This window comes from Pan troglodytes, chromosome 18 (assembly GCF_028858775.2).
Source record: "Pan troglodytes isolate AG18354 chromosome 18, NHGRI_mPanTro3-v2.0_pri, whole genome shotgun sequence".
NCBI classification, from domain to species: Eukaryota; Metazoa; Chordata; class Mammalia; order Primates; family Hominidae; genus Pan; species Pan troglodytes.
Window position 1 is genome coordinate 34,374,358 of NC_072416.2, and position 117,822 is coordinate 34,492,179.

Genomic DNA, 117,822 nt, shown 5'->3' on the forward strand with positions numbered 1-117,822 from the left:
CTACTTAGGAGGCTGAGGTGGGAGGATCACTTGAACCCAGGAGTTCAAGGCTGCATTGAGCTATGATCACACCACTGTACTCCAGTGTAGAGAGATGTTGTCACCCCTACTGGGTGACAGTAACACCCTGTCTCTAAAAACAAAACAAACAAAAAGCCAAGGAGTGCTGTTTCAGATGTGCTATAAAGGCCACCCTAGCAAGAGGCAGCCACATTTATAAGTGCTGACAGGGACCTGAAATAGCAATGTGGTCACAGGAAGGGAGAACTTAGTGAGATCGGGTGGTTCATGAGGTGTCCCCTGGATGCATGAGTAGTTGTTTCCTATTGGGGCTGTTAACAAATTACCACAAACTGAGAGGTTGAAAACCACACCAATTTATTATCTTACAGTTCTAGAGGTCAGGAGTCCAAAATGGTTTTCACCAGGCTGAAGTCTTGTCAGTGCGGCTTTGTTTCTCCACGGAGGCTCTGGGGCAGAATCCAATGCCTTTTCCAGCTCCTCCAGGGGCCACCTCATCGCCTGGCCCCAGGCCTTCTTGCCATCTTCACAGCCAGAAGCTTCCTTGCTTCATGCGCAGACCCTCGTGACTCCCCTTCCCTTATAAGGGCCCCCATGATTACTCGGGGCCCACCTCAACCATCCACGGTCATCTCCCCACCACGAAATCCTGAACTGAAGCACAGGCGCCGGGCCCCTTTTGCCACGCAAGGTAACACTTTCCCACGTCCTGGGGTTCCAAACCTGGACATCTCTGGGGGCTGTTATTCCACCCACCGTCATCAGTGAGGCACCTTCAGGAGGGGCTGTGAGGTCACGTGAGGTCGGCTTCAGAAGGGCTAGGTTTGAGTGCCTGGAGGACACTGGCAGGAGGCGCCCCTGGGCTCCATCCATTTACCACGCACGCACTCAGCACCCCTAAGAGACCATCCCTGGGGCCTACAGGAGAACACTGTACCTCAGCAGCCCTGAAACCTGCTTTCCACTTCTGGACCTTTCTGAAATCAAGACGCATCTTTAGATCAATGGCATCTTACTGTGTCACCGGCAGGCCTCTTCTTTCTTAGTGACGTTTAAAGGAAGGTATCTTACCCCTGATGGCTTCTTGGAGTGAATGAAATTCCGGTGTGAGCAGGCACTAGAAGGGGCCTCACAAGAGTGTCAGGTAACCCCACTCCACCCTGGCCACCAAGTCTTTCCTAGTTGCTCGTCTGGCCCTTTCTGCCCTGGGATCCCAAGTGTCCTGCAGCTCCAGTGCCCAGACCCCCATAACTAACAGACCCCACTAAAGCCACACACATGCTCAGCTCTACAACCACGGTGGGGTCCAGGAGCCACCCCTCCCGCTAGGTGTGCCTAAACCATGGGGATCTGACTCAGGGGCTCTCTCTCGGCCTGGCTGCAAGCTGAAAACACCTGGGGGCTTCCAAAATGCCCAATGCCTGGGCCACAACCTAGACCAGCTCAATCCGAATCTCCAAAGAGCTATTACAGCTCCCCAGGAGACTCCAAGGGGCAGCCAGAGTGCAAAACCGGAAGAAACCATCTAACGTGGGGCAAGGGAGGCGTAAGGCAATGCTGGTGGGGCGTGGAGGTGGAGGGTGCCAGGCCCAGGCTATAGAATTACATCTGTCTATCTCCCATGCCCCTGCCACCAGACTCTGAATTCCTGGAAGGGGACCAACCCAGCTACCTCAGTTTCCTCAAGGCACTAGCCCTGTGCCAGGCACATAGTGGGGTCCAGAGAATGTAGGCCGCAGGGCCTCCAAGGCCAGGCAGCAAAGGCTTTGTGCCAAGAAAGGTCTGGGAAAGGAGCCCACTGGGTCTGGGCCAGCCCTTTGATTCCTGTGACCTCCAGTGAGTCACTGCCCCTCTCTGTGCCAGTACAATGCACACTTGACCCACACTTGGCCACTGAGTTTGCACTTCACTGAAGGGCTGTGGGAACGACGGCAAGGATAGAGGAAAGCCAGATTAGGGAAGACACTGGCTCTCAGAACCTTAGGGATCTCGGTCTTGGGCCACTCATCCCACTTCTGCCCAGCATCTAAGGAGCTTGAGAGGGTGAAGCGAGAGTGAGAGGGTGAAGCGAGAGTAAGAGGGTTCCATGTTCACCCCCAACAGGGTCCCAATGTCTTCTCGATGCCCTGGTCCTTCTGGGCCTAAAAGATCCACTTCTGGGGCTCTGTCCTCTGGTGGCTACAAGGATAAAGAATCTGAGGTCCTGAAAGCCAAAGACCTAAGAGAAATCGAACAAGAAACCTGGGAGAGGAGCACAGAGCAGCGCAGTTGGGGATGTTTACACGGCAAGCAGAGTCCAGGCAGGGAGGCCACAGGATACCTGACAGGCACCTCCAAGGAGGATCTTCATGGGAGCACTCAGGGACCAAGACAAGTCCAAAGGGACTGTGGAGAAGGCCCCTGGCTTCTGGCCATCAGCACAGCCAAGGCCCCAGTACACAACTAAAGGCTTTTATTGGGAAAGGGAAATTGACTGAAAAATGGCCTCCAATTTCCTCGCTGCCTGAGACACTTGGTGCCTCCTCCACAAAGTCCAGGAAACAAGGGCCCACCAAACTGGGCCCCCAGCAGGCTCAGGTGTAGAGGTCAAAGTCAATGCGTTTGGAGTTGTAGAACTGACCACCAGGGGGGTCCAGCTTCCGGCAATAAACACCGTCCGGGAAGTAGCCTTCACTCACCCAGGTCTGCAAGGAGAGGGCAGAGCTGGGGAACAACTGACAGGAGTGGGGGAAGCAGGGACAAGGCAGAAGGAGGGAGAAAGCAGCTCACCTGCATCTGGGTGCTGGTGAAGGGCCCATACAGCTCGGCATCCCCCGTGTTCTCCCACTTATATTCCCACATCACATCCACCAGACCATCTCCCCGCGACTCTGCTTCTAAAATAACAGGGAAAGCCATTTGGCCTCCAGTGTCTCACTTCCTACCCACTGCCCCCTCCTCTGTCCTCCAAGCTCACCTCCTCTCTGGGTAGGGGTTGGGGTCTCCAGTTCCTCCTCCGCCACCTCCTCAGCGAACATGTCCAGGGAGGGTAGGGGTGTGGGATTGTGGGGTCCTACGGTCTGACACCCCAAACCCTTCAGACGCATAGCCAACCGTTCCCTTGTTTCCTGGTACACACCAAGGTTGCCCCGGGCCACCATCTGGTCGGCCAACCCGGAGAGCCGGTCCAGGCGCTGAGGCGAACTGGGTTGCCCAGGCCCCTTGCTCCCTTTGCCTCCTCCTCGGGCCCCCAGACGCCTCAGTGCCCCAGCCACTGTCTCTCTAGGCAATAGGAGCTCCAAAAGTCCCTCCAAGAGGGCTTGGGCACTCATTGAGGTCTGGCCCAAGCTGTCCTCCTCCTCCGAGTCTGAGGCCTGGCGCTGGCCAGGTGGCCGCTCCCGGATCTTCACCTGTAATGGGAAGATGGAGTGATTTCCCACCAACTGCCACGGGAGCAGGCCCAGCATCTGCCACTCCCAGGCCCCAGCCACGCCAGCCCTGGGCCGCACCCAGTCAATGTTGTCCAGCCAGCTGTCTCGGATCTGAGCATCCCGGTTCAGGAAGTAGTTGCCATCGGCATCAAAGTGGCCTTCCTCCATCTCCTCCTGCAGGTTAAAGGGTGTGATCCGAACACCCCCCTCGCTGGGGAGTGTGGCTGCCTCCTGACCTGCACCAAAGACACAGGTGCCCTTTTCCAGGCATGGAAAAAAGAGACCGGAGCCTCCCTCGCTCCACACCACCAGAGGCCCCTACTTGTTTTTCCAGCAGAGTGTATTCTTGGATACAGCTTACCTTCTACATCCTCTGAGGCCAAGATGTCATATTTGCTGGACCCCCCATCATCATCATCATCCTCCTCATCGCTATCCAAAGAGTGTTTGCCTTTAAAGCGGCTCCCAGGACCCCCTGACCCAGCCACAGGGTCCACCAGCTGTGAGCAGGAGCCAGAAAGTCGAGAAATGCAGGTTACTGGCTACCTCCCCAAATACTTCCGGATCTGAACCCAAATATTCTCCAAATATTTCAGGATCTCGACTACTTCCCCAAATATTTCAGGACCCACACTGAAGACGCTCCCAACCCATTCCTCAGAGAACCTGAAAAAACTAGGCTTTTCTCTGCCTGCCCGCCCCGCCCCTCTCCCACCAGCTTTCTTCCTCTTCAGGCTTCTAGCTCCTCTTTCCCCCACACAAAGCAGTCTGGCCCCCTCACCTTCTTCTTGGGGACAATGATTTCATCCTCATCCTCCTCATCTCCCACGCCTTGGAAGGTCACTTTCCTCTTTGGCATGACGGGGCAAAGAGGTGTTTCTCAAGCTGAGGAAAGGATGCAGAGGAAGGGAACCGGGTGAGGAGGGGACTCGCCAACAGACGCAGCACAGCAAACATTTTTCCTGGTCTGTGACAGGTACAGTTTGGGAGCGGAGGGAGCACAAAAGCAGGGGCCGAAAGGAAGCTGGCAGCCAGGAGGCCTCCAGGACTTGGGTCTAGCATCCGCGAGTTAAATGGGGCGGGGACGGAGGAGCGGACCCTCTAGATCCCCCGACCCTGGCTGAAAGGAGACAGGCTTCACCACATGACCGCCCCCAACTCCAGCCCCCGCAGTCTGCGCGCCACCGGCTCCACGGGCTGACCCCCGCTCTCTACCCTGGCTCTCTCGGAGCTCGCCGGGCCCGGGCCGACTCAGGACCTGGCGCTCTCGCCACCCCGTTCCTCCCTGCTCCGAACTCCCAATTCCGTGTGGTGAGCCCCAACTGTCCCGGGCTGTGTACAACTTAGAGGGCCACGGGGATTCGGGCGGTCCCACCCTCGCGCACTCACCTGGCAATCCGCGGAAGGCGAGGTGGCGAAAAGAAGAGATGCTTGCGCCAGGGCTACATCCGGGGCACCCGGCCGCCATCACCCGGAAGAGGACTGCGGAAGGCGCCCGGGAAGCCCGGAAGTGGCTTCACTCGGGTTAGGGAACTAACTGGAAGAGCGGGCGGAAGTATGCGATAAGCGAGGGAAGACGCCTCCACCCTCTCTCCCGCCAGAAGTGACGTCAGTCGCGTGGGAGGACAATGTTGAGAAGAGGGAACCTAAGAATGCCTGGACTCTGACCGGGCGTGAGAAATGGCCGGAAGTAGCTTCGAGTCCGTCATTCAAGCAGTAGAGGCTCTGGAGAAAAACTGGAGCGCATCTGCTTAAAGGGCCGCCCAGGGTCAGGATGGAGGGGCAAAGTCCGAGCAGGGTCAGTGGGTTGCTGCTCCGTTTTCCTGTCCTGGGTTCAAGTCACCCTTCCCCCAGGGCTAAGGGCTCAGCGCCCCTACCGTCTCGTTAGAAATCCTGCCTTCCCATTCCTATGGTCCAGCGGTCAGCCCTCCTAGCCTGAGAGGTGCAGCCTTGCCTCTCCGAGGGGAAGCCTGGCTCTCCCGATGGCCAGCCTGGGGCCCCTGGACGGCTCTCGGGGCACTTTCTGAACACACCTCCCTTTAGGACCCAGGGGAAGTAATTTGTCCCACGCCCATACCCTGGGCGAGTTCCTGGTTTCTGAGGTGGGAGAGCCATCACTGGAGAGGTGGCATTGGCGCCGGTACTCAGGCCAGAAGCCCCTTGTGCCCTGCTCTCAGGTAGGCCTGGAAAAGGGCAACAGTGCCTCTCTGCAGCATGAAGCCCCCCTGAGCAAATAGGGCCTAGCAACTCCTGCCCAGGTAACGGAATGTGGCCCAAGCAGAAGGGGGAATTGGGGAGGTAGCAGGGATCAGCCCCTGTGCTGGGACCCCTAGCTCTTGACACTCGGAGCTTGCATCCCCCTAAGCCAAGACTGTGCGCAGGCAGCACGTGCTGAAGCCAGACGAGGACAGCATGAGAGTTCCCCTACTCTTCCCCCAGGCAACTAGATGGGCCACTTCTTTCTCCCTAGGGGTTTCCTCCCATATTGGATCACGATGAAACTGCACAGAAAGTCCGTGCTCAGTTTCTTCCATGGTTACAGAACACAGGCCCCAGACCAGGAAGGCATCTTGCTAAAGAAGGGGACCCGAAACCTCAGCTACCAGCGCCGATGGTTCATCCTCCGAGGAAACCTCCTCTTCTACCTAGAACACTAGACCGACCATGCACCCCGGGCCTCATCCTGTTAGAGAACTGCCAGGTGGAACCACACCTTAAGGCCGCAGAACCCTATGCCTTTACCATCCTGACCCCTGGGGTGGAGGGCACAGGTGGGCGGGCCTACAAGCTGGCTGCAGAAACCCAGGAAGAGCTGGAGACTTGGCTGTGGGCACTGGCTGGCGCGAGCTGGAGGCGGCTGGCTGGGCTGCTGTCCCCCCTCCCCCCCCCCACCAAAACCCAATACTGGGAGCTGTGCCAGGCAGCTGGCCAAGAACCCATCTCATCCCCAGAGGACAGTGGCTTTCTAGCCACTGTGAGTACCCCCTCCAGCTTCCAGGAGTTGCATGAGCACTTTGGGAAGGAGATCCGGGTGCTGCACGTGGTGCATAGAGAGCTCCAGGCAGCCAGTGACAATGGAGACAGCAGATCCCAGGCAAAGATGGAGCAGGAGCTCAACCAGTGTCTGATGAGTGACTGAGAGATGGACCCAAAGCTAAGAGGTACCTACTTGCCAAGACAGCAGACTGCTTCAACAGAGACCCAGGTCCTGGCTCTGTCCCTCCCTCCCTCGTCCTTACCCCATCCCCCCCTCATCAAATAACAAGGCAGGAGACAGGCCCAGGTACAACAGCAGGTTCTTTTCCGATTCCTCAAAGCGCTGCATGGGGTGGGGGCAGAGACAGAAGAGAATGTAAACATTGGGTTCCACCCCCTGGAGCTCAAGGGAAGACCCTTACCCAGATAGGGACTAACTGGAGGGGTGGAAGGGAACAAGGTGAAAGGTATGGGTCCTGGTGAGACAAAAGCAGGGGGGCCTGAGAACACAGAGCAAGGTGGGTTTGGAGGGAGCACAGCAGGGTGCAGGAAGGGAGATGGGGGACATTTCCTATTCCAGTGCATGTCCCCTTAAATAAACTGGGTACAGGAGCATTATGGAAGGAGAACCAAAGGACAGAAGACAAAGCGAGCACCCCCACCCCAGGCCAACGCCATCCTCTGTACACAATTACAACACAGGTCCAGAAGGAGAGCCCTGGCCAGGAAGTGGGGGACACAGGGAGGACTGAAGACAGGGAAAAGGAAGCCAGCTCCACCTCATGGTAAGGGGAGCCATGGAGTGTAAGAATCTGAAACTGCTGACTCCCATCACCAGGAGTCACCCCTGGGATGACAACAGGCCATTCAGGACAGCACCTAGGAGGGGACCCAGAGGGAACTGGGGCAGGAGCGACAGAGACCCCCAGCTGAGCCTCATGGGAGATGAGAGGCTCCAGACTCATTTGCAGCTGCCCATCTGTCCTGCCCGTGTAGGGATCAGCAGCTGGCGAGGAGATGGGGAACCAAGCCACTTTCCCCAGCAAGGGACAGCCTGACAAGGTGCTAGGGGGTGGTACCTCGGGCCAGGCCTGTTCTTGGCTGAGGGAAAGAGGGGGGCCATGCAGTCCAGCCCCAGGGCAGAGGTCAGAAGTAAGCGTCCTGCCGGGCCTCGGCTGAGGGCCTGTCCCCACCATCATGGGGGCCTGGGGGCCCATCTGCCTTTCGACGCAGCGAAAGCTTCCGGCCTTGAGCCTTCTTCTCCTGCTTCTGCCGCTCCTTCTCCTGCTTCTCTCGCTCCTTTTCCTGCTTCTCTCGCTCTTTCTCCTGCTTCTGCCGCTCCTTCTCCCGCTCCTTCTCCTGTTTCTGCCGCTCCTTCTCCTGTTTCTGCCGCTCCTTCTCCTGCTTCCGGGTCTCCTTGCTGGAACCCAAGGGGGTGCTATTGCCAGTGGGTGAGGGAAGGGATGGATGCAGTCCCTCAGCAGTGACCACAGGCCCTGGGGCAGGCCCAGCACTGGCTCTGCGGATGGGGGGCGGCGGGGACGGGGCCCCTCCAGCTGCCCGGGAGCCTCGGCTCTTGAGGCCAGGGAGGCTGAGGAGGCTGGAGGAGGGGCCCAGGGGTGGCTGTTGCCGCCGGCGCTCCTCGTGGATGGCCCGGGACCCATGCAGTCGCCGTGAGGGCCGATACTGCAGCTCCCCCCGCGTTTCCCGCCACTTCTTGAGCTGGGCTGCATTCTCCCGCTCAATCAGTGCTTCTGTCACCGGCAGATTGGTCACCTGCACAGAGAGGAAACGCGTACCAGAATGGAGCTGAGGGTGGGAGCGGGCTGAGGCAGGCAGGGGCTGCGTTGAGGGCACAGGCCTACCTCATGCACCAGGAAGTCTTCCTGCATGCATTGCTGGGGCAGGTTACGCAGCTGCTCCATGGTCTCATACATGCCTTGGCAGGAGCGCAGCTTCTCCACCGAGCCCAGCGTGTGGCGCAGCAGGACCAGGGCCACCCGGAAGATGATCTTAACGCCTGCAGGGGTGGAGAGTAGAGAGCATGGGGTGGTCAGACCCAAGATCTCAGCCTGTCCTGATCAGGATAGACTCACAGCCCCCATCCCCATCTACTGCCAATCTCAGATGAGGAAACTGAGGCCCTGTGAAAGGACATGAGCTGCTATCAGTCTCAGGATCTTGGCAGGGAGAGCAGGCTCTGGGTTGGTGGCAGAACTAAAATCAGGCCTGTTTCTCCAGCCCCCAGCTGCTTATGGTGAAACCTCCACCCAACAAGTACCTTTTGTCCATGGACCACCAGAAATATGACAGAACCCCTGGTAGCCACCACAGAAACCCCAGCCCCTCATGCCTGGAGGGCCACAGAAGTACCTTCACAGAAAAACATGTCCCAGACACGCAGCACCGACGCCCAGGGCAGGGTGCGGGCGAAGATGCACATGAACCACTCCGTCATGTAGAGCACAGGGTCAATGCGCTGCCGCCGCAGGTGGCGATGCGCCAGCGGGGAGGCCCGGCGCAGGAGTGCAAAAAAGATCTCCCCGTCCAGCTGAATGGCCTCCTGCAGGTGGGACAAGCCATGAAAAGAGGGCCAAGTCAGCTGTGCCCCCATCAGGGGAGAACTGGCCGGCCCTGTGGGCAGAGGCCGGGAAGGCCAGGGTGGGGCAAGGCAAGGACCTGCCTGCAGCCTGGAGGAAACGCCACAGCCCCGGATGCACCCAGCCTCCAGACACTCACCAGCCCTGCACTGTAGTAACCTGGGAGGTACTTGTCGCAGATCTGCACCAGGCACCAAAAGGCTTGCTGAGAAGAGCAAGAACAAGGAGGAGGGGTGGGGCCTGAGAAGCAGGGAGCAGGGAGCAGGGAGCTCCCCCATCACCACTGTAGGCTGAGATCCCCCCTGCCCCTCCCGGCCCAGGACCAGGGCGCTGACCTCCGCAGGCATGTGCATGAGCAGGACCGCAGCCACGGGGGCCTGGGCCTGGCAGTAACCCTCGTCAGGCCGGTAGATGGTGTAGGCCTTCAGGATTCGGTACAGGTCCTGTTGCCTGTGGGGGTTGGGGAAGACTGTGAGGGCAGTCACGGGCTGAGAGCTCTGTCCCCAAACCCAGTTCCAGATTCGTCCCAGAGTTTATCACCAGGCTCCTCCATCCACCTGCCCAGTCCTGCTGAGCGAGCTTCAGCTAAAGGCTCAGCCCACAGCAGAGCACTCCAGGCCCCGGGGCTCCGCCTTTGGCTACATACTCCACATGGTCCTGGCCATCCCAGCACAGGCTACACCCTCGTCCTCCTTCCTCAGCCACATCCCAGAAACCTTCCAGGTCATTTTCTCCAGGAAGCTTTCCACAGCCGCAGCATCAGCCCTCCTCTAGCACTAAATGTCTTTGTCACCCCAAAGCAGGAGCTCCCCAGGGCAGGGCCTGCCTTATCGGTCTCACTGGATTTCATGGTTCTTGGGGAAGGCTTGGAAGCCAGCTGTGCCTCAGCCCTTTCTCTTGTCTCTGCATCCAAAAGAATAAAATCTGTACCCTAGACCTGCTCCTCTTGAGGGTGCCCCACTGCCGTGTCCAGGACTTCTATTCACTCAGCCCCACATCAGAAAAGAACCCCTTACTCCAAGCCTAAGCAGCGCTGCACCCTGAATTCCATTCCCGCCTGCTCCTCTCCACCTCCACAGCCATTCACAGCTCAGACCTCCATTTCTTGCCCATAAAAAATGACCTCCCAGATCCTCTCCCTGCCTCCAGTCTCACACATCCTCCTCCTGACCACTTCCCAGAATAGCTTTTCCCAAAACTCCAGGCATTCAAGTGTGATCTTCATTTGTATTTTATCTGTGTACCACCCTACTATTATTTAGTTGGCATTTTTTCTCCACTTTGCAAAAGCATCCACGAAATGACAGGTTTGATATGGTTATTTTACCTAATGCATATTAAAATAAATGTGTAACTTCCACAAGCACCCACACCCATCACCCACCTGCCTGCTTCCGTGTCCCTGCCTTCTCCCTGTTGCTATGGGTGAAGAGTCTGTGATCCTGGCAAGCACTTCCTTTCCACTTGGGCCCAGGATCCCATCCCCTCTCGTGTGTACAGGCCACCACTCCAACAACCCTCCCCTTGCTCCTGCACTATCAATTTCTCTCTCCACCGTTCCCACAAGCATACCCACATGCTGTTATTTGAGTTTTAAAAAAAAAAAAGTCTCTTCACCAGGCGCAGTAGCTCGCGCCTGTAATCCTAGCACTTTGGGAGGCTAAGGTGGGTGGATCACCTGAGGTCAGGAGTTCGAGACCAGCCTGGCCAACATGGCAAAACCCCGTCTCTACCAAAAATACAAAAATTAGCCAGGTGTGGTGGCGGGCACCTGTGATCCCAGGTACTTGGGAGGCTGAGGTGGGAGAATCACTTGAATCTGGGAATCTGGGAGGCAGAGGTTGCAGTGAGCCAAGATCACACCACTGCACTCCAGCCTGGGCGACAGTCAAGCTCTGTCTCAAAACAAACAAAAAAAAGTCTCTTTACCCCTCTCTTCCCTCCAAATACCACACTGTTTCTTTCCTTACCTATAGACTCACTGTCTTCAATTTCTTTTCTCCCATTCTCCAGTTAGGGTTTCACCCACTGCTCCACACAAAACTGTTTTTGTTTGTTTCGAGACAGAGTTTCACTCTCGTTGCCCAGGCTGCAGTGCAATGGTGCGATCCCAGCTCACGGCAAACTCTGTCTCCCAGGTTCACGCAATTCTCCTGCCTCAGCCTCCCTATAAAATGCCCGGCTAATTTTGTATTTTTAGTAGAGACGGGGTTTCTCCATGTTGGTCAGGCTGGTCTCAAACTCCTGACCTCAGGTGATCCGCCTGCCTCAGCCTCCCAAAGTGCTGGGATTACAGGCGTGAGCCACCGCGCCCAGCCACAAAACTGTTTTTTTTTTCCTTTGAGACAGAGTTTCGCTCTTGTTGCCCAGGCTGGAGTGCAATGGCGTGATCTCGGCTCACTGAAACCTCTGCCTCAGCCTCCCGAGTAACTGGGATTACAGGCACCTGCCACCACAGCAAGCTAATTTTTTTTTTTTTTTTTTGAGACAGAATCTCCTCTGTCACCCAGGCTGGAGTGCAGTGGCGCCATCTCGGCTCACTGCAAGCTCTGCCTCCCAGGTTCACACCATTCTCCTGCCTCAGCCTCCCGAATAGCTGCAACTACAGGCGCCCGCCACCATGCCTAGCTAATTTTTTGTATTTTTTTAGTAGAGACGGGAGTTTCACCGTGTTAGCCAGGATGGTCTCGAACTCCTGACCTCATGATCTGCCCGCCTCGGCCTCCCAAAGTGCTGGGATTACAGGCGTGGGCCACCACGCCTGGCCTTTTAAAAATATTTTTAGTAGAGACGGGGTTTCACCATGTTGGCCAGGCTGGTCTTGAACTCCTGACCTCAGATGATCTGCCCGCCTTGGCTTCCCAAAGTGCTGGGATTACAGGTGTGAGCCACCGCACCCAGCCACAAAACTGTTTTTAACATGGTCACTAATGACTTCTCCAGTGTTCAATCCAGAGGTCAATTTTCAGGCTGGACTTTATTGGACCCTTCAGCAGCATTTCACACAGCTGATGCTTGAAACCCCACTACACTTTGCTCCCAATCACATGCTCCTGGTCCTCCTCCTACCTCTAGCTTCTCATTCCAGTCTCCTTTACCGGCTCTTTCTCATCTTCCCATTCTCAAACTATGGGAGCTGCAGGGCTCAATCGTTGGACATTTCGCATCAATTCCTTTTGTATCTACACTTGTTGCCTTTGTGACTTCATCCAGTCTCATGGGTAAGATTTAGTCCCTCTATAAGTTGACGACTCTTAATTTCCAATTTATCTCCAGTTTAAACATCTGCCCTGAAATCCAGGTTTGTGTATACTGTACACTGAACTTACATCTCTATCTAGAGGTCCAATAAGCATTTTAAACTTAATGTTCCCTGCCGGGCATGGAGACTCACACCTGTAATCCCAGCACTTTGGAGGCCGAGGTGAGCAGATCACTTGAGGTCAGGAGTTCGAGACCAGCCTGGCCAACATGGCAAAACCCCGTCTCTAATAAAAATACAAAACTTAGCTCGGCATGGTGGCGGGTGCCTGTAATTCCAGCTACTCAGGAGGCTGAGGCAGGAGAATTGCTTGAACCTGGGAGGTGGAGGTTGCAGTGACCCGAGGTGGCGCCACTGCATTCCAGCCTGGGCGACAGAGCGAGACTCCGTCTCAAAAAACAAAAATAAAAAATAAACGTTCCAAAACTGAGCTCCTGATATGCCCCCCACAGCTACCTTTACCCCATCTGTATTAGTAAACAGCAACTCCATTCTTCTCATTTCTCAGGCCAAAAACCCTACTCCCCTCTCTCCTCTCACACTGCATGTCTAATCCATTGGCAAATCCCTTTGACTCGACCTTCAAAATATATCCAGAATCCAACCACTTCTCCCCATACTCCCGCTGCTACCATGCTGGTCTAGCTCTCACCCTCTCCTGGATTACAGGAAGTCTCCTAACTGGTCCGTTTCTGTCCTTGTCTCCCTATAGTCTATTCTCAGCATGGTAGCCAGAATGACCCTTTTAAAACATAAGCAGGATCAAGTCATTTGTAACCCCATCCCCACTCACATTCTCTATTTCCCTCTTGCTTTAAACTCCTCTTTAGGCCCAGGCACAGTGGCTCACGCCTGTAATCCCAGCACTTAAGGAGGCTAAGGCAGGCGGATCGCTTGAGCCCAGGAGTTCAAGACCAGCCGGGGCAACATGATGAAAACCCATCTCTATCAAAAAACAAATAAAAGTAAAAATAAAAATAACCTCCTCTTTAATGCTTACCATCATTTCACATACAATATACTTTCCTTTCCCTGATTTATTGTTTGTCCCCACTAAAATATAAACACCATGAGATGAGTTTTTGGTTTTTTGTTCACTGCAATCATTTGTGACTAGACAGTGCCTGGTAGATAGCAGATGCTCAATAAATATTTGCTAAAGGATGAATTATTGATTTAAAAAATTGTCCGGCTGACCGTGTTGGCTCACGCCTATAATGCTAGCACTTTGGGAGGCCAAGGCAGGTGAATCACCTGAGGTCAGGAGTTCGAGACCAGCCTGGCCAACATGGTGAAACCCCGTTTCTACTAAAAATACAAAAATTAGCCGGGTGTGGTGGCACGCACCTGTAATCCCAGCTACTTGGGAGACTGAGGCAGGAGAATCACCTGAATCCAGGAGGCAGAGGTTGCAGTGAGCCAAGATCGTGCCACTGTACTCCTGCCTCGGCAACAAGAGCAAAACTCCATCTCAAAAAAAAAAAAAAGAAAAGAAAGAACAAAAAGTCCATCTGGCCAGGCGCAGTGGCTCACACCTGTAATCCCAGCATTTTGGGAGGTCAAGGCGGGCAGATCACTTGAGGTCGGGAGTTCAAGACCAGTCTGGCCAACACAGTGAAACCCCGTCTCTGCTAAAAACACAAAAATGAGCCGGGCACGATGGTGTGCACCTATAATCCCAGCTACTCAGGAGGCTGAGGCATGAGAATTGCTTGAACCTGGGAGGCAGAGGTTGCAGTGGGCTGAGATCGCACCACTGCACTCCAGCCTGGGCAACAAAGGGAGACTCCATCTCAAAAAACAAAACAAAAAAAAGTCCATCAGAGAACTCCCTAAGATGATCATCTTGCATACTACTAGAGAAGAGTATATACTGACATCTGGAGGAAGCTTGGTCTATAGAACAAAATTCCAAATGCTTTGGCATAGCATTTAAGGGTCCCTGGTGATCTTTTCCATAACCCCCAGGCAGGAAAACCCTGCCCCACTGCTGTAGCTCCCACCCCTCCAAAACCCAGCCCAAATGCAAGCTCTTCAAGGAGCCCATGACGTGCCCCCACACACAACCCGAGTCAAGTCTCCTTCCCAGGACAGTTCCTTTGACATGGCTTGACACTTATTCCATTACAGATAGCTCTTCTACAAGTCCTGAAGGGCAAAAACCACTTTCAACTCAGTCTTGTATCCACCTAGATAAAAGGTGGATCCTCCAGCCAATGTTTGCTGACTGACCCCCATGGTCCGGCCACCTTACCCATGCCCCCCTCGAGCAGCAAACATCTCGTGGAAAGGGAACTGGCGGTGCAGGTCCTTCTCAATCACATCCAGCCACTTGGGGTCCCCAGGAGCCCGTTCCAGCTCCTGCAGTGGGACAGTGGGGATTACCTCAGCATCTGGGGGAACTGATACCCCTTGCACAGACAGGGCCACATGTCCCCACACCTTGGAGCTGCACGCACCTCAAACTTTCCTGGGTTCTGCTCCAGAAGTTCCTTGCTATTAGACAGGTACTGCCAGGCCTTGGCTCTGAGAGAGGAGGGGATCCCCTTCCGGCAGCGCAGCTTCACCTAAGGCAAAGTGGCAGGAGGGGGACAGCTTCAAGGGCTGACACAGCCTCCAAGCTTTCCCCAGCAGTCCACAAACTCCCTGGATACTCCTCCGACATCCCATAGGCTTGATTCCACTGGACCTGGCCTGGACTTCTATTTTTAAAGCCATTCCCCCGCCAGGGCCCGTCTATCCCCAGTGTGGTCCAGAGGGCAGATATTATCGGCTTCCTGGGCTTCCCTGGAGCACATGCTACCCCTCCCAACTTGTGCATTGCCCTGCCCACCATTCAGCCCTCAAACCTTCTGGAATCGCCGTGACAGCCACTTATCCCAGTTACTGAACATGTCCAGCCATTTGAGCTCCCGCTGCCGAGCCACGTCCACGGGAATGGAGCTCTCTCTGTAGGGTCGGGGGAGCACGGAAGGGGTCAGTAGCAATAGTGTAAAACCTGCATTGCAGGGGGAACTGAGGCAAGCCACCTCCCCAAGCTCAAACGAGAAACTGGATAGTCTGTGAGCTGCCAAACATCAGGATGTCTGGCCACTTGGGCATCCCAAGGCACACTGAAAGGGCTTCCTTCCCTGATGGATCTCTATTCAGAGGTCATATTTAAATCTCACTTCTGACACATCCAAATCTGGGGAGAGAGTATGGAGTATTTTAAAGCCACATTTTGCATTAGATCTGGATCCAAGTCCTAGCTTTACCATTTATTCATTGTGTGACCTTGGGCAAATCACTTAATTTTGCTAAGCCCAATTTCCTCATCTGTAAGGTGGAGAAAGTAACAATATCTACCCGAAGGGGTTTGTTGAGAGTTTATACGAAATAACACACAGCGAAGTGCCCATTAAGTAATACCTTACTATCCATAAAATAAAACACCCTAGAGGGCCAGGCATGGTAGCTCATGCCTGTAATCCCAGCACTTTGGGAAGCAGAGGAAAGAGGATCACTTGAGGCCAGGAGTTCAAGGCCAGCCTGGGCAACATAACGAGATTCTGTCTCTACAAAAAATAAAAATAAAATAATAAAAGAGGCCGGGCATGGTGGCTCCCACCTGTAATCCCAGCACTTTGGGAGGCCGAGACAGGTGGATGACTTGAGGTCAGGAGTTTGAGACCAGCCTGGACAACATGGTAAAACCCTGTCTCTACTATAAATACAAAAATTAGCCAGGCATGGTGGCACGTGCTTGAAATCCCAGCTATTCGCGAAGCTGAGGCATGAGAATCGCTTGAACCCGGGAGGTGGAGGGTGCAGTGAGTCAAGATTGTGCCACCGCACTCCAGCCCGGATGACAGAGCGAGACTCCATCGAAAAAAAATAATAATAATAAAATAAAACACAGAACAAATGTACTTCTGTCTCTTTAGACGCAACCATCTGAGTTTTGTCCTATCAAATGTTTGAGATCCCTTGGGTCACCTGCAATTTACTCTACCTCCTCCTCCCTGAAATCACCCCAGGCAAATAAAGGACTCCCTGCCCTATTTACTCACTGTTCTGTCAGAGGTTCATACTCATGGTGCCCCATCATTCTTCAAACACTTACTTGTAGGAGCCTGTACTAGGAGGTGAGTGGAACGGAAGAAAGCTTGGGTCTTAAGAATCAAACCTACCTAAGTTCAAATTTCAGTTCTGTCTCTGAGACAATGGGGAGCTTTGTCAAGGGATGACCTGAGTCCCTTCCTCAATTATAAAAAGACACCACCGGGCCGGGCATGGTGGCTCATGCCTGTAATCCCAGCACTTTGGGAGGCGGAGGTGTCAGAAGTGAGAAGCGGATCACCTGAGGTCGAGAGTTCAAGACCAGCCTGGCCAACATGGTGAAACCCTGTCTCTACTAAAAATACAAACTCAGCCGGGTGTGGTGGCACATGTCTTCAATCCGATACTCGGGAGGCTGAGGCAGGAGAATTGCTTGAACCTGGGAGGCAGAGGTTGCAGTGAGCCAAGATCGCACCATTGCACTCCAGCCTGGGCAACAAGAGCAAAACTCCGTCTCAAAAACAAAACAAAACAAAACAAAAAAAACCACCACCACCACCTACATCACAAAGTTATGAGAAGACTATTGAGAAACTGCATATAAACATCTGTTAAATAGAAGGGGCTCGTTAAATGTTAGTTTCCTTTGTTCTAGAAGCTCCTTAAACAGAGAGACCATCTCTCATTAATTTCTATCATAAGTCGGTTACAAACTCTACCAAGGGCTGGGAAGAGTAAGATACCTTCTGGCCCTCAAGAAGGTTACAGCCTAAGAGGAGCGATAACTGTAATACAGCATGGGAAATGCAATGACAAAGATGCACCAAAGACACATCTAATTGCAGTGGGGGCAGTGGGTATCAGGGAAGCTTCCTGGAGGAGGGGACATCTGAGGTAAGCCATGAAGAAATGAGTAGAACTTAGCAGGCAAAGAAAGGGGAGAAGAGCACTCCTGGCAGGTGCACAGCCTGAATATGAAGGGGAAAGGACTACAACTAGTTCAGCAGGACCACAGCGCAAAGCACCCGGTGAGGAATGGTGGCAAAGGTGACCAGAGAGGCTATGCGCAGGCCAAAGAACCTGAACTTCATCCTGTGGACAGCAGCGAGCCACTGAACGCTGCGAAAGTAACATGGATTACAGTCAGTCTTGCCCAAGAGGTACAGTTCTCTGGCATGGAAGCTGATCTTAGAGGGACAAAGCTACAAAACAGAGAAACAGCACCCGGCATAGTGCCTGGCACACAAGAGGGACTCCCCCAAACTAAATTCAGCCCGAGTTCCTCAGGACAGCCTGCTATTGAGGAGAGAGCCACTGGTCACACAGATCCAGATTATTTGAGGGGGACAATTCACTCAACTGCACTAATTGTTTCTTCATCTATAAACCGAGTCCTTGTGCCTAGAAAGCACCAGGGTCAAACCTCAGTTGCTTTCCCACGTAAGACCCTGAATGTTGGTACCCAGTCAAAGGCTTTCTGATTTTGGTTGGTTCGTGAACCCTGCCTGGAAAACTCTCCCACAGGGCTTCCCCCGATTCTTGCACACATAGCCAAGACTAAATCAATCCTACTTACTCTCCACGATTCAGAGCAGGTTCAGCTGACTCCCTGCTCTAGGTGCCTCAGGAAACCCTCTGGAGATCTCTAGGCTAAACCCGAGGTCTTCTATTGAAACCAACTGTTTAAGTACTTTTCTTTCTCTCCAGATGATTGGCTCCTTGAAAGGACTATTTTATCCTTAGCACCTGGGGCCTGACACCTGGGGGCCCAGGCGATGCTGTAGGCTGACTGGCCCAGCAGGTCAAAGGGGCACAGGAACAACGGGCAGGATCCAGAGAGGGGGAAGGAAGAAGTCAGAGGCAATCACCCCCTACCTCGGGAGTGACTCAGGCCCCGGAGAGAACTAGGAAAGAGTCAGCCCGGCTGGGGAGATGAGGAAATGGGGAAGAGGCCTCTCCCACCCTTTACTTCAGTGCAGATACAAGACGGCCCTGTTTCACAGCGGGATCCTGACTGCACGGTCTCCCTTCCATCAGCCAGACTTCCCCACCTCTCTACTCCATCCCTGGGACCTAGGGCTATGGGGGAAGGGAGATGCCTGCACCCCTCCCAGGCTATCCACCCTAAGGGACCAAGGGTCTCTACCAGAACCCTCGCCCAACCAACCCTCCAGAATATCCGGCCTGTAGCTGGAGTTCCCCATCAAAGAGCAGGGATGACCTCAGGTATCATCTCATTCAATCCACTTTATAGAGGAAGAAACTGAGGCACGGAAATGGGGAAGCCACTAGCTCAAGGGCACACAACCCATCAAAGGCAAGGCTTAAACCCAGACCTCTTGACCCCTGGTCTGAAACTCCACTAACATGCCAATGTCACAGGCACCTCAGGATGCTCAAGACACGGCAGCTCGCGCTGATCACCCCGTGGATCCTCAGAGGAGGCTGGGCTGCCAGAGTCTGGGCAAAGTGTATCGTTTCGCCCTCCCCCAACCTTTGCTTCCCCGAGGCGGTCCCGCTGGGTGCCCACTGGTACTCACAGGCTGCCCGAGTACTGGCTGCCCCCAAGGAAGCCATACTTGTCCGTCTTGCGCAGGGCCAGCCCGTTTATCTCTGAATCTGAGCCCATGGAGCTCACATCATCCGCCAAGGACTCCAAGGTCCCAGACATGAGGCTCACGGAGTCCAAGTAACTCAGCGTGTCCGGGGCCTGCCCTCGAGGCCCAGAGATGCCAGGTCCCAGGCTGGACGTGGAGCCCAGGTCTTGAGAGTTTTCAGCAGGCTCCGGAGCTGGGGTCACGGTCACGACAGCTACCGGAGCCTCACAAGTCCCAGAGGGGCCTGTGCCAGGGCCTGAGGGGTCCTCAGGAGCCTGTCCTGCTGATGCTGATGTTGCTGCGGCAGCTCCATGCCCACCTGTCACTTGTCCTGATGCACTCCGTGCAGTCACTCCTGAGGCCACTGTGGTTCCCGGCTTGGGGGCAAGCGGGGGTTTGGCGGTCAGGGCACCAGGAGCCGTTCTGGAAGGGGTCCTGGTAGGGGTCCCGGTGGGGGTCCCTGGTCCTGGGGCGGGTGAGGGTCGAGCCTCCTCTGTCTTCGGAGAGTCTGCCCCTGCGGCCAGAGCTCTCGATGTCTCAACTCCAGCCACCGCCGCGGGCTCTGGGGATTCCGGGCCGGAGGGGAGCTGCGGCTTTGGGGCTTCGGGCGAGGCCTCCAGGGTCAGCACCACCACCGTGCTGCCCGTGACAGCCGGGGCTGGGGCCGGGGCTGGGTCCGGAGCCGGAGCCGGAGCAGAGGTCTGGGCCGACCCCGGGACCCAGGCGGGCCGCGCCTCTCCGGGGGCCACCAGGGTGACGGGGGCCGAAGTGGCCGTAGTCACTGGAGGTCCCGGAGCCACCACCACGACGGGCCCGGCCCGGGAACCCCGGGGCGGCGGCGAGGGGGCCGCGGGGGCGCCATGACGGCGCGGCGGGGCCACCAGGGGCGCCGTGCCCGTCTCCATGGCCGCGGGCCGCCCCTCACATCCCCCCGCCGGGGAGGCCGCAGAAGGCGCCGCCCCTCGGGCCTCCCGGCGAGGCCAGCCGAGAAAGGGTAGAGGGCGAAGGGCGCGGCTCGGCGCGCGCCGGGGGCGGAGCGGCCGCTGGGCGCGCAGAGGCGGGGCAGGGGTCGGGGGGCGCCGCGCGCCGGGGTCTCTCTCCAGCCCTCTCACCCCCTCGCGCGCTCTCGCCACCGCCCCCTCCCTCCCGCTTGGGGGCGAGCCGTCGACCTCGCGCCTGCGCACACGCTGCAGAGCCGGCTCCGCAGCCAGCGTCTCGGCGTTCCACGCCTGCGCGCGGACTGGCTCATCGCGCTCCTTTTTTCTCCCGCCTAGTCAGAGGATTTGGACGAATAGTGGGAGAGAGAGAACTGGGCTTCTGCCAATCGTTGGAATCGTGGGCGGGGCTGGAGGCGAAAAGGGGGTGGGTCATCTGGAAAGAGGAAACGGAGAAAGCCTAGGGCTGTAAGACCAATCAGAGGACGAGGAAAGGCAGGGGGCGATGGGATGAAAGAAATAACCAATAGAAACGCAGGGGTCTGAACCTCCTGGCCAATGAATATGACTGAAGGGTGAACGACCGCGGAAGGGGCTGCGCGAGTAAGAGGTGGGGCCTGGAGGCTTCTTAACCAATAGGAATGGTAAAAAGGGAGCCAATGAAAAGGGGAGTAGGTGGTGGTCAAATTGACAGGCAGTGATGTCTATTTAGGCGGTGACAGACAGCATCCGCAGTCAATAGGAAGAGCTGAAGAATTCTTTAGGTCTCCCAAAATGGTCAGTAAGGAATGACAGCTGGGAGGAGGCGGGGCAAGCTAGAGATTAATTCGCCCCGTCAGCCAATGATCGTGTTCTCCCACCTTGGCCACAGGACAGGAAAATAGATAGCTGTCTCAGCCAATGGGAGCATCCAAAGGGCAAAGATGCTGCCAGCAGGCGGTGCCAGCCCAGGGATAGTCGGTGACAACCGGAGACAAGCCTTATGGGAGGGTGACAGCTGGGGACAGCACGGAGAAGGGGCGGGGGCATTAGTGCAGCCCTCAACCAATGAGTGCCGCGCTGCCCCCTCTCGAGTCCTTTCCGGGCCCCTATTCTTCGTTCAGCTCCTGAGTCCCCCACTCTGGTGGTCTGTGGGACCCTGAGCCCCACCACAGATCCAGTGCCCTGACCCAGTACTCTCATCCTTTACTCTATAATTCTCCGATCCCGGCCCCCTACTAACCCCAACACTCCAGGCCCAGGTGGCAATAGCCAGAGCCCCCAGATCCTATAAGCAACCCATATCTGTGCTTCACCCATTTCCTGCGGGAATCCCAACCTCCAAGTCCCTCTCCTCAGTTCCCATCTATCTGAGCTCCTCCCCAGAACCCAGGCTCCAGTTCCTCAGACCTTATCCCTCTGAGTACCCCCTCCATTTCTTCTAGTGGGGATCTCAAACCCCAAATCCATGAATCCCTAATACCATGAACTCCCCATATGTGTGTTACTATTCTTTTGGGGATCCAAGGCCCCAGTCCCGTCAACCCCTCTCCCCTCACTGCCACATCCCTTTGTGCTCCTCATGTTCCACTGAGAATCCCGACCTCAATCTCATGGGCGCTCCAGGTTGTCCTTAGATCACAAGCATAAAGACCTGACGTTATGAGCTCCAACCTTCCAACTTCTAAACGCCCTCTTCTTTCTCTGACCCCCATATTCTGATTTCCATATAGCATCCACCATCCTGGAATTCCAGTGAGACCTAGCTCCCGACTTCTCAGCTCCTCCTTGGTTTCTGAGTTCTCTAAGGTCCCTCACTCCCAACTCAGCCCCATGTCCTGTCAATTCCCACTCAGTGTCTGATCTCCTTCTCCTCACCTTCCCCATCTCCCATTTGACCCAAGCTTCCTGAGCACTCCTCCCATTCCCCTTTTTGGAGTCCTCCTCCTCTCCCAGAACCCAGTAATAAGTGGGCTCCTCCCTGGCCTGGACCCCCATGGTAACCCTATAAGGCGAGGCAGCTGCCGTCTGAGGCAGGGAGGGGCTGGTGTGGGAGGCTAAGGGCAGCTGCTAAGTTTAGGGTGGCTCCTTCTCTCTTCTTACCGAGACAACAGGTGGCTGGGCCTCAGTGCCCAGAAAAGAAAATGTCTTAGAGGTATCGGCATGGGCCTGGAGGAGGGGGGACAGGGCAGGGGGAGGCATCTTCCTCAGGACATCGGGTCCTAGAGGGAGTGGGAGGAGAAGGAGATGATTGTCCTTGCCAACTTGGGGCTTCCTCAGCCACTATTTTTCCAGACTTCTGCTGCATGGAGGGGACTGGGTCACTGAGGCCCAGAGGGAGAAGAGAGGGTACATCAAAGTCACACAATCAGCCAAGCTGGCTCTTGGCCAGAATGAAGTGAGCTGCCACTGGCCATCAAGGCACCTCACAGAAAGTGACCAGCTGGCTGTCCTTTTAGGGTCTTTTCCTCCCCTCCTGAGTTCCAGCCTCCACACCAGTACCCAGAGAAAATATTCTAGACTCATACTAGATCACATCCTTCTTCTGCATGAAACCTTTCCAAGGTTCCCCAGGGTCTCCGTCCTGTGCCTGGCAAAGGCCCCTCAGGGGCTGGTCACCAGCCCCATCACAATTCTGGCCACCTGAACACTTCTGATCTTCCGCTCTCCAGGCCTTTGCTCAGGCCATGCCCTCCGCCCAGCACATCTGCTCCTCCACCTGCACCTGACTCCCTGGCCCTCGTGAAGCCACTCCCATACTCCTAGACAGGGCTGCTGCGCCCTCCACTTCTGGGCTCCTGACCAGCTCTGGTATGTCAGTTTCTGCATTCATTCCTGTCTCTATTAGTTATAAGGCAAGTTCTGTGGGATGGGAACTACATCTCCCTTTTACAGAGGGGAAACCAAGGCCCAGCACAAAACCTGAGACCACAAAGCATCTTGCCTCAAAAAATCCCTCTTGGCTCGGCGCGGTGGCTCATGCCTGTAATCCCAGCACTTTGAGCACTTTGGGAGGTCGAGACGGGTGGATCATCTGAAGTCGGAATTCGAGACCAGCCTGGCCAACATGGTGAAACGCCATCTCTACTAAAAATACAAAAAATTAGATGCCGGGCACGGTGGCTCATGCCTGTAATCCCAGCACTTTGGGAGGCCGAGGCAGGCAGATCACAAGGTCAGGAGATCGAGATCATCCTGGCTAACGCGGGGAAACCCCGTCTCTACTAAAAATACAAAAAAATTAGGCGGGCGTGGTGACACGCGCCTGTAGTCCCAGCTACTCGGGAGGCTGAAGCAGGAGAATCACTTGAACCCGGGAGGCGGAGGTTACAGTGAGCCAAGATCACGCCACTGCACTCCAGCCTGGATAACAAAACGAGACTTCATCTCAAAAAAAAAAAAAAAAAAAAGTAGCTGGGCATGGTGGCGGGTGCCTGGAATCCCAGCTACTCAGGAGGCTGAGGCAGAAGTATCACTTGAACCCAGAAGGCGGAGGTTGCAGTAAGCCGAGATCGCACCATTGCACTCCCACCTGGGCGACAAGAGCAAGACTCCATCTCAAAAAAAAAAAAAAAAAAAAGAAAAGAAAAAAAAATTCCCCTCTCCTTGAAGGGAGGTAGGAGACCCACCTGATCCCTCAGCTTCCACAGATGGCTCTTTCTCACCACCCTCACACTTACACACACTTGACTATGAACTCCACCATGTGGGGGTGGAGGGATTGTGTCTGCCAAAGTGCATCCACAAAGCCCAGCCTAGCACGTGGCACACTGTGTGTGTTCAATACATGTTTACTGGGTTTATTTTATTAATTTAAAATAGAGACGGGGGCCAGGCGCAGTGGCTCACACCTGTAATCCCAGCACTTTGGGAGGCCTAGGTGGATGGATCACCAGGTCAGAAGATTGAGACCACTCTGGCCGACATGGTGAAACCCTGTCTCTACTAAAAATACAGAAAAAAAAAATTAGCCTGGCTTCATGGCACACCTATAATCCCAGCTACTCGGGAGGCCAAGATAGGAGAATCACTTGAACAGGGGAGGTGGAGGTTGCAGTGAACCGAGATCACACTACTGCACTCCAGCCTGGGAGACAGAGCGAGACTGTCTAAAAAAATAAAAAGGGAGACAGGGGTCTCACTATGTTGCCCAGGCTGGTCCTGAACTCCTGGCCTCAAGCAATCCTCCCGCCTCAGCTTCCCAAAGTGCTGGGATTACTGGTGTGAACCACTGCACCCAGACATTTACTGGGTTTAAATCTGAGCCCACCCCACTCAGGGGTACAGGATCTGGTTCATTTATCTCCCAGAATGATGCCTTGGGTTGCGTCCCCTCTAAACTCTGGCACATTCCAGCCCCTCTTTGGGAGAAAGAACATCCCTTCTTGCCCAGGCCCTAGTGAGACATGCATCGCAAGACATGCTCCCCCCTTCCTCCCCCCTGGGCTCCAGCTGCTGCCAGCCCTCCAAGAAAGGAGAGGCCCTGAGTTGGGCTATTTTGGTATCTGGGGTGGGCACCCGCAGGGCTAAGGTTACCTTGGTATGTTAAGGGCTCCCTGGGGCAGGACTATATAACCCCAGAGGGACTGCCCCATGCTGACTCCTTGCTTCTTTCCAGCCGGAGCCGCTGCCTTGCCCCCCGGAGACTGAAGACATGGTGAGTGAGAATCCTCCAACCCCTGCCCAGATCCCTTAGACCTCAGGGCAGCCTCACCCTTTGAAAGAAAGTAGCTGGTTCCCAGTCCAACAAAAAGTTAAAAGGATGCTCATCTCTTTCTCGGCATCACTGATAGAAAACAGACTGTGTGATGGCCTAAAGGATCCAATCAATGATAATCCGCCCAGACATTCAACTCACAGGGACCCAGTCCCTCTCAAAGCCTGATCCATTCGTTCTTGTACTCCATCTTCCTAGGGCCCTCTGGCACCAGCCAGGCAATAACTCCCATCCCATTTTACAAATGAGAAAGTAGAGGCTCAGGCCAGGTGCTGTGGTTCACGCCTGTAATCCCAGCACTTTGGGAGGCCAAGGTGGTTGGATCACTTGAAGCCAGGAGTTCGAGACCAGCCTGGCCAACAGGCGAAACCCCGTCTCCACTAAAAATACAAAAATTAACTGGGCATGGTGGTGCATGCCTGTAATCCCAGCTACTACGGAGGCTGGGGCATAAGAATCACTTGAACCCGGGAGGCAGAGGTTGCGGTAAGCCAAGATCGCAGCACCGCACTCCAGCCTGGGTGACAGAGCAAGACTCTGTCTCAAAAAAAAAAAAAGAAAAGAAAAGTAGAGGCTCAAACAGGGCAAATGAGTGGCTGGGGTCACACAGCAAGTCTGAGGCTCAGAGGAGCTAGGCTCAGGACACTGAGAAGATAAGGAAGCTTCCACCCATTGTGGGGGATGGAGAGTTGGAGACCCAGGAGCCACAGATGGGAATTTGGGGAATGCAATCAAAGCAAGCCCCCTCAGCAAAGAGGTCCCAAGGAAGGGGAGACTCAGGCCAAAGGGCTGCTTTAGGAACAGGGACTCGAAGAATTCTGAATCTTAATCCATTGCCCCCAGAGAGGTGGAGGGACTGGTCCATGGGCCCCTTTGTTCAACCCTCACCCTCCAGGCACCCAAGAGGGCCAAGAGAAGGACAGTAGAGGGCGGAAGCTCCAGTGTCTTCTCCATGTTCGACCAGACTCAGATCCAGGAGTTCAAAGAGGTGGGTGAGGGGACGGGGAAACTGGAAGGCTGACCAAAAGCAACCCTGCTGGCCCTCTCCCTGGAATGTGCACCTGCTTGAAGGAGGGGAAAGGTTTAGAATTCCTTCCTCCCCTCTCTGCTTGGGGTGGAAGAGGACAGTTGGCTGAGAGCCAGCATCTGATCCTCCTGGGGTAGGGATGCTGAGGCTGGGCCATGGGGGACCTAACCCTCCCCACCACGGCCCTCCCCAGGCCTTCACTGTGATCGACCAGAACCGTGATGGTATTATAGACAAGGAGGACCTTCGGGACACCTTCGCAGCCATGGGTGAGCCCCCTACCCCCAGGTGGGAATATTCAAGGCTGCAGAGTCTAGGAAATTCAGTGGCCTTGTGTTCCAGCCCTGTCAGCTCCACCTTGGGCCTCAGTCTACCCAGCTGAAAAATGAATGGGATCAGCTGAATTAGTGGGAAGCGCAGGCCTGGCCCCAGGAGCCTGCTCCAGCCCATGCTTCCCCCAACCCCCTCCAGGCCGCCTCAATGTGAAGAATGAGGAGTTGGATGCCATGATGAAGGAAGCCAGTGGTCCCATCAACTTCACCGTCTTCCTGACCATGTTCGGGGAGAAGCTCAAGGGTGAGTGGAGTGTCCTGGGTCCAAGGCCCCGGCTGCCGTTTCCCAGACCCTTCAGGGACCCATCAGCTTCATGTGCCCTCTGACCCCCACAGGTGCCGACCCTGAGGATGTGATCACCGGAGCCTTCAAGGTCCTGGACCCTGAGGGAAAGGGCACCATCAAGAAGAAGTTGTAAGCATCGGCTCCCCCACCCTTCCGACCCTTCCCCCACTCCACCAGCTGCTCCCACACTGACAGCCTCCTTAAATTTCTACCAAGACTGGGCCCTGTGGCTCAGGCCTATAATCCCAGTGCTTTGGGAGGCAGAGGCAGGAGGATTTACTTGAGGACAGGAGTTTGAGATCAGCCTGGATAACACAGCATGACCCTGTTTCTAAAAACTTAACTAAAAAATTCGTGGGCTGGCCGGGCACAGTGGCTCATGCCTGTAATCCCAGCACTTTGGGAGGCCAAGGCGGGCGGATCATGTGAGGTCAGGAGTCCAAGAACAGCCTGGCCAACACGGTGAAACCCCGTCTACTAAAAATACAAAAATTAGCTGGGCGTGGTGGCGGGTGCCTGTAGTCCCAGCTACTAGGGAGACTGGGACATGAGAATCGCTTGAACCCTGGAGTCGGAGGTTGCAGTGAGCCAAGATCACGCCACTGCCCTCCAACCTGGGCGACAATAGCAAAACTCCGTCTCCAAAAAAAAGAAAAAAAAAAAATTCGCGGGAGTGGTGGCAAACACCTATAGTCCCAGCTACTCCGGAGGCTGAGGCAGGAAGATCCCTTGAGCCCAAGAGTTCCAGGTTGCAGTGAGCCGTGATCAAACCACTGCATTCCAGCCTGGGCGACAGGGTGAGACCCTGTCTCAAAACAAACAAAAACCCAAAAATTCCTACAAAGGGTTAGGCACTGCCAGAGGTAAGGGAGTAGTTAAGATTGTGGTAATGGGCGGTAAGATTGCATTTTCACAGCAAATGTGGGCGGAGAGGGCAAAAGCGAGTGTCTGGGAGGCCAATGAAGGAAGTAGAGTGACCTGGGTTTTCAGGGGAGGCTGGGGCTGGCATCGGGGATGAGGTGCGAGGGAGTGGAAAGGAACCAGGAACCCAATCGCAACTCCCCTTGTGTCACCTCTCTCCAGCCTGGAGGAGCTGCTGACCACGCAGTGTGACCGCTTCTCCCAGGAGGAGGTGAGTGGGGACCGGGGCGGGGCCGGAGCAGCAAAGGGGCTGGGGCCGGGGAGACTAAGGGCCTGTGCGAGACGCCCCTACGTCTTTCCCCAGATCAAGAACATGTGGGCGGCCTTCCCCCCCGACGTGGGCGGCAACGTCGACTACAAAAACATCTGCTATGTCATCACGCACGGCGACGCCAAGGACCAGGAGTAGGGGCCCCCGCGGGCCTCCGCTGCCCAACGCTTCTGTTCGGCCCGACCTCCACCCCGGCTCCCAATAAAATTTAACTGATCTTTGTTTCTTATGGGCGGCGCCTTCAGAGTGTCTGCGCGAGGGCCTCAGGTGGGAGCGCCCCACAAATGAATGGATGCGGCCTGGAGGCCTGCGGGGGTCGGCCCCACAATCTACGCCCGCCGCCTTTTTCCGCAAGGAAGGAGAAGGCTCGCGTGGCCGCGGGAAGCTCAGTTTTTATTGAAGACAGAGTCTGGGAGAAGAAGGGGGACTCCGGAAGACAGTGATGCGGTCGGAGATTGTGCAGGCCCCGGGCCGGGAAGTGGGCGGTGTCTGGGTGGGCGGGACCAGCGCCGGGGCGGGGCTACGGACTCAGGCTGGGAGAACCTCCCCCTAGCCCGCGCGAGGGCGGCACCCGCGGAGGTCCCGGGGGGCGCTGGGCAGTGTGGGGCGCGGGGATTGGACAAGAGGCCGACTGAAGGCGGAGCCGAGGTAAGGCCGGGCGGGGCGTGGCCTCAGAGGGCGTCTGACTGCTCGCCCTGGGCCTGGCTCTGCTGCATTTGGGCCTGCATCTTCTCCAGCATCTCTTGCATGCGGCGCAGCTGTGCAGGGCGAGATTGCAGGCGGTGACCTGGCGAGGCCAGAGGGGGACCTGGGGCATCGGTCGGGGGGAAGCGAGGTGCGTGCTCACCTCTTCGTCTTTCTCGCGGATCAGCTTCTCGGTGTCCGCCAGAGGCAGCATGGGCAGCGGGATCTCCGTGGCGCTCTGGCGGGAAAGCTTACTGCGGGACAGTGGGAAGGGGACAGGAATCAGGAGCGGGACCTGAGGTTGTGGGTGAGGCCCAGGAGGCAGGGCCTGGGGCGAGGTTGGGGTCTAGGAGGCGGAGCCAGGTCCTTGAGGTTAGGGCCGGAGGCAAAGCGGGTGGGGAGAGAGGGGGAGAGGGGGAGAGAGGGAGAGAGGGAGGGAGGGAGGGAGGGAGGGAGAGAGAGAGAGGTCTGAGTGGTGAAGGCGGAGTCACGGGTGGTGGGGACGAGGCCTCAGGGCGGGGTCATGGGTGAGGCGGGACCTTGGAGGCTCCGATACTGTCCGCCCCGGGTCTCACCTGCGGCTGGCTCGATCGCGAGCCCCAGGCCGGGCCAGGCTCTGTAGGCAGCGGGCCCGGTAGCCCTCGTAGAGCAGATCGTGCGTCACCTCTTTCAGGTCCTGCAGGTGTGTCTGCACCAGCATCCGTCGCAGGTTCAGGAAATCGCAGTGATGTGGGTTCTCCACTGGAGGGGGGGCGGCGCGGACCAGCGAACGTCAGGGAGTTTCGGGTCCAACCCACCCGTAAGGGTCGGGTCTACAGGAAAGTCCTGCTGCCACTCTAGCGGAGGGTCCGCGGTCTGCAGCCCAGCGACCCCCCTTTCCTCCTAGGATCCCCTGGGACCAAAGCCCACCCCAACTTCACATGTTGAGTGCGCCTGACCCAGAGGCCCCGGGCTCCCTGCTGGCCTTAGGACCCCTGCCTGGCCTCACTCACCCTCCACGGTCCCCCAGGAGTAGCGGCGTCCCCTCACCGGCCGGTTCCCGCCATCCCTCACCACCTCGCATGATCCCACGACTGCAAAAGGGATGCTTTCCTGGAGGGCAGGGGGCAGGGGTTCACCATTGGCTCACACGGCAGAAACTTTCTCTTTCCCAGCTTCAATCTCCACACCTGCCTCCTCTGCTTCCTGCCCCTTCCTCTTTTTTTTTTTTTTTTTTTGAGACAGGGTCTCACTCCATTGCCCAGGCTGGAGTGTTCAAGTGATTCTCCTGCCTCAGCCTCCCGAGTAGCTGGAATTACAGGCGCCCACCATCACACCTGGCTAATTTGTGTATTTTTAGTAGAGGTGGGGTCTCGCCATGTTGCCCAGGCTGGTCTGGAACTCCTGACCTCAGGGGATCCTCCCGTCTCAGCCTCCCAAAGTGCTGGGATTACAGACGTGAGCCACCGTGCCCGGCCTGCCTTCCTTCTTTGTTTCCCACACCTTCATCTCTGCATCCTGCCTCTTGAAGTCTTCATCTTCATCAGAGTCACATTCGGGGAACTGGTAGATGTGGATCTCCTCTTCCTTCAACTGATCCCGGATCTCAGGGGAAACAGATATAGAGACAGTGTGAAACGGGCCACAATGACAGACATTTCATGACCAGAGACAGTGAGACACAGAGACACTGGGTGGTCAGAGACAGAGAGAAAGACATGAAAGACAGAGATGGGGAGAGATGGACATACAGGAAGACAAAAACAAAATCTCAGAGACATAGATGGTGAGGAACACAAGATTCTAAGATGGGGCAGACATTAAGAGACCAGGAGAAGCCTGGGCAATATAGCTAGATCCCATCTCTACAAAAAATATACACATATATTTTGAAACAAGGTTTCACTCTATCACCCAGGCTGGAGTCCAGTGGCTCCATCTTGGTTCACTGCAGCCTCAACCTCTCAGGTTCAGGTGATCCTCCCATCTCAGCCTCCTGAGTAACTGGGACTACAAGTGCACACCACCACACCTGGCTAATTTTTGTACTTTTTGTAGAGATGGGGTTTTACCATGTTGCCGTGGCTTGTCTTAAACTCTTCAGCTCAAGCAATCCACTGACCTCAGCCTCCCAAAGTGCTGGGATTAACAGGTGTCTGCCACCAAGCCCAGCCAAAAAAATATTTTTTATGTTAGCCAGGCATGGTGGTGTTCATCTATAGTCCCTGCTACTCAAGAGGCTGAGGCAGGAGGATCACTTGCGCCTACAAGTTCGAGGCTGCAGTGAGCTATGATCTTGCCACTGTACTGCAGCCTGGGCCACAGAGTGAGACTCTATCTAAAAAAAAAAAAAGAGAGAAAGAGAGGCCGAGAGAGATATAGGCAGAAACAGTGGGAAAGGGCTCTGAAGACACGGGGTGGGGGCCAGAGGGAAGTCACTATGTTCTCATGTCTATGCTCCTGCCCTCAAATAGGCCTCAGCCAGGCATCTAGCCCAGGGGCTGCATATGTAGCCTATTTTGAGCCTTCAGAGACATGGCTATGCTGGCGGCTTACCACCCGCCTTCCTCAGAAGCTTCTCCTACAATCTAGCCTGATGCACCATGCTCCAGAAAGGCCACTTCAAGATCAAAGAAGTCTAAGCTGAAATCAGGTTTGGCCTCACATGGGGTCAAAGGTCAGAGGTCATCACTCACACCTTCTGCTTGAGGGCCTGGGTTTCCTGGGGCATCAGAGCATCTGCTTTGCCAATGACTGGGATGATGTTGACTTTCTCGTGTACTGCCCGGAGGAAGGCCACATCTAGGGGCCGGAGCCTGCACCCAGGGATTGGTCATTGCCCAGCCTCAGGGGGCAGAGACCCCCCAGCCCTCCCTAAATGCCCCAGCCCCCAGGATCCCCCCACCAGACCCCCGGCCGAAGGGTGAGATGAAGTAGAGGCAGCAGTGGACTCGGGAGTCCTGGATGTTCTTCCGGTTCAGGCCACTCTCATCCCTAAGGTACTGCTCAAATTGCTCCTCGATGAATTTCACCACCGGAAGCCAGCTGGGTGTGGGGAGAGGATGTGAGGTCAGAGATCAAAGGCCAGAGGGCAGGGGGCAAGGCTAGCCAGGACTGTGGGAGTAGAATGTCATTTCTTTGGCTCCCTCCAAAGACATTAAGGGGAACTGGTGGGGGCCTAGGTGAGTCATCAAGAAGCACAGGGACCCAGTGGCCCTCTGAAACAGACACCACCTTTTGAGATAGGGAGCCAGCACAAACCAGTCCTGTAACTCTCCAGGGAGTCGCCACTGTGAAAGGCTGAGCCTCTGTCCCCTTTCCTCTTCCTCACCAGTCAGAGCAGTCCACTGAGTCCCCAAAGCCAGGTGTGTCCACAAGGGTCAGCTTCACTTTCACACCCCCTTCCTCAATCTCTACGCCCCGGCGCTCAATGGCCAGGGTCTGTGTCAAGCGAGCTGTGGGATGGGGGAGAGGTCAGGGATCCGGGGAGGCTCTGAGGCAGAATTAATTTCCTTTGTCAATATCACAGTTGCCTGCACCCATTTCCCAGGGGAGGAAAGTCTCAAAAAAAGCAGTCAACTACCTGAGTCCCCAGATGGAAAAGACTAGGGTGTAACCTGGGGACAGGGGCTACTGCCTCGAGAGGGTGGGGAGGGTCTTACCACTGGCCTCTGGCACCTGGCGATCCTCATAGAGGTTGGTGAGGAAGAGGCTGTTGATGAGGGTGGATTTCCCTAGGCCTGACTCCCCTGTGGACAGAACAGGCCCAACTGGTCAGGGGAGGGGACAGCCAGGGTCTCCTAAGGACATCCCCTCCGCAGTTCCCTCTCCAAAACCCCCAGACCTGCCACCATTAGCGTGAAGTCAAACCCCTTCTTGACAGACTTGCGGTGCAGCTGGTTGGGGAGGGCAGCAAAACCCACGTACTCCTTGTCCTATGGATGGGGGTGGACAATATGAGGCTGCTGGCAATGGCAGGCAGGGTCCCCAGGATCACTTGAGTTCCTGGGCTAGGAAGAGTCAGTGGGGTCTGGGGACCCCAGGCATGGGGGCTGGGGGCCGAGATGCCCAGGTTTCCGGGTGTAAGGACTCACCATGACTCCGCCAGCCATCACTGCACCTGCCGTCTCTCCCCACTTCCTCTGGTGGGGCAGGAAGCTGAGTGCGGCTAACAAGGGGGCGGGCAGAAGAGGCAGCTGAGATGCTCAAACTGGCCCAGTCCCAGAGAGGTGGGGAAGGCCAAGGCCAAGAACACCTGGGGTTACCACCTCCTGAACCCCTTTGCCCATCACCTGTCTACGTACCTTCAACCCTCCATCCTTCACACATCTGGATTCCAAGTCCCACTGTAGCTCCATCATCGTGGTGAGACATGGGGTATGTGCAGAGAGGAAGGAAGTGGCTCCCTTTGTTAGCAGGGGAGATGAAGGTTTTGATGAGCTGATTAGAAAACAGTTCCCAGGACGGGCAAGGTGGCTCTCGCCTGTAATCTCAGCACTTTGGGAGGCAGAGGAGGGAGGACAGCTTGAGCCAAGGAGTTCCAGACCAACCTGGGCAACAGAGGGACGTGCCCCTCTACCATCTCTACAAAACATTAAAAAATTAGCCAGGCATGTTGGTACAATCCTGTAGTCCCAGCTACTGGGGAGGCTGAGGTGGGAGGATTGCATGAGCCCAGAAGATCAAGACTGCAGTGAGCTGTGATCACACCACTACACTCCAGCCTGAGCAACACAGCAAAACCCTGTTTCTTTTTCTTTCTTTCTTTCTTTTTTTGAGACGGAGTCTCGCTCTGTTGCCCAGGCTGGAGTGTAGTGGCGCCATCTCGGCTCACTGCAAGCTCCACCTCCCGGGTTCCCGCCATTCTCCTGCCTCAGCCTCCAGAGTAGCTGGGACTACAGGCACCTGCTACCGCGCCTGGCTAATTTTTTTGTGTTTTTAGTAGAGACGAGATTTCACCGTGTTAGCCAGGATGGTTTCGATCTCCTGACCTCGTGATCTGCCCGCCTCAGCCTCCCAAACTGCTGGGATTACGGGCGTGAGCCACCATGCCAGGCCAATGCTGTTTCAAAAAAAGAAAAAGAAAAAAGTTCTCATGGTTTAAGTGGACCAGAAGCCATGATGGGATTGGGAGTGGGTGAAGCCATACATTTTCCAGCTCAGACAATGGATTCATAAAAGGACTCCAGGTCTTTGGACACCACTGCCTGAGAGATTTTCCTTCAGAATCCTGGCCAAAGAACTCCACTGCTCAAAATCCTTCAGGAACTCCCCAGTAACTCAGAGTCAAGTCTGAATTCTGGCCTGACTGCCAAAGCCTCCCTCAGCTGGCCTCATCACCCCATCTCTCACTCTTCCACACGTCCTTGGCTCTCTACCCACATTGAGTTTTTCCTTTTTCTGAATCAGTTAAACTCTTCCTCATCCTTCAAGTGTTTCTTTCCAAGGGCTCTGCCTCTATGCAATCTCTCCACCTACCCTAGGCAGGGTCATTGTCCCTCCTTCAGATTCCCAGCACCTGGCTGGCGTGGTGGCTCACACCTGTAATCCCAGCACTTTGGGAGGCCGAGGTGGGTGGATCACTTGAGGCCAGGAGTTCAAGACCAGCCTGGCCAACATGGCGAGACCCTGTCTAGCAAAAATACAAAAATTAGCCAGGCATGGTGGTGCGTACCTATAATTCCAGCTACTTGGGAATCTGAGGCAAGAGAATTGCTTGAGCCCAGGAGGTGGAGGTTGCAGTGAGCAGAGATTGCACCGCTACACTCCATCCTGGGCAACAGAGCAAGACCCTATCTCAAACAAACAAACAAACAAACAAATCTACCTCAGGACCGCTGCGGTGGCTCACACCTGTAATCCCAGCACTTTGGGAGGTTGAGTCGGGCAGATCACGAGGTCAAGAGATTGAGACCATCTTGGCCAACATGGTGAAACCCCATCTCTACTAAAAATACAAAAAATTAGCTGGGCATGGTGGCATTGCCTGTAGTCCCAGCTACTCAGGAGGCTAAAGCAGAATTGCTTGAACCCAGGAGGTGAAGGTTGCAGTGAGCCAAGATCGTGCCACTGCACTCCAGCCTGGTGACAGAGCAAGACTCCGTCTCAAAAAACAAAAAACAAACAAACAAAAATGCTACTTAATACCATCTAGGGACTGTTAAGAATCTGGAAAGGGGGGCTGGGTGCGGTGGCTCATGCCTGTAATTCCAGCACTTTGGGAGGACAGGGCAGTCGGATCAATTGAGGCCAGGAGTTCGAGACCAGCCTGGCCAACATGGTGAAACCCCCATCTCTACTAAGAATACAAAAATTAGCCAGGCATGGTGGTGCACGCCTGTAATCACAGCTACTAGGGAGGCTGAGGCAGGAGAATTGCTAGAACCTGAGAGGCGTAGGTTGCAGTGAGCCAAGATCCTGCCACTGCACTCCAGCCTGGGCGACAGGGCAAGACTCCGTCTCAAAAAAATAAATAAGTAGGCCAGGCGCGGTGGCTCATGCCTGTAATCCCAGCACTTTGGGAGGCTGAGTCAGGCAGATCACCTGTGGTCAGGAGTTCGAGACCAGCCTGAGCAATATGGAGAAACCCTGACTCTACTAAAAATACAAAATTAGCAGGGCATGATGGCGCATGCCTGTAATCCCAGCTACACGGGAGCTGAAGCAGGAGAATCACTTGAACCTGGGAGGCGAAGTTTGCGGTGAGCTGAGATTGTGCCATTGCACTCCAATCTGGGCAACAAGAGCAAAACTCTTTCTCAAATAGTAATAATAATAATAATAATAATATAAATAAATAAATAAATAAGCAAAGGGCAGGGATCATGTTACCTCTCAGCACTCCACCACCGGCCTTCCTCCTGCATCTCTCACCAGGTTGAGCATCTCTACGGTCTGAGTTAAAATTCTGAAATCAGCTGGGTGTGGTGGTTCACACCTGTAATCCCAGGACTTGGGGAGGCCAAGGCAGGCAGATCAGAAGGTCAGGAGATCGAGACCATCCTGGCCAACATGGTGAAACCCCGTCTCTACTAAAAATACAAAAATTAGTTGGGTGTGGTGGCGTGTGCCTGTAATCCCAGCTACTTGGGAGGCTGAGGCACAAGAATCACTTGAACCCAGGAGGCACAGGTTGCAGTGAGCCAAGATCACACCACTGCACTCCAGCCTGGTGACAGAGCAAGACTCTGTCTCAAAAAAAAGGAAAAAAAACTTTCTGAACTCCTCCCACTCTCACTCCCCACAAGTGTTTCCAGTGAGTTTCCAATTCCCACCTATCCTTCAGAAAAATTGGTCCCCTTTTCTTCACACTCTCCATGCCATTAACTTGCTTTGGGTTCAGACCCTGATCAACTCTTCTCTGAGTTATTCAACAGCCTTTGACAGAATAACATGTTTAAAGGAAAAAAAAAAAATGTTGGGCGTGGTGGTTCACGCCTGTAATCCCAGTGTTTTGGGAGGCTGAGGTGGGAGGATTGCTTGAGGCTAGGAGTTCAAGACCAGTCTGGTCAACATAGCAAGACCCGATCTGTATTAAAAAAATAAATAAAAAAGAGGATAACATGTAGGCCAGGCAGTGGCTCATGTCTGTAATCTCAGCACTTTGGGAGGCCGAGGTGGGAGGATCACTTGAGGCCAGGAGTTTGAGACCAGCCTGAGCAACACAGTGAGATCCTGTCTTTACAAATTAAAAAAAAAAATTAGCTGGGCATCGTGGTGCACAATTGTTGTCCCAGCTAGTTGGGAGGTTGAGGCAGGAGGATCACTTGAGCTCAGGAATTTGAGGCTGCAATGAGTCACTGTGGTGTCACTACACTTTAGCATGGGTGACAGAGTGAGACCCTGTCTCAAAAAAAATACAAAATTTAGGATGACATATATTTATCTATTTATTGTACAACCAACACATGTTTTCATAGAAAAATTATAAAATGCAATTGAAATATAAACATTTAAATGTGGGCCGGGAGTGGTGGCTCATGCCTGTAATCCCAGCACTTTGGGAGGCTGAGGCAGGAGGATGGCTTAAGCTCAGGAATTCGAGACCAGCCTGGGGAACATGGTGAAACCCCACGTCTACAAAAAATACAAAAATTAGCTGGGCATGGTGGCATGCACCTGTGGTCCCAGCTACTCAGAAGGCTGAGGTGGGAGGATCGTCCAGTCTGTGTGACAGAGCCAGACCCTACCTCGAAAAAAATATATTTTTTAATGTGATATCACCATTTTTTTTTTTCTTGAGATGGAGTTTCGCTCTTGTAGTTTCACTCTTGTTGTCCAAGCTGGAGTGCAATGGTGTGATCTCGGCTCACTGCAACCTCCGCCTCCCGGGTTCAAGTGATTTTCCTGCCTCAGCCTCCCGAGTAGCTAGGATTACAGGCATGTGCCACCATGCCCAGGTAATTTTGTATTTTTAGTAGAGATGGGGTTTCACCATGTTGGTCAGGCTGGTCTCGAACTTCTGGCATCCCAAAGTGCTGGGATTACAGGTATGAGCCACTGCAACTGGCCTTTTTTTTTTTTTTTTTTGAGACAGAGTCTTGCTCTGTCGCTCAGGCCGGAGTGCAGTGGCACGATCTTGGCTCACTGCAAGCTCTGCCTCCAGGGTTCATGCCATTCTCCTGCCTCAGCCTCCCGAATAGCTGGGACTACAGGTGCCCACCACCATGCCTGGCTAATTTTTTTGTATTTTTAGTAGAGATGGGGTTTCACTGTGTTAGCCAGGATGGTCTCGATCTCTTGACCTTGTGATCCACCCGCCTCAGCCTCCCGAAGTGCTGGGATTACAGGCGTGAGCCACTGCGCCTGGACTTTTTTTTTTTTTTTTTTTTTTTGAGACGGAGTCTCGCTCTGTCACCCAGCCTGGAGTGCAGTGGCGTGATATCAGCTCACTGCAAGATCCACCTCCTGGGTTCATGCCATTCTCCTGCCTCAGCCTCCCAAGTAGCTGGAAATACAGGCGCCCGCCACCAGGCCCGGCTAATTTTTTGTATTTTTAGTAGAGACGGGGTTTCACCATGTTAGCCAGGACGGTCTCGATCTCCTGACCTTGTGATCCGCCCGCCTTGGCCTCCCAAAGTGCTGGGATTACAGGCGTGAGCCACCGCGCCCGGCCTTTTTTTTTTTTTTTTTTAAAGACAGTGTTTCGGCGGGGCACCTTGGCTCACTCCTGTAATCCCAGCACTTTGGGAGGCCTAGGTGGGCGGTTCACCTGATGTCGGGAGTTCAAGACCAGCCTGGCCAACATGTTGAAATCCTGTCTCTACTAAAAATACAAAAATTAGCCAGGCATGGTGGTGCATGCCTGTAATCCCAGCTACTCGGGAGGCTGAGGTAGGAGAATCACTTGAACCCGGGAGGCGGAGGTTGCAGTGAGTGGAGATCGCACCATCGCACTCCAGCCTGGGGGACAAGAGTGAGACTTCCTCTCCAAAACAAAACAAAACCAAAAAAAGACAGAGTTTTCCTCGTCACCCAGGCTGGAGTACAATGGCGCGATCTCAGCTCACTGCATCCTCTGCCTCCTGGGTTCAAGTGATTCTCCTGCCTCAGCCTCCCGACTAGCTGTGATTACAGATGCCTGCCATCATACCTGACTAATTTTTGTATTTTTAGTAGAGACAGGGTTTCACCATGTTGTCCAGGCTGATCTTGAACTTCTGACCTCAGGTGCTCTGCCCACCTTGGCCTCCCAATCACTATCTTTCTATAACCCAATATTAGTATTTATCCTTCTCGTACGCCTATATATATGTATACACACTGTTTATATTTATAAAAATAGGGTCACATTATAACTTTGGAAACATGCTTTTGTTGCTTCATGTGTTCTCTACATCTTTTTTTTTTCTTTTTTGGAGAGGGAGTTTTTCTCTTGTTGCCCAGGCTAGAGTGCAATGGCGCCATCTCGGCTCACCACAACCTCCGCCTCCTGGGTTCAAGCGATTCTCCTACCTCAGCCTCCCAAGTAGCTGGGATTGATTACAGGCATGCACCACCACGCTTGGCTAATTTTTTTTGTATTTTTAGTAGAGATGGGGTTTCTCAATGTTGGTCAGGCTGGTCTCGAATTCCCAGTCTCAGGTGATCCACCCACCTCAGCCTCCCAAAGTGCTAGGATTACAGGTGTGAGCCACCACACCAGGCCTGTTCTCTACATCTTTCTATGATACATGCACATGTACATTATCTGTTTTTGTTTTAGTTTTTGTGTTTGTTTTAGCTGGGACTACAGGTGTTCACCACCATACCCAGTTAAGCTTTTTGATTTTTAGTAAAGACAAGATCTTGCTATGTTGCCCTGGCTGGTCTTGAACTCCTGAACTCACACAATCCTCCCTTCTTGGTTTCCCAAAGTCCTGGGATTACAGCCACTGCACCAAGGTATATATTTTAAGCATTTGTACATATTAATGCCAGGCCAGGTGCAGTGGCAATAGGGCGAGACCTTGTCTCAAAAAAAACAACCACAGTCCGGGCGCGGTGGCTCATGCCTGTAATCCCAGCACTTTGGGAGATCAACGTGGGTGGATCACCTGAGGTCAGGAGTTCAAGACCAGCCTGGCCAACATGGCGACACCCCATCTCTACTAAAAAAAAAATACAAAAATTAGCCGGGCGTGGTGCTGCACACCAGTAATCTCAGCTACTCAGGAGGCTGAGGCAGGAGAATTGCTTGAACTCAGGATGCGGAGGTTGCAGTGAGCCGAGACTGCGCCACTGCACTCCAGCCTGGGCGACAGAGTAAGACTCTATCTCAAAAGAAAATTAAAGATAAAAATAAATAAAAATAAAAACAAAAACAACAACAACAAAAAGAAAACAACCCTGTAAAAAAGGCTCTTGTGGCCGGGCGTGGTGGCTCACGCCTGTAATCCCAGCACTTTGGGAAGCTGAGGCAGGCGGATCATGAGATCAGGAGTTCGAGACTAGCCTGGCCAACAAAGTGAAACTCTGTCTCTACTAAAAATACAAAAATTGGCTGGGCGCAGTGGCTCATGCCTGTAATTCCAGCACTTTGGGAGGCCGAGGCGGGCGGATCACGAGGTCAGGAGATCGAGATCATCCTGGCTGACACGGTGAAACCCCTCTCTACTAAGAATACAAAAAATTAGCCGGGCGTGGTGGTGGGCGCCTGTAGTCCCAGCTACTCGGGAGGCTGAGGCAGGAGAATGGCGTGAACCCGGGAGGTGTAGCTTGCAGTGAGCCGAGATTGTGCTACTGCACTCCAGCCTAGGCAACAGAGTGAGACTCCATCTCAAAATAATAATAATAATAATAATAATAATAATACAAAAATTAGCTGGGCATGGTGGTGCGTGTCTGTAATCCCAGCTACTTGGGAGGCTGAGGCAGAAGAATTGCTTGAACCTGGGAGGCGGAGGTTGTGGTGAGCCGAGATCGTGCCACTGCACTCCAGCCTGGGCAACAGAGTGAGACTCTGTCTCAAAAAAAAAAAAAAAAAGGCTCTTGCTTGGTCATTGTGTTAAATGTAGAGTTTATATGAATTAACAGTGACACCATAGTCCATTTACATGCTTATTAATTCCAACTAATTATGGCGAATCATTCATATGATATTTGGGGCTTGTTTGCTTCGACAAAGGAAGGCAGTACCTTGAGTTTCATATAGGGCAGTGTGTGGTGGACAGCTCTCTTCCCATTTAGTAATTATTTAGTAATTTGGATTCGTTTTTTTTTTTTTTTTTTTTTTTTTTTTTTTAGAAACAGGGTCTTGTTCTGTTGCCCAGGCTGGAATGTAGTAGTGCGATCATAGGTTATTGCAGTCTTGAACACCTGGGCTCACTTCTGCCTCCCAAGTAGCTGGGACTATAGCTTTGCAACACCATCCCTGGCTAATTCTTTTTTCTTTTTAGAGATGGGGTCACTATGTTGGCCAGGCTGGTCCCAAACTCCTGACCTCAAATGATTCTCCTGCCTCGGCCTCCAAAGCACTGGGATTCCAGGTGTAAGCCACTATGCCCAGCCTGTATTAGTTCTTCTTCATCTTGCCATCATGTCTTCATAGTTACCTCTTCCCCTCCCCCTTGCATCCCTTGAGGGACTTCTATATCTTTAGACATTAATTCAAGTTCAGATCTAATAACTATAGGATTTGTCCTCTCAAAGTCAGAGTTAGGCAGCTCTGCAAATGAATATGGCAGGCATGCTGACCATTTATACCTTCTTCTATTTCCCAGCACAAATGCCCAGTACCTGATGGATACCCAGGAAATGTTTGTGGAACAAATGAATAAACTTACATTCTTTTTTATTTTTATTTATTTATTTATTTTGAGTCGGAGTCTCGCTCTGTCGCCCAGGCTGGAGTGCAGTGGCGCGATCTGGGCTCACTGCAACATCCCCTCCCGGGTTCACGTGATTCTCCTGCCTCAGCCTCCCGAGTAGCTGGGGCTACAGGCACCTGCCACCACGCCCAGCTAATTTTTTGTATTTTTAGTAGAGACGGGGTTTTTTTTTTTTTGTTTTGTTTTGTTTTGTTTTTTTTGAGATGGAGTTTTCTCTGTCGCCCAGGCTGGAGTGCAGTGGTGTGATCTCGGCTCACTGCAAGCTCCGCCTCCTGGGTTCATGCCATTCTCCTGCCTCAGCCTCCTGAGTAGCTGGGACTACAGGCGCCCGCCATCACGCCTGGCTAATTTTTTTTTTATATTTTTAGTAGAGACGGGGTTTCACCGTGTTAGCCAGGATGCTCTCGATCTCCTGACCTCGTGATCCGCCCACCTCAGCCTCCCAAAGTGCTGGGATTACAGGCGTGAGCCACCGCGCCAGGCCAGAGACAGGGTTTCAATGTGTTAGCCAGGATGGTCTCGATCTCCTGACCTCGTGATCTGCCCACCTTGACCTCCCAAAGTGCTGGGATTAGAGGCATGAGCCACTGCGCCCGGCCGAATAAACTTACATTCTATCTTCATCTTTCACTGCTTTCCTAATATGTAAACTCACAGCACATTAAAACGGAACTATTCTCTATTTTCCTCTCTGAAGATAGGTCATAATCCATAGTCATCTTTGGATCTCAAGCTTCTAGCACACATTAGGTTTTCTTTTATTTTTATTTTTTGAGACGGAGTCTCACTCTGTCGCCCAGGCTGGAGTGCAGTGATCTCTGCTCACTGAAACCTCTGCCTCCCGGGTTCAAATGATTCTCCTGCCTCAGCCTCCTGAGTAGCTGGGATTACAGGTGAGAGCCACCACCTCCAGCTAATTTTTTAATTTTTAGTAGAGACGGGTTTTCACCATGTTGGTCAGGCTGGTCTCCAACCCCTGACCTCATGATCCGCCCGCCTCAGCCTACCAAAGTGCTGGGATTACAGGCGTGAGCCACTGCTCCTGGCAGTTTTTTTCTTTTCTTTTTTTTTTTAAACAGAGTTTTGTTCTGTTGCCCAGAACGGAATGCAGTGGTGTGATCTCAGCTCACTGCAACCTCCGGCTCCCGAGTTCAAGCGATTCTCCTGCCTCCGCCTCCCGAGTAGCTGGGATTACAGGCGCGTACCACCACATCTGGCTAATTTTTGTATTTTTTAGTAGAGATGGGGTTTCACCATGTTGGCCAAACTGGTCTCGAACTCCTGACCTCAGGTGATTCACCTGCCTCAGCCTCCCAAAGTGTGGGGATTATAGGCGTGAGCCACTGATTCCAGCCTAAGGTTTTCTTTCTCTTTCCTTTTCTTTCTCCTTTTTTTTTGGCGGGGGGGTGGGGGTGGGATAGGGTCTTGCTCTGTCACCCAGGCTGGAGTGCAGTGGCATGATCTCAGCTCCCTGCAACTTTCACCTCCCGCGCCCAAGAGATCCTCTCACCTCAGCCTCCCAAGTAGCTGGGACTACAGGTGTGCACCACCACTCCCAGCTAACTTTTTTGTATCTTTTTATTTATTTTATTTTTTCCTGAGGCGGCGTATCGCTCGGTCGCCCAGGCTGGAGCGCAGCGGCGCGATCTCGGCTAACTGGAAGCTCCGCCTCCCGGGTTCACGCCATTCTCCTGCTTCAGCCTCCTGAGTATCTGGGACTACAGGCGCCCGCCACCACGCCCATCTAATTTTTTTGTATTTTTAGTAGAGACGGGGTTTCACTGTGTTAGCCAGGATGGTCTCAATCTTCTGACCTCGTGATCCGCCCACCTCGGCATCCCAAAGTGCTGGGATTACAGGAGTGAGCCACCGCCCCCGGTCCTGTATCTTTTTAGAGACGGGTTTTCACCATGTTGGCCAGGCTGGTCTCAAACTGCTGGACTCAAGAGACCTGCCCACCTCAGCCTCCCGAGGTGTTGGGATTACAGGCGTGAGCCACCATGCCTGGCCCATATTAGGTTTTCAATTAGTATGTGGCCCACTGTTTATTCAGCCCCCACTGCCTGGAGTTGTTCATTCAGCCCCCACTCCAGGCAGAGTCTGGACTTTGCCGAAATCAAACCAATTAGAGTAATAGCTGATACTTTTGCTAAGTGCTTTACACATATTCATCCTCAACCATCAAAGTTAGCTGTTATCATCCCTATTTTACAGTTTGGGAAACAGAAGCTTAAGTAACTTCCCTAAAGTCAAGTAGCAATTAAGTGACAAAGGCCAAGAACCACACTCTGCATAAATGGCTTTAAAGACAGTATCTGCAGCCACTGAACACTACAGAAGGTATCTCTGTGCGCTACACTCCTATAAAATTTTGTCCATACAGTCAATATAGAACCTGTCACACCATCTGACAACTCCATATCCTATTGGGCCAAGAGCTCCCTGAAGAGTTTCCTTATTTCCAGGGCCTAGGACAGTGTTTAGGTATTAGCTAGTGATCAATAGTTATGTGTTGATTTCTGGTCCCTGTTTCTGTCAGTGCTAACATCCATGCATGCCAGGCACACAGAGATTCATTACTACAAACTAGAACCCTTCCTGTTCTCCCACACTGTCGTGAATTGGTCCATATAACTATTTTTTTTTTTTTTCTTGAGATGAAGTCTCGCTCTTGTCCCCCAGGCTGGAGTGCAATGGCACGATCTCAGCTCACTGCAACCTCCGCCTCTGGGGTTCAAGTGATTCTCCTGCCTCAGCCTCCCAAGTAGCTGGGATTACAGGTGCCTGCCACCACGCCCTGCTAATTTTTGTATTTTTAGTAGAGATGGGGTTTCACCATGTTGGCCAGGCTGGTCTGGAACTCCTGACCTCAAGTGAGCTCCTGCCTCTGGCTCCCAAAGGGCTGGGATTACAGGTGTGAGGCACCACACCTGGCCTTTTAAATTTTATTTATTTATTTTTTTGAGACGCAGTCTGACTCTGTCACCCAGGCTGGAATGCAGTGGCGTGATCTCGGCTCTTTCCAACCTCCGCCTCTCAGGTTCAAGTGATACTCCTGCCTCAGCCTCCTGAGTAGCTGGGATTACAGGCCTGTGCCACCACGCCCTGCTAAGTTTTGTATTTTTAGTAGAGACGGGGTTTCACCATGTTGGCCAGGTTGGTCTCAAACTCCTGACCTCATGTAATTCACCTGCCTCGGCCTCCCAAAGTGTTGGGATTACAGGTGTGAGCCACTGCACCTGGCCGGGTCCATATAACCACCTTAACAGTCTCTCTTTCTCTTTTTTTTTTTTAGATGGGGTCTCGCTCTATTACCCAGGCTGAAGGGCAGTGTCACAAATATGGTTTACTGCAGCCTCAACCTCCTGGGCTCAGGTGATCCTCCTGCCTCAGTCTCCAGTGTAGCCAGGACCACAGATATGTGCTACCATGCGCTGCTAAATTTTTGGGTTTTTTTGTAGAGACAAGGTCCACTTTTTTGCCTAGGCTGGTTTCGAACTACTGGCCTTAAGTGATCCTCCCACCTTGGCCTCCCAAAGTGCTGGGATTACAGGCATGAGCCACTGGGCCCAGCCCATTCTCTCTCTCTCTCTCTTTTTTTTTTTTTTTTTTTAAAGAGACAGGGTCTCGCTCTGTTGCCCAGCATGGAGTACAGTGGCACGATCCACAATCATGGCTCACTGCATCCTTGAATGCCCAGGTTCAGGGAATCCTCTCAGCTGGGATTACAGGGGCAGGCCACCAGGCCCAGCTAAATTCTCTAAATTCAGTGATTTGTGTACTTGCTCCTTTAGACTGGTAGCTCTCCAAGGACAAATCTTGCAGGTGTTTCAACTTTTTATCCCCAACTCTTGGCTTAGCACTAAGATGCTAATAAATGTGAATTAATACATAAACCACAGTTACCCCCACCATCATTGGCAGAGGGGCTGAAGACACCTCCAGACACTCTCTCCACCCCAAAACCAAGCCCGCCCAGACAGCGGATACTGGGATCTTGCTCCTAGGGCCTGGGAACCTGGAAACACAGCTCCAGCCAGGGGCCCACCAGGATGGGAAACAGGGCTTGTTCTTCAGCCTCTCCCTGAGCCTGGCCTCTATAGGGCTGCCGACCTGTCCGGAGTCTTTCTGGCCGCCTCTTTGTGTGTCTTTCTCTTTGTCTCTGCCTGTTTCGCTCACTATCGTCTTTTGTTCCTCTGCTTCTGGGCCTGTTACTCTCCAGGCTCCCAGCCGCTTACTGCTCCTCGGACTCTGCGTCAATGACTTTATCTCTTATCCGTTTCTACGTCTCTTTGTCTCTAGCGGCCAATCTTTGGCTCCCCTTATTTTTGGTCAGCCGCTGTCCCTCGGTCTCTCTCTGCCTTTGCGTCCTCTGTGACAGGGCTCTGATGTGAGTCTCTGGCTCACGGTCTCTGTTCCGGGCCCCAGGTCTGATTCCATCTCTCCAGCAGCATTTACCCGGTGTCTGCCTCTAGCCTCTGCTCCTGCCTCGGTCTCCCCAGCCCAGCCCCCATTCCATCCCCACCCCCACCCCGGGCCCTCGGCCTCTCGGACCAGCCCCGCTTTGTTTCCCACGTCTCGGCGCCTCGCCCCGCCCCGTCTGGGGTCTCCGCCGCCCTTTGTCTGCCTTGGTCTCTCCCCCACCCCTTTCCCCGGGTCCGTCTTTGGATCCCTCTTTCTTTGTCTCTCCCAGGTCGGAGTGGCTGGCGCTGTCAGCCGGCCCGGGAGGTCGGCGCGGGTGGCTGGAGACACACAGCTACAATTACGAAGAGCCTCGGGCCTCACCACCCAGCTGCAGCTCAGGAGGCACACGGTTAATACCACCGAGTTCGGGCCGCCGGCCTCGGCTTAGAGTAGCCCCTGGGCCGCACGCTGCCGCCCGCCGGCCACAGAGCTACCGCCGACGCGGGCGACCCCCACAGGCGCGCAGCTCCTCCAAGGTCCTAGAGCGGCTCCGTGCGGCCCCGCGCTTCCGCTTCCCGTCCCCGCCCCCGGTGGCCGCCCCCGGGACGCCTGGGTCCGAGCCCGCTCCCGGCTTGGCGCGGAGCCTGCATCCCGGAGCCGCTGGCGGCTCGGGCGCCTGCACCCCGCTGAGGAGCTCCGGAGGGCGCCGGGGTGGCGGAGCCGGAGGCGGCCGGCAAGGCGAGAGCGGCGGCTGCGCGCCGGGAGGAGCAGCAGGTGCAGGGGCGGCCGGCGGCGCGGGCGGGGGGCACCGGGAGCCGCGCCCGTACCTGGGACCCGACGCCGCCCGGTGCCCGCGCTGGCCGGCAGAGGGCAGCGGCAGGGCGCCGCGGGCCACACATGGCTGCGTGACCGCGGGATGCTGTCTGTCCCCTTGCTCAGGGCGGCGTGCCGGCGATGGAGCGCGCGGTAGAGCCTTGGGGCCCGGATCTCCACCGCCCGGAGGAGAGGGAGCCACTGAGAGGCGCCCGCACAGGTGAGGGCCTCGGCCATGCGCCGCCACGGACAGGTAACGGCCGGTGGGGACTGCGATGCTTGGCTGTGGCCGGCCGAGATCCTGGAAGATCGGACGTGAGCTGTGCCTCTGGGGAGATAGGGGGAGGGGAGCTTTCGGAGCACCAACTGTGCGCCAGGCCGGGAGGGGCTCTTCACGGCCTCTGTCCCCTCCCTCACGGCCTTCCTCATCCTTACTGCCTCTGCCCTACTTCAGGCTTCATTCTGTTTTATCCTGGCAATTGCAGTAGCCTCCTCTCTGCCCCTTTCTCTCCACTGATGCATTCTCTCGCCAGCTTGATCTAAGTCCAGATATAATCCTGTGTCTCTTCTGGAAAACCTTCCCTAGCGTCCCCCTGTCTCCTAATTAAAAGCCTTAGCTAGTGTCCAATCCAAACCGTGCGTGCTCAGGTTAGTCCCAACATCCTTTGACACCTTATCTTCCATTCCACTCCATTATTTTCTCTTCGCTCTGCCGTAATGCCGGTTCCTATTTCCTTATCTCCTATCTCTCTTGTGACAACATAGTTATTCTAGTTATTCTGAACCCACAATTATAACCATTGATACTTTAATCTTATCTCTCCTACCACCCTAAGCTTCTTGAGGAAGGGATGTGTGCCTGGGTCCTCTCAGGTACACACAGGATAACTGATGTAATAAATTACCGAATGGGCTAATATAATAAGATACAATAATAATAGCAAATACCAAGTTTTCCAAATAGACAATATAATGTAGGGATTAACACGGGCTTGAGTGTCAGACAGACCTTAGTTAGACACCACGCTTTGCTACTTTTTTTTTTTTTTTTTTTTTTTTGGCGACAGGGTCTCACTGTGTCACCCAGGCTAGAGTGGCACAATCACAGCTCACTGCAGCCTCCACCTCCTGGGCTCAAGTGATCCTCCTACCTCAGCCTCCCAGTAGCTGGGACTACAGGTGTGCACCACCATGCCCAGCTAATTTTTGTATTTTTTTTTGTAGAGATAGGGTCTCACCATGTTGCCCAGGCTGGTTTCTAACTCCTGGGCTTAAGTGATCCACCCACCTCGGCCTCCCAAAGTGCTAGGATTACAGGTGTGAGCCACCCTGCTGGCCTGGCTTTGCTACTTTCTAACCTTTATAACCTCCAGCAAAAGGACTTAAATTCTCTGAGTCTTTCCATGCCTGTAATATGGGGATAGTCATAGTGTTATAGTATTGTTTGCAAGTGTTTAATACTAATGCTGAGTTTGGTGAATGACATACATTAAGGGCACAGTAAAAAGAAGTTTTTATTGAGAGGCACAGATAGTAAGTGCACCAGAGGTTGAGAGGACAGAGAGATTGGGGTTCCTGTGACCACAGATTGTCAAGGGAGTCTTCCTGGAGAGGTTGCTGTCAAAGATAAGTACCGAGCCAAAGGGGAGGGTCTACAACTTCCTTTTCTTTCCTCAGGTCTAGGGAGTGAGAACGTGATTTCTCAGCCGAATGAGTTTGAACATACCCCACAGGAAGATGACTTGGGGTTCAAGGAAGAAGATTTGGCTCCAGATCATGAAGTAGGAAATGCCTCTCTCAAACCTGAAGGCATCCAGAACTGGGATGACTTATGGGTCCAGAGAGAGGGTCTAGGAAAGCCTCAGCCTCGGGACAGAGGCCCCCGGCTCCTGGGTGAACCACGCTGGGGCCAGGCTAGTAGTGATCGGGCCGCTGTGTGTGGTGAGTGTGGCAAGAGCTTCAGGCAGATGTCAGATCTGGTGAAGCACCAGCGGACCCACACAGGGGAGAAACCCTACAAGTGTGGGGTCTGTGGCAAGGGCTTTGGGGATAGCTCTGCCCGGATCAAACACCAGCGGACTCATAGTGGGGAGAAGCCCTATAGAGCCCGGCCACCAGCCCAGGGTCCCCCAAAGATTCCTCGGTCCCGGATCCCTGCTGGTGAGCGCCCCACTATCTGTGGTGAATGTGGCAAGAGCTTCCGGCAGAGTTCTGACCTGGTGAAACACCAGCGGACACACACTGGTGAGAAGCCCTACAAGTGTGGCATATGTGGCAAGGGCTTTGGCGACAGTTCCGCCCGCATCAAGCACCAGCGGACACACCGGGGGGAGCAGCCCCCCCGACCAGTGGTGCCCCGACGGCAGCCATCTCGGGCAGCCACGGCAGCTACCCAGGGACCGAAGGCCCAGGACAAGCCATATATCTGCACTGATTGCGGCAAGAGGTTTGTGCTCAGCTGCAGCCTCCTGAGTCACCAGCGCAGTCACTTGGGGCCCAAGCCCTTTGGCTGTGATGTGTGTGGAAAGGAGTTTGCCCGGGGATCCGACCTGGTGAAGCACCTGCGGGTGCACACGGGTGAGAAGCCCTACCTCTGCCCAGAGTGCGGCAAAGGTTTCGCGGACAGCTCCGCCCGAGTCAAACACCTCCGCACCCACAGTGGCGAGAGGCCCCATGCCTGCCCGGAATGCGACCGTACCTTCAGCCTCAGCTCCACCCTTCTTCGCCACCGCCTCACTCACATGGAGCCCCAGGACTTCAGCTTCCCAGGCTATCCCCTAGCCGCTCTGATCCCCAGCCCACCCCCACCTCCTCTGGGCACCAGCCCCCCGCTGACACCTCGAAGTCCCTCACACTCGGGTGAGCCTTTTGGCCTGCCTGGCTTGGAGCCAGAGCCTGGGGGCCCACAGGCTGGGGAGCCACCCCCACCACTGGCGGGCGACAAGCCCCACAAGTGCCCTGAGTGTGGCAAGGGCTTCCGCCGAAGCTCCGACCTGGTGAAACACCATCGTGTGCACACAGGGGAGAAACCCTACCTCTGTCCTGAATGCGGCAAGGGTTTTGCTGACAGCTCAGCCCGAGTCAAGCACCTCCGCACCCACCGTGGTGAACGGGCCCGGCCACCACCACCATCCACTCTGCTGCGGCCACATAACCCACCTGGCCCAGTACCCATGGCCCCTCGACCCCGAGTTCGGGCCCAGCCTTCTGGACCCAGCCAGCCCCACGTGTGTGGCTTCTGTGGGAAGGAGTTCCCCCGGAGCTCAGATCTGGTCAAACACAGGCGTACACACACGGGGGAGAAGCCATACAAGTGTGCAGAGTGTGGCAAGGGTTTTGGTGACAGTTCTGCCCGCATCAAGCACCAGCGTGGGCACCTGGTCCTGAGGCCCTTTGGGATAGGGGATGGTAGGGCAAGGCCCCTCAAGCAGGAGGCAGCAACAGGACTGGAATGACGCGGTCCAGGGAGGGTGGAGGCCCAGGAGACCAAAGGGAGGGGCTCTGCCGGTTAGCAGAGAAGAAAGGGCCTGGGAGGTGGTGGGAGGGAGAAGGAAGGGAAGAAAGGGGAGGAAGAATAGATAGAAATAGGGATTGGAGACAGTAACCTTGAAGCTCAGGAAACTGTCCTGGCTGGGCTCAGTCAGGACCTTGCCAGGATGGGCTGTACCCCTGGCTTCTAGAGGACTGCCTAGCACACAGTAGGCATTCAATACTTGTTGAATAAATAAACTGGCTTTCACCTAAGGACTCAACCCTAAATTCCTGCTGCCTCATCTGTTAAGAACTGACACTTTCCCCTTGGTGGGCAGGTAGTACACACCTGTAATCCCAGCAGTTTGGGAGGCTGAGGTGGGAGAATCACTTGAGGCCAAAAGTTTGAGGCTGCAGTGAGCTGATTGCACCACTGATGCCTCCCAACCTTGCTCTGGGAGACCAATGCCTGAACCAGGGTTTGTTTACCTTCTGAGCTGCAGAGATGGGGCTTCTGGAATTTAAGGTAACAGGATGAGGCAGGGGTATCTTGATCATCCGGATGGGGCAAATACTGCTGTGTGGCATGGTGGTACCTACCCCTATGGAGGGGCACTCTTGGACAGAGCCCAGACCTTTGTGCCCTGGAGGGAGCCAACCCACCCTGACACGGAGACACTGGCAGAATAGACCAGAGACAGAAGGTGCTCTCATGGTATCCAGCCTGGATGCCAAGCCCAAGTCCTGGTGGATAGCAGAGGCCAGCTGTTTGGGGAAAGGGCAGGACGCTCTGAGGCCTGGCAGCCACATTTCCATGTGTCTTTTTACCAATAAACGGCTTCTCTTCTGAGGCTTGGACAGTGTGTGTGTACACACAGGCATGAAAAAGGTGGAGAGGGGTCTCTGCGCGCAAAACTCAGACTGTAAATTTTGTGTGGTTCCCTTGCTCTCTGAGCCCATTAAATAAAAAGGTTGTCTTGGCGTAGTCAGCGGCTTTCTAGCTCCGACGTCTGGTTCAAAAACGGCCGCCAGCTCCATCAGCCGATGCCCCAGGCCTGAGGTCTGGCTGCCCGCAGGCACCACCTACGCCACAGCATCCAGCGCGACCCTTAAAAGGAAAACCGCGCGGCGCTGCAGAGACAAGGCAGCAAGGAGGAGGAAGAGGGGGCGTGTGGGGGGCGTTGTTGCTATGGCGACGGCTGTCGGCGGGAGGCAGCCCACAGGTCTGGAACCGGCGTGGAAAGCCCGGACGCCGGCGCGCCGCCCACCGGGACCTGGGAAACCCGACACCCGAGACCCTTTTTATGCGTCGGGAAATGAGTCATTCGGCTGCACAGCCTAAAGGGAGGGCAAACGGTGCCCCTTCACCCCCAGAAAAGCCCGCCGGATTTCCCGGCGCCCCGCGGGGCCTGGGAAGCAGGTCTGCAATCCCTAGCGTTTTCACAACCACTGGCCTGATCGGCCAGGGATTAAAGAAAAAAGAAGTCCAGGGCGGTTCTCCCCGCTAAACAATGAAGGCAACGAAGTACAGGGTCGCAAGTTCCCGCCCCCGGCTCTCCCCGATCTCCGTGCGGGAAGAATCCCTGGACGGGTTCTCGCGAGATCGTAAGCACTGGCCTGGCTTCCCTAGAAACCGACCAGGGCTGGCTGCAGTGCGGCTCCTCCCGCTCCGCCCGCCCTTTCCAAATTGATGCGCTCTCAAAACCCTAGAACCCTGCGTTCAGGGCTGGGGATCTTGATGGCCTGAGCGGAGCCCTTTGGGGCTTCTGGAAGTTCCTTCTTGCTGGTTTTGCTAGCTCCCTACCCTACCAGTGTGCCCTCCAAGACGACCTGCAGTGAACTTTCTTTTCTTTTTTTTTGAGACGGAGTCTCGCTCTGTCGCCCAGGCTGGAGTGCAGTGGCGCGATCTTGGCTCACTGCAACCTCCGCCTCCCGGGTTCAAGCGATTCTCCTGCCTCAGCCTCCTGAGTAGCTGGGATTACAGGCGCGCTACCAAGCCCGGCTAATTTTTGTATTTTTAGTAGAGACGGAGTTTCACCATGTTTGTCAGGCTGGTCTCGAACTCCGGACTTCGTGATCCGCCCGCCTCAGCCTTCCAAAGTGCTGGGATTACAGGCGTGAGCCACCGCGCCTGGCCACTTTCTTTTCTTGATTTCTTTCTTTTTCTTTTTTCTTTTTTTCTCAAGACAGGGTCTCACTCACTCTGTCGCCCAGGCTGGAGTGCAGTGGCAGGATCTTCGGCTCACTGCAACCTCCGCTCGGGTTCAAGCGATTCTCCTGCCTCAGCCTCCCTAGTAGCTGGGATTACAGGCGTCCGCCACCGCGCCTGGCTAATTTTTTTATTTTTAGTAGAGACGGGGTTTCACCATGTTGGCCAGGCTGGTCTCAAACTCCTGACCTTAGGTGATCTGCCCGCCTCGGCCTCCCAAAGTGCTAGGATTTATAGGCATGAGCCACCGTGCCTTGCCTGCTTTCTAAAATTACATCTGGCCATGTCACTCCCCCATTGAAACCCCACTGGATCTCCACATGCTGTCCCCAAAGCCTAACTTTCATTGGCACTCAAGCCCTTCCATTTGTGTAGTTTCAGCCCTGGGCTCCTTAAATGTCGTTTCTTTTACTTGGAATGCTCCTCCACCACTACCCACCCCTTGTTAATCTCCTCTGTCAAAACACCGCAAGCACTATTTCCTCCAAGAAGCCTACTCTGACCCTCCAGTCTGGGTTAGTTAACAGTCCCCTTCTCTGAGCAACCCGTCTCTGAGCACCTAACACATGAAGAGCTTCTTGAGGATAGTTACTCACTCAACAGCTGCACCTATTGTGTGCTGCATACTGGGATAGAAAGATAAACAAGACAAAGTCCCTGACCTGTTTTTATGCGGGAGATAGACATTGAACAAATAATTACAAGTGAGGTGAGAAATGTCCAGCAAACCTATGAGCTGGAAAGAATCCTCTGTGATCCAAAGGCCTTTCCAGGCCAGGTGTGGCTCAGGCCTGTCATCCCAGCATTTTGGGAGGTTGAGGCAGGAGGCCAGGAGGCCAGGAGTTCGAGACCAGCCTGGGCAACATAGTGAGACCTCTCTACAAAAAATACAAAAATTAGGTGGAATGCACCTGTAGTCCCAGCAACTCAGGAGGCTGAGGTGGGAGGATCGCTTGGCCCCAGGAAGTTGAGGCTGCAGTGAGCCATGATCATGCCACTGCACTCCATCCTGGGCAAAAGAGCGAGATCCTGTCTCCAAAAAACAAAAACGACCCCCGCCACCACCAGAAAATACTGTAGTCCCAGCTACTCGGGAGGCTTGAGGCAGGAGGATCGCTTGCGCCTGGGAAGTCAAGGTTGCGGTGAGCTGTGACTGCAAACTGCACTCCAGCCTGGGGGACGGAGTGAGACCTTGTCTCAAAATATATATATATATTTCCACAAACTACTGCCTCCTTGCCAATCTGGCAAAGTCCCACTCATCTTTAGTTTTTGTTTGCTTGTTTTTTTTACAGATGAGCTCTCACTATATTGCCCAGGCTGGAATACAGTAGCTATTCACAGGCACATAGTGCACTATAGCCTTGAACCCCTGGGCTCCAGCAGTCCTCCTGCCTCAGCCTCCTAAGTAACTGGGACCATAGGTGTGCGTCACCACACCTGACACCCACTCATCTTTCAAGGTCCTTCACAGTTACCTTCTCAGTGAGACCAGCACGAAATACCTAATACCCCCGAAAGAGTGGTTCACTTACCCCACTCTTCTCCTGCTAGAACACCCTATTATCCTTTTCTTATATCACTTATACTGTATATTTAGAGATCTATTTTAAATCAGAAGCTTCTTTTTTTTTTTTTTTTTTTTTTTTTTGAGACAGAGTCTCACTTTGTCACCCAGGCTGGAGTGCAGCATGCAATATTGGCTCACTGCAGCCTCAACCTCCCAGGTTCAAGTGCTCCTCCTGCCTCAGCCGCACAAGTATCTGGGACTACAGGCACGTGCACCATTATGCTCAGCTAATTTTCTTTTTTTGGTGATTTTTGTACAGACGGGGTTTCACCACATTTCCCAGGCTTGTCTCCAACTCCTGAGCTCAAGCAATCCACCTGCCTCAACCTCCCAAGGTGCTAGGATTACAGGTGAGAGCCACCACGCCCAGCCCACAAGCTGCTTCTTCTTCTTCTTCTTCTTCTTCTTTTCTTCTTCTTCCTCTTCCTCTTCTTCGTCTTCTTCCTCCTTCTCCTTCTTCTTTTTTTTTAAAGACAGGGTCTTGCTCTGTTGCCCAGGCTGGAGTGCAGTGGCGCAATCTCAGCTTACTGCAACCTCCACCTCCTGGGTTCAAGCGATTCTCATGCTTTAGCCTCCCAAGTAGCTGGGATTACAGGCGTGTGCCACCATGCCCAGCTAATTTTTGTATTTTTAGTAAAGACAGGGTTTCGCCATGTTGGCCAGACTGGTCTTGAACTCCTGACCTCAAGCGACTACCCACTTTGGACTCCCAAAGTGTTGGTATTACAGGTATGGGCCATTGCTCCTGGCCCCAAAAACTTCTTTTTTTTTTTTTTGAGACAGAGTTTAAGCAATTCTCCTGCCTCAGCCTCCCAAGTAGCTGGGACTATAGACATGCGCCACCACACTAGGCTAATTTTTGTATTTTTAGTAGAGATGGGGTGTTGGCCAGGCTGGTCTCGAACTCCTGACCTCAGGTGATCCACCTGCCTCAGCCTCCCAAAGTGCTGCGATTATAGGTGTGACCACCGCGCATGGCCCAAAAACTTCTTTACTAGACTATGAGATCCTCAAGAACATGAACTAGATCGTATTGCAAGTAGATACCTGTACATGGTTGCAGGGCAAATCGATGGAGCCCTTTACCTTCTTTTTCCAAGTTCCTATTTAAAACAGCAGGAGGCTCCTTCCAGTAGGGACTTTCACTGCCAGAGACAGGCTCCCGGCTGAGTCTCCTCACTGATTCTCTCTTAATCAGAGCGAGATGCCTTGCTTTCACTAGAGGTTGGGTTCTGGCCAAGTTTACCCTCTGCCTACCTCTCCTACATCTCCCTTGCTACATTTCCCCTTGTTCACTCCCTTGGATGCTCAGATCCAGCAACACAAGTCTTCTTCCTATTCCTCAAACACACAAGCTTCTGCCTCAAGGCCTCTGCAGTTCAGTCTCAAACACTCTTCTTCCAGATTTTCAAATGGCTAACTCTTTCTCATCGTTCAAGGTTCATCTCAAATATTGTATCCAGGCTGGGCGCGGTGGCTCACGCCTATAATCCCAGCACTTTGGGAGGCCGAAGCGGGTGGATCACTTGAGGTCAGGAGTTCGAGACCAGCCTGGCTCACATAGTGAAACCCCCTTCTCTACTGAAAATACAAAAAATTAGCCAGGCATGGTGGCAGGCACCTGTAATCCTAGCTACTCGGGAGGCTGAGGCAGGAGAATTGAACCCGGGAGGCAGAGGTTGCAGTGAGCCAAGATTGCGCCACTGTCCACCAGCCAGGGCGACAGCTGGAGACTCTGTCTCAAACAAACAAACAAAATATTGTATCCAGGCTGGGCATGGTGGCTCATTCCTGTAATCCCAGCACTTTGGGAGGCCAAGGCAGGCAGATCACTTGAGGTCAGGAGTTCAAGACCAGCCTGGCTAACACGGTGAAACCCTGTCTCTACTAAAAATACAAAAAAAATTAGCTGGGCGTGGTGATGGGCGCCTATAGTCCCAGCTACTTGGGAGGCTGAGGCAGGAGAATGGTGTGAACCTGGGAGGCAGAGCTTGCGGTGAGCCGAGATCGCACCACTGCACTCCAGCCTGGGAGACGGAGCAAGACTCCGCCTCAAAAAAAAAAAAAAAAATTAGCTGAGTGTATGGCGCGCACCTGTAATCTCAGCTACTCGGGAGGCGGAGGCAGGAGAATCCCTTGAACCCGGGAGGTGGAGGTTGCAGTGAGCTGAGATCATGCCACTGCACTCCAGCCTGGGTGATAGAATGAGACTCCATCTCAAAAAAAAAAAAAAAAATTGTATCCTGAGACACCTTCCCTGCCTGCATTAAAGAAGCCCCTGTTACCATAGCCGCTCCCTGTTGGATCATCTTGTCAGATTTCCCTCGTTGCACCTATCATTATCTGATATTATCTTCCTCTTTACATGTGTACATTTTTTTGCACCCTTAGTAGTATCACAAGAGCCACTATTTTTATCTGTTTTGTTCACTACTACATCCCCCATACCTAGAATGGTGACGGGTATATAGGACTCAATAAATACCCAGAGAGGCCAGGCGTGGTGGCTCAAGCCTGTAATTCCAGCACTTTGGGAGGCCGAGGTGGGTGGATCACGAGGTCAGGGGTTTGAGACCAGCCTGGCCAAGATGGTGAAACCCCGTCTCTACAAAAAATACAAAAATAGCCCGGTGTGGTGGTGTGTGCCTGTAATCCTAGCTACTTGGGAGGCTGAGGCAGGAGAATCACTTGAACCTGGGAAGCGGAGGTTGCAGTGAGCCTAGACTGCGCTATTGCACTCCAACCTGGGCGACAGAGCAAGACTCCATCTCAAAAAAAAAAAAAAAAAAAAAAACTCAGAGAATGAATGCAAAGTGGCTTTTGGGGATCCTGTGTGTGAGTATCCAGGCATTTGACCCTTTCTCCCAGCTCTGGGAAAGAGCCAGTTTTATAACTTCATTCCTGAGAGGTAATTTGGTGCAATAGAAGAGCACAAGCTTTGAATCTGCTGCTTGCCAGCTGTGTGACTTTGAGCAAATTACTTAACTTGTCTAAGCTTCCGTTTCTTCTTTTGTCCAATGGAGATATTATTGATCCCAACAGGGCTGTTGTAAAGAGACAACATAGAACTTGTAAGCACTTACTGAATGTTATTTCTCTTTTCCTTCATGATTTCTGAATCTTAGTTGCCCCATTCATAAAATGGGAAAATTAGATATCTGCTTTTTCAAGGGAAGTGGCTGTTTTTCAAAGGAAGTGGCATTTGTTTATTCCACTAACAAAAAATCTATTTTTATATGAAATATCCCAATTTAATTTTTTTTTTTTCTTGAGACGGAGTTTCGCTCTTGTTGCCTAGGCTGGAGACCAATGGCATGATCTCGGCTCACTGCAACCACTGCCTCCCCAGTTCAAGCAATTCTCGTGCCTCAGCCTCTCGAGTAGCTGGGATTACAGGCATGCACCACCACGCTTGGCTAATTTTTGTATTTTTAGTAGAGACGGGGTTTCACCATGTTGGTTAGGCTGGTCTCGAAATCCTGACCTCAAGTGATCCACCGGCCTCCGCCTCCCAAAGTGCTGGGATTACAGGCATGAGCCACCGCGCCCGGCTTTGAAACGATTTTTTTTTTTTTTTTTTTTTTGAGACGGAGTCTCGCTCTGTCGCCCAGGCTGGAGCGCAGTGGCGCGATCTCGGCTAACTGCAAGCTCCGCCTCCCGGGTTCACGCCATTCTCCTGCCTCAGCCTCCCGAGTAGCTGGCACTACAGGCGCCCGCCACCACGCCCAGCTAATATTTTGTATTTTGTTTAGTAGAGTCGGGGTTTCACCGTGTTAGCCAGGATGGTCTCTATCTCCTGACCTCGTGATCCGCCCGCCTCGGCCTCCTAAAGTGCTGGGATTACAGGCGTGAGCCACCGTGCCCGTCCGAAACGATTTTTTAAAAGTAAAAATACCCTAAGGGCCAAACAAGGTACCCCTGTGGACTGGATTTAGCTTTGGGCTGTTGTTCACCTAGGCTACTGATTGTCAGGGATGCTATGACATCCTTATTGTGTAACTTAGGCAAATCAGTTTACCTCCCTGAACTTCAGTGAGCTCATCTGTAAAATGGATCAAGACCCATCGTTATGCGGATCAAATGAGACCAGGTGTGTAAGACGCTGAACAGCGCTGGCGCATGGTAAGCACCCCACGCATGACGCGACAGCGATAGCTTGGGTGGATGTTGAATTGGTTAGGATGTATTCAAGGAGCAAGATATCCCAGAGGCCAGCGGAATAGGCGAAGCCGAGAAAGATGGAGAAAAGACGGCAGAGGAGATAAAGAGGGAATGGAAGAAGTGAGGAGGCAACAGGGTCCGCCCTCCAGGCGGGGCGCCAGGGAGAGGCCCAGGCCGGGGCGGGAGTGCACGTGGCCTATTTCGGGCGGAGCAGAGGCACTGGGCGCAGCGGAGACCTCCAAGCCGGCCCCAGGAGACGGGCCGCGAGGGTAGGTTGGAACTCGGCGGCAAGGACCTTGAACGCCGGGCTGGGGCGGCTCCAGGTGCTTGGGAGTCGGGGGACTGCGGAGGACGCCAAGTCTGAGCTCGCCGCCCTCTCCGAGCCGTTTGGGCCGGACGCCTGGGTCCTTCGGGCTCCGCCCCAGGGGGTGGGGCTATATGTTCGGACCAATGACCGGCCGTCCCTGCGGCCCCGCCCCCTCCCCGCCCCCGGAGCCGCGGCCTCGCTGAGTGCCCAGCCGCCCGGCGCCCAGGCCTGGGGCACCGCGAGCGCCGAACCTTCGGCTGGTGAGTGCGCACCCCCTCCCCGGGGTTTCCGCCCCGATCCCGCCTCCAGCCCGTGCCCCAGAGCTCCAGGTCGCCGACCCGGGCGCTGGGGAGTGACTCAGCGCAAGGATGGTGGCGACTTGCGGGGGCTGGAGATTCGAACTGTTCAAGGCCTTGAATGCTGGGATGAGTGGGGTGAACGCGAGCCCACGGAGCTGGTCCCGGGGCTGTGCCAGAGCGTGGGGCCGGGCTGGGGTGGACGGGAGAGGACCAGATTCGGAGACCAGGGCAGGGCGGGAGAAGCCACGGCTGCACTGCCTTGCTGGGCCAGGGCCACGGTGGGCGGGAGGGGGGGAGGCGGGTCCTGAGCTTCTGATCCAGCTCCCCGCCTCAGGACACCAAGATGCCTGGCGAACAGCAGGCAGAGGAAGAGGAGGAGGAAGAGATGCAGGAGGAGATGGTGCTGCTGGTGAAGGGTGAGGAGGATGAGGGTGAGGAGAAGTATGAGGTGGTGAAACTCAAGATCCCCATGGACAACAAGGAGGTATGTGTCACACACACCCTGGGGCACACTGTCCCCAAACCTGGTCCAGGCCCAGCCTCCCTCAGATAGAAGCCAGGGATCTTGCCCCTACTTTTCCCAGAATCTCGGATCTAAAACCTCAGGATTGGCCCATCCTTCTGCCCCACTGCCTGGGCTTCCATCATACAAAAGTCACGCCTACTGTCCCAGGCTTCCTGCTGGGTGCAGGAGATTAAACTCCGTCCTTGTATCCCCCATGGAGCTTGATGTTAGACTGAAGGGTAACCACACAGTTAGAATCCCGTGTGATGGCTGCAGGTACAGGGGGATGATGAAGCCTAGAAGTGGGAACTTAACTCAGATTTAGAGGCTGGGGAAAGGTCAGGTTAGTTCAACAGCAACAGTAACAATAGCTAACCCTTGCCTAGCATTTTCTATGTGCCAGGCACTGTTCTAAGCACCTCGATTCTATGATGTCAGTAGCATTTATTCCATTTTACAGATGAGGAGACTGAGGCCCAGGGCAGTTTGGTAACTGGCCACAGGTCTCAAAGTTAGTAAAAGGATGGCTTATGTGAGACCAGTAGGAGTCTGGGGTCAGAAGTGGGGTGATGGACCCAGGCAGAGGAAATGGCTCTTTTATTATTACTGTTGTTATTGTTTGAGACAGGGTCTCATTCAGTCACCCAAGCTGTAGTGCAGTACAGCTCACTGCAGCCTTGACTTCCTGGGCTCAGTTGATCCTCCCACCTCAGCCTCCCAAGTAGCTGGGACTACAGGCATGCACCACTACACCTGGCTAATTTTTTTTTGTTTTGTTTTGTTTTGAGACAGAGTTTCGCTCTGTTGCCCAGGCTGGAGTGCAGTGGCGTGATCTCGGCTCACTGCAACCTCCACCTCCCAGGTTCAAGTGGTTCTCCTACCTCAGCCTCCCAAGAAGCTGGGATTACAGGCATGCACCACCACGCCCGGCTAATTTTTTGTATTTTCAGTAGAGTTGGGGTTTTGCCATGTTGGCCAGACTGGTCTCAAACTCCTGAGTTCAGGTGATCCTCCCACCTCAGCCTCCCAAAGTGCTGGGATTATAGGTGTGAGCCACCGTATCCAGCCAGAAATGGCCCTTATAGAGGCTCAGACGAGTGAGTAGTGCACTGCAGCAGTGAGGGTGGGTGGTTCGGTCATGCTGTAGTGTGGATGAGTGGGGGTGGTTGGCAGGCCACACAGGGAGTCTGGCTTTTATTCTGAGGGTATTTGAAGGTTTTGAGATCAGAATATGAGTTAAATTTCACCCCCTGGAGACCCTAACTGCCACCAGATACGTTTCCGCTTCTCAGAACCCCAGAGGACTCTGTCTGCCCCCAGCCGGAGCAGCCCTGAGTACCAGCAGAGGGCTTGGCCCCAGGGACCCAGCTTGCAGGGGCCGGGACTCTTGATTCTTCCTGCCCAGGAGCCAGTTCCCAGGGAAAGAACGCTCTGCTGCCCCCTAGTGGGCCTGCTGGGTGCTGGGGGAGGGGACTAGCTCCTCAGGCCTCTGGATAGTCTAATAACTATCTGGTTGTGTTTGTTGCGGGCCCACTTCGCCCATTATCCAGCTCTGCCTGCCTCTTCTGGCCCTGTGATTGCCTGATCTCCACCTTTGGCCTCTAAGTTACAAACACAGGCTCCAGAGCTTAGGGTGGACTTCCAGCTCCATCATTTACCCGCTGTGTGACCTTGGCCAAGTTTCCTAACCGCTCCACACCTCAGTTTCCTCATTTGTAAAAGGGAAATTATAACAGCACCTACATCTTGGAGTTGTGAGGAATGAATGAGTCAACACATGCACAGAGTTAGAACTGTGTCTGGCACAAAATAAACACGGAAATAGTTGCTGTTACATTTATTCTTCTCCCCAAAGCTCAGGACCTTAGGCAAGGTCATCCTTCTTGAGATTTTTCAACTTTTTTTTTTTTTTTTGAGACGGAGTCTCACTATGTCGCCCAGGCTGGAGTGCAGTGGCGCAATCTTGGTTCACCGCACCTCCACCTACCGGGTTCATGCCATTCTCCTGCCTCAGTCTCCTGAGTAGCTGGGATTATAGGTGCGCACTACCACGCCCAGCTAATTTTTGTATTTTTAGTAGAGGTGGGGTTTCACCATATTGGTCAGGCTGGTCTCGAACTCCTGACTTCGTGATCCGCCCGCCTCGGCCTCCCAAAGTGTTGGGATTACAGGCGTGAGCCACCACGCCTGGCTCAACTCATTTTTATCAAAGGCCTGGGCTGAACCATGAGAACTGGGGTTGATCAGGGAAGTGAATGTGGGGGCACAGAGGATTGAAGACAAACGACTCAAGGCAGTGGGGAAGGCTTCCCAGAGGAGATGATTTTTGACTTGGGCCTTGAAGGCTTTGCGGGGGTTTGGCACATGGAGGAGGAGGAAGGGCATTCCAGGAGGAGGAAACAGCAAAAGCAAAGACTCAGAGGAAATGAGACTGGAAAGGCAGTTAGGGGACAGAGGGGCCTTGCAAGCTAGGGCAGGACGTACTGTGTTAGGTTCTGTGGCACCATAAGAAGCCTTAAATCATGGGAAGAGCCAGGCGTGGTGGCTCACGCCTGTAATCCTAGCACTTTGGAAAGCCAAGGTGGGAGGATGACTTGAGCCCAGGAGTTCGATTCCTCCCTGGGCAACATAGGGAGACCTCATCTCTCCAAAAAAAAAAAAAAAAAAAAAAGTTTAATTAGCTGGGCATGGTGGCATGCCTGTAGTCCTAGCTACTCTGGAGGCTGAATGATCCCAGGAGTTCAAGGCTGCAGTGAGCCATGACTGCACCACTGTACTCCAGCCTGGGCAACAGAGAGAGACCCTGTCTCAAAAACAGGCCAGGCGTGGTGGCTCATGCCTGTAATCCCAGCACTTTGGGAGGCTGAGGCGGGCGGATCACTTGAGGTCAGGAGTTCGAGACCAGCCTTGCCAACATGGTGAAACCCCATCTCTACTAAAAATACAAAAATTAGCCGGGTGTGGTGGCGCCTGCTTGCAATCCCAGCTACTTGGGAGGCTGAGGCAGGAGAATCGCTTGAATCTGGGAGGCGGAGGTTGCAGTGAGCTGAGATTGCACCACTGCACTCCAGCCTGGGCAACAGAGCAAGATTCCATCTCAAAAAAAAAAAAAAAAATCAGAGGAGGGACATGATTGGATTTTCTGTTTAGAAGAATTATTGGCTGCTACAGGGAGCCCAGGCCAGGTAGGGCCTGCTCTAAGGTAGTAACAGCAATGATGAGGAAAAGGGGCCATTTAGGAACCTGGCTAGAGCCAAGGGGTATGTGCGGTGAAGGTCTGACATGGCTAGTCATGAAAGGTACACAGGGCCAGATTGTGAATGGTATCATGTAGCGGTCCTAACTCCACCATTTACCAGCTTTTCTTTGGCTTTCTCATCTGTAAAATGGGGTAATAGAGTAAGACCCCTGAATGCCAGTCTGAGAAGTGTCATCAAGGTGACTAGATTTGGAGGAGATGGGTGGAATTGAGGATTATGCACACATATCCCATGAACTGTTAGCATCGTGCCCAGAAGGGTGCTCGATCGTTAGCTTGCTGTGGGCCTTCCTGAGCCTCATTTCTCCATCTATGAAATGGTGACCTCGAAAACACCTTCCAGTGGTGACATTCAGTGAGTCCTAGCTATTGCCAGTCCTGTGGCCAGTCACTGTCCAGAAGGGCCTTAATTACGCTGCATGCAGGGGCTGGAGTATTCTCCCTCTGCCATCAAAACCCAATCTATCTTTTAGAAATATTTTCTCAGAGGGCTCCATGCACATCCAAACCTATCTTTCCCTGGCTTGAACCCTTGAGTGGTTTTCTGTTTCCCTCAGGGTGAGGTCTCAGCTCCTAAACTTGGCATTCAAAGCTCTTTACCATCTGACCTCATGCCATTCTGGCTTCATCCCTCGACACCTATCCCATCCCCCCTTGTGGTCTCAGCCCGCAAAGTCCTCTTCACCTTTGCTCCCTGCTTTCTCCAGGAGTAGCTCTTTTCTCGTCTAGATCAGTTTCTTAATTTTTAACATGCATACAGATCACCCAGGGGTCTTGTTAAAATGAGGATTTTAATTCAGTAAAATCTGGAGTGGGATTTGAGATTCTGCATTTGTAAAAAGTTCCCAGTGATGTTGATGTTGCTGGTCTGTGGACCACACATCCTCCAGCAAGGAACTAGAAGACAGTGGTTGTGTTTAATAATTTGTGCCAAAATGAAGGAAGACTGTGACCACAAAAAGGGGCCAGGGGAGGGAGACAAGCTGTGTAAGTGGCCTCAAACTCTAGTCAGTGAGATTAGAATTGCATCATGGAGGCTGGGCGCGATGGCTCTTGCCTGTAATCCCAGCACTTTTGGAGGCTGAGGCAGGAGGATTGATTGAGCTCAGGAGTTCGAGACCAGCCTGGGCAACATGGCAAAACCCCATCTCTACTGAAATACAAAAATTAGCCAGGTGTGGTGGCACACCCCTGTAGCGCCAGCTATTTGGGGGGTTGAGTCAGGAGGATTGCTTTAGCCCGGGAAGTCAAGGCTGCAGTGAGCCGTGATCATGCCACTGCATCCAGCCTGGGTGACACAGTGAGACCTTTTCTCAAAAAAAAAAAAAAAAAAAAGAGAATAAAAAAAGAATTGCATCATGGTTAAGAGAATAGGTGTTCTGGAAAATGAGTAAATTCAGTTCAAACCCTGGCTCTGCCATTTATTAGCTGAATAGCCTTGCCTTGTGTAGTCACTTAACTTCTGAGTCTTATTTCCTTATATATAAAACAGGGCTAAGGTACCTAACCAAAGCTATGGCGAGAATTTAGAAAGACAGTACTGGTAAAAAGCACTTAGCACAGTTCCTGGCACATGGTGAGTGCCCAACAAGTGGGAGTTATTTTATTAATTAGAGAAGTAATGGCTAAGGAAGAAACTGGGATGTTTGCTCTGGTTAAAAAACATTTAAGCAGGAAAACAAAAATCACTAACTTCTAATACCTGGATTATTATATTATTACACTACATTGTATGTTCACAGTAGCCTCCTGTTATAGTGCAAATACCATTTATTCTAATTTTTAAATCTAATAGTTGTAGAATTTAAGACATGCTTGGGCCATTAATGATCACCTAGTCTGGTATTTGCCAATATTTGCCAAGTTTCAGTCACATGTGTATTGCTCATATGTTGTACTCACATTATTTATTAATGTTTTTCTTCAAATAGATTCACATTGTTTTGTTAAATAAATGTACCTTCATCTAAACAATAGTACTGATGAAATTGTGGGTTTCATGTGATATCTTGTTTTTTTAATATTCGTGAAAATAAATGTGTAACAATTATAATGAGACTTTTTTAAAGTTTGCCCACATACCACCTCATACCTCATGCTGGGAAATTTTGGGTTTTTTTTCTTTTTTTAGAGACACGATCTCACTCTGTCACCCAGGCTGGAGTGCAGTGGCACGTGACTGTAGCTCACTGCAGCCTTGAACTCTTGGGCTCAAGTGATCCTCCTTCCTCAGCCTACCAAGTTGTTGGGACTACAAGTGCACCCCACCACACCTGGCTAATTTTTCACTTTTTGTAGAGACGAGGTCTAACTGTGTTGCCCAGGCTGGTGTCCAACTCCTGGCCTCAAGTAATCCTCCTTCCTTGGCCTCCCGAAGTGCTAAGATTACAGGTGTGAGTCACTGCACCTGGCCTCATACTGGGAATTTGATCTCACTTAGCCTACCTGGCCTTTCTCGGGACACTGGGGCAGAGGAGGATCTTAATGAGCTGGATTCAGCTCCTCTTACCAAGATTTTTCCTCAGGCATCCAAGGCCCCTTCTCCTGGGCTGGAGACATCAACAGTGCTTGTATGGAGAATTTCTTTTTCAGAAGTCAGTGAACTCAGCATGAGGAAGCCCTCAGGCTGTCCAAAGTCACCTGAAAGAGGATGCCAAGGAAAAACGGGCCAGAAAAATGTAGATCTGATGAGACAAGTTCTCTCCACAGTGGCTGATGTATTGAAATAAACCAACAGATTTCAAAACCAGGGCAAGACTGGAAAATGTGACCTTGAATTCAGATGGTACCAAACATACTGTGGGGAGTTTCTCCATTTAAAGTATCAAGTTGTATTTTAACCTTGAATCCCTCTTGGAGTGTGCCAGGGACGTGGAATCCAGCCTCTGTCACATCTTGGTCACGTGAGTTCAGAACAGTGTAGCCTGAATGACGGCATGGTCTCATGGGCACCCTGAGTCCATCCTGGCTCCCACTGGCCATGTGAATTTCATCGCCCTCAGCCTCAGCTTTCTCAGCTATCAAAAGAGAGAACACCCAGCTCAAGGCGGGTGACAGGAGGATTTAATACAATAACATACATAGTGTTGTCAAAGCTTAATACTTTGTTATTGATTGTTGCTATTGTCATCAGTATAGATACTATTTAAACCAGATTTCTCTTGGTCACTAATTTTCTAAATTGCCGTTTTCTAATTTTTTTTTTTCGACGGAGTCTCGCTCTGTTGCCCAGGCTGGAGTGCAGTGGCCCAGCTCCGCTCACTGCAAGCTCCGCCTCCCGGGTTCATGTCATTCTCCTGCCTCAGCCTCCCGCGTAGCTGGGACTACAGGCACCTGCCACCACGCCTGGCTAATTTTTTGTATTTTTTTAGTAGAGATGGGGTTTCACCATGTTAGCCAGGATGGTCTCGATCTCCTGACCTTGTGATCTGCCCACCTCAGCCTCCCAAAGTGCTGGGATTACAGGCGTGAGCCACCGCGCCCGGCCTCTTTTTTTTTTGAGATGGAATCTCACTCTGTTCCCCAGGCTGGAGTGCAGTGGCATGATCTCAGCTCACTGCAACCTCTGCCTCCCGGGTTCAAGTGATTCTCCTGCCTCAGCCTCCTGAGTAGGTGGGATTACAGGCATGAGCCACCACATCCAGCTGATTTTTGTATTTTTAGTAGAGACAGGGTTTCACCATGTTGGCCAGGCTGGTCTTGAACTCCTGACCTCAAGTGATCCGCCCACCTCGGTCTCCCAAAGTACTGGGATTACAGGCGTGAACCACCACGCCTGGCTTATTTTCTAATTTCTGAGTTGGTTACCACAAAGCCACTACCTTTTGACAAACTATCTTGAAGGCCTTGAAGTTGCCCTCCTGCAGCTTCAGAAACAGAAGGCCCTACTATTTTCTGCTGTCATCTTTTTTTTTTTTTTTTTTTTTTTTTTGAGATGGAGTCTTGCCGTCACCTAGGCTGGAGGCAGTGGTGCAATCTTGGCTCACTGCAACCTCCACCTCCCGGGTTCAAGCAGTTCCCTGCCTCAGCCTCCCGAGTAGCTGGGATTACAGGCGTCCGCCACCACACCCAGCTAAGTTTTGTATTTTTAGTAGAGACGGGGTTTCAACATCTTGGCTAGGCTGGGCTCGAACTCCTGACCTCGTGATCCACCTGCCTCGGCCTCCCAAAGTGCTGGTATTACAGGTGTGAGCCACTGCACCTGGCCTTGCTGTCCCTCTCTCTTCACCTGTCTCCCCATCTGTAAAATAGGGATGATGATAATTACCTCGTGGAGATCGAATATGGGAGAAGCTGACACTGTCTTGTCCTTAATATGCCCCAGGCACTTCATTTGGTCATGAATTAATTGCTTGGCCACAGTAGATACGCGACATCAGTTTTGCTGGGGTTTTGAGCGTTCTCTTTTCTAAGAAGGGAGCAATATGCCCTCAATACTCTTCACTGTTAGTCCAGAATGTTTTCCCTTCATGTGCCTCTTAGAAGGCATTTCTTTCCTTTTTCTGATTTTTATCTCTAGAAGGCCAGAGCTTGTGAAACTGGCTCATTTTCAGATTGTTTCATTTCAGACCTCAGAATAACATTTGGCTTTTACCCTTGCCTTTTTCTTCACTGCTTAAAAAATGATAGGTGTTTGCTATTCAAAGCTGATTAAGAGCCTGGACTTGGTCCTGGCCTGGCTTCCAGGATGCCCCTCTCCTGCTCTCCTCCCTCCCTGGCTTCTCCCCATCTTGCTGCCCTAGGTTCTGTCTGCCCATCCCCTGGATGATCTCATCCACTCATTCTCAAGGCTTTATAAACCATCTATAGGTTGACAGCTTCTCAATTAACATCTCCAGTCTAGGCCTCGCTTCTGAGCTCCAGATATGTCAAGAAGCCGTGACACCACCCAAAACAGATCTCCCCTCAACTTGCTCCTCCCACCGTCCTCATCTCTGTAAATGGCAACTCCACCTTTGCAGTTGCCAAGCTCAAAAACCTTGAAGTCATTTTGATCTCTTTTTCTTCACACCTCATATCTAATCTCTTATTAAATCTATTGTCTCACACTGCAAATAGATCCAGAAGCCAATCACTTCTCACCACCTCCACCATCCACCGTCCACTTCTGTCACCTGGGTATGAGCCACTATCTTCTCTTGCCAGGTGGCTGTAGTGGCCTCCTCACTGGGCTTCTGCTTCTGCTCTCTCCAACTCCTTTATTTGGTTTTCAACCCCAGTAGCCTGAGGGGAGCCTTTTTAAATGTGTAGGATATGGTCACTTCCCTGCTCAAAGCCCTCTGACATCTCCTCTTACAGTTCCCTGTCTCCTTTATAATAAAAGCCAGAGCCAGGCACAGTGGTATGTGCCTGTAACTCCAGCTACTCAGAAGGCTGAGTCAGGAGGAACTGCTTGAGCCAGGAGGTTCGGGACCAAGCCTGGGCCACGGCAAGACCCTGTCTCTTAAAAAAAAAAAAAAAAAAAAGCCAAATATAACAAATACAAGGCCCTATATGCCAAGAGATCTCCACCACTACATCCGTGACTCCCCCCATCATGCATTCTGCTTTAACCAATTTTTCTTGCCATTTCTGGAACATCAGGCAACTCCCGCCTCTGCGCCCTGCCGTTCCCTCTGCAGTGCTCCTCAGAGGGCTATCCACGTAGCCTGCTCTGTCACCTCCTTTAAGTCTTTGCTCATGTTATCATATCGGTAAAGTGTCTTGACAACCCTGTTTAAATCTGTAGCATCCCCAATACCAGCATTCCTTATCCAGTATTCCTGAAAGCAGGAATTTTTTAATGCTTTTTATTTAATGCGGAATCCCCGTGCCTAGAACAGTCTAGGACACTGCATGCCCTCAGTAAATATTGGTTGAATTAATAAAAATAGCTAGAACGCCACTGGGCTTTGTGATGTGTGCGTTACGCGCATTATCTCACTGGATGCGCACAGCCATCCTGGGAGGCAGCACCGTGGCCTTTCCTATTTCATAGATGGGGAACTGAGGCTCACAGAGGGAGCAGCCTGTGGAGACCCAGGTCTCTGGCTCCGGGGCCTGCCGCTAAGGGCTGACCTATCCCCCTCTCCCCGCAGGTCCCGGGCGAGGCGCCCGCGCCGTCCGCCGACCCGGCGCGTCCCCACGCGTGCCCCGACTGCGGCCGCGCCTTCGCGCGCCGCTCCACGCTGGCCAAGCACGCGCGCACGCACACGGGCGAACGGCCCTTCGGGTGCACCGAGTGCGGGCGGCGCTTCTCACAGAAGTCGGCGCTGACCAAACACGGCCGCACGCACACGGGCGAGCGGCCCTACGAGTGCCCCGAGTGCGACAAACGCTTCTCGGCCGCCTCGAACCTGCGGCAGCACCGGCGACGGCACACGGGCGAGAAGCCGTACGCATGCGCGCACTGCGGCCGCCGCTTCGCGCAGAGCTCCAACTACGCACAGCACCTGCGCGTGCACACGGGCGAGAAGCCGTACGCGTGCCCGGACTGCGGACGCGCCTTTGGCGGCAGCTCGTGCCTGGCGCGCCACCGACGCACGCACACGGGCGAGCGGCCCTACGCTTGCGCCGACTGCGGCACGCGCTTCGCTCAGAGCTCGGCGCTGGCCAAGCACCGGCGCGTGCACACGGGCGAGAAGCCGCACCGCTGCGCTGTGTGTGGCCGTCGCTTCGGCCACCGCTCCAACCTGGCGGAGCACGCGCGCACGCACACAGGCGAGCGGCCCTACCCCTGCGCCGAGTGCGGCCGCCGCTTCCGCCTAAGCTCGCACTTCATTCGCCACCGACGCGCACACATGCGGCGCCGCCTGTATATCTGCGCCGGCTGCGGCAGGGACTTCAAGCTGCCCCCTGGCGCCACGGCCGCCACTGCCACCGAGCGTTGCCCGGAGTGCGAGGGCAGCTGAGTCCCGCAGGGCTGCGAAGGGGCGCGCTGGGGCTTCGACCTGGCTGCACTAACCCAGGCTCCTCCTCGCCCCGGCCTCCGGGTCTGGGAAATTGAGGGGACGGCAGGCCCGGCTGCCCTGGAACTGGGAGACAGGGAGAATCCCCTGCCGGGGTCCCTGGAAACAGTGCCCACCCCACATCACTACATTCTCTTGGCCCGTGTTAGTGAATAAAGTATTATATCCTCACCCCACCCGTGCCTGTGAGTGAGGTGGGTGGGAGAGGAAGAAAGTTGGGGTTCTCCAGGCTCAGGTGCTAAGTGAGTTGTCAAGGAACCAAATGGGGATGTAAACCTAAAAGGGGTTCCCGGCACCTCGGTTTGTGTTGGTTGGAGGTGATCGCACACTTGGCCCTTGGTTACGTCCTCATAACCTTAGATCTGAAAGGGCCCATAAATATACTATGTTCAAGATCAGACACGCACTGCATTCGGCAGAGCTCCAGTGAGCAAGGCACGACCCTCAGATCTCAGTCTAGTGAAGGAGAGAAAACTGTAGTAACACTACGTTAAAGGTTTTAACTGCTTTGTTATGTAAGCTTACCCAGCCCGACGCACAGTGACTCACGCCTGTAATCCCAGCACTTTGGGAGGGCGAAGCTAGAAGATCACTTGAGGTTAGGAGTTCGATACCAGCCTGGCCAACATGGTGAAACCCGGTCTCTACTAAAAATACAAAAATTAACTGGGTGTGGTGGCGGGCGCCTGTAATCCCAGCTACTGAGGGGGCTGAGGCATGAGAATCACTTGAACCTGGGAGACAAAGGTTGCAATGAACCGAGATAGTGCCATTGCACTCCGGCCTGGGCAACAGAGGAAGACTGCCTCAAACAAACAAAAAACAACAAACCAAACCAAACCAAAAAAATCTCAAAGCGATTGGACCTAGCAGCTCATGCCTGTAATCTCCAGCACTTTGGGAGGCGGAGGCAGGAGGATCTCTTGAAGTCAAGAGTTTGAGATCAGCCTGGAGAACAAAGTGAGACCCCCATCTATTAAAAAAAGAAGAAAAAAGGCTGGGCATGGTGAGGCACACTTGTAGTCACAGCAAATGAGGAGGCTGAGGTGGGAGGATCACTTGAGCACAGGAGGTCGAGGCTACAGTGAGCTACTATTGTGGCACTGCACTCCAGGCTGGGCGACAGAGTGAGGCTGTCTCAAAAATAAATAAAAATTTAAAATTCCAAAGTTATAAAAAATTATTTTCTCTTGTTTTCTACTGTGCAACCCACTTCAGTGCCAGCAGCCTACAGGCATAGAGGCCAGGCAATGGTTGGGGCTACAGTTTGCTCTGGCATGGGGTACTATGAGAGGCCTAGGGAATCCAGCCCATCATAAATCCAAACCCATGTGTTGTTTTAAATTTATTTTGGGCCGGGTAAGGTGGCTTACGCCTGTAATCCCAGCAGTTTGGGAGGCTGAGGCAGGCGGATCACCTGAGGTCAGGAGTTCGAGACTAGCCTGGCCAACATGGTGAAACCCTATCTCTACTAAAAATACAAAAATTAATTAGCCTGTAATCCCAGCTACTCAGAAGGCTGAGACAGAGTGAGACTCCATCTCAAAAAAACAAAAAACAAAAACATCAGCTGGGCGTGGTGGCAGACGCCTGTAATCCCAGCTACTTGGGAGGCTGAGGCAGGAGAATTGCTTGAACATGGGAGGTGGAGGTTGCAGTAAGCTGAGATCACACCATTGCACTCCAGCCTGGGTGACAAGAGTGAGACTCTGTCTCAAAAAAAATAGTAATAAAAAATAAAAATAAATTTATTTATTTTGTAGAGACAGGGTCTCGCTATGGTGCCCAGGCTGGTCTCCATATCCTGGCCTCAAGCAATCCTTCCACCTCTGCCTCCCGAAGTGCTGAGATCAGGCATGAGCCACCATGCCTGGCTAGGTAAATCTTTTCTGTCCATTTTTGCTACAGCCAATGAATGGCAGAGACAAGTAAATAGGCACTTGCAGTCCAGTGTCAACTGGTGCTATGATGGAGGAAGATAGGCTCTTTTCAGAGGTGATGTTTAAGTTGGGTCTGGAAGGTGAAGCTGGGGTTCGGGAAGTGTGGAGAGAGCCCCTAAAGCTGCATTCCAGGGTCATTAGAGCTTGCAAATGTTCCCTGGGGTGGAATGGGGGGACAAAAAGCAAGAGGGTTTTGGAAGTGAGGTTAAAGTATCCAAGGTAGCAAAGCCTTGAGGGCTTAGAGGGGAAGGATGGATCTGACATCTGTAGGGAGCTGGAACTCATAGCAGTGGACCTGGGGTTGAGGGAAAGGAGATGGGACTGACTTCATTTCTTAGCTTGGGTGACTGCAGGACAGTGTCACTGAGATGGGGGTGCAGGATGAAGAGCAACACAGGAGGTTAAGTGGGGCAATTGTTACATCCCAGTCTGGACATGCTGAATGTTAGGTCAGCATGAGGGAGGGGATTGGCAATAATAGCTTAGAGATATCAGGTCTGGAGTTCGTCTGGAGTCCATGACACCATGTCCAGAAGAAAGCACTCAAGAAGAGTCTTGAAAGTGGCCAGGCGCAGTGGCTCATGCCGGTAATCCCAGCACTTTGGGAGGCTGAGGGAGGAGGATCACTTGAGGCCAGGAGTTCAAGACCAACTTGGGCAATATGGTAAGACCCCGTCTCCACTAAAAATAAGGAAAAATAGCCAGAGGTAGGAAGAAAACCAGGTAAGCATCTTATCTGGGAAATCTAGAGGAAAGTGTTTCAGGGAGAGTGGAGGATCAGCTGCTGCTCTGGTGCCCGCTGCATTTGTCATGAGGGTGGGGAAAGTGGTGAGAGTCGTTTCAGTGGAGGGGGGTGAAAACCAGCCAGGAGGCAAGGTTGTAAATGGGATGGTGGGGAAGCAGATTGGGGGAATTTAGCCAACCCTTTGAAGATACTGCTCGAGGTTTGATGGTTTCACTTTTGGCAACAGGGAAGGGATTCATATATGCTTTCTGCACGGGAAGAAAGGGCTAATGCAGAGAAGCTGATCATACAGAAGGGAAAGCAGACACCCAATTAAAGAGAGGAAGGAATCAGGGCTTCATAAGGATGCGGATCCCATTATCACTGGACAGCCAGAAGAAAGGCGGGTTTGGGCACATAATCTGATGCGCTGTCTTACCTGGGAAATAAGAATGGGAGTCAATGGATAAGAAATATAAGAGAGTGAGGCCAGGAAAGGAGAATGCCTCATTTTACTGAGATGCAGACTGCCTCAGAGAGGCAGCAAGTCAGTGACCATTGTAGATTCTTTTTTTTTTTTTTTTTGAGACGGAGTCTCGCTCTGTCCCTCAGGCTGGAGTGCAGTGGCACGATCTCGGCTCACTGCAAGCTCCGCCTCCTGGGTTCACGTCATTCTGCCTAAGCCTCCCAAGTAGCTGGGACTACAGGTGCCTGTCACCACGCCCGGCTAATTTTTTGTATTTTTAGCAGAGACGGGGTTTCATTGTGTTAGCCAGGATGATCTTGATCTCCTGACTTCATGATCCGCCCGCCTCAGCCTCCCAAAGTGCTGGGATTACAGGTGTAAGCCACTGCACCCGGCTGACCATTGAAGATTCTGAAAGCACAGATGTCCACTGGTGTACGTGGGGGACTGTTTCCAGGACACACCCCCACCCCCACCGTGTACACAAATCCACGCATACTCAAGCCCCAGTCAGCCCTGCGGAACCCACATATGGGAAAAGCTGGTCCTCCACATACATGGGTTTTGCATCCCACAAATACTGTATTATTGAACCATGTCTGGTTTAAAAAAAGTTCAACCAAATGTGGACTTACACAGCTCAAACCCGTGTTGTTCAAGGGTCAACTGCAGTTTAAAAGTCCTTTCCCCTACATTAGCCTACCCTGTGACGGAGGCAGCCAGAGGTATCTCAGAAAAAAGTGATGTGCCCAAAGTCACACAACAGGCAAATCTTACACACTCAACACTTTCTTTTTTTTTTTTTTTTGAGACGGATTCTCGCTCTGTCACCCAGGCTGGAGTGCAGTGGCATGATCTTAGCTCACTGCAACCTCTGACTCCCGGGTTCAAGCAATTCTCCCTGCCTCAGCCTCCGGAGTAGCTGGGATTACAGACACCCGCTACCACACCCAGCTAATTTTTGTATTTTTAGTAGCGATAGGGTTTCACCATGTTGGCCGGGTTGGTCTCGAACTCCTGACATCAGGGGATCCACCTGCCTCAGCCTCCCAAAGTGCTGGGATTACAGGCGTGAGCCACCACGCTCGGCCCTCAACACTATCTTTAGGTGGAGAGGAAAAACAATAAATTGGCCTTGGTGTGGCAGGGTGGGTAGCCTTTACTTTTACCAAGGAGGACGCCCTATTTCGCCCCACATCAGAGACCTGACCCTGATTTCCTGCTCTGGGCCCCTGATAGTTGAGTTAAAAAGGTAAATAAGGCCAGGCGCGGGGACTCACGCCTGTAATCCCAGCACTTTGGGAGGCTGAGGTGGGCGTATCACGAGGTCAGGAGCTCGAGACCAGCCTGGCCAACATAGTGAAACCCCATCTCTACTAAAATTACAAAAATTGGCCAGATATGGTTGCATGCACCTTTAATCCCAGCTACTTGGGAGGCTGAGGCAGGAGAATCGCTGGAACCTGGGAGGCGGAGGTTGCAGTGAGCTGAGATCACGCCACTGCACTCCAGCCTGGGTGACAGAGCGAGACTCAGTCTCAAAAAATATATATAAATAAATAAAAATAAAAAGGCAAACGACTGGGCACGGTGGCTCAGGCCTGTAATCCCAGCACTTTGGGAAGCCAAAGTGGGCAGATCACCTAAGGTCAGAAGTTCAAGACCGGCCTGGCCAACATGGTGAAACCCCATCTCTACTAAAAATACAAAAAAGTAACCGGGCGTGGTGGCGGGCACCTGTAGTCCCAGCTACTAGGGAGGCTGAGGCAGGAGAATGGTGTGAACCCGGGAGGTGGAGCTTGCAGTGAGCCGAGATCGCACCACTGCACTCCAGCCTGGGCGAAAGAGTGAGACTCCGTCTCAAAACAATTAAAAAAAAAAAAGGCTGGGCGTGATGGTGGGCACCTGTAATCCCTGCTACTGGGAGGCTAAGGCATGAGAATCGCTTGAACTCAGGAGGCAGAGGTTGCAGAGAGCCGAGATCATACCGCCGCACTCCAGCCAGGCCTACAAGAGCAGGACTCTGTCTCAAAAAAAAAAAAAAAAAAAAAAAAGGAAAACAGGTAATAACAGTAACTGCAAAACTTACCAAGTGTACTTTACTATGTGCCAGGCCCCGCCCTGAGCATTCGCATAACTCATTGAAACCTCACGACCCTATTGGGCAGGTACTATTCTTTTTATTTGATAGACAAGGAAGCTGAAGTGCAGAACGATTAATTTGAGTAATGTCATTTAGCTTGCAAGTGTCAAAGATGGCATTTGAACCTAGACAGCCTGGCTCCACCATCTGGACTCTTACAGCCTTCAATCCCTAAGAGGGGGAAGGAACTTACATGACATCCTACTGGGAATTTGCTAGAAACCAGATCTCTCTGCCCTGCAGGCAAAAGGTACAACAGGGAAACACGAGAATGGGTCTCAGAGGCACCCCTGGTACCCCCGTCATCACCTGCTGAGACAGAGAGCCTCCCTGGCCATCCAGGAATAATCTAGAAGTTATTGCCCAAAACCATTTTACTGGGAGAACAAACACCAGGAGGCTACCTTCTAGAGGCTGCTGGGCCTCAGACCTCAAGAAGTGGAGGCCTCAGGCCCATGATCTATTCCGAAAAGACTAGAAAAAGGCTCCAGGGCCAGGCCACTCTCTGCTCTTCAGATACCACCCTGAGTTGCAAGTCCTGTGGCCATCTTTCTAGGTTGAGGTCTGGCCTGTGGAGTCACAGGGAATGTCCGCAGGCCCCACAGCCTGGTCTTCAGAGATGGCCCCATGGGGCAATTCTGTATACTTGCGGGAAGAGCTGCGGGCCAGATGGGCTGGGTAGCGTCGCCGGTTGATGTCCATTTTGGAGAGCACTGCTAGCGGCAGATCCACACGGCAGCGGGCTGCTAATGCCACCAGGTAGATGAGGACGTCACTAAGCTCCTCTTGAAGGGCTGCCCGTTCCCTGGGGGACCAGCCTTGGGGGCCAGGTTCCCCATCGGTTTTCCACTGACTAGGGGCAGAACACAGACAGACACACACTCAGATGTAACCTGGGGCAATGGGCTCTGCCAGTCCTTGCAGTAATAACACCCACCTCCAAGGACGACCTAACCAATCTGGGCCCTGGGAAGAGTCAGGTGGGGAAGAGACCCCAACAGATGATACCAAGATGTCTGTGTCTCTCCCTGGGCCAAGGAGTGGCCAAAAGAATGTTTCATTTGTTGAGACAAAGCTTTCAGGCCCAATTCTAATTCTCTCCAGCCCTAGCCATCACCACCACAGACCAAACCTCGGACCTGGACCACTGCAGAAGCCTCCCCACTCATCTCCTGGCTAGCTCATCTTCTACTCCTGCCCAGACCTTCTTTTCTATTTTTTGAGACAGAGTCTCGCTCTGTCGCCCAGGCTGGAGTGGAGTGCAATGGGGCGATACTGCAACCTCCGCCTCCCGGGTTCAAGCGATTCTCCTGCCTCCGTCTTCCGAGTTGCTGGGATTACAGGCATGTGCCGCCATGCCCGGCTAATTTTGTTTTTCTAGTAGAGACAGGGTTTTGCCATATTGGCCAGGCTGGTCTCGAACTCCTGACCTCAGGTGATCCGCCCTCCTCGGCCTCTCAAAGTGCTGGGATTACAGGCATGAGCCACCGCACCCGGCCCACACCATCTTTTAAAAGCACAAATCAGGCTTGGCGCAGTGGCTCACGCCTATAATCCCAGCACTTGGGGAGGCTGAAGCGGGTGGATCATGAGGTCAGGAGTTCAAGACCAGCCTGGCCAAGATGGTGAAACCCCGTCTCTACTAAATATACAAAAAAATTAGCTGGGCATGGTGGTGGGCACCTATAATCCCAGGTACTCAGGAGGCTGAGGCAGAGAAATTCTTGAACCCAGGAGGCAGAGGTTGCAGTGAGCCGAGATCGCACCACAGCATTCCAGCCTAGGAAACAGAGCAAGACTCCGTCTCAAAAAAACAACAAAACAAAACAAAATGAAACAAAAAAAATCGGCTGGGTGCCGTGGCTCATGCCTGTAATCCCAGCACTTTGGGAGGGTGAAGTGGGTAGATCACCTGAGGTCAGGAGTCCAAGACCAGCCTGGCCAACAAGGTGAAACCCCATCTCTACAGAAAATACGAATTAGTTAGGCATAGTGGCGCATGCCTGTAATCTCAGCTACTTGGGAGGCTGAGGCAGGAGGGCAGGAGAATCGCTTGAACCCGGGAGGCGGAGGTTGCAGTGACCCGCCATGACGCCATCACACTCCAGCCTTCGTAACAGGAGCAGAACTCCGTCTCAAAAACAAAACAAAACAAAACAAGACCCCACAAATTATATTTTTCCCCTTCTCTGCTAAAATACAAACTGTGCTTGGAATACAATCTAAACTCTTGACAAAGCCCTCCTGTCCTGCATAGGCTGACGCCTGCCTTTTCCAATGCCACTGCCCCCCACTCTCACTCCCCGCCTAAGGCCACTTTGGCTTGTTCTGCCTTGCACACAGGCCAGACTGTCACAGGCCTTTTGCATTCACTGCTCCCTCTGCCTTGAATGCCTCCCCATCCCCCATCATGCCCAGGGCTAGCTCCTTCCTGTTATTCAGGGCTCAGCCTAGATGTCACCTCCTGGCTCGTCACCTTGTGGGTTTTTTGTTTGTTTGTTTTTGTTTTTGACAGAGTCTTGCTCTGTCGCCCAGGCTGGAGTGCAGTGGCACTATCTTGGCTCACTGCAAGCTCCGCCTCCCAGGTTCACGCCATTCTCCTGCCTCAGCCTCCTGAGTAGCTGCGACTACAGGCGCCTGCCACCACACCCAGCTAATTTTTTGTATTTTTAGTAGAGATGGGGTTTCACCGTGTCAGCCAGGATAGTCTTGATCTCCTGACCTCATGATCCGCCCGCCTTGGTCTCCCAAAATGCTGGGATTACAGGTGTAAGCCACAGCACCCGGCCGGTTTTTTCTTTTTTTTTGAGACAGATTCTCGCTGTTGCCTAAGCTGGAGTGCAATGGCGTGATCTTGGCTCACTGCCAGCTCTGCCTCCCGGATTCAAGCGATTCTCCTGCCTCAGCCGCCTGAGTAGCTGTGATTATAGGCGCCTGTGACCACACCCGGCTAATTTTTGTATTTTTAGTAGAGACAGGGTTTCAGCCTGTTGGCCAGGCTGGTCTTTTTTGTTTTGTTTTGTTTTTTGAGACGGAGTCTTGCTCTGTCGCCCTGGCTGGAATGCAGTGGCACAATCTTGGCTTACTGCAACCTCTGCCTCCAGGGTTCAAGCAATTCTCCTGCCTCAGCCTCACGAGTAGCTGGGACTACAGGGGCGTGCCACCATGCCCAGCTAATGGTTGTATTTTTTAGTAGAGACAGGGTTTCACCATGTTGGCCAGGCTGGTCTTGAACTCCTGACCTCAGGTGATCTGCCTGCCTCGGCCTCCCAAAGTGCTGGGATTACAGGTGTGAGCCACCGCACCTGGACCTTTTTCGTTGGTTTTTTTTTTTTTTTTTTTTGAGACGGAGCCTTGCTCTGTCGCCCAGGCTGGAGCGCAGTGGCGCGATCTCGGCTCACTGCAAGCTCCGCCTCCTGGGTTCACGCCATTCTCCTGCCTCAGCCTCCTGAGTAGCTGGTACTACAGGCGCCCGCCACCACGCCCGGCTAATTTTTTTGTATTTTTAGTAGAGACGGGGTTTCACTGTGTTAGCCAGGATGGTCTTGATCTCCTAACCTCATGATCTGCCCGTCTCAGCCTCCCAAAGTGCTGGGATTACAGGTGTGAGCCACCCCGCCCAGCCCCTTTTTTGTTTTTTTTTTTAAGGCAGAGTCTTGCTCTGTCGCCCAGGCTGGAGTGCCATGGTGTGATCTTGGCTAACTGCAGTCTCTGCCTCCTGGGTTCAAGCGATTCTTGTGCCTCAGCCTCCTGAGTAGCTGGGATTACAGGCGCCCGCCACCATGCCTGGCTAATTTTTGTATTTTTAGTAGAGACAGGGTTTCACCATGTTGGCCAGACTGGGTCATCACCTTGTGTTCTTTTCCTCATAGAACTTGTCATAATTCCAGATCTTCTAATATGAGATTACTGATTTACTGTCAATCTCCTTCCACTGTGAAGGTGGAAACCTTTCTGCCTTGTTCCAGGCCATATCTCAATTCTAGAAGACCTAGCACATAGGTGATGTTCATAAATCTGTCATGAGGCCATGTGCAGTGGTTCAACCTGTAACCCCAGTGCTGCGGGATGGTGAGGCAAGTGAATCACTTGAGACCAGGAGTTTGAGACCAGCCTGGGCAACAACAGCGAGAGATCCCATCTCTACAAAAAGTAAAAATAAATTAGCCAGGCTTGGTGGTGGCGCACGCCTGTAGACCCAGCTACTCCGAAGGCTGAGGTGGGAGGATCGTTTGAGCTCCTGAGGCTTCAGTGAGCTATGATCACACCAGTACACTCCAGCCTCAGCAACAGAGTGAGACCCTTTCTCTTAAAAAAATGACTGTCCTGGTCTAGGGCTCATCGCCTCTTGCCTGGTCTACACCAGCCAACTCTCTGGTGTCCCCTGCCCCATTCTCTCAGTGATCCATCCAATCCACCCTGTAGACACAGTGATCTTTCCAACACTCATATCTGGTCAGGTCTTCTGTCCAAACTCTCCATCATACTCTAGCCCTAATCATATCTTTGTGGGTTCAACTCCCACCCCTCTCCTCCACAGCCCTATCACTCATCCAACGCGTGCCTATTGAGCGCCTACTATGCGCTGGGCACTTGGGACACATCAGAGAAAACAGATCCCAAATCCCTGATTTTTCCTGAGATGCTTACAATGAAGGAGCGTCAGATTCTCCCTGAATTGAACTTGCCCTTTCTTGCCTCACTGCCCCTGCAGATGTAGTTCCCATGTCTGGAATGCCACAGGCAGGTCCTCTACAGAATACCTTCCTTTCAGCCCCAGAGGCAGAGGAAAAGGGTTGTTGGGCCAGGCGTGGTGGCTCACCCCTGTAATCCCAGCACTTTGGGAGGCCAAGGCGGGTGGATCACCTGAGGTCAGGAATTCGAGACTAGCCTGACCAATATGGTGAAACCCCGTCTCCACTAAAAATACAAAAATTAGCCAGGCGTGGTGGGGGGCACCTGTAGTCCCAGCTACTCGGGGGGCTGAGACAGAACTGCTTAAACCCAGGAGGCGGATGTTGCAGTGAGCCGAAATTGAGCCACTGCACTCCAGCCTGGGCCCCAGTCTCAAAAAAAAAAAGCCAAAAAAAAACAAAAAACAAAAAAAGGGAAAAGGGTTGTTGCCACTGCTTCTTCCTAGATGGGACCTGTCCTGATGCTTTCACACCTCACACCTCTCTCTTCCAGGAGGCTGAGTGCCCCTAGAGGGCAGGGACCCGTGAGTCCTCTCTGCATCCCAACAGCAAAGAGCCTAGCAATCAGGAGGGGAAACTGAACCCATGAATGTTTGAAGACCAAATAAATGCTCCCCTCCCCTCCCCCACAACTCAGACTCTACCAGGAAGCTTTCCATCTACTCACAAGAGTTCTGCCAGCTCCCCCACTTCCCCAACCAAGGCCAGGAGGAGATTCCGAGGCTGATGGAACTGTTCCCAGTCTCGTTCTGCAGCAAACTCAGCATGGAGGCGGCGGCTGAAATAGGACAAAGGAGTGTAAGTCCAAGTCTCCGGGTTAGAGGGTGATGCAGGGGCCAGAGGCAGCTACCCCCGTAGTATGTAATGGGGGCCTGGGACCAGGAGATTCTGCAACTAATTCATTGGATGGTATTGTGCAGGTCATTTCCTCTTTCCGGAACTTGGTTTCCTCATCTATAAAATGGGCGTGCCCCTGAACTGCCCTTAACATCTCGCCAAAACTAACAAAACCCTCTTCATTATTCCATCTCCTGCTGCTACTTCTGCAGTTTCCTCCACCTGGAATCGCCGCACATCAAAATGCAATTTCTCTTACAGAAGGTAGTTCCACAGACCCTTCCTCTAAGAAGCCTTTCTTGACCTCCTCCAGCAAGAAATAACATCTCCCACCTCTCAGCACTTCGTTTGCCCCTCTCGTACCCCCGGCGCCTGGAGAGCAGAGGCGGTATCTGGTGCCGGTATCTTCCCAGGGCTAGGCTGAAGGGCGTTCCTAGTTACCACTCGGAGGCACCACCCAATTTCCTTTGCCTCAGGTGTGCACCGCTGCGCCCATTTTGCAGATGAGGTAAGAAGGCTCACCCAGGGACAGCCCACAGAGCCAGGACCCGAGCCCCGCTGCCAGCCCGCTTCCCGACCACGTGGAGGAACCCTCCCCAAAACGCGGGAGAAAGGGGCGACTTCCCCACCCCGAGCTGGGCCAGGCCTGCTTACATGTCCTCGAGCGTGGGCTCCGAGCTGAAGCTGAACCGGCCGGGAGCAGCAGTGTCCTCTCCCCCCGTGTCCCCACGAATCTCCCCACCGGCCACAGACATGCCGCCCACCCGCTGCAGCCGCGACTTCACGGAAAACGCACGAGCCACGCTCGAAGCCCCGCCTCCAGAGCTCCGACCAATTACGGGAGTTCTCTATTGCCTCATGGGGCGGAGCCTGAGGAAAGAGACCAATGACTTTTGTGGAGTTTGCTACAGCCCTCCCCTTCCCTCACTGGACCAATCTGAGGGAGCTTCAAGCGCGCGTTTCTAGTCTTAGGCCCTGGAATTCTTCCGCTAGGCCCTGTGTCTAAAGGTAGAGGTACCAATTCGACCTGGGGAAGAGACGAAGGGCAGAGGGCGGGGGAAGCGCAGGCGCGTCACTTCGTTTATGGGCGCCAGAGGGCGCCAAAGCGAAACGGCAGCGGAAGAGGGCCCGTCAGGTGGAAAACCCTATAAATGAAAGGCCCTATGCATAGGTGTTAAATCTCTCAGGGCTTAAGGACGTTGAGAACCCTCGAGGCCAACCCCCACACTATTTGGATGGGATTGAAGGGAAAGAGCGGAGTAAGATCAGACGGCAGTAGAACTTCAGCTCCCCGCTATCGCTGTGTCCTGTGGTTGAAACGATGGAGGTCGCCCCATCCCTGTCCTAAGGGAGGCAGTAGGCCCCAGCGCAACGTACATTGCCCTGAAACACGTGGCCCCTTATGGTCTGGCCTGTGCCGGCCTCTCCAGCCTCATGGGTCCCCAGCACGGCTCCTCCACCCCACACACGAGAACTCCAGGCTCCACTCACACCAGGGAATACGTGAGGTGGCGAGTCACAGGGTTGCTGCTTTCAAATCAGAACCACTGAGTTACTGGCCATGGGAGGAGCAGAGATCTTTATGAAACCCTAGAACAGGTGTAGTCTTGCAAAGAATGATTTATTATTGTACCCTTATTAGGGCTACTATCTCTGATTTCCACGTTTAAAGAGGCTTCCAGCTTGCTGGAAGTGAAAGCGTAAGAAAGCGCAGGAAGAGGCAGAGTCAGATTTTGGAAATTAAAATCCCAAGGCTGTGACAATTGCAATTCTAGGTATATGCCCTAGAGAAATTAATGAATATGTGCAGAGAGACACATGCAAGAAGTTCATTACAGTTTTGTTTCTAAGAGTGAAAAAAATTGAAAATAAAATGACTATCAACGGAAGAATGGCTACATGGAAGTATATTTATACAAATGATATTATCCAGCAGTTAAGATTGGATACATGCAACAGAAACAAGTTTAAACTGGTTTTAGCAAGAAAAAGAAATCTATTATTTTTATTTTTTAAATTTTTTATAGAGACAGGGTTTCACCATGTTGCCTAGGCTGGTCTTGAACCAGGATTGCTGGATTGGGCTCTAGCAATCCTCCTGCCTTGGCCTCCCGAAGTGCTGGGATTACAGGCACGAGCCACCCCCACCGGCCACAAGGAAATTATTGTAAGGATACAAGAGTGTCTCCAGAATACAGTGGGACCTCAGGAATGAACTGGAACTGGGGTGGCTGTTTTAAGCATTTTACATATTTAATCCTCATAGCAACTAATTTAATCCTCACAAAAACCCTATATGGTAGGTAATATTGTTGTCATCCCCATTTTAAAGATAAGGAAACTGAGGCCAGGTGCTGTGGCTCACGCCTGTAATGCCAGCACTTTGGGAGGCCGAGGCGGGCGGATCACGAGGTCAGGAGATCGAGACCATCCTGGCTAACACGGTGAAACCCCGTCTGTACTAAAAATACAAAAAATTAGCTGGGTGTGGTGGCGGGCACCTGTAGTCCCAGCTACTCAGGAGGCTGCGGCAGGAGAATGGTGTGAACCTGGGAGGCGGAGCTTGCAGTGAGCCGAGATCGCGCCACTGTGCTTCAGCCTGGGCGAAAGAGCGAGACTCCGTCTCAAAAAAAAAAAAAAAAAAAAGATAAGGAAACTGAGAGGTTAAATAACTTAACAGCTAGTAAAGTGGTAGAGCTGGCGTCAAATCCAGGCAGTTTGGCTTCACAGTCTGTTATTAGACCCTATGATGTATTGCCTGAAATGGCGATAAATATTATGAAAAAAATAAATGTAACTGTTATTTTAAATACTATGAAAGGCTGGGCGTAGTGGCTCACGCTTGTAATCCTAGCACTTTGGGAGGCGGAGGTGGGCAGATCACTTGAAGTCAGGAGTTTGAGACCAGCCTGGGCAACATGGTGAAACCCTTTCTCTATTAAAAATACAAACTTAGCTGGGTGTGGTGGTGCACGCCTGTAGTCCCAGCTGCTCAGGAGGCTGAGGCATGAGAATCACTTGAACCCGAGAGATGGAGGTTGCAGTGAGGCGAGATTGTGCTACTGTACTCTAGCCTGGGTGACAGAGCAAGACCCTGTCTCAAAAACAAAACAAAACAAAACAAAACAAAATCTGGGCATGGTGGTGCACACCTGTGGTCCCAGCTACTTGGGAGGCTGAGGTGGGAGGATCACCTGAGCTTAGGGAGGTCAAGCCTGCAGTGAGACATGATTACGCCACTGCACTGCAGCCTGGGCGACAGAGTGAGACCCTGTTTCAATAAATACATACATATATACTATGAAAAGTGATTGGGGGCATGTTTAGATTGCATGGTCCAGGAAGATATATAGTAAGCACTGTAGGTTACCTACTTAATTGCTCTGTTTCCTCTTCTCCATTCTCTTTTTCTTTTTTCTTTTCTTTTTTGAGGAGGAGACAGGGTCTGGTTCTATTGCCCAGGCTAGAGTGCAGTGGCACAATCACAGCTCACTTGTGTAGTTAAGACTACAGGTGAGCATCACCATGCCTGGCTCCTCTTCTATTCTTGCAGAATTTTTTTTTTTTTTTTTTTTTTTAGGAGTCTCACTCTGTCGCCCAGGCTGGAGTGCTGTGGTATGATCTCTGCTCACTGCAACCTCCGTCTCCTGGGTTCACGTGATTCTCCTGCCTCAGCCTCCCAAATAGCTGGGATTACAGGTGCACACCACCACACCCAGCTAATTTTTGTATTTTTAGTAGGGATGGGGTTTCACCATGTTGGCCAGGCTGGTCTTGAACTCCTGACCTCAAGTGATCCTCCCCCTTCTGCCTCCCAAATTGCTGGGATTACAGGCGTGAGCCACCGCGCCCGGCCACTTACAGAATCTTGATTTTGTTCTGGGGTCCACGCTTCTCCACTTGATTGTTCTGCCTGACTGGTCATAGTGTTCCCATTGCCCTGGCCATTGATTCGTTTATGAATGAGCATGTTATGGATAATAAGTTGGAAGTCTTTTTTTTTTTTTTTTTTTTTTTTTAGACAGAATCTCACTCTGTCGCCAGGCTGGAGTGCAGTGGCGCAATCTCTGCTCACTGCAACCTCCACCTCCTGGGTTCAAGCGATTCCCTTGCCTCAGCCTCCTGAGTATCCAGGACTACAGGCGTGTGCCACCACGCCCAGCTAATTTTTTGTATTTTAGTAGAGACAGGGTTTAACCATGTTGGCCAGGATGGTCTCGATCTCCTGACCTCGTGATCTCCCTGCCTCGGCCTCCCAAAATGCTGGTATTACAGGTATGAGCCACTGCCCAGCCAAGTTGGAGGAACTCTGTTGGATTTCTGGGAAACATTCTTCTTAGTTCTTTAAAGAAATTACAGGGGCTGGCTATGGTTGTTCATGCCTCTAATCCCAGCAGTTTCAGAGGCGGAGGCAGGAGGATCTTTTGAGGCCAGCCCTGGCAACATAGCGACACTCTACACAAAATTTAAAAAAAATTAGCTGGGCATGGTGGCATGCACCTGTATTCCTAGCTACTCAGGAGGCTAAGGTGGGAGGATCACTTGAGCCCAGGAGTTTGTTATAGTGAGCTATGATCAGCCCACTGCACTCCAGCCTGGGTGACAGAGGGAGACCCTGTCTCAAACAAAAAAATCAAACAAACAAACAAACAAAACCACAAAAGACACAGGATGTTTCTACCTCTAGATGTTGGTATATGGAGAGAGGATTGAGAGGAAACCTAGTCCTCAGGCTGAAATTGGCAAGTCAGCCAGATACAAAGGAACTTGATCCTTCCTAACATTGCTGAGCCACTTATTGTACAAGTTCCAGAAATACCCTAATTTAGGACTCTGGCTATATAAGAAAATGAATCCCTTTAATGGTCAAACTACTTTTAGTTCGGTTTTTTGTTACTTGCCTTGGAGAAAGTGACATTTAAGCCGAGGACAAATCAAGGGGAATAGAGTTCTAGGCAGAGGGAACAACCAATGCCTAATGCAGGAAAGGCTTGGCATATTGCAGTGTGGCAGGAAGGCAGTGAGCAAAGCAGAGAGTGGTTGCATGTGTACGGTGTAGGAGAAGTAAAAAGAGGTCAGATCAGACCAATTCACCACAAGTTTCATTTTAGATTTTTTTTTTTTTTTTTGTAGATGTAGTCTCCCTCTGTTGCTCGGGCTGAAGTGCAGTGGTGCGATCTCAGCTCACTGCAACCTCTGCCTCCCGGGTTCAAGAAATTCTCCTGCTTCAGCCTCCCTAGTAGCTGGGATTACAGGCATGTGCCACCACGCCCAGCTAATTTTTGTATTTTTAGTAGAGACAGGGTTTTACCACGTTGGTCAGGCTGGCCTCCAGCTCCTGACCTCAGGTGATCTGCCTGCCTTGGCCTCCCAAAGCACTGGGATTACAGGTGTGAGCCACCGCGCCTGGCCTCAGAGGGTTTTAAGCAGGAGAGTGATCATATTTTGGGCAGATCATTTGAACCCAGGAGTTTGAGGCTGCAGGGAGCTATGATTGTGCCACTGCACTCCAGCCTGGGCAACAGAGCGAGACTCTGTCTCCAAAAAAAAAAAAAAAAAGAACCAGAGGAGGCAAGAGTAGAAGCAGGGGGATGAGTTACTGCTGTTGTCCAGGCAAGAGATGATGGTGACTTGAGCCAGGTGATGGTGGGTGAAGATGGAGCAAAGTGGATGTCTTGGGAACGTATTTTGAAGGTAGATCTGGAGGTTTTTGTTGGTTTTGAATGGGGGATGGGAGAAAGGGTAGAATGGCTTACAGATTTTGAGGGTTTGGCAACCCGGTGGGTGGATGGTGACTGATTTGGGGATGGAAAAGATGAGGGACAGGACTGAACACGTGTGGCCTCAGACGTGTGGTTTAGGGCAAGGCAAGTTGAAGAGGCATGGTGAGTTGGCAGTGAAGTTTTGAATCTAAGGTTTAGAGGAGAGATCAGGGCTAGACATTCAGATGTGGCAGTCTCAATCATTTAGACAATACTGAAAGTCAAGGAACTGAAGATGAATAACTAACACAAGAATCTAGGCAGAAAAGACCAAGATTTGGAGCCAGGCATGGTGGCTCACTTCTGTAATACTAGCGCTTTGGGAAGCTGAGGTGGGAGGATTGCTTGAGCCCAGGAGTTTGATACTAGCCTGGGCAACATAGTGAGATGTTTTCTATATTATTAATGTTTACTTATTTATTTATTTATATTTTATTATTATTATTATTTTGAGATGGAGTCTTGATGGGTTGCCCAGGCTGGAGTGCAGTGGCACGATCTCGGCTCACTGCAACCTCTGTTCAAATGATACTCCTGCCTCAGCCTCCCGAGTAGCTGGGACTACAGGCATACACCACCACGCTTGGCTAATTTTTTTATTTTTATTAGAGACGGGGTCTCACCATGTTGGCCAGGCGGGAGTACAGTGGTGTAGTCACAGCTCACTGCAGCCTCGAACTCCTGGACTCAAGTGATCCTGCTGCCTCAGCCTCCCAAAGTGCTGGGGTTACAGGCATCAGCCACCGTGCCCCAGTAACTAGCCCTTTATGAGCCTATCTTCCCAAGAGACGGGATGCATGAGTCTTTTCAAATCAAAGGTGTTTTTCCAGTGCAAGCCAATAAAGGTTTAATGGCCAGCTGGATGGATTGGGCCAGGCGAGCAGGCCATGCTTGCAGTACATCCTTCTGCTACTGGGAGAAAAGGTGCTGCTATAATTCAGAATATTTGTTCTTAAAATTTTCAGGGAGAGTCATAACAGGGGCTTTTAGGAATCTCCAGCCTAGCTCATTCAGGCCAGAGAGTCCCCAACACCCTTTGAAGTCTTCTTCCAACCTGCTTTTCCATCCTGTCCCTGTACACACTTGCTGAAGTCCAGAGAGATGTTCCGGACTCTTCCCTCCCCACCTTTGCTTCCTCAGTTCCCTCCATCTGGAATGCCCGCCCCATTCTGTGCACATCCAAATCCAAATGCCACCCATCCTGCAGAGCCCTGTTTCAAGGCCACCTCCTCTGAAAAGCCTTCCTAAACTTCCTCCTAAAAGGAAATAGGGTCAGGCACAGTGGCTCATGCCTGTAATTCCAGCACTTTGGGAGGCCAAGGCAGGAGGATCACTTGAAAAACCAGGAGTTAGTTTCGTTTTGGTTTTTTTCTTTCTTTCTTTCTTTCTTTCTTTCTCGTTCTTTCTTTCCTTCTTTCTTTCTTTCCTTCTTTCTTCCTTCCTTCCTTCCTTCCTTCCTCTCTCTCTTTCTCTCTTTCTTTCTTTCTTAGGTAGAGTCTTGCTCTGTCACCCAGGCTGCTGTGTAGTGCTGTGATTTTGTCTCACTGCAACCTCAGCCTCCCAGGTTCAAGCCATTCTCCTTCCTCAGCTTCCCAAATAGCTGGGATTACAGGCCCGTGCCACCATGCCTGGCTAATTTTTTTTTGTATTTTTGGTAGAGACAGGGTTTCACCATGTTGGTCAGGCTGGTCTTAAACTCCTGACCTCAAATGATCCGCCCACCTCTGCCTCCCATACTGCTGGGATTACAGGCCACGGTGCCCAGCCTGAAGCCAGGGACCAGCCTAGGCAACAGAGCAAGACCCCATCTATACAAAAACACTTTTAAACTTATCTGGGTGTGGTGGTGTGTGCCTCTAGTCCCAGCTGCTCAGGGGAGGCTAAGGTGGGAGGATCACTTGAGCCTAGGATGTCGAGGCTGCAGTGAGCTATGATTGTGCCACTGCACTTTAGTCTGGGTTACAGTCTCAAATAAAAAAAGTGGTACCAGCTTCAATTGCAGGAGACACCAAGAGCCCCAGAAGAGTGAAAAGAAAGGGTCAGTACCTATGGACCAGGCACTGTTCTAGCTGCTGGAGATACTGAACATCCCTACCTTCCTGGTGCTTACATACTAGCAGAAGGGAACAATTCTTTTTTTTTTCTTTTTTTCTTTTTTTTGAGACAAAGTCTTGCCCTCTTGCCCAGGCTGGAGTGCAATGGCATGATCTCGGCTCACTGCAACCTCCGCCTCCCAGGTTCAAGCGATTCCCCTGTCTCAGCTTCCCAAGTAGCTGGGATTACAGGTGCCCGCCACCACGCCTGGCTAATTTTTGTATTTTTAGTAGAGACGGGGTTTCACCATGTTGGCCAGGCTGGTCTCGAACTGCTGACATCATGATCTGCCCGCCTCAGCCTCCCAAAGTGCTGGGATTACAGGCATGAGCCACCATGCCCTGCCCAGAAGGAGACAATTCTAAAGCGAACTAACACATTCTCAAGGGAATTATAGGCTAGGATAAGAGCTACGAAGCAAATAAACAGGGTGATGCATTGGAGAGTGGCTGGTTGTTGGCCAGGAGGTGGGAAAGGGCCTTTGTGAAGAGGTTTTATTTGAACTGAGACAGGACTGAGAACAAGCCAGCCAGGTGAGTGTGAGGTGAGGTTCCAGACAGCGGGAACTGCAAGCACAAAGGATCTTGATTTGTTTGAAGTCCCAGGGAAGGCTGATGGGCCAGCAGGTAGTGAGAGAGGTAGAGAGAGTGCCATGAGATGAAGCTGGAGATCTGTAGCAGGGGTGGGAAATTGCTGGAAAAGCTGTTTCTGCACTTTGAACAGGAGAAAAATGGATTGAATTGATTTACCTATTTTTTGTTGTTGATGTTAATAGTATTTACATAACTGGCTATGTAAATATTCAATGTTGGCCAGGCACGGTGACTCACACCTGTAATCCCAGGATTACTTTGGGAGGCTGAGGCAGGTGGATCACTTGAGATCAGGAGTTCCAGATCAGCCTGGCCAACATGGTGAAACCCTGTTTCTACTGAAAATACAAAAACTAGTCAGGCATGGTGGTGTCTGCCTGAAATCCCAGCTACTCGGGAGGCTGAGGCAGGAGAATCGCTTGAACCCAGGAGGCACAGGTTGCAGTGACCCGCCATCACGCCACTGCACTCCAGCCTGGGCAACACCGTGAGACTCTGTCTCAAAAAAAAAAAGTCAATGTTCAATTATTATTCTCCATATACCTCATACAAATGTATGACTACATTTCATTTGTTCTTTAAGGTTGTTTTGGGCTGGAGTTGGTTAGTTGGTTTATTTTACAGGGTTATTCTTGGCTATGTTGATTCATTTTTTGTTGTCATTTGTGAATTTTCATTTTTCTCTCTTTTTTTTTTCTTTTTTTGACATGGAGTCTCGTTCTTGTTGCCCAGGCTGGAGTGCAATGGTGCGATCTCGGCTCACTGTAACATCCACCTCCAGGGTTCAAGTGATTCTCCTGCCTCAGCCTCCTGAGTAGCTGGGATTACAGGTGCCCACCACCACCCCTGGCTAATTTTGTATTTTTAGTAGAGACAAGGTTTCTCCATGTTGGTCAGGCTGGTCTCAAACTCCCGACCGCAGGTGATCCACCCGCCTTAGCCTCTCAAAGTGCTGAGATTACAGGTGTGAGCCACCGCGCCTGGCAGTCGTTTGCTAATTTTCTAAATGATTATCACAAATTCTTTTTTTTTTTTTTCGGTAGAGACAGAGTCTCATTATGTTGCTCAGGCTGCTTTTGAATTCCTGGCCTCAAGCAGTCCTCCTGCCTCAGCCTCCCAAAGTGCTGAGATTACAGGCATGAGCCACCATGCCTGGCCACTAATTGTTTTCACATATTCGATTATCCTGCCAATACAATTTTCACACAATTAAATGTATCAATATTATATCAGTTTCATATTTTTCTTTCCTGGAAGGCCTTTCTGGAAGCCTTCCAGGCTCCCTGTCCAGTGTGGGCTGGTTGCTCTGTAAGCCTACTGTTTAGCTATTACCTTCACCTCTCTCCTGTGCTGGGTTGCATTTCCTTAATCTCATGTTTTTCTCTTTCTCAGTTTGCTTCCTTGTTGTTTTTTGTTTTGTTTTGTTTTGATTTTTTGGTTTTTTTTTTTGAGACAGAGTCACGCTTTGTCACCCACGCTGTAGTGCAGTGGCACGATTTCGGCTCACTGCAACCTCCGCCTCCCGGGCTTAAGTGATTCTTCTGCCTCAGCCTCCTAAGTAGCTAGGATTGCAGGCACCCGCCACCAACTACGCCTGGCTAATTTTTGTATTTTTAGTAGAGACGGGGTTTTCTTTTTTTTTTTTTTGAAACAGTCTCGCTCTGTCGCCCAGGCTGGAGTACAGTGGCACCATCTCAGCTCATTGCAACCTCTGCTTCCTGGGTTCAAGCAGTTTTCCTGCCTCAGCCTCCCAAGTAGCTGGGATTACAGGCACCCACCACCATGCCTGGCTAATTTTTTACATTTTTAGTAGAGACAAGGTTTCACCATGTTGGCCAGGCTGGTTTTGAACTCCTGACCTCGTGATCTGCCCGCCTCGGCCTCCCAAGGTACTGGGATTAATAGGCATGAGCCACCGCACCTGGCCTGCTTCCTTGTTTTGTTGGAGCATATCCTCTGGTAGTTTCTTGAGAAAAAGTACATGGGATGAAGCCATTTTGATACCCTGTATGCCCCAAGATATCTTTATTTTACTTATTTGAAAAATGTGGCTTGCTGTAGACTTCTACAGAGATTATCATTTACCCTCAGAATTTTGAAGGCATTGCTTTTGTGTGTGTGTGTGTTTTTAAATTTTTTTTTCTGAGACAGGGTCTCACTCTGTTGCTCAAGCAATCCTTGCACCTCGGCCTCAGGCGCATGCCACCATGCCTGGCTAAACTTAATTTTCTATTTTTTTTGTAGAAATAGGATCTCACTGTATTGCCCAGGCTGGTCACAAACTCCTAGGCTCAAGTGATCCTCCTGCCTCGGCTTTCCAAAGTGCTGGAATTACAGGTGTGAGCCACCGCACCTGGCTGCTTTATTGTTTTTTAGCTTCCAATTTGAGGTTGTGAAGTCTGATGTCATGATGACATACAAAGGTGTGTCATTATTCCCACACCTTTGTATGTGATCATAGTGATCAGAAGCATGGGTTCTGGAGTCAGACCGCCTACAAGACTGACTATGCAAGCTTGGACAAATTTCTTATTCTCCCTATACCTCAGCTTTCTCATTTGCAAATTGGGGTTGTTAGAAGATTGGGTTAATACGTATAAAGCACTTACTTCCTGCACAGAATATGTGCTATATAAACATTTGCTTTCATTATTATTAGGATCTCTTCTTCATACCTGGCATTTTGAAATTTAATAAAATTAGCATGGGTCTTTTAAAATGTACTGTGCTAGGAGTTCAAGAGGTATGTGGTTTACAACTTTTAAGTTCTAGAAAACTTGGATAATATTTTTTCTTCCATCTGCTTTACTGCCTTATTCTAGAACTCCACTTAGATGTTGAACCTCCTGCCTCATTTGATCTTTATAGAATTTATTTTATTGTGCATCTTTTTGGGCTACTTTTTTTTTTTAATTTTACTTCACGTTCTGGGATACATGTGCAGAACATGCAGGCCTGTTACACAGGTATACATGTGCTATGGTGGTTTGCTGCACCTATTAACCTGTCATCTAGGTTTTAAGCCCCGCATGCTTTAGCTGTTTGTCCTAATGCTCTCCCTCCCTTTGCCCCCAACCGCCAATGGGCCCTGGTGTGTGATGTTCCCCTCCCTGTGTCCGTGTGTTCTCATTTGTTCAACTCCCACTTATGAGTGAGAACATGCAAGTATTTGGTTTTCTGTTCCTGTGTTAGTTTGCTGAGAATGATGGCTTCCAGCTTCATCCATGTCCCTGCAAAGGACATGAACTCATTCTTTTTTATGGCTACATGGTCTACTTTCTTATTTATTTATTTTTGAGACAGAGTCTCGCTCTGTCACCCAGGCTGGAGTGCAGTGGCATGGTCTTGGCTCACTGCCAGCTCCACCTCCCCGGTTCACGCCGTTCTCCTGCCTCAGCCTCCCAAGTAGCTGGGACTACAGGCGCCTGCCACCACGCCCGGCTAATTTTTTGTATTTTTAGTAGAGACAGGGTTTCACCGTGTTAGCCAGGATGGTCTTGATCTCCTGACCTCGTGATCCGCCTGCCTTGGCCTCCCAAAGTGCTGGGATTACAGGCGTGAGCCACCACGCCCGGCTTATTTATTTTTTGAGACAGGATCTCACTGTGTCACCCAGGCTGGACTGCAGTGGTGACTGCAGTGGTGCAATCTTGGCTCACTACAGCCTCCATCTCCCAGGCTCAAGTGATCCTCCCACCCCAGCCTCCAGAGAAGCTGGGACTACAAGTGCACACCACCATGCCTGCTAATTTTTGTATTTTTTGTAGAGACAGGTTTTCACCACGTTGCTCAGGTTGGTCTTGAACTCATGGGCTCAAGCCCGCCTTGGCCTCCCAAAGTGCTGGGATTACAGGTGTGAGTAAGGTGCCTGGCCTTTTGGGGCTACTTTCTGATAAATTTCTGCAACTTTATGTCTCCTATTAGAAATTTTTTTTTTTTTTTGGAGACAGAATTTTGCCTTGTCGTCCAGGCTGGAGTGCAATGGCATGATCTCGGCTCACTGCATCCTCTGCCTCCTGGGTTCAAGTGATTTTCCTGCCTCAGCCTCCTGAGTAGCTGGGATTACAGGTTCATGCCATCAAGCCTGGCTAATTTTTATATTTTTATTAAAGATGGGGTTTCACCATGTTGGCCAGGCTGGTCTCGAACTCCTGACCTCAGGTGATCCGCCCACCTTGGCCTCCCAAAATGCTGGGATTACAGATGTGAGCCACTGCGCCCAGCCCCCTACTAAAAATTTCAAGTTTTAGCTTTATCTTTATATTCTAAGTGGCCGGTTCTCTTAAGTATTGCTTTGCGGATATTTTTTATCTTTTTTCCTACTCCCTGTATTGTCCCTCTGAGTTTCCTTTTTCTGTTTAAGTTGGAGGCTCTCCTCACATGCTTGGTGATCCTTGACTGCTCATATTTAAGAATGAGGCATTAAAAAGCTTAACATTAGCTGGGCGCGGTGGCTCACGCCTGTAATCCCAGCACTTCAGGAGGCTGAGGCGGGTAAATTGCTTCAGGTTAGGAGTTGGAGACCAGCCTGGCCAACATGGTGAAACCACGTTTTCTACTAAAAACACAAAATTCACCGGGCGTGGTGGTGCACACCTGTAATCTCAGCTACTCGGGAGGCTGAGGCAGAAGAATCGCTTGAACCTGGGAGGCGGAGTTTGCAGTGAGCTGAGATCGAACCACTGCACTCCAGCTTGGGCAACAGAGTGAGACTTTGTCCGGAAAAAAAAAAAAAAAAAGCTTAACATCATTCAATAAAGGCTTTCACCTAGAAGGCCTTGTGGTAGAGTGATTTTGGGCTTTTATTTATTTTTTTTGAGACAGGGTTTCACTCCCGTCGCCCAGGCTGGACTGCAGTGTTTGCACACTGCAACCTCTGCCTTGCGGGTTCAAGGTTCTCCCACCTCAGCCTCCCGAGTAGCTGGGACTACAGGGGCACGCCATCACACCTGGGTATTTTTGTATTTTTTTTGTTTTAGTAGAGACGGAGTTTTGCCATATTGGCCAGGCTGAACTCAAACTCCTGAGCTTAATAGATCTGCCCACCTCGGCCTCCCAAAGTGCTGGGATTATACGCGTGAGCCACTGGGCCTGGCCTGGCCAGTTTTTTGTTTGTTTGTTTGTTTGTTTTGAGATGGAGTCTCGCTCTGTTGCCCGGACTGGAGTGCAGTGGTGCGATCTCGGCTCACTGCAAGCTCCGCCTCCCAGGTTCACGCCATTCTCCCACCTCAGCCTTCCCAGTAGCTGGGACTACAGGCGCCCGCCACCACGCCCAGCTAATTTTTTGTATTTTTAGTAGAGATGGGGTTTCATCTTGTTAGCCAGGATGGTCTCAACCTCCTGACCTCATGATCTGCCCGCCTCGGCCTCCCAAAGTGCTGGGATTACAGGCGTGAGCCACCGCGCCGGCCTGGCCAGTATTTTGAATATCTAATTGAGGAAGGGGGCTGGGCAGTCTCATTTTAAATTTTTATTTTTTCAGTTAGGCTCCCTATCCTCTGCTGTGTGTGGTGCTCCCAACTCTACCTGCGTAGGTGAGAGGCAGTCACCTGGCTGTGTGAAATAAGAGTGTGGAGAACGCTAAAGATCGAATTACCGTGTATAAACTCTCAACCAGTATGTTTTTATCCCCAGGTCTTACCCCATCTTCCAAGCACATCTTCTTGCTTTTTGTCTTCCCCTACTATGAAGGATTCCTTTAAGTCAGTTACCCCTCTTCCACCTCCTTTCCATCTTTCAAGAATTGTTGACACCTTTCTTTTGCTATTTCCTGCCCACTCTCTAACCCTTGGGGCGTATGCCTGCTTCGAGTCCTTTTCTGTCATCTCAGGGGGAAGGTGCAACCCTAAATCTGGGTGTTAAATTACCCAATTCACCAGCATCAGGGAAAACACTCTCTCTCTGCTATACCAGACTCAGTGTATAAGCTGGTTCGTTTTATAAGACTGTATTGAATTTCAAACCACCAAACATTAGCCAGAATAGTTTTTCAACAAGGTTTCTTTTATTTATTTAGCAAGAAATTACTCTTTATTGATCAAATCACCAGGAATCTGCCGCAAAAGACTTAACATCTTAATGACCACTGAGGCCTGGGCTCTGAGGCTTGCTCTGCCTCTCCCAGTCCTTAATGGGGTTTAGAGGGAGAGACGTCATTAACAGAGACCAAGTCAGATGGTTGCAGGTCCTCCTTTCCCAGTCATCAGACAAGTTGCTCAATTCTTGTCCAGAGCAGGAAAGAGCCAGTACTTCAGTAAAATTGAATAAAGAATTTGATGTTGCATTATAAGATCTCTCTTAACAATTTAGATTTATCAACAATATTGGTCCAAAACTCATTTGCTTCTAATTTTTTTTCATTTTGCAATTTACTTTGTGTGTGTGTTATTTTAATAATCTCACTCCCTGTGCAGAAATTAATCAACCCAGTGCAAAGAAAAATCCCTCAACCTGGAATAGCTTCATCTTACTTTGGCAAGAGAAAACAGAGGTATTTTTGCTCCTCTTCTACCCAAGTGATGAACAAATATCCCCCCAAAGTTCAAAATGTTACTCTGGCCCCGGAATGCATATAAAGACTGCTTTAGATGGGCTGATTCCAATCACCTAGAAAGGGCAGCCGGAACCACTATGCAGGCAGCCTTCTTTGGAAATTTCTTACAATCAACTCTTGAGAACCATCCGTGATTGTGGACAATGGCTCTAAGGTCCAAACAACTTCTGTTCTTTCATCTCACGAGCTAGGCTCAGAGGAGGCATTTGAACTGTCAGGAGCAAGAACAGCAGCTGTGGCCCCACGAGGCAGGACTTCAATAACTCGCGGCTTGTCAATGATCCGGGCCGTTCGGTTTCCCTTTTCCACAATGCCAACGATCCACGCTTGGTGACCCTCTCCGTACTTGGAGGATTTGATTTCAGAACAAAAGCGAGCCGCCTGTTCTCTTGGCAGACAAATCAGTAATCCCCCAGAGGTTTCAGCTGAGGTTCCTTGAAGAAGCCCAAACCGTCCACTGGCCTTGCTGACGGCAGCCATCTTGGCAATTATTGGCAGATTATGAATAACAAAGGACACTTCATTTCTTTGCTGTTTTGCAAGGTTCTGGGAGTGTCCTAGAATGCCAAAGCCTGTGATATCTGTGGCCGCATGGGCATTAAATGTGTGCATTAAACCTGCAGCAGTTCTGTTGAGGGTAGCCATATTGAACATGGCTTCCTGATAGGCCAGCTCCACCTCTTCTCTGGAGACCACCATCTTTACTTTATTCCATCTTTCAGGATTATCCAGCCATTGGTGGGCATTGACAGCAACCTGGGTTCCTAACGGTTTGGTTAACACCAGCACGTCCCCAACGACGGCGCTGTCCGGCATTATGAACTCATTTGGTTGGCATACTACAGTGGCAACTCCACCGATTATAATCCAAGGGTTGACCACCGTTTGCCCACCGGTCACTGCCGTCCCTCCTTCCTCAGCCGCATCCCGAAAGCCTTTGACCATGAGTGGCGTTACCTTTTCGCGTTCCTCCTCACTCATACTCTGGCTGACGCTGAGTAACATCAACATGTTGTCACACTCAGTAATCCCCATGGCGTAGAGGTCACTCAGCACGTTGGCACAAGCTATGCGCCCCATCATGTAGGGATCTTCTACCAAGGGGTAAAAGAAGTCCGTGGTCTGCACCAGTGACAGGCCCCCGTGCCTCAGGGGGATGACGCAGGAGTCCATCCCGATGCCCAGGGCTGGAAAGGTGGGGCTGGGGTCCGCTCCTGCCGGCAGGCCGGCTTCCTGGGACGCCTCTTCCTGGCCACCCACCAGGCCCCGGCCCAGCGGGGGCCGCACGTCCGGCCGCGTCAGTCCCGCCAGGAGTTTGAGCAGCGCCTCCTGCGGGACCTTGCAGCCTCAGCCCTTCATGCCGGAGAAGCCCGTCAGCCGCCAGCTCGGGCTGAGGCCCAACGCCTGGGGCTCGAAGGGCCGGTAGTTCGAGAAGCTCCGGCCCAGAGTCAAGCCCGCCGGGCCCGAGGAGCCTTCCGCCGCTGCCATCGCCTCTCCGCAGGCGCCCGTCGCCGAGGCTTCCGCCATGGCGCCTGCCCGGCAGGGAAGCGAGAGGAGAAGAGGGCCCTTTTATTTTCCACTCAGATTAATATGAAGCAAAAGTCAAATATTACCTGCAGGGATTCTCCCTAGCGCTACTCAATACGTCAGACCCACGGCATGCGCAATCTTCCTGGGAGAGGAGCCGCCGGACTCCCTTATTTATAGCCCTGGCGATTGACAGCCGCAACATCCAATGACGACTCCGCCACCGAGAGGCGGGCTTCCTAGACTCTAAAAGGTGCAACAACCTCCGGCTTGCAAAACCGCTTGCAACGGGATTGCAGAACGTCACGTGCTTTCCTTCGCTCTCTTAGTAATTTAAATGGTTTCTTGGCAGTGGCTGACGGAACTCTGCTCCCTTCCAGTCACTTTTCCAAGTCCAGCAAATTGTAGACGAGGGAAGATTGGTCACTCGGCAAACCTCATGATCGGCAGGATTGTCCCAAAGGTCACTTGACAGCGCACATGATCGATCCAGGATGGCAAAATAGCCCAAGGGAAAAAACAGAAAGCATGAGAAATTAGAAATTAAACTACTACCATTAAGTTAGCAAACTGCAGGCAGCATCAATATAATGAAATGTTAACAGGAACTTCAAGAACTCTAGGACTCAGGAGGTCGAGGCTGCAGTGAGCTGCGTCCGCGCCACTGCACTCTAGTCTGGGCGACAGAGCAAGAACCTGTCTCTAAAACAAACAACAATAACAAACAAACAAACACCCCCCCCCCCCCCCCCCCACACACACACACACAAAGAGAGATTTAGGACTGAAAGTCCAGACACCTGCATGGATTCTAATGGTGTTTCCCACCAGCTTTGTGTGGAGTCACTCTCCGCGTCGGTTGACTCATCCATCTGTGGAACAGAGTGGGTTACATAGGACTGGTCTATTCTAAAATTCCTATATCTCTGTAAATAAATAAATATATATCTTATATAGCCATGAAGGGCAGTTTGCCAATATCTATTAAAAACTCCACCTCCCAGGTTCAAGTGATTCTCCTGCTTCAGCCTCCTGAATAGCTGGGATTACAGGTGTGCGCCACCACACCCGGCTTATTTTTGCATTTTTAGTACAGACGGGATTTCACCACGTTGGCCAGGCTTGTCTCAAACTCCTGACCTCAGGTGATCTGCTGGCCTCGGCCTCCCAAAGTGCTGGGATTACAGGCATAAGCCACTACACCCAGCCAATAAAAACTTTTTTAAAAGACAAGAAAATGAATAGAAAACTCAGCATAGGGGCTATGTCTAGGGAGGGCTACACAGGGAGCTTCTGGGCTATGTTTAATTCTGTTCATTGGGCTGGTGGTGGGTACGTGGTACATGGTTGTTCTTTAAACTGTACATAGATATTTTCGGGGCCGGGCACAGTGGCTCACACCTGTAATCCCAGTACTTTGGGAGGCCGAGGCGGGTGGATCACGAGGTTAGGAGATCGAGGCCAGCTTGATCAATATGGTGAAACCCCGTTTCTACTAAAAATACAAAAATTAGCCGGGCATGGTGGTGAGCGCCTATAATCCCAGCTACTCAGGAGGCTGAGGCAGGAGAATTGCTTGAACTTGGGAGGCAGAGGTTGCAGTGAGCCAAGACTGCACCACTGCACTCCAGCCTGGGTGAAAGAGCGAGACTCTGTCTCAAAAAAAAAAAAAAAAAAAACTGCACATAGATATTTTCCCACACTCTTCTTGTAGGTATGCTATATTTCAGAATTTAAAAAACAAGCAAAAAGAAAGCATGATGGAGTGGGAAAATACAGTGAAAGCAAAAGACCTTGTATGATGTCTGCATTGCTGTCAGTGAGCTGGCTGACCTTGAGGAAGTGATCTAGCCTCTCTGCACCTTAGTCTTCTCTTCTGTTAAACCAGGGTCACAATCTCTGCTTAGGATCTAGTGGAAGGGCCATAGGAAACCTCAGCTGAAAAGTGTTTTGCAAAATGTTAAGCCTATTGTACAGGGAAAGGATCCTCATATCTCTAAGGGAAAGAGGAAAACATTGTATTATGTCTGTAATCACCTCACCTGAGTTAAAAAGTGACTAGGTCAGGTGGTGCTGGTTATACATTCTCTTAGTTCTTTGGAATTCTCCCTCTCTGCACTTAGTACAATTTGTAATTCTTTTTTTTTTTTTTTTTTTTTGAAATGGAGTCTCGCACTGTCACCCGGGCTGGAATGCAGTGGTGCGATCTCGGCTCACTGCAACCTCCACCTCCCGGGTTCAAGCAGTTCTCCTTCCTCAGCCTCCCAAGTAGCTGGGATTACAGGCACCCGCCACCACAACCAACGAATGTTTTGTATTTTTAGTGAGACAGGGTTTCACCATGTTGGCCAGAATGGTCTTGATCTCTTCACCTCGTGATCCGCCCCCTTCGGCCTCCCAAAGTTCTGGGATTACAGGCATGAGCCACCGCGCCTGGCCCTGTAATTCTTTAATCATGTGATAATGCCATGCCTATCTGTCTGGCCCCCTCGTTTGTAAGCTCTGCAGAGCAGGGGCTGCTCTGTTGTTTTTGTTTGTTTGTTTTGTTTTGTTTTGAGACAGAGTTTTGCTTTTGTCACCCAGGCTGGAGTGCAGTGGCTTGACCTCAGCTCACTGCAACCTCTGCCTCCCAGGTTCAAGCGATTCTCCTGCCTCAGCCTCCTGAGTAGCTGGGATTATAGGCACCTGCCACCATGCCTGGCTAATTTTTGTATTTTTAGTAGAGATGGGGTTTCACCATGTTGGCCAGGCTGGTCTCGAACTCCTGACCTCAGGTGATCCTCCTGCCTCAGCCTCCCAAAGTGCTGGGATTACAGGCATGAGCCACTGCACCTGGCTGAGGGGCCTCCTTGATAATACTCATAACCTCTACTCCATGCCCTTCTAGGAAGCAGAGGTCTTTGGGGGAAGGTTTTCATCCATACAATTCCCTGTTGCTTCTACTTGGAGCAATATTCGCTTGGACTAGTGCAAAGAAAGTCACGAATTTGCCTTGGCCAGTGACCAACCTGCTGTGCTCAGAATGACACATGCATGTGCCTCTGTGCAGGTGACCCATAGGGGCCTCTCAAGGGTGACCCTGAGGGCTGCAGCCTCAGCACCTGGAAGCATTCCTTTTGTTCTTTTCTTATTTCTCACTGAGAGATCCATTGAGCTATGTTTTACTATTTGTGGCCGAGCGCAGTGGCTCACGCCTGTAATACCAGTACTTTGGGAGGCCAATGTGAGCGGATCACCTGAGGTCAAGAGTTCGAGACCAGCCTAACCAATATGGCGAAACCCTGTCTCTACTAAAAATACAAAAATTAGCCGGGCATGGTGGTGCATGCCTGTAATTTCAGCTACTCAAGAGGCTGAGGCAGGAGGATAACTTGAACCCAGGAGGCGAAGGTTGCAGTGAGCAGAGATCGCACCAATGCACTCCAGTCTGGGTGCCAGAGTGAGACTCCATCTCAAAAAAAAAAAAAAAGAACAAGAAGACCTCGCTTGAGCCTGGGAGTTCAAGTTCAAGGTGACAGTAAGCTATGATTGCGCCACTGCACTCCAGGTTGGGAAAAGAATAACAGGATTGGAGTCCTAGCCCCTGGTTTGCTTTTCACATACAACAACAGCATTTGGGTCAGGTATGTGGCCCAATTGTGATAATCATTTGGGGTTATAACACTACACTTGAAGGATCAGTACATCTAAAAAATTCTTATTTTTTACTGTGGTAAAATATACATACCTTTAGTACACTATTCCCATTTCCCCCTTTTTTTTCTTTTTTAATTTTTTTTTTGAGACAGGGTCTTGCTGTGTCACCCCAGCTGGAGTGCAGTGGTTTAATCATAGCTCAGTGCAGCCTTGACCTCCTGGGCTCAAGCAATCCTCCCACCCCAGCCTCCCAAGTAGCTGGGACTACAGGTGCACACCACCACTCCTGCTAAATTTTTGTAGAGATAGGGTCTTGATATGTTTCCCAGGCTGATCTCCAACTCCTGGGCTCAAATGATCCACTCACCTGAGCCTCCCAAAATGCTGGGATTACAGGTGTGAACTACAACACCCGGCCCCATTTTTTTTCTTATTGTAAAATCATTCTGTTGTCATTGTAGAAAAATCACAAAATACAGCTTCGTAAAAAGGAGGAATGTTAAAACGACTTGAAATCCCATTTCCCAAAGAGAAATCCTTGGGATACCTTAATGGATGGTGTTTTAAACATTTTCCACCTACACGCATCACCCTCCAGGGGGCGCCCTGTCACCCTCCGCCCTGTGGGGAACCCTGCCCTGTGTGCTGTGTATGTATGTTTTTTTTTAAATTAGCAAAAATGGGATAATCTCATTTATTTATTTATTTTATTATTTTTTGGTGAGACGGAGTCCCACTCTGTCGCCCAGGTTGGAGTGCAGTGGCACAATTTTGACTCACTGCAACCTCCGCGCCCCAAGTTCAAGCGATTCTCCTGTCTCAGCCTCCTGAGTAGCTGGGATTACAGGCCCCCGCCACCATGCCCAGCTAATTTTTTGTATTTTTAGTAGAGATGGGGTTTCACCATGTTGGCCAGGCTGGTCTCGAACTCCCGACCTCAGGTGATCCGCCCACCTTGGCCTCCGAAAGTGCTGGGGTTACAGATGTGAGCCACCGTGGCCAGCATCATTTTTTTCTAGTAAGAAATAAAATAATGGTTAAAAATTACCTGAGATACCTGGTTACAGATGCTCAACACTCCCTGGGTTCATTCACAAATACTTACTGAAGACCTCCTCTGTGCCAGCCACTGTGCTAGACCCGGGGATACAGCAGTGAACACAACAGACAAAATTGTCTCACAGCAGTGAGCCGAGATCATGCTACTGCACTCCAGCCTGGGCAACAAGAGCAAAATTCCGTCTCAAAAAAAAAAAAAATTGAAGAGGTTTGGAACCTCTGAAGTGTCCTTCCCACAGTCTGAGCCTGCACTACCTTGGCTCAGCATCTGAATGAGTGCCCCCATTGCCGGTCCCTGACCTCGCCCTGACCCTGACCCAGGCCCGGCATGGCCTCAGTTCCCAAGCCCCACTTCCCCTGGACTTACCTGTGGGACTTAAGAGTAGCAGGCTCTGCCTCAGAAGACTTGAGAGATGACACCTATGGCCACCACCCTCACACCTTCATCAGCTGCCACCATCCCAAGTGACAGAAAGCTTCATCTTTGTATCTGGGGCAAATGTGAGAAGGCCTAGTGCATCATCTCTTGCCACAAAAGCAAGAGAGCTATGCCTGGTGGGGCAAGCCTGTAGTCCCAGCTAGTTGGGAGGCTGAGGCAGGAGGATCACTGGAGTCCAGGAGTTCAAGGCCATGGTGTGCTATGATGGCACCTGTGAATGGCCACTGCACTCCAGCCCAGGCAACACAGTGCTGCTCTCAATTGCCCTTTGGAATGGCTGTTTCTCTGCCCAAGAAACACTATTATCTTCAAGAGGAAGTCTCTCCTCTGTGATCTCATACCCTGGTCTTTCCTCTGTTCTAGCATTTACCATTCTGGGTTTTCTGTGACACCTGTGAGCTCCTACAGCTGGAACCCCGCTTCACTGGTCTCCATGTGCCCAAGGCTTAGCATGGGGTCTGGTACAAAGAAAGTCTTAGAGAGTGTTTGTTGAATGAATAAATGCAAAGAATGAGAAGCAAACAGTGCAACACTCTGACATTCAGAACTCATCAAAGCATTGCAAATCCTTTTTAAAAATTATAATTTTTTGGCCGGGCAAGGTGGATTATGCCTGTAATCCCAAAACTTTGGGAGGCTGAGGCAGGCAGATCACAAGGTCAGGAGTTTGAGACCAGCCTGACCAACAAGGTGAAACCCCGTCTTTACTGAAAATACAAAAATTAGCCGGGCATGGTGGCGCATGCCTATATTCCCAGCTACTCAGGAGGCTGAGGCAGGAGAATCGCTTGAACCCGGGAGGCAGAGGTTGCAGTAAGATGAGATCATGCCACTGCACTCCAGCCTGGGCGACAGAGCAAGACTCCATCTCAAAAAAAAAATTATAATTTTTTTTGAGACAGGGTCTTGCTCTGTCGCCCAGGCTGGAGTGCAGTGGCACGATCTCGGCTCACTGCAACCTCCGCCTCCCAGGTTCAAGTGATTCTCCCGCCTCAGTCTCCCCAGTAGCTGGGACTATTTTTAGTAGAGATGGGGTTTCATCTGTTGTCCAGGTTGGTCTCGAACTCCTGACCTCAAGTGATCTGCCGGCCTCGGCCTCCCAAAGTGCTGGGATTACAGCCGTGAACTACCGCGTCTGGCCAAAAATTTATTATTATTATTATTTTTTTTTTTAGACGGAGTCTTGCTCTGTAGCCCAGGCTGGAGTGCAATGGCATGATCTCGGCTCACTGCAACCTCTACCTCCTCGGTTCAAGTAATTCTCCTGCCTCAGCCTCCTGAGTAGCTGGGATTACAGGCGCCTGCCACCTCGCCCAGCTAATTTTTGTATTTTTAGTAGAGACAGGGTTTCGCCATGTTGGCCAGGCTGGTCTCAAACTCCTGACCTCAGGTGATCCGCCTGCCTCGGCCTCCCAAAGTGCTAGGATTATAGGCATGAGCCACCGCACCCAGCCAATTAATTTTTTAAAAAAGAGATTAAGTCTCTCACCCATGCTGCACTCACCCGGGCTGGAGTGCAGTGGTGCAATCACAGTTCACTGCAGCCTGGAACTCCTGGGCTCAAGCAATCCTCCTGCCTTATCTTCCCACCATGCCAAGCTTATCTCAAATCCGTTATTAATTTTTTTTATTTTAAAAGTAATATGTGCTCTTTATTTGAAAACAAACATTATGGAGATATATACACAGCCAGCCCTTTGTATCTGTGAGTTTCATGTCCGTGCATTCAACATATCATGCATTGAAAATGATTATAAAAGGAAGAATGAATGGTTACCTCTGCACTGAACATGTACAGACTTTTTTCTTGTAATTATTTTCTAAACAATACAGTGTTCCAATGATTTACATGCCATTTACATTGTATTAGGTATTATAAGTAATCTAGAAATGATGTGTGTGGATTACATACAAATACTATGCCATTTTATATAAGGGGCTTGAGCATCTGTGGAACTTGTTATTTGCAGGGCTTCCTGGAATCAATCCACCATTGATATGGGAGGGACGACTGTGTATATCAATATCAATATCAATATCATTGCACATGGAAGGTTCCCAAAACCTCATCTCTTCTGTGGTCTATAAATAAGACATCTCTAAAATCTAGAAATAACTGTGCAGAGTTCCTCACACCAATTTGTTTTAAAGTATACCTAACAAATGTTTAGTAGGCAGAGATGTGGAAGTGAGAGGCTGAGAAAAAACAGATTTCCTGCCTAACAGATAAACGAGATGTGACACACACTGTTTTGTAACTTGATTTTTTTCTGCTTACATTATCATAACAATCTTTCTATGCTAGCACATGTAAATCTACCTTTTTATTTTGGGGACAGGGTCTGGTTTTGTTGCCCAGGCTGGAGGGCAGTGGCGTGACCTCAGCTCACTGCAACCTCCGCCTCCTGGGCTGAAATGATCCTCCCACGTCAGCCTCCCTATAGCAGGACGAGCCACAGACAAAACTCCTCAGACACCGAGTTAAAGAAGAAAGGGGTTTATTCGGCCGGGGGGCATTAGCAAGACTCCTGTCTCAAGAGCCAAGCTCCCCGAGTGAGCAATTCCTGTCCCTTTTAAGGGCTCACAACTCTAAGGGGGTGTGCGTGAGAAGGTCGTGATCGATTGAGCAAGCAGGGGGTATGTGACTGGGGGCTGCCTGCACCGGTAATTAGATCGGAACAGAACAGGATAAGGATTTTCACAGTGCTTTTCTATAGAATGTCTGTAATATATAGATAACATAACCGATTAGGTCAGGGGTTGATCTTTAACTACCAGGCCCAGGGTGTGGTGCCGGGCTGTCTGCTTGTGGATTTCATTTCTGCCTTTTAGTTTTTACTTTTTCTTTCTTTGGAGGCAGAAATTGGGCATAAGATAATATAAGGGGAGGTCTCCTCCCTTTCCCCGAGTAGCTGGAACCACAGGCATGCACCACCATACCCAGCTAATTTTTGTATCTTTTGCAAAGATGGGGTTTTGTCACGTTGCCGAAGCTGGTTTCAAACTCCTGGGCTCAGGCGAACTGCTCACTTTGGCCTCCCAAAGTGTTGGGATTACAGGCATGAGCCACTGTGCTCAGTCGATATTTTGTTAAAGGTTGGATAATATTCTATGAAATTGATATATTTAATTGATTTAACCAACTTATTGTTGGATATTTCATTTGTCTTGTCTTCTTCCTCTTTTTTTTAATTAAAAGATTTCCTTGGTCAGGTGTGGTGGTTCATGCCAAGTAATCCCAACACTTTAGAAGACTGAGATGGGAGGATTGCTTGAGCTTAGGAGTTTGAGACCACCCTGGGCAACATGGCTAGACCCCTGTCTCTACAAAAAATAAAATTAGCTGGGCATGTGATACATGCCTGTGGTCCCAGCTACTTGGGAGGCTGAGGTGGGAGGATCACTGCAGTGAACCAAGATTGTGCCACTGCACTCCAGCCTGGGTGACAGAATAAGACCCTGCATTTAAAAATATATATATATATATTTCCTGGAACATGCATTTGCATTGATTGAATGATTGCTTGATTGATTGGTTTTAGGCTAGTCAGGTGAAGCAGTGGGAGCAGAGAAAGACACAGGAATCTGTAACTGGTTGTGATCAATTCGCTGTAAACACCACTGCACTTGGGCCAGCCCCTTTTGCCTTTATTCTGAGGCATCAGATGTCCTAAAAGTTGAAGCAGGTATTCCCCGTGGGGTGATCAGAGGACTTGGGAATTTGTCTTATGGGGGAATATTAGTTATAACTAAGGATGTTCAGCCAGAAAGAGAGAAGACTAAGAGGTGACATAAGCCCTGTCCAAATTTCTGAAGGAGCTTCCGGGTGTGGAATGGAACAGACTCGTCCTGGGCATTTCCACAGGTCAGAGCCACCTCTCAGCATGGGAGTCACAGGGAAGCATTTCCTACAGGCAGAGCTGCAATGCCTCTCTGTAGGAAGTTGTGAGCATCCTGTCTGAAGGTGCGTAAGCAGGGCTGGCTGAACACTTAGTGAGAGGGAATAGAGACAGGACTTGTGTGAGGCAGGGGAGCGTTGGATTAGATGATATTTGGGGTCCTTTCAAATCTGACATTTTATTACTACACTTCTAGTTGATGTCTCACGTGTCCATGTGAAGAAACCACCAAACAGGCTTTGTGTGAGCAACAAGGCTGTTTATTTCACCTGGGTGCAGGCAGGCTGAGTCCGAAAAGAGAGTCAACAAAGGGTGGTGGGATTATCATTAGTTCTTACAGGTTTTGGGATAGGCAGTGGAGTTAGGAGCAATGTTTTGCGGGCAGGGGGTGGATCTCACAAAGTACATTCTCAAGGGTGGGAAGAATTACAAAGAACCTTCTTAAGGGTCGGAGAGATTACAAAGTACATTGATCAGTTAGGGTGGGGCAGAAACAAATCACAATGGTGGAATGTCATCAGTTAAGGCTATTTTCACTTCTTTTGTGGATCTTCAGTTGCTTCAGGCCATCTGGATGTATACGTGCAGGTCACAGTATGATGGCTTAGCTTGGGCTCAGAGGCCTGACAGTTGAAGGTATCATAAAAGGTGACCCGGAGAAGTTGGCCCAATGCCTTAGAGGCCTGGGGATATTTTGGCAAGTGGTGATGGGGGATGTGTTTTCCAGGCGAAGGGAACAGGCTGATCAGAGAGACTGAGGAAGGGAAGCAGGGTGTGAGGCCAAAGAGAGAGGCTGGGCCAAGCTACGGCACAAGATTGAACGTTACCGCAGGTGACAAATAATTTTGTTGTGTCTGCCTAGCACGACAACCTCCGCATAAGAACTACTTCCTCAGCCAGATGAGGTGGCCGAGTGCTGGGTTTGCATGTAGGATACGACCCTGTTCCTTTGACCATAGGTTACCGCAGGATGGACATTTGACTCCAGCTGGGCCAATCAGAGATCTCCCTCCTAAGACCTAAGACTGTGGAAATTGAGACTTTAGCCTCCATGGTCATTCTTTTCTTTCTTTCTTTTTTTTTTTTGAGACAGGGTCTCACTCTGTCTCACTGGCAGTGGCTGAGTGCAGTGCAGTGCAGTGCAGTGGCAAGATCTTAGCTCACTGCAACCTCCGCCTCCCAGGTTCAAGCGATTCTCCTGCCTCAGCCTCCCAAGTAGCTGGGACTACAGGCGCCCACCACCCCTGGCTAATTTTTGTATTTTTAGTAGAGATGGGGTTTCACCATGTTGGCCAGGCTGGTCTCAAACTCCTAACCTCAAATGATCCACCCACCTTGGCCTCCCAAAGTGCTGGGATTACAGGCATGAGCCACTGCGCCCGGGTGTCCATGGTCTTTCAATTAAGTAAATGCAAAGTTGGGAACTGACGTTGCCACTGAAGGGCAGTTATCTTCACTGTGTGTTGAAGAGGAGAAAGTAGCCTGTAGAGAGAGGGAGAATGGAGGGATGTGGGGGCCTCCTCCAGCCGCCCAGGAGACCTGATGTCTTTGGGTTCCTCTAAGGGTTTTTTTGATAGCCCTTAAATTATTGGGGTATTGTTTGTTTGGTTATTTGTTTGTTTTTTGAGACAGGATCTGGCTCTGTCACCCAGGCTGGAGTGTAGTGGTATGATTATAGTTCCCTGCAGCCTCAGCCTCCTGGGCTCAAGGGATCCTCCTGCCTCAGCCTCCTGAGTAGCTGGGACTGCAGGCGAATGCCACCATGTGCGGCTACAAATTATTCTTTTAGTTCTAGCCAGCTCTCAGGGGCTCCTCCGACTTGCCACAGTATGAGCTTTGGCCAAGAACTTCCAAAATAATAGGGAGCCATCCAGGGTTTTGAAGGGAGTCATCCACGGCTCCCCAGTGAGCTTCAGGAATATTTAGCTGGAGGAGGAGTGGCATAAGGGGCTGAGAGGAGTCCAGCAGCTAGTGAAGCCAGCAGAGGCCTTCGTAATCATTCAGCTATTAGAGGTGCTATTGGAGATGATTAGAAAGATGCTATAGGAATTCCCCCAAACACTTTAGCTCCTTACACCATGCAAACACATCAGTCAGTAACAGGTTTCTGTTTGATTTGTTTTCTTTTTTCTTTCTTTCTTTTTCTTTTTTTTTTGAGATGGGGTCTTGCTCTGCTCAGCCCAGGCTGGATCACCACTCACTGCAGCCTCAAGCTCCTGGGCTCAAGGGATCCTCTCATCTCAGCCTCCTGAGTTGCTAGGACTACAGATGTGTGCCACCATGCCTGGCTAATATTTTTATTTTTTGTAGAAATGGGGACTCACTACATTGCCCACAAGCTGGTCTTGAGCTCTCGGCTTCAAGCCATCCCACCTTGGCCTCCCAAAGCCCTGGGAATACAGGCATGAGCCACTGCACCCGGCCAAGGAACAAAGTCTTAGTCATCCTTGGGGAGTAGTGACACTGCCTGTGGCATGGTGGCTATTATTCAAGTGTGTTTCTGGCTCAGCCTCCCTGAATATAAATCTGGGTTCAAGAGGCAGACGGAGAGAGAAAGAAGAATCGGTAAAAACTGAAAGAGCTGGCCGGGCAAGGTGGCTCATACCTGTAATCCTAGCACTTTGGGAGGCTGAGGGAGGCGGATCACTTGATGTCAGGAGTTTGAGGCCAGCCTGACCAACATGGTGAAACCCTGTTTCTTCTGAAAATACAAAAATTAGAGGGCGTGGTGTCACATGCCTGTAGTCCCAGCTACTCGGGAGGCCAAGACAGGAGAATTGCTTGAACCCGGGAGGCTGAGGTTGCAGTGAACTGATATCGCACCACTGCACTCCAGCCTGGGTGACAGAGCAAGACTCCGTCTCAAAACAAACAAACAAACAAAGAAACAAGACAGAAACAGCTACTTCGCTAGCCTGTACACCCTGGAGCCCAAGCAATAGCTTTGGGACACCTTCTGCATGATGCAAAGCAGAGAGAGAGCCCTTCTCCCCAGCTCTGCCACAGCTCCTTCAGCCCTGGCACATCCAGGGCTCAGGGCCAAAAGCAAGGGGAATGGCTGTGTCTGAGGTCAGACTATAGAACAGCAGCCAAGGGGCAAAAGCCTGGAGTAGCTCACACTCCAGGGAGAGGAGTGGAGTACCAGTGAGATAGCGCTGGAGGCTTTCTGCAAGAACTCAGGTTTGCAGGAAGCTAGGGAACCTGGAATGGCAGGTGGAGGCAACGAGGCCACAGCATGGGTATGTGAAAGTTAATATGATGCTATTTGAACTCACAGGTTGGTGAGTTCTGTAGAGGTGCAAGCTATATATATACAGAAGAAGGCCCGAGGCCCAGAGAGAGGAATACCTTCATCCACATTATTTGTTTGTTTTTTGTTTTTTATTTTGAGACACAGCCTTGCTCTGTTGCCCAGGCTGGAATGCAGTCTAGTGATCTCTGCTCACTGCAACCTCCACCTCCTGGGCTCAAGCGATTCTCATGCCTTAGCCTCCTGAGAAGCTGGCATTAGAGGCATCTGCCACCACGCTGAGCTAATTTTGTATTTTTAGTAGAGACAGGGTTTAACCACACTGGCCAGGCTGGTCTCGAACTTTTGGCCTAGGTGATTCGCCTTTCTTAGCCTCTCAAAGTGCTGGGATTACAGGTGTGAGCCACCGTGCCCAGCCCATTCATCGACATTAAAGGCAAGAGAGTGTTGCCCATATCTGGTTCCCAGGTCCCTGGCCCTCAACTATATGCTCGTTTGCAAACACACACACACACACACACGCACAAACACACACACACACATCAACCATCCACTTAGAGGCTGGAAATGAAGCCTCTGGAGTGAGCTCACCCAGTGACAACAGATCCTATGGACTGCATATGAACACCCCCAAGGGAAGCCATCCTTCCAAAATCCTACCTGTGGTGCGTTCAGCTCAGCCCTTCCTCAGAAAATCCAGGTTGAGTTTCTAGAACTTTAGTTTTTATTTATTTATTTATTTATTTGAGACGGAGTTTTGCTCTGTCACCGAGGCTGTAGTGCAGTGACGCGGTCTCAGCTCACTGCAACCTCTGCCTCCCGGATTCAAGCAATTCTCCTGCCTCAGCCTCCCGAGTACCTGGGACTATAGGTGCCCACCACCACGCCTGGCTAATTTTTTTCTATTTTTAGTAGAGACGGGGTTTCATAATGTCGGTCGGGCTGGTCTTGAACTCTTGACCTCAAATGGTCCACGCGCCTCGGCCTCCCAAAGTGCTGGGACTACAGGCGTGAGCCACTGTGCCCGGCCTTGAGTTTCTAGAACTTTGGAATGCCCAGACCCACCTACCATGAGATCACAAGGGCCTTGGAATATGATGGTGGCCTCCAAGCTCCACCCATCGTAAGCCCCCACCACCACCTTAGAAACCGCTCACTTGAGGTGCAGCCTCCCCTTAACCTCTTGGCAGGTGGGAAGAAGGGGAAGGAGCAGTGTGGTGACCCACAAACATCTGTCAGAGCCATCCTAACCAAAGTGGCCTTTGTCACGCACCCAGGAGGAAGTGGTGGGTGGGGAGCCAGGCTGGCGCAGAGAGCAGTAGCTGTCAGTGAGGCAGCGCCTTCCCCAGCAAGGCCTCTGTGAAGCTGCAGACAGACCTTTAGCCCTGAGCCCTCCAGGGACTGGAGGCAGCCAGGCCTGGTGGACTAGCGTGGGGCAGGGAAGCCCTAGCCTATTTCTCCAGCCCGAGCCCTGCTGCCGGCTCCATATCCGTGGCCCATTTGTCCCAAGTGTACCCAGCAGCCTCCTGCTGCCACACCCCAGCTTATTCTACTTTTTTTTCTTTTTTTGAGGCAAGGTCTCATTCTGTCACTCGGGGGGGTGCAGTGGCGCTATTTCGGCTCACCACAGCCTCGACCATCGCAGGCTCAGGAGACCCTCCCACTTCAGCCTCCTGGGTAGCTGGACCACAGGCACATGCCACCACAGCCACCTAATTTAAAAAATTTTTTTCTTCTTAGAGAAGGGGTTTTGCCATTTTGCCCAGGCTTACCCAAGATTTTATTCATTTTATTCATTTAAAAGCCACAAGAGGCCAGGAATGGTGGCTCACGCCTGTAATCCCAGCACTTAAGGAGGCCAAGGCAGGTGGATCACCTGTCAGGAGTTTGAGAACAGCCTGGACAACATGGTGAAACCCCGTCTCTACTACAAATACAAAAAATTAACTGGGCATGGTGGTGCGCGCTACTCGGGAGGCTAAGGCAGGGGAATCGCTTGAAACCAGGAGGCGGAGTTTGCAGTGACCCGAGATCGTGCTACTGCAGTCCAGCCTGAGTGACAGAGCGAGACTCTGTCTCGAAATAAAAATAAAAAAATAAGTAAAAGCCAAAAGAGAGAAAGGTTCAGTAGGAAAGTATGTGGACTGGGACTAGAGGGGCCATGAGGAATGGAGGCAGCTCTGCAAGTTATTGCTGGTTTTTTTTTTTTCTTAAGGTAATTTAACAGAAATGTTTAGTTTAATGGCATAATTAAAAACCAACCAACCAATCAACTTTCTCTTCTACCTATGGAAAGAACAATAAAAATAAATCAAGGACTTTTAAAAATTTAAAAATAAAGCGGCCGGGCACGGTGGCTCATGCCTGTAATCCCAGCACTTTGGGAGGCCGAGGCGGGCGGATCACGAGGTCAGGAGATCGAGACCATCCTGGCTAACATGGTGAAACCCTGTCTCTACTAAAAATACAAAAAATTAGCCAGGCGTGGTTGCAGGCGCCTGTAGTCCCAGCTATTCGGGAGGCTGAGGCAGGAGAATGGCCTGAACCTGGGGGGCGGAGCTTGCAGTGAGCCGAGATCGCGCCACTGCACTCCAGCTTGGGCGACAGAGCGAGACTCCGTCTCAAAAATAAATAAATAAATAAATTTAAAAATAAATCAAGGACTTCTAGATCTTTTGCATAAAACAGCTTAAAAAGAGAAGGGGTTGCCGGGTGCGGTGGCTCACACCTATAATCCCCAGCACTTTGGGAGGCCGAGGCGGGCGGATCACGAGGTCAGAAGTTCAAGACCAGCCTGACCAACATGGTGAAACCCTGTCTTTATTAAAAATACAAAAATTAGCTGGGTGTGGTGGTGTGCACCTGTAATCCCAGCTACTCAGGCGGCTGAGGCAGGGGAATCGCTTGAACCTGGGAGGCGGAGGTTGCAGTGAGCCGAGATTGTGCCACTGCACTCCAGCCTGGGTGGCAGAGTGAGACTCTATCTCAAAAAAAATTAAATAAATAAATAGAGAGGAAGGGGAAGGGGAGGGGGCGCAACTGTTGCTAATGGAATGCTATCATGCACAAAGTCAAGGATTTAATAAATTCTAAAACTCTCTACATGAATTAGTGATAACCATATTATTAGAAATATAAATGCATAGAATATAAAGTATATGGTATTAAAAACAGACCTTGCTAATATAAACATATATAAAGTATGTCACTTCTCTTGTAATAACAGTATAACGATTGATCTACAGTTTGCCCTTTGCCTGGTACTCTTAAACCGCTCCCCCGATGGTCAACGTTGACATTGGATCAACAGCTGCTGAACTCAGGAGACCCCACAGATGTCTAGATTCAGCACCTGGGGGCCCCACGTACCCTCTATGCTGTGTGTTCCCATGACTCCAGAAATAATTAATTGCAATTTGCATTGTCAAGTCCACAGGCAAGTTTGAAATCTAGCTAGAAGTAGCAACAAAGGCAAAATAAGCTGGAGTTTGTTAGAAAAGCAATGAGAAGTTTTCTTAAAATCCTTCCAGTTCAAGTCAGAATTAAGGTAAACATCAGGTCCCGCCAGCTTTGCAGAGCTGTAGATGTTTTGTTCTTTCAAAAAAAAAAAAAGAATCTATAATAAGCATGTTCGGCCTGGCATGGTGGCTCATGCCTGTAACCCCAGCACTTTGGGAGGCCAAGGCGGGCGGATCACCTGAGGTCAGGAGTTTGAGACCAGCCTGACCAACATGGTGAAACCATGTCTCTACTTGAACCCGTGCCTCAGCCTCCCAAGTAGCTGGGACTACAGGCTTGAGCCACCATGCCTGGTGAATTTTTTAATTTTTTATTTTTAGTAGAGACAGGAATATAAATTAGTATAACCACTATGGAGAACAGTTTGGAGGTTCCTCAAAAACTAAAAATAGAGCTACCATATGATTCAGCAATCTCATACGGAGCATATACCCAAAAGAAAGACAATCAGGGCCGGTCGTGGTGGCTCACACCTGTAATCCCAGCACGCTGGGAGGCTGAGCCAGGCGGATCACTTAAGGCTGAGGCAGGAGAATCACTGGAATCCAGGAGGCAGAGGTTGCAGTGGGCTGAGATTGGGCCATTGCACTCCAGCCTGGGTGACAGATGGAGACTCCATCTCAAAAAAAAAAAAGACAATCAGCCTATCAAAGAGATATGTGAACTCACACGTTTGTTGCAGCACTGTTTCCAATAGCTAAGATTTGGTAGGAACTTAAGTATCTATCAACAGATGAATGGATAAAGAAAATGTGGTTCAGGCCGGGTGTGGTGGCTCACACCTGTAATCCCAGCACTTCGGGAGGCCAAGGCAGATGGATCACTTGGGGTCAGGTATTTCAGACCAGTCTGGCCAACATAATGAATCCCTATCCCTACTAAACATACAAAAATTAGCCAGGCATAGTGGCAGATGCTTGTAATCCCAGCTATATGGGAGGCTGAGGCAGGAGAATCACTTGAATCCAGGAGGAGGAGGTTGCAGTGAACCAAGATTGTGCCACTGCACTGCAGCCTGGGTGATGAAACAAGACCCTGTCACCCTGTCAAAAAAAAAAAAAAAAAAGAATGAACAAGACCCACTATTTGCTAACACAACAGGGTGACTGTAGTCCACAATAACTTAACTGTACATTTCAATATAACTGAAAGAGTGTAATTGGATTGCTTAAAACGTAAAGCATAAATGCTTGAAGGGATGGATATCCCATTCTCCATGATGTGATTATTTCACATTGCATACCTGTGTCAAAACATCTCACGTACCCCATAAATATATATACCTACTACATTCCCACAAAATTTGAAATAAAACTTTTTTTATAAAACTGCAACAACAGCTAGGTGCAGTGTCTCATGCCTGTAATCCCAGCACTCTGAGAGGGCGAGGCGGGCAGATCATCTGAGGTCAGGAGTTCAAGACCAGCCTGGCCAACATGGTGAAACCCTGTCTCTCTTAAAAACACAAAAATTAGCTGGGCGTGGTGGTGGGTGCCTGTAATCTCAGCTACTTGGGAGGCTGAGGCAGGAGAATCGCTTGAACCCAGGAGGTAGAACTTGCAGTGAGCCAAGACCACGCCATTCCACTCCAGCCTGGGCAACAAGAGCAAAACTCTGTCTCAAAAAAATAAGAATGCAACAACATGGATGAATTTCAATGGCATTATGCTGAGTGAATAAAGCCAGGCACAAAAGGCTACAGACTATACGCCATGGTTTGAAGATGTCCCCCAAAAGCATGTGTTAAAAAAAGAATCCCCAATGCAACAGTGTTGGGAGGTGGGGCCTAATGGGAGGTGTTTAGGTCATGGAGGCTCTGCCTCCCTAAATAGATTAATGCTGATTATAAAGGGACTGGTGGGAGGCTGAGACAGAGAACTGCTTGAACCTGGGAGGTGGAGGTTGCGGTGAGCCAAGATCACACCACTGTACTCCAGCCTGGGCTACAGAGCAAGACTCTGTCTCAAAAAAAAAAAAAAAAAAAAAAAAAAAAAAGGGACTTAATGCTATGAGTTCAATCTCTTGTTTTTTTGTTTGTTTGTTTGTTTTTTATTTTTCATTTTTTTTTGGAATGCTGTCTCCTTCAAAAGATGTGATGTGATACCTTCTACTGTGGGATGACACAGCAAGAAGGCCCTCACCAGATGCAGGTCCTTCAGCCTTGGAATTCCCAGCCTCCAGAACCATAAGCCAAATAATAAATCTCTGTTCTTTATGAATTACCCAGTCTCAGGTATTCTGTCAGAGCAGCACAAAACAGACTAAGACCCTACATGATTCCTTTTTAGGCTATTCTGAAAAAGCAAAACTGTAGGAACAGAGACAGATCAATAGTTGTCAGGGAGTTGGGGTAAATGGAAGAAATTTACTACTAAGTAGTAAAAAAGGGGCATTTGAGTGTGATGGAAATATTCTATATCTTGATTGTCATAGTGGTTAATCAACGGTATATATTTGTCAAAACTCATGAACTCTACTCTTTTAAAGGGTGAATGTTAATAAGTGTAGATGATACATAAACAAATCTGGCTTTTAGTTTTTAATTTAATTTAATTTTTAAAAATAGAGATGAGGTCTCACTGTATTGCCCAGGCTGGTGTTGAACTCCTGGGCTCAAGTGATCCTCCCACCTCAGCCTCCGAAAGTGCTGGGATTACAGGTGTGAGCCACCACCCCCAGCCTAAATCTGGCTTTAAAGAGTCCTGGGAGATTTATGTATTTCAAAAATTAGATGGAGGGTTTTTGGTTTTCACTGTCTTGGTGGCTATGGGGATGCTCATTGTCCAAGCTGCCTGTTTCATTCTAAAGCAACGGTTCTACTCAAGGGATTTCATATCTTCATGTCCAGATTGGACACTGGAACCCGCCTTGCAGCCTCTAAATCCAGGGGTTTGGGATTCTGTCTCCAGACCTCCACACATCACCCTCCAGGACTGCCTCTTCCAGCACAGAGAGTCACAGACATTGATCGCCCTCACTTGCAGGACCAGAAGCATTCTTCAAGGCCCAGTCTCTGGGAATTTAGCCCTCTTGTTTTTCTTTTTTTTTGGCAGGGGGCGCGGATGGAGTCTTGCTCCGTCGCCCAGGCTGGAGTGCAGTGGTGCAATCTCTGCTCACTGCAACCTCTGCTTCCTGGTTCAAATGATTCTCTTGCCCCAGCCTTCCCAGTAGCTGGAATTACAGCCACGCAGCACCATACCCAGCTAATTTATATATATGTTTTAGTAGAGACAGGGTTTTGCTATGTAGGCCAGGCTGGTCTTGAACTCCTGACTTCAGGTGATCTGCCCACCTCGGCCTTCCAAAGTGCTGGGATTACAGGCATGAGCCACCATGCCCGGCCTAACCCTCTTCGTTCAACCCCTTCAGCCCATCCCTTTTGGACAATACAGCTCTTTGCTTCTAAGAATCTAGACCTTCAAGAGCAAAAGGCTCTTTTTTTTTTTTTTTGAGACAGAGTCTTGCTCTGTTGCTCAGGCTGGAGTGCAGTGGCGCGATCTCTGCTCACTGCACCCTCAGACTGCTGGGTTCAAGTGATTCTCCTGCCTCAGCCTCCCGAGTAGCTGGGATTACAGGCGCCCGCCACCACGCCAGGCTAATTTTTGTATTTTTAATAGAGATGGAGTTTTACCATGTTGGCCAGGCTGGTCTTGAACTCCTGACCTCATGATCTGCCTGCCTCAGCCTCCCAAAGTGCTGGGATTACAGGGGTGAGCCACTGTGCCCAGCAAAAGCAAAAGCCTCTTAACTCTCCTTAGGGGCAGGGGCAACCCCAAACATTTATTCATTCAGTAATACTTACTAAGCATCTACTATGCTTCAGGCACTGTTTTAGGTCCTGGGGATAGACCAGTGAAGAAAAACAAATAATAACAATACTTCCTCTGTGGAGTTTACATTCTAGTAGGAAAAATGGACAATAAACTGGACAGCAAAGTAAATTAGATCATATAGGGCCAGGCGCAGTGGCTCAGGCCTACAGTCCCAGCACTTTGGGAGGCCAAGGTGAGCGGATCACCTGAGGTCAGGAGTTCGAGACCAGTCTGGGCAACATGGTGAAACCCTGTCTCTACTAAAAATACAAAAATTAGCCAGGCATGGCGGTGCGCACCTGTAATCCCAGCTGCTCAGGAGGCTGAGGCAGGAGAATTGCTTGAACTCCGGAGGTGGAGGTGGCAGTGAGCCAAGATCATGCCACTGCACTCCAGCCTGGGCATAAGAGTGAGACTCCATATAAAAAAAAAAATAGATAGTACAGGAGGAGGCTATAAATGTAAAGGAGAAGCTGACATTCAAGCAGAGACTGAAAGGACACGAGGGTACAAGCCATGTATGAGGCTTTCTTTTTTTTTTTTGAGATGGAGTCTAGCATTGTCACCAGGCTAGAGTGCAGTGGTGCGATCTCGGCTCACTGCAACCTCCACCTCCTGGGTTCAAGCAATTCTCCTGCCTCAGCCTCCCGAGGAGCTGGGATTACAGGCAAGCACAGTCATGCCCAGCTAAATTTTGTATTTTTAGTAGAGACAGGGTTTCATCATGTTGGCCAGGATGGTCTCGATCTCCTGAACTTATGATCCGCCCACCTTGGCCTCCCAAAATGCTGGGACTGCAGGCATCAGCCACCGAGCCCGGCCATGTATGAGGCTTTCTTGGGAAAGAGCATTCAAGCAAGAGAACAGGCATGCTGGAATGATCACAGTCCAGGGCAGCAGCGTGACTGGTGAGGAGAGGGCCAGAGGGCCATGAAGTCAGAGAGAGAACGAGATCTCTGATGGGTTAAATCTCTGTAGGCCACAGTGAGAACTTTGGCTTGTATTTTGAGTGAAATATGGAGCCACTGGAGGTTTTTTTTTTCCTTTTTTATAATTTTTCCTTTCAACTGTAGAGATGGGGATCTCACTGTATTGCCCAGGCTGGTCTCAAATTCCTGGCCTGAGGTGCTCCTCCCACCTCGGCCTCCCAAAGTGCTGGAGTAACAGGTGTGAGCCACTGCCCCTGGCTACACTGGAGGGTTCTGAACAAGAAAGTGACATGATCTGGCTTTCCCCACCCCCATCCCTACCCGCTGTTTACTGATCCTCCCAGCCCCTAGCAACTGCCATTCTACTTTGTCTTTCTTTCTTTTCCTTCCTTCCTTCCTTTCATCTTTCTTTCTTTCATCTTTCTTTCCTCTTTTTCTTTCTTTCTTCCTTTCTCTGTCTCTCTCTGTCTCCCTTTCTTTCTTTCTTTCTTTCTTTCTTTCTTTCTTTCTTTCTTTCCTTTCTCTCTCTCTCTCTCTCTTTCTTTCTTTCTTGGGACAGAGTCCCACTCTGTTATCCAGGCTGGAATGCAGTGACGCGATCTTGGCTCACTGCAATCTCCGCCTCCCAGGTTCAAGTGATTCTTGTGCCGCAGCCTCCCGAGTAGCTGGGATTACAAGCGTGTGCCACCATGCCCAGCTAATTTTTGTATTTTTAGTAGAGACAGGGTTTTACCATGTTGTCCAGGCTGGTCTTGAACTCCTGACCTCAAGTGATCTACCCGCCTCGGCCTCCCAATGTGTTGGGATTACAGGCATGAACCACCATGCCCAGCCTTGTTTATTTTAAATCTGAAAACATAATATGATAAATATGTATAAGCTTGCCTGCTGAAAATTAAACCCTAATTCAAGTCTAAATTTTGAAGATGGCTTGAGGGAAAACCTTCACACAGGAGATGGCTGACTTAGGCATTAATTCTCAGATGTTCTGTGGTGAGATAATTACAGTTTTTCCAAACAGGTCAAACCTGTATGGTTAACTAATAGAACTAAATTTTTTTTTCTTTCTTTCTTTTTTTTTTTTTTTTTTGAGACAGAATCTCCCTCTGTTGTTCAAGCTAGAGTGCAGTGGCTTGATCTTGGCTCACTGCAATCTGTGCCTCCCAGGTTCATGTGATTCTCCTGCCTCAGCCTCCTGAGTAGCTGGGATTAGCGCATGCCACAATGCCTGGCTAATTTTTGTGTTTTTAGTAGAGACGGGGTTTCACCATGTCGGCCAGGCTGGTCTCGAACTCCTGACCTCAGGTGAGCCGCCCACCTCGGCCTCCAAAAGTGTTGGGATTACAGGCATGAACCACAGTGCCTGGCCTAAGTTTTTTTTATTCATGAAAAATATATGGCTTCAATTGTTAACAATGATTCCTCTTGGGATTTAGGGATGGGCGGTGGACACTAAAACAATGCTTGGGGCCGGGCACAGTGGCTCACGCCTGTAATCCCAGCACTTGGGGAGGCTGAGGTGAGTGGATCACGAGGTCAGGAGATCGAGACCATCCTGGCTAACATGGTGAAACCCCGTCTCTACTAAAAATACAAAAAATTAGCTGGGCTTGGTGGCGGGCACCTGTAGTCCCAGCTACTCGGGAGGCTGAGGC

General features: G+C 51.4%; 9 protein-coding genes and 1 non-coding gene across 16 annotated transcripts; 4 read left to right on the forward strand and 6 right to left on the reverse strand.

Annotated features, from left to right (window-relative positions):
- Positions 1 to 354: 354 nt before the first annotated feature.
- CD2BP2 (CD2 cytoplasmic tail binding protein 2) lies at positions 355 to 4,310 on the reverse strand. Its single transcript, XM_016928789.4, has 6 exons — positions 4,213 to 4,310; positions 3,793 to 3,931; positions 3,510 to 3,667; positions 2,978 to 3,410; positions 2,791 to 2,897; positions 355 to 2,705 (listed from the first exon to the last, which is right to left on the reverse strand). Exons 1-6 carry the CDS (start codon positions 4,288 to 4,290, stop codon positions 2,595 to 2,597), a joined length of 1,026 nt encoding a protein of 341 aa, XP_016784278.1. The 5' UTR covers positions 4,291 to 4,310; the 3' UTR covers positions 355 to 2,594.
- Positions 4,311 to 5,098: 788 nt separating this feature from the next.
- LOC100615223 (uncharacterized) lies at positions 5,099 to 10,376 on the forward strand. The gene is made up of 2 exons (XM_016928809.4): positions 5,099 to 5,229; positions 5,974 to 10,376. The coding sequence occupies exons 1-2, from the start codon at positions 5,206 to 5,208 to the stop codon at positions 6,568 to 6,570; spliced, it is 621 nt and encodes a 206-aa protein (XP_016784298.1). The 5' UTR covers positions 5,099 to 5,205; the 3' UTR covers positions 6,571 to 10,376.
- Positions 6,711 to 20,139, reverse strand: TBC1D10B (TBC1 domain family member 10B). 2 transcript variants are annotated; one of them, XM_016928748.3, is made up of 9 exons: positions 18,851 to 20,125; positions 15,119 to 15,218; positions 14,729 to 14,836; positions 14,524 to 14,630; positions 9,343 to 9,457; positions 9,147 to 9,212; positions 8,781 to 8,970; positions 8,273 to 8,427; positions 6,711 to 8,183 (listed from the first exon to the last, which is right to left on the reverse strand). In XM_016928748.3, exons 1-9 carry the CDS (start codon positions 19,810 to 19,812, stop codon positions 7,554 to 7,556), a joined length of 2,433 nt encoding a protein of 810 aa, XP_016784237.1. In that variant the 5' UTR covers positions 19,813 to 20,125; the 3' UTR covers positions 6,711 to 7,553. The 2 variants fall into 2 exon arrangements, with proteins under 2 accessions (XP_016784237.1, XP_016784238.1); XM_016928749.4 differs by lacking the exons at positions 14,524 to 14,630; positions 14,729 to 14,836; positions 15,119 to 15,218 and having other exon boundaries at positions 18,851 to 20,139.
- Positions 20,140 to 23,845: 3,706 nt separating this feature from the next.
- Positions 23,846 to 27,604, forward strand: MYL11 (myosin light chain 11). Its single transcript, XM_016928813.2, has 7 exons — positions 23,846 to 24,478; positions 25,434 to 25,526; positions 25,759 to 25,834; positions 26,037 to 26,141; positions 26,234 to 26,312; positions 27,267 to 27,315; positions 27,409 to 27,604. The coding sequence occupies exons 1-7, from the start codon at positions 24,476 to 24,478 to the stop codon at positions 27,511 to 27,513; spliced, it is 510 nt and encodes a 169-aa protein (XP_016784302.1). The 5' UTR covers positions 23,846 to 24,475; the 3' UTR covers positions 27,514 to 27,604.
- A 145-nt stretch (positions 27,605 to 27,749) lies between these two features.
- Positions 27,750 to 32,468, reverse strand: SEPTIN1 (septin 1). Of its 2 annotated transcripts, none has more exons than XR_010152341.1 (12): positions 32,343 to 32,468; positions 32,133 to 32,206; positions 31,883 to 31,973; positions 31,701 to 31,787; positions 31,370 to 31,493; positions 30,949 to 31,083; positions 30,737 to 30,854; positions 29,542 to 29,643; positions 29,052 to 29,151; positions 28,635 to 28,871; positions 28,223 to 28,313; positions 27,750 to 28,133 (listed from the first exon to the last, which is right to left on the reverse strand). XR_010152341.1 is itself a non-coding variant. In XM_001153588.7 (12 exons), the coding sequence occupies exons 1-12, from the start codon at positions 32,410 to 32,412 to the stop codon at positions 28,047 to 28,049; spliced, it is 1,245 nt and encodes a 414-aa protein (XP_001153588.2). In that variant the 5' UTR covers positions 32,413 to 32,458; the 3' UTR covers positions 27,750 to 28,046. The 2 variants fall into 2 exon arrangements, 1 of the variants encoding a protein (XP_001153588.2); XM_001153588.7 differs by having other exon boundaries at positions 28,635 to 28,800; positions 32,343 to 32,458.
- Positions 32,469 to 44,887: 12,419 nt separating this feature from the next.
- Positions 44,888 to 50,019, forward strand: ZNF48 (zinc finger protein 48). Of its 3 annotated transcripts, none has more exons than XM_009430651.4 (3): positions 44,888 to 45,524; positions 45,690 to 45,783; positions 47,241 to 50,019. In XM_009430651.4, the coding sequence occupies exons 2-3, from the start codon at positions 45,705 to 45,707 to the stop codon at positions 49,016 to 49,018; spliced, it is 1,857 nt and encodes a 618-aa protein (XP_009428926.1). In that variant the 5' UTR covers positions 44,888 to 45,524; positions 45,690 to 45,704; the 3' UTR covers positions 49,019 to 50,019. The 3 variants fall into 3 exon arrangements, with proteins under 3 accessions (XP_009428926.1, XP_016784308.1, XP_063653152.1); XM_016928819.3 differs by having other exon boundaries at positions 44,888 to 45,488; XM_063797082.1 differs by having other exon boundaries at positions 44,888 to 45,159.
- Positions 50,020 to 56,402: 6,383 nt separating this feature from the next.
- Positions 56,403 to 73,481, forward strand: ZNF771 (zinc finger protein 771). Of its 3 annotated transcripts, none has more exons than XM_009430649.5 (3): positions 56,403 to 57,243; positions 57,915 to 58,064; positions 67,422 to 73,481. In XM_009430649.5, exons 2-3 carry the CDS (start codon positions 57,924 to 57,926, stop codon positions 68,232 to 68,234), a joined length of 954 nt encoding a protein of 317 aa, XP_009428924.1. In that variant the 5' UTR covers positions 56,403 to 57,243; positions 57,915 to 57,923; the 3' UTR covers positions 68,235 to 73,481. The 3 variants fall into 3 exon arrangements, with proteins under 3 accessions (XP_009428924.1, XP_016785185.1, XP_016785184.1); XM_016929696.3 differs by lacking the exon at positions 56,403 to 57,243 and adding an exon at positions 57,305 to 57,541 and having other exon boundaries at positions 57,902 to 58,064; XM_016929695.4 differs by lacking the exon at positions 56,403 to 57,243 and adding an exon at positions 57,314 to 57,541.
- On the reverse strand, positions 69,490 to 69,624 carry LOC112207375 (small nucleolar RNA SNORA42/SNORA80 family). The gene has a single exon (XR_002941806.1). It is a non-coding gene; the product is annotated as a small nucleolar RNA SNORA42/SNORA80 family (small nucleolar RNA).
- A 635-nt stretch (positions 73,482 to 74,116) lies between the features above and the next one.
- DCTPP1 (dCTP pyrophosphatase 1) lies at positions 74,117 to 79,891 on the reverse strand. The gene is given in 3 exon segments (NM_001243107.1): positions 74,117 to 74,417; positions 78,926 to 79,036; positions 79,750 to 79,891. Coding segments are annotated over 3 exon segments (513 nt in total). The 5' UTR covers positions 79,851 to 79,891.
- A 13,635-nt stretch (positions 79,892 to 93,526) lies between these two features.
- Positions 93,527 to 95,800, reverse strand: SEPHS2 (selenophosphate synthetase 2). The gene is given in 1 exon segment (NM_001114731.2): positions 93,527 to 95,800. A coding segment is annotated over 1 exon segment (1,347 nt). The 5' UTR covers positions 95,625 to 95,800; the 3' UTR covers positions 93,527 to 94,277.
- Positions 95,801 to 117,822: the final 22,022 nt, after the last annotated feature.

Excerpts from the sequence above, each read along its gene's own strand:
- TBC1D10B (XM_016928748.3), bottom strand. The coding sequence starts at position 19,812 with ATGGAGACGGGCACGGCGCCCCTGGTGGCCCCGCCGCGCCGTCATGGC. Across the intron at positions 9,213-9,342 it reads TCATGCACATGCCTGCGGAG|CAAGCCTTTTGGTGCCTGGT; the intron begins GTCAGCGCCCTG and ends TGCTCTTCTCAG. Across the intron at positions 8,184-8,272 it reads AAGACTTCCTGGTGCATGAG|GTGACCAATCTGCCGGTGAC; the intron begins GTAGGCCTGTGC and ends CTCTCTGTGCAG.
- ZNF48 (XM_009430651.4), top strand. The coding sequence starts at position 45,705 with ATGGAGCGCGCGGTAGAGCCTTGGGGCCCGGATCTCCACCGCCCGGAG. Across the intron at positions 45,784-47,240 it reads ACTGAGAGGCGCCCGCACAG|GTCTAGGGAGTGAGAACGTG; the intron begins GTGAGGGCCTCG and ends TTCTTTCCTCAG.
- LOC100615223 (XM_016928809.4), top strand. The coding sequence starts at position 5,206 with ATGGAGGGGCAAAGTCCGAGCAGG. Across the intron at positions 5,230-5,973 it reads AGGGGCAAAGTCCGAGCAGG|AACACAGGCCCCAGACCAGG; the intron begins GTCAGTGGGTTG and ends CCATGGTTACAG.
- CD2BP2 (XM_016928789.4), bottom strand. The coding sequence starts at position 4,290 with ATGCCAAAGAGGAAAGTGACCTTCCAAGGCGTGGGAGATGAGGAGGAT. Across the intron at positions 3,668-3,792 it reads GGCCTCAGAGGATGTAGAAG|GTCAGGAGGCAGCCACACTC; the intron begins GTAAGCTGTATC and ends TCTTTGGTGCAG. Across the intron at positions 2,898-2,977 it reads AACCCCTACCCAGAGAGGAG|AAGCAGAGTCGCGGGGAGAT; the intron begins GTGAGCTTGGAG and ends CTGTTATTTTAG.
- MYL11 (XM_016928813.2), top strand. Across the intron at positions 26,313-27,266 it reads GGCACCATCAAGAAGAAGTT|CCTGGAGGAGCTGCTGACCA; the intron begins GTAAGCATCGGC and ends ACCTCTCTCCAG. Across the intron at positions 27,316-27,408 it reads ACCGCTTCTCCCAGGAGGAG|ATCAAGAACATGTGGGCGGC; the intron begins GTGAGTGGGGAC and ends GTCTTTCCCCAG.
- SEPTIN1 (XM_001153588.7), bottom strand. The coding sequence starts at position 32,412 with ATGTCTCACCACGATGATGGAGCTACAGTGGGACTTGGAATCCAGATG. Across the intron at positions 32,207-32,342 it reads TGAAGGATGGAGGGTTGAAG|CCGCACTCAGCTTCCTGCCC; the intron begins GTACGTAGACAG and ends CCCCCTTGTTAG. Across the intron at positions 31,494-31,700 it reads CCAGGTGCCAGAGGCCAGTG|CTCGCTTGACACAGACCCTG; the intron begins GTAAGACCCTCC and ends CCCATCCCACAG.
- ZNF771 (XM_009430649.5), top strand. The coding sequence starts at position 57,924 with ATGCCTGGCGAACAGCAGGCAGAGGAAGAGGAGGAGGAAGAGATGCAG. Across the intron at positions 58,065-67,421 it reads TCCCCATGGACAACAAGGAG|GTCCCGGGCGAGGCGCCCGC; the intron begins GTATGTGTCACA and ends CTCTCCCCGCAG.